Genomic DNA, 122755 nt, shown 5'->3' on the forward strand with positions numbered 1-122755 from the left:
CAACAAATTGAGTATTTGTTCTTATAAAATAGGAAAAATTATTGTATATTTGAGTTATATTTTATATTACCAATATAATTTAGATATTATAATTTTAGTACTTAAATGTTTTTCATAATTACTTAAATTTTAGGTCGGTGTTAAAATAAAACTTGACTAAATAATATTTTAAAAAAGGTTATTAATAAACTTTTTTTTTTAAATCGATCAGAGATATTAAGTATATATACTTCATTAATTGTTTCTAAACGTTCAAAAGTCGAGAATCTTTACTAGTATTTTGACGGTAATAATGTTTTAACCTTCCAAATTGTTCAGAGACACAATTGCATTAACATTATTAACAAAACAATATAAATAATATGCTAATATCTTAAATCACTTTTTTAATGTATGTAAAAGTTCTAAACGCGCTAAAAGGATAGAAAGTTATTCAAAACTTATTTATTAAAAATATTCTTAGGCGTACATATATATATAAAAGTTGCTTGCATCATTCTATAAGAAATCTATGTTTTTCACCATTATAAGAAGCCTACCACTGCTATATTTCCCATTTATCCCAACGCTATTGTTCTATTAAAATAAATAAATAAATAGATAAAGAGGTACATGTGCTCACCACTCCCAAAGAGTAAGACTTTATTATAATTTATTATTTAAAATGTTTAATTGTGAGATTGTATATTTCAATCAATATTTGTTGAGGACATGTTTAAGAGATCGGTAATAGAAAATGGATCATAATACACCACATCGATATGATCATGATTTCATTCATTCCTAAAATTATTTCTTGTCCCTTGGAGGATTGAAGAATGAATCGATTTTGTTGATGCCTCATGACAATTACACATTCGTTTATTTATCGGCTTCTCAGTAAATTAACATGTAATAAATTAAAATATTGTTTACTCAAATAAGAAAATAGTGATATAATATAATAAAAAAAATTAAAATGTTAATAATACTTGTTTTTAAAACAATATGAATTAGAAGTGTATGACAGATAATAAATGAATGACAGAAAAATTGGTTGGAGTTGCTTCTGATTAATATACTCTCACATGCACTTTTGGTGTTGGCTCGGGAAGAAATGGAAGATGAGCATAATCCAAAACCCGTAGTTATCATCACAGGATGTTCCACGGGAGGAATAGGTCACGCGCTTGCGTGCGCGTTCGCGGAGAAGAAGTGCAGGGTGGTGGCGACGAGTAGGTCGCGGTCGAGCATGGCGGAGCTGGAACACGACCACCGATTTTTGTTGGAAGAGTTGGATGTTCAGTCCGATGAGAGCGTGCGCAGAGTGGTTGACGCTGTTGTCGAGACGTACGGTCGCATCGACGTGCTCGTTAACAACGCTGGTATTCAGTGCGTGGGCCCACTCGCCGAGGTTCCTCTCTCTTCCATTCAAAACACTTTCGACACCAATGTATTCGGTAAGTACGGTTACCATACCCTTTTCATCTAATTATTTGTCCTTGTTTGCAAAATCCCTTCTATTTGAACTTCAGTGTAATTGGAAATCTGATATATGAGATCTATCTGTTCGATAATTGACAGAGAACAGAGAATCATCAATAGGGTTAATTTCAATGTACAGTTTCGAATTTCAGTATATAAAACGAAGAAACGAGACAGTTGTTTTAAAAGTAAAACTAGTTTGAATTCTCCCAATCATGAACTTCTGGACACCTATGCGTTTCTATTTGAAATACTGTTTTCACTCAATTTGTCTATCGTGTCGTGGCATTACCACAAACAGATATAGTGCAAGTTTCGGTACCTGTTCGAGGAATTTAGAAGTAGTTTTACCCTTTAAGTAACATATTGTACTTTTTCTCCATTTTTGTGTCTTTGAATTTGAGAGTCTGCATGGGTATCGAAGAAGGTGAATTGAATGTTGAAGTAGAGGGTGCGTTTGATTGGGCATACGCAGGTTCCTTGAGAATGGTTCAGGCGGTTGTTCCTCATATGGCAACTAGGAAAAAGGGGAAGATTGTGAATATTGGTAGTGTTGCTGCCTTGGCTTCTGGACCTTGGTCAGGCACTTACACAGCTTCTAAAGCTGCTCTTCATGCTTTGACAGATTCATTAAGGTAAACTTGCCTTACCCTACACTTGTCTGTGCCTTCATGTCTGCATCAGAACCAACAGTATTTAGCAACAGAAAGACACCTTGTTCTATAAAAAACACTATATATATATATATATATATATGCAGCAATACACCATTTGGGATGGTGTTTTGACCCTGTCCCAATTATTTACATTTCGTCGAATATGTTGTCCTCATCTTCAACATGTGCATGTTGGATACAGATTGGAACTTGGACATTTTGGAATTGATGTTGTGAATGTTCTCCCCGGAGCTATCAAATCAAATATTGGAGATTCTGCCATAGCCAGCTACAACCGCATGCCTGAATGGAAATTGTTCAAGCCTTTTGAAGCAGCAATACGAGACAGAGCTTACTTTTCTCAGAAGACGAAATCAACCCCAACAGATGAGTTTGCTAAAAACACTGTAGCTGCTATTCTTAAGGAGAAACCTCCGGCATGGTTTACCTATGGACATTACTCTACTGTCATGGCTATCATGTACCATTTACCAATCTCTGTTAGGGATTTTATTCTGAAGAAAGCAATGAAATGCTGAGATACAGATGGGTGATGCATCTATGTTTTTCATGTGTATGTTGATGGACATGGTCTATAAACCATTTACTTTACATTTTTAGCAACAGAAGAGATATCATTAGGGGCTGTCTTGTTAGGGCATAATTGTATTTAATCCCATTTTTAGCAATGTTTTTGAATGAAATAATCGAAGGGATGATATAGTGTATTGCGATTGTCTGAAACTTTCCCATTCTTTGAACATGAATCAACTATTTTGCATTTGTTCGTTGATGTTAACGTTTTTTTTTTTTCTGGGTGGTTGATCATCTCACAGGTTTAAATTTCATGGCTCATACGATAGGATTGAGTCCATCGAAATGTCTTAGTTTGATTCCTCATTATGGACTTGAGAAACAACCCTCTGTTCCTATCAAAATATGAAAATATATCTGACACATGTTTCACTTAATTCAATTTCATAATTATTAGTGTTATCAATATGAAGAAAACAGGTACATATATAAATTCAAATTGATCTTTAAAAAAATATATTAATTTGAATTTAATTTCAATCCTTTTAGTATTCTCTTAATGACACTTAGTATTCTCTTAATAAATACACCGTTTTTCTTATTACAAAGTCACGTTACCTCAAATTCAAAACATGAAACTTAGTTTTTCTTATCAAAGATCAAAAAATGATTAATATTTAAAATTATTAATTAATTTCACATTTCATAAAATATGAAAGATTAATACATTTTTACTCTAAAATTTAATAAGAAAAATATATAATGCTTTTAAATTATTTTGGATTTAATTATGATTTTCCGTTTGAAGTACATTTCTTCTCTTCACTCTAACCGTATAAGCCAGTCCACTCACACGTTGCTATCTCCGTCATCTTGTGACTAGGAGGATATTACATAGCGATAACACAGACAAAAAGTAGTGACCAAATCTATCAGAAAATCAGAAAATTTAAATAAAATCAATTAATATGGTTGATATGAGTCAACTAAGTTACTCTGTTCGTTTCAAACTAAAACGAATTATAATTAGTTCAGTTCATGATTATATTTTTTTCAATTCAAACCAAACAAACAATTTTTTATTTTGCATTATCAAAATAAAATAGATAATAACTAAAATCAAAAGCTTAAATTGATTATTGTCTCAATCGTAACCCCACGACTTAACTAACTTAAATCAGATTCGTTTATAATGTGAATTGACTTCAAGAATTGCCTCAGTCAATTTAAGTTTCTCCGTACAGTTTCAAAAGATTTTTATCTTAGATCTTTGGCTGAAAACAAAAAACAAAAAATCAAATATTAGAATCTTAACTTCCATAGTTCAGGTGTCAGTTCTGTTTTTCAATGGATTGCACACTGAGCACCAAATGAAATGCAGACATTATTTTTTTGCTGGAGACAGTTTCTGCCATTAACACAATATCATGGAGGTGAGATGTGAAAGAACCATGGAAAACCTTCATGAAGGAAGTAACCATGATTAAATTATTCAAATATAACATTGGGAGAATATGAATTGTAGTTACTCCCATATTTCAATATGTTTCTACAGGACCGCACCTCAACTTCTTAATATCCGACTCTTCCTATCACTCCTGTTCTCAATCTGTTTATTCTCCAAAGTATTATAATCGTTCAAAACTGTTGAAATGGTACTTACATAAGATACTTTCATGCTTAAATTAGTAGTATTAAATACAGTAATCAATGTGTATAAAATTACCTTACTTAGACTTTCTATTTTATTTGTAATGAACTTTTACTTATCACTTACCTAATTATATCCATATCTTAATACAATTACTTAGCTGATTTGTATTAAACTTTTTCTTAGACTGATTAATTGTATCAGGTATCTTATGGATTGGTCTGTTACACTTGACTATCTGTATCTGAGTGGTCAACCTGTACTATTCAGAGCACTTTTAGTAAGTTGGAAAGCAATTATATCTAATTGGTATGTTCTGGTTTCTTTCCCTTGTTTCTAGTTTTAAAACGTCCCGATCGACCATACTATACATTGATTTTCCAAGTCCGAACATTGTCAGAGACTAAATACAAAAGAATTCGTAGTGTTAGCATGACTTCTGTTCATCCACATTAAAATCACTTCTAGATAACATAACTTCTTCATTTTGAAATCCTATCAACTTGACACTATTTGTCCAAACTCAACTGTTCTAAAACTTGCACCATTTTTGTATTGTAATTTCATAATGAAATTACATAAAAATGGTAGAAAAAAACTACTTTACGACAATATGTAAATAATACACTTTAAATCTCACTCCACAAATTATTTTATTTTATTTGATATTTGACTCTAATAATTTGAGGGACGTTAGTAGGCCTTCAACATGGCGGTATGTTCGCACCATATACATCTTCCGATTACACAAGATTCTAGAACCAGTCTTTAATAGTCAAAATACTTGCTTGGTAGCACTCAATCAGTTATAGAACTAAAGCAAACTAAACTTTCAAGCAAAATATTAGACCTCCTGTATATCAAACAAATCACGAGGCTGACTATCAACAGACAAAAAAAATTGACAGTCGCAAGAGGTAGGCGGAACAAGAACAAGCCGACGACTACCGTAAACAATTAACAGCTTGGAGAAGAGACGTAATCTAAGTCAAATTTTTCCATAAAAGTTGAAGTAGTTTCAGGTAACGGTTCGCTTAGCCTAGTTCAAACAGTGGGGAAAATCTATCAAACCCCTGTAGCTCTTAGTTCACAACGTTCTAAAACTAAATAAATTTAAGTCTCAATATGCATTGGCAACTACAATTTCTTCCCGAGACAAAACACCACCAGATCTGCCGCATTCACAATAAATTCATACCACTAACTAACACGATGAAAAATAAAACCAAATCAGTAAAAGCTTTCAGGGAAGAATTGCGTGCTAATTGGCCTACTGCCTCACGCTTTTACCCTGTGCAGCAAGTTTTGCAGTAACTTGCTCTTCGGATAAAGGCAAGTAGTAGATCCGAGGAGTTGATATGGTTTTGCGGAAGAGATCATCCAGAGTGACAATAGGTGGGTCGACTTTCTCAGGAAGAGGTGGTGGTGATGGAAGCCGATCTCTTGCAACTGGTGGGTTTTTTGACAATGGTGGTGGAGGTGGGAGCATAGTTGGAACTGAATGCTGCTCCCTGTGCAGTCGAGGGGAAGGCTCTGGCTGTGATGTGGGGACCACAGGCGGAACTACTGGAGCAGTGCTGATGGGGGCAGCCTGTACAGGAGGTTCTAACTTCATTTTCACTTCTTCAGGATCAACATACTCAGCAACTAAGAGACGCCCACCATTTGGTGGCCATTGCAAATTATACACAGCATTCCGTGTCTCCATGGCTTCTTCAACAGATGAGTACTATACCACGAAGAAATCAAAAGATTACTTAAAACCGTGAGATGAATACAAGATACTATAACATCATGTGGGAATCAACAGTTGCAGGAAGACATTAGAGAAAAGAATTGTCTTACAGTAACATAGCAATGGGTCTTTATTTGGTCCATCCAGAAACTGCTGACATTCCCAGTCTTACCAAGAAGCTCTTGCACAGCTTTCAGAGTAAATGGACGGAGGAATCGATCAATCCTGAGGGAATTAGTTGGGGACCTTTGTGATGGTGGAACTGCCAAAGATTACAAAAAACTATTCAACTTCAAAACCAGAAACATAAAACACACAACACATGCCAGTATGACAATAAAATCAATGTGCTATACAACATAGACAGAATACACCCACATAAAAAAGCATAGGACAAATCAACAACAATCAAACTTTGTCTCCTTAAATGCATTCGTGTACTTAAAATCAACCAACAGATACTTTTCCACCTTCAAATAAAAAACCGTAACAACATATATAAGATTATAAGATATATAAGCAAATTGTGCTTCAAAAAGTGTCCAGGATTGAAATCTGAAAGTGCTAGGAATTTACTTTTTCAAGCTAGAGGCTTAGCACTTGAAAACTGATCCGCATTAATACAACTCAACAACTACACTACAAATGTTGACCCTAATCAGAAAAATGTTGCTTACCAATGCGCTCTTTAGGTGTGTCATCAGTAGCAGTGGAATCAGACCTAGAGAGGTTGCGTTTCAGAGCAATTGGTTCATCTCTAGGTGTAGTAGCAGGCCTGGGAGTAGTGCTTTGTGGATCTGGACCTTTAACTGTTTCAGTGTTCCACCTGCGTTGCCTTTTTGCAGGCTCATTGTTCCCAACCGATATTTGTTCTGTGACAATTTTCCAAATAATAGAAGGTTACTAAAGATACATAAAGAAGAAACCAATAACAGCAATGCAACATATAGTGCATACTACTCTTGCTTTACCTTTTCAGTAGTATAACAATTTAAAAAAAAAAAGTCCATTTCAGACATATGTTGCTTACCATGGAATTTTCGTTTCTCAGTTGGGGCAACGGGACTAATGTCAATATCTTGGTGGGTATCATTTTTTCCTCCAGATACACCATCTCCCACCGCTATAGTCCTACTCTCCTCCTTCACAATAGGCTCTTCAATACTCTCCACTTTCTTTCTAAGTTCATCAACATTAAACTTAGAATCAATTTGCTTAGTCTCAGGCAAATCCTCTTCCATGGAATCATCACCAGAACTTCTGTCTAAATTCAACTTTTCTGGATACCCCACATCATCACTGCTATTGGTCTTATTCAAATCTGGACTTGAAACATTATTGATATTTTCTTCAACAGATGTCTTTTTCTCATGCCGCCCTCCAACATCCATTGCATGTGATTCATCATAAGAAACAGGTACATCATTTCTGGATGATGGTTCTTCCACCATCTCCGGCTTAACAATATCTTGTTCTAATTTGACATTATCAGTAATTATAGTATCCTTTAGTTCATTCTTTTGATTAATTGACACAGAATCAGTAGAAATAGAATCAGATTTTACTTGAGACCCTAAACTAGGGTTGACCTCAGATACCTGGTTTTCTGGAACAGAAGAGTCGGGCACAATATCCTCGTGCAGGGGCTTTGTCTCAGAATCCAGTTGGGGCTTTGTATCCTCACCATCCAGCTGCGCCTTTGACTCCTCATCATTCTCTAGCTTTGCTGCAGAAAACTCATTGTTCTTTTCTGCACAGTATGTATCCTCACCACTGACTACCACTCCTGTTACTACACTTTCAGTGACTGTAATTGTGGTCTCTACAGTAGAAGCATGAGTACTAGCGGCCTCCTCTACCACATTTCCAGAATCTACACCGGAGGGAAAGCCCTCGTGTTCAACTTCTTCATCCATGGTTGACACACTATTATTAATGTCAACTTGGCCAGCAATACCACCCTGCTTGTCATTCTTATTGCTGTCTTCATCCACAACCCCCGGAAACTTTTCCTCATTTTTTGTTTCAATCGGTTCAACTACATCACTCTTCCCCTTTTCAGCTGTCTCAAATGTTTGGGTACTTTCCTTGTCAGTTGCGTCAACGACTTTAGCATCCATAGTAACCGCCGCAGAATCTTTTTCCCCGTCTACATGACCATCATCAAAACCATTGGCCTCCTCCTCAGAATCCTGCTCACTCTCCCTTTCAAGACGAAGGCATTCATCCAACCGCTTTACCAAATCATCCTTCAAACCTTTGGTGTTTAACCTCCTCCTCCTCAGCTCCTCTCTCAACTCCGTAACCTTCCACTGGTTAATTGGACGATTGTCCAGAGTCTGATATTTTGGCGACATTATTCCCAAACACAAATCACCTTCCTCAACCTGATTACAGCGATTAAATACAACACAACAAAGAAACAAACAACAATCAATTCAAACAATGACAGCGTTCACCCTAAAATCACTGCAAACTTAAAAGTGGGAAAAAAACCTAACATGCACGGACTAATGGTTAGAATTGCAACCATCTTGAAAGAATTTGGTACAAAAAGAAATGTTAACCTCAAATTGATAACAGCGAGATCCAGGGTAACCAAGCAAATCCAAAAAATAACTTCTAATATTGAAACAAAACAAAAATCCATAAATCGATATAAGGAAAAAGAAGAGAAAATTACTCAGAATGACGATAGTTTGTTGATAATCGAGAAAGAGGCACGCTTACGGAAACCCTAATTTGAGAAAAGAGAAGAAAAAACAGAGAGGCATCGAGGATTAGAGTCCCGAACCGAAGAACCGAAGAACTGAAAGGAATGCACTATCCTGTATTACTCTTGTCCTTTTCTTCCTGAAAACACCGAAGCAGAAAAAATGTCGAAAAGAAAGCAAAACAAGAGAAAACAAAATTCAGTATGAGCAAACGTTTTATCCAAAAGAAAGAATAAAAGAAGAGGTTGAGATTTTGTGGAGTGAGAAATTGGTTCTCCAAAATCTTTTCTAGGGCTTTTTTTGTTTGGTCGGGGTTCTTTTCTCTATGGCGATTGTGTGCGCCTTTTGTTCCGTTCCGTGAGGGAACCCTGAAGTAATACCGAGTGGGTCTCATTTCCACAGCAGTTGGTAACATTAAGATTTTTCCATTGCCATTCCCATAATGCCCCTCACACGTGGCTCAAAATTAATAGACAATTTCATCTCAACTTCCTGGGCTGGCCCTCCTGAGTTTTCTTTGGGTCATTCTATTTCTATCCCAAGAGGGCCTTAGCCCAAACTCTATTTTCCTCGTGAGACACACATTTAGCATCCACTTAAAAATGGAAGACATGAAAAGGAACGGATCGAGAGAAGCTGAATTTAGCTAATGCAACTATATATGGAATGACTTCACGGTAGGCATGGTTTTATGGGAAAAAAAATTGAATCATAATTGACACCCGCTACTCAATTCACCCTAGGTCAACCCAATCACGCACTTATTATAGTTTTTGTTGCACTTATTATAATTTTTAATAATTTTAATTCGTAATTAAATATGTGTCTGAAAATCATATTAACAAATATGTTATATTATTATTTTATGAATTAATAGTTGAAGAATTTTTTGGTAAAAGACCAATGGAGGACTCCCTCGCACTAAAGATAAAACTGTTTTGGTCTCAGACTCTGATTTTGTGTTTGGATAAAAATTTATGAGGGAGTGGTTTGTTTTTATATAGATTTCGAAAATAAAATAATAAATATATTGTTTGAAAATAAAAAAATAAATAAATAAAGAGTTTGAAAATTTATGAAACTAATTTGATTACTTAAGATTATATGATTTCATTGAAAATAAAAGATTGATATATATTTTTGGTAAAAGATTTATATTTTGTTTTCTTAAAATTTATATCATTATTTCCATTTTTTTTCTTATTTGAGATTAACTGAAATATCATTGGATTAGTAGAGGAAGAGGGTCAGGTATTTTTTTTTTTTGGATTAATATGTTTCTTTCGTATTAAAATTGATCTTAGTATTTTTTTTTTCAAGATTGTCATTTTTTTTCTCTTTTGTCAGAGTTGATGTTATTTTTCATAGGTTATAATTTTACTTGACAATGTGATGTATCTTTTGTTGATGCAAAATACAGTTTTTTTTTTCTATTAACAAAATATATTACTTTTAGTCAGATTTCATTTGGAGGTATTTTTTACAAACATTAATCATAATATAGGTTAGAATATTGTTCATCAATGGTTACTAAGAATTTCACAAGTAACATCAATGGAATTTTTTTTAACATTATTTCTTAGTTGATGTAACTAAAAAAAAAATCGATAGTATTATTTTTTGATAATTTTTTACCAATTTTTCTTTGTTGAAATTTGTACAGTTATTTTTAATTTTTGTATTTGATATTTTTTTAGTAATAGTTCAATTATTTTATGCAGAAATTAAAATGATTAAATTTAAATTATATTAATAACACAAAAATATTTTAAAAATTAAATAATGTAAAATAAAATAAATAAATAAATTCAGAATATTTAAATTTTTTAATATTGTAAAAATTATATCACAGACAAAAGAATAAATTCAATTTTGTTCATGTTTTGTATTAAGTTTAGAAAAAACCGTGATGAATTTCACACTTATTTACAAATTATTTTGTTTATATGTTTAAAATAAATCGTAGATTAAAGTTTGTTTCGAATGTCCTTTTATTGTTTTCTTATGATCAAAATTTTGGGTAACTTACAGTGAAAATATTTTAACTTGTCTGGATTTTTTTCAAGAACATTATGTCCAAATAATTATATTCTGTGGAAATGTATTACTTAAGAATAAAGATTTAAGATATAATAATTAAACATGAACTCTAACCGTGCTAAGACAATTTCTTAAACCAATAGTGAATTTCAAATCTTAAAAGTTACAGTTAGTAAATTTAATACTAAGGAATTGAGGGGTTAAATGAGACTATAATTAATTAAGGATTCTCGGAATTTTGAACCTTGTAAAAATTGTAAAATAGTTTTATGAAAAAAATTATGACTTTTAAAGAAAAAAAAGTTTCAAATCCTGATATGGTCTCACATTGATGAAAAATTCAATTACATCTCATTTTTTGTTTCTTTCAATTTACTTTTTTAATTTATTAAAATATCCAATTAAGTTCTTCTCATTTAAATGATATTAAAATTCTTATAATTTATTTATAGAATCACTTTATCTGTAAAATAAAATTAATTTAAATATTTAAGTTTTGTAGATAAAATGATTTGATATATTAATTTTAATAAAAATCTAACACCAAAATAACTTAATTGGAATATTTTATAAAATTAGAGGGCTAAATTAAATCAATAAAAAACTAGGAAATTAATTAATTTTTTTTATAAAAATTAGAAGACTAAAAGAGTATTTCAACAAAAGAATACTGAGATTTTTATTAGAAAATTTTACTATTCAGTATAATGAAGCGAACTTAGAAATTTAATTGTATTCTTTGTTTGTTTTAGTTTTCTCAATAATGTATGTTGTAACGTGCTTACACAAAAATTATCTTGTGCCTAAATTTTCTTATTTTGATTACATTTATCAATGTGTGGTTCAACCTTAACCTTAACGTTAATTTATGAGTGAAACAAGTTAATTCTCTATGGGTTGAGTTAAGAATGAGTCAGTTTAACTTCTTTTTTTTGTGAGTTAACATTTTTGTAACCCAATTCAATCCATCACAAATTGACTGGTTAATGGGTTGACTTACTTACAAATGTTTTATTTTTATATATTTATTGCAATAGAATGAAAGTGGTTTTACTCGATTTATTTTTTTATAACAATGAAATCAAAGTATTTACCAAGTTATTCAAATATTATTATAAAGATAGTACTTTAACATTAAAATATCAATGTTTATAACTTATACAAATAAATTAAACATCACAATTATTGAATAACATTGTGATATTTAAATATATCAAATAATTTTTTTTAAAAAGATTTAAAAAATTAATAAAGTGTTGTTGATGGTAGGTTACGAGTTCACTCACCTTCAATCTGGCTTAAACATCCTACATTAAATAGCCAGGTTCAGTTCAACTCACATTTAAAAATAAAAAAATTAGAATTTTGTCAACCTAATCTGACTCAAACACGGTGTAAGCCGAATTGGTTTGCATGTCAGAATCTATTTTGACATCTCTAATTAATTTTTTAAAAATTCAATGTGTTATAATATTTAAAATTCACAATGACACATTCATTAAGTTCATCGAAGACGTTAGAATAACAGAGATTGATTTAAACCCACTAAAGGATATGTATCGGTATGCCAGTTTCATTGAATCTTATAAAATTTACATTTAAATTTATAATAAATAACAATAATAAAATTGTTATTTTTTGATACCGTATAAATAAATAACACATGTATATATACTCGTACCACATGTATTTTTATAGTCAAAATAACAAAAATGATTATTGTATGGAACCAATTTGTCCGAAAAAGTATGGTACTATTCCTTTGTTGCTTACCGGGATATATTTTGTCTTTAAAATTGGGATGTCCTTAACAAGTATGATATAATGAACCACGAGACAACAAATACTTGCAAGTACTTTGATGCTCCAGGTGTGAAACATATGGCAATAGTGATAATAACAAGCTTAATATACTTTTAGGTGAAGGAGAGCCATATTTATATATCTGATTATCATTAATTACCTTTAGGGACATTTAAAACTTTTCATAAATGCTAATGAATACTTTGTTGTAACGTTAAAGAGGGCAATTACCACCTTATCGAAGCTGGTAGGTTCTTGTTTGACATGCTCTTGTCTCGTCTCTCGGTAAGTCTAGTTTGCCTATATCATATTTTTTGCCTTGATCATATTTTTTGCCTTGCATGTTAGGCTTGAACAGGGTAATAAATAGATGAGTAAGATGTATCCAACCCTACATCCCAAATTTACTAAATTATCCTGACCGAGAACTATCAAACCCATCTTGACCTAAATATATCATACGGACATGTATCAGACCCTACAAAGTATAACAATTAATAAAATTGTTTAAAAAACAAAATGATAACTTTTTTTTTAATGAATACATAATTAAAAGTGGTGTGACTATATTTATTAATAATTCAATAGTAGCATCATAATCATTAATAATTACAAACTATAAAAATAATATCCTTATAATTAAAAATCATTGTGTTATCAAATAACGTCTATATACTTCAATATCATGATATATAAAGATGATAAAATGAGTCAGGCTTGACGGGTGAACACGTCCAAAATGGAATGTTTTAGGTTCAATTTTCAACTAATTTTCTCATGTTATGTCAATTTGACGGACATAAATAAGAATAGTCTTTCGTCATTTTTTTAAATACAAAATATTTTAAAAGATTAGTTTTTCTATATTATAATTTTTAAAGGTGTAAATATATAGTAAAATTGTAATTTAAATCATTAACACTTATAAATCAAGTTAATTATTAGTTATAATATAGTAATTTAATATGCAAATATATAATTATTTAATTTATCTAATTAAAAATATGAATTAATGAATTAAAATTTAAAAAACAAATTTAAATGATTAAACATGTTTTTAATTATATATATATATATAAACGAAATTTTAAAATAAAAAATAAAAAATAAATTAAATTTAAAAGAAATGAAGACCAGTTTGACCTGATCCATCAATCCATTTTGTTGGACATAAATTATTACAAATAGTGATTTTTTGTTTCAAAAACCATTCCAATTCGACTTATTTTTGTCGGACCAACTAACCCATAATAATATACATATATAAAGATACAAGAGAGAAAAAAAACTATTATATAATAATTAGTTAATAAATTATCAATAATATAATTGGTTTAAAATTAATCTTATTCAAAGTATCACTAACCACTTAATAACAGAAATATCAAAGTCACCGCATCTTCTATTAAATTCAGTGGCACTCACCCAACATAAGTAATTAAAACAAGAACACAACTTCCCACGGCTTCTCGCTTGTTTATTATTATTATTATTTTTTTTCTTTTTGACGTCTATTAAGTCATAAATAGTCATAATATATATATATATATATATATATATATATATATATATATATATATATACTTATATTTTAATATATTTTATTTATATTTGAACTTTTCACAATCCATGAAATTAATTTAATTATGTTTAAATATTGTTTTAATACTATGATCATATAAAAATAATATTATAGTTAAATAATTATTATTATAGTTGTTCAACACATGTGAGGTCGTTCACAGTGGCTTTATTGTAGTCCTAAGAACTGTCAAGTCTGTTTATTGGTGTGCTAATGGTTTTTTCTTTGATAATGATGTTCGGTCGAAGAAACACTGATGTTTTTTTTTTAATTTTTTTTTTGTAGATTTCTTCGTTATTTAGATGTTAATAGTAAGACTTTATTTTTATTATCTTTTTACTGTGATAGTTTTTTTAGTTTTAACGTTGTTGTTAGTCATTGTGTGACGAGTGTTGACGGTTAATAATTTATTTTGTTGAAATTATTAAGTAGAAAAAAAAGCTTTTATTATGACTGAAAAATGGACATTGAATTTTATAAACAAGGATTTTATTTTTTATACGACATCAATGAACTTGAATAAAGTATATCTTATACTTATGTTTACGTAACTAAATTATAATCATGTGAGAATTTTCCTTAAAAGAAAATTAGAAAAAAGATGGGGTCGCAAAGAATTGGACAAAATGGAAGGAAATTAATTAACGTGATTAAGGAAACTAATTTAGGAATGGGATTAAGAATAGAAAATGGGTGTTTTAGCAAGGTGGAATAGTGCAGGGTCCCAATCATTGCAAGATAACAGCAAATGCTTACGGGGCGCAAGTGCGAACTGCAAGACCCACTCTGATTTTATTGCATCATAATCTAACTCATGACTTGCCAGTTGCCGCTCCAGCTGGCCAAAATAACATGCTAAAGTTTTGAACATTAATGTGGCTTGTCTTAAACTTCAGCGACTTTATTATTGTCTTTGAAAATTGGAAGGATTCCATTGTCATCAAACCCCTAGAGTGCCAGAGAAAATATACTTTTGCCAACTAAGCACACAAACTCTATAATTCAGATGGCTTATAAACTGGCTAGGCCACAACCAACAACCCAGCTCAATTAAAATAAAAACCATGTGGACATATGCAACAAATAATTGGAGTATCTTTCTTCTTAATTATGGACTCCAAATAATTATTGTATTTTTCTTTGTGAAATATCTTTCTTTTATGCAAATACAATTTCATATTCATAGGAATTTCAACATTTAGGCGTTATCATATTAAACATTCCATTTATTTATTTATTTTTATGAATTCTATATACCATAAATAAAGAATGCATAGAGGTACATTATTTGCGCACGTGATTCCATTCCAAACCGTTGGCTCAAGCGAATGTGAAGCCATTAAGCCACAAAGCTTAGAGGGTGGAGCTGTTGTCGGTGCTCCTAATGGTGTGTGTATGACAGTGAAAACTGAAAACACACAAAGCGTATTTCCTTCACTGTCAGAGACTCCCTCTCCATCAAAATCAACCATTGAAGACGCCCATTTAAAACCCAAAACACACATTTCGCACTGTTTTCTTAACGAGCCATCCTCACCTCTATTCAAATCAAATCTGACTCGGACCACCACCAGGCCAAGAAAGAAAACCAATCGATGAGTCACCGTCACACTCACACGCCGGCTTCGCTTTTCGCTCTCTGAAGGTGTTTTCCATTTCCTCTCACCTCTTCGCATTTTTTCAATTCCACCGTCTATCCATTCTTCAATATTCTCGCATTCATTCGCCGTAACCGCTTTGACTTTTTCGTTGACTCACACGCTTCACGCTTTCTACACTTCCATTTCTCGGTGGTAGCTCTTGATCTGCTACCCGTGTAGCTGTCTCCACGATTCAATTTTAATCGATTCCATTGTTTGCTTGATTTTTCAGTGGCTTTTGGTTAGGTCACCGTGCAGCTATTATTAATATTATTATTGTTAGTTATTTTTGTTTTGAGCTTGTGGAATTTGCATTTGCGATTTTGGTGTAATTAATGTTGTTTGAGACTGGTGATTCATTTGAATCTGAATTTCGGTTTGGACAGGGAGGATTTGATGTTCTGTCAGACTCTCCAGTGCTAATTGTAGAGCAGCAGTGTCCTGGATTGATCTGTTTGGGAGTGTCTGCGCGAAGTGAAGCTGGCGACCACACTGACTTGGAGGTTTGCTGCCCACAATGGCAGCACACTTGCTGCTAATGACATGGTACTTCGTGATTTTCATTGTTTATTCTTTTTCTTTTTCATTCATTTTATGCTATGCCATCATCATTACTGGTAGAGGAAAAGTGTTTGAGTATTAGGAAATATCTGTAACTTTACAAAACCTTAAGTTCTCCTGCACATATTGGACACCATTTCTTCATATTGCTCGACGGTCCACTATGTTTTAAAATTTTAGTCGTGGTTATAGAAATTTTGGACAAGGAAAAGATGATGCAACGGCAATTGTGGTTGTGGAGACTTCTAAAATTGCAATATGGTAGCCACAATTGTGGTTATGAACAGCTGTCTAAAACTAGACTTGATTTGTGCTTTTTTTGGTGTGCCAAACTATTCCAGAAAGCATAGTTGTGAACCATGGAAGTGTCTTATTTCATTCTACTCTCTGTTTCTTCTCTACCATTGGAACATATCTGTCACTGTTCTTCGATTGAGACGTCCATGGTTTTACAGAAATGTGAAGATGATGATAAATATTCTATTGTAGATAGGAGGCGCTATTTTAGTTACGCACTCTACCATCATTTGCTATATATCCTTCTACATATCCTTGATTCTGTGACTGGGTGCAGGGTAAATGCTAGAAAATGGAAAAAAAGGTCGCATTATTATATTCTCTTAAGACTATGGCATTCATGGTCATCTGTTTTAATGGGTTACTTGTAGCGTTTATTGTAGACTGGAGTCTATTGTACAGAGCTTTCTGCTGCACCGTATAATGCTGTATATTTTTCTTTATTTTATATCTCGTGTCTGTTTTGCGCAATAAGATGCTATGCTATGCTAATATTAAGTAGTCAATTGTAGCAATCATGTACATTTAATGCTTTGAAAATCTTGAATTTCTTGATACAGAAAAAAAAATCAAGTTGTGATAGTGATATATGGTTTTGCTATGTTCCTTCTCAAATTGATTTTCCATTTCTCCTCTCATACAACTTCAACATTGATCCTTATCCATGTAGTACATGTAGTACTAAGTCTAATTTATTCGTGTTAATTTTTTTTACTTCCATCATTTAGAGATATACAAACATTCTGTTTATTCTCATTGTCGTTGTTCTGATTGTAGGAAAGAAATGGTGATGGGAAGGCTCAAGATTCAGAGACTCTACCTCCCCATTCTGTTCTGAAGATGGGATTGAGGTTGGTTATGACATTGGATATGACTGCAAATTATGTTAAAAAATAATATTTTATGGCCTTCAAAATCATCAAATCATTTGCTTGTATTGCTTCACTAAAATTCTTGCACTTACATTGGTACTTTTGCTTATGGTTAAGTAAGCTGTGACTTGTGAATCCTACCTATTTAGTTATACCGTGTCATCCGTGTAAAAGTTTTCCAAGATAAAAGTGATATGTTCTCTCTCACCCTTTCAGAGTCTCATACATTGAAGATAATGAGAACTATAAGTTGATGGTTATATATATATATGGTTTATGGAAATTTGAATTAAAGCATAAATTCTGTATCTTACATTCCTAATTGTTTGCAGAGAACGTAGCAACAACAGCAGCATGGAGGATCCAGATGGGACATTAGCAAGTGTTGCCCAATGCATTGAGCAGTTGCGTCAGAGCTCATCTTCTATGCAGGAGAAAGAGTATTCTTTGAAGCAGTTGTTGGAGCTTATTCATATTCGAGAAAATGCTTTCAGTGCTGTTGGATCTCATTCTCAGGCAGTTCCAGTACTTGTTTCCCTTCTTCGGTCAGGGTCTTCAAATGTGAAGATACAGGCAGCAACTGTATTGGGTTCACTTTGTAAAGAAAATGAGTTGAGGGTGAAAGTCTTGCTTGGAGGATGTATTCCACCTTTGCTTGGTCTACTGAAGTCCAGTTCTGCTGAAGGTCAAGTGGCTGCTGCAAAGACGATTTTTGCTGTTTCTCAAGGTGGTGCCAAAGATCATGTTGGATCAAAAATTTTTTCAACTGAAGGAGTAGTTCCAGTGCTATGGGAACAGTTGCAAAAGGGCCTGAAGACAAATGTAGTTGATAATTTATTAACTGGGGCATTGAAGAATCTCTCCAGCAGCACTGATAGATTCTGGAGTGCTACAATACAAGCTGGAGGGGTGGACATATTAATTAAGTTACTGAAAACAGGGCAGTCTAACACTTTAGCAAATGTGTGCTTTTTACTTGGCTGTATGATGATGGAGGATGCATCTGTTTGTTCAAAATTGTTGACAGCTGAGGAAACTAAACAACTTCTCAAACTTTTAAGCCCTGGTAATGATGCCGCTGTCAGGGCTGAAGCAGCTGGTGCTCTTAAATCTCTTTCTGCTCAGTGCAAAGATGCAAGAAAAGAGATAGCCAATTCCAATGGCATTCCTGCTTTGATTAATGCTACCATAGCTCCTTCCAAAGAGTTCATGCAGGGTGAGTATGCTCAAGCATTACAGGAGAATGCGATGTGTGCTTTAGCAAACATCTCTGGTGGTTTGTCATATGTCATCTCCAGTCTTGGTCAAAGCCTTGAATCATGCTCCTCGCCGGCCCAAGCTGCTGACACGTTGGGGGCTTTAGCTTCAGCTCTTATGATATATGACGACAATGCTGAATCTACCAGGGCAACAGATCCTTTGGCAGTTGAGCAGACATTACTTGAACAATTTAAAACTGGCTTGTCATATCTTGCGCAGGAACGAACTATTGAAGCACTAGCTAGTTTGTATAGCAATCCTATACTGTCAATCAAACTTGCAAATTCTGATGCAAAACGTTTGCTTGTTGGTTTAATAACGATGGCTACTAATGAAGTGCAAGATGAACTTCTAAAATCCCTCTTGACATTGTGCAATACTGAATGCAGTTTGTGGAGTGCACTTCAAGGCCGTGAAGGAGTTCAGTTGTTGATATCTCTTTTGGGGCTTTCATCGGAACAACAACAAGAATGTGCTGTTGCCCTCCTTTGCCTTTTATCTCATGAAAATGATGAAAGTAAATGGGCTATTACTGCTGCTGGTGGTATACCTCCTCTTGTTCAAATTTTGGAGTCAGGATCTGCAAAAGCAAAGGAAGATTCAGCATCAATCCTTAGGAACCTATGTGATCACAGTGAGGATATACGTGCTTGTGTTGAAAGTGCTGATGCTGTTCCTGCATTACTTTGGCTGTTGAAAAATGGAAGCCCAAATGGGAAGGAGATTGCAGCAAAGACTTTGAATCACTTAATCCATAAATCTGATACAGCAACTATCAGTCAGCTTACAGCATTATTGACCAGTGATTTACCTGAATCTAAGGTTTATGTTTTAGACGCTTTGAGAAGTATGCTTTCAGTTGTTGCTCTTTCTGATCTTCTACGTGAAGGTAGTGCTGCCAGTGATGCAATCGATACAATGATTAAATTACTAAGCTCAACCAAGGAAGAAACTCAGGCCAAGTCTGTGTCTGCTCTGGCGGGAATTTTTGAAACGAGGAAAGATGTGCGCGAGAGCAACATTGCTGTTAAAACTCTTTGGTCAGCAATGAAGTTGCTTAATGTTGAATCGGAAAGTATCTTAATGGAGTCCTCGCGCTGTTTGGCTGCGATATTCCTTTCCATCAAAGAGAACAGGGATGTGGTTGCTATTGCTAGAGATGCATTACCCTCCCTAGTTTCACTAGCTAACTCTTCAGTTTTGGAAGTGGCGGAGCTGGCAACATGTGCTGTGGCAAATCTTATTTTGGATAGTGAAATTGCGGAGAAAGCTGTTCCTGAAGAAGTCATCTTGGCTGCTACTAGAGTATTACGTGAAGGCACAATTTCTGGAAAATCACATGCTGCAGCAGCAATTGCTCGCCTTTTACATTCTAAGAGGCAAGTTGATTATGCTATAACTGATTGTGTGAATCGAGCTGGAACTGTTCTTGCACTAGTTTCTTTCTTAGACTTTGCTATCAATGGACTTAGTTCCACATCAGAAGCTCTAGAAGCACTTGCCATGCTGTCTAGGTCAGAAGTGAATGGTGCACACAGTAAGCCTCCTTGGGCAGTTTTGGCTGAATTTCCTAAAAGCATCAGCCCAATAGTTTTGTCCATTACTGATTCAACGCCAGTGTTGCAGGATAAAGCTATTGAAATTTTATCTCGATTATGTAAGGATCAACCTTTTGTTTTGGGAGACATTGTTGTTTCTGCTCCTGGATGTATACCTTCTATAGCTAAGAGGATAATCCATTCCTCTTCTAAAAATATAAAGGTCAAAATTGGTGGAGCTGCTGTTCTTATTTGTGCTGCTAAAGTAAATCACCAGAGGCTGGTGGAGGATCTTAATTTATCAAACTTGTGTGGTAATCTAGTTCAGTCTCTTGTCGATATACTTATTTCTTCACAGGCTACTTTGGATTATCAGCACGATGACAACAGGGAAGTTATCAGCATCTGCAGGCATACAAAAGAAGCCAATGATGGTAAATCAAGCACTGGCACCGCCATTGTTTCTGGTGCCAACTTAGCTATATGGTTACTAACTGTTCTTGCTTGCCATGATGAAAAGTGTAAAACTGCAATAATGGAGGCGGGTGCAATTGAGTTTCTGAGTGACAGGATTGCAAATTGTTTCTCACTGTACAGTCAGGTATTGTAGTGCTATGTTTTCAATCAATGAAGTATACAGTGGCATCTGATTCTTTCCATATTTATTTACTCATTTTCATCAATGGATTCTTATTTGTCAAAGTTGTTCACAGATACACACCTCGTCGTTTATATAGTAGTTAGACAATAGACTAGTGTACAATTATTATTTCTGATTGTTAAATCTTTGCTCCTTTATGGTGCTATGCAGATTGACTATAAAGAAGATAGTAGCATGTGGATTTTTGCTTTGTTGCTGGCAATATTGTTTCAGGATAGGGATATTATACGAGCACATGCAACCATGAAATCTATACCAGCACTTGCCAATTTATTGAAGTCAGAGGAATCAGCAAACAGATATTTTGCTGCACAATCCATAGCTAGCTTAGTCTGTAATGGTAGCAGGGGAACACTTCTGTCTGTGGCAAATTCTGGGGCAGCTGGTGGACTTATCTCCTTGCTTGGCTGTGCTGATACTGATATACAGGATCTTCTAGAATTGTCAGAGGAATTTTCTTTGGTGCATTATCCTGATCAAGTTGCTCTTGAGAGGTTGTTTAGAGTTGATGACATAAGAGTTGGTGCCACTTCTCGGAAGGCAATACCTGCTCTAGTTGATTTGCTCAAACCAATTCCAGAACGCCCGGGTGCACCATTTTTAGCACTTGGGCTTTTGACTCAACTTGCTATAGACTGTCCGTCAAATAAGATCGTAATGGTTGAGGCAGGTGCCCTAGAGGCGCTTTCTAAGTATCTTTCACTAGGTCCACAAGATGCAACGGAAGAAGCTGCTACAGATCTGTTAGGGATTCTGTTTAGCAGTGCAGAAATACGGAGACATGAATCAGCATTTGGAGCTGTTACTCAGCTTGTAGCTGTACTGCGTTTAGGAGGAAGAGCTGCAAGGTATAGGGCCGCAAAAGCTTTGGAGAGTTTATTCACCGCTGACCATATTAGAAATGCAGAGACTGCTCGACAAGCTGTCCAGCCATTGGTAGAGATTCTTAATACTGGTTTAGAGAGAGAGCAACATGCTGCAATTGCTGCACTAGTTAGGTTACTCAGTGAAAATCCTTCAAAAGCACTTGCTGTTGCTGATGTTGAGATGAATGCAGTGGATGTTCTTTGTAGGATTCTTTCATCAGATTGTTCAATGGACCTCAAAGGGGATGCTGCTGAATTATGTTCTGTTCTTTTTGGAAATACAAGGATTCGGTCCACAATGGCTGCTGCACGTTGTGTTGAACCTCTAGTCACTCTCCTTGTAAGTGAGTTTAGTCCTTCTCACCATTCAGTTGTTCGGGCATTGGATAGGCTTGTTGATGATGAGCAACTAGCTGAATTAGTTGCTGCACATGGTGCAGTTATTCCTCTTGTTGGCCTACTTTATGGTAGGAATTACGTACTTCATGAGGCCATTTCCAGAGCTCTGGTCAAGTTGGGAAAAGACAGGCCGGCTTGCAAAATGGAAATGGTGAAAGCTGGAGTTATTGAAAGCATACTTGACATCCTTCATGAAGCACCTGATTATCTATGTGCAGCTTTTGCAGAATTGTTGCGTATATTGACCAATAATGCTAGCATAGCAAAAGGACCACCAGCTGCTAAAGTTGTTGAACCCCTGTTTATGTTGCTAATAAGACAAGACTTTGGGCCAGATGGACAACATAGTGCATTGCAGGTTTTGGTTAATATTTTAGAACATCCACAATGTCGTGCTGATTACACATTGTCTTCTCACCAAGCTATTGAACCTCTTATCCCTTTGCTTGATTCTCCAATATCAGCAGTGCAACAGTTGGCTGCTGAGCTTCTCTCACATCTTCTTTTAGAAGAACACCTTCAGAAAGATCCAGTAACACAACATGTAATTGGCCCTCTTATACGAGTTCTTGGTTCTGGTATACATATATTGCAACAGAGAGCTGTGAAGGCCCTGGTCAGTATTGCACTGATATGGCCAAATGAAATTGCAAAGGAGGGTGGTGTTATTGAAATTTCAAAAGTTATCTTACAAGCAGATCCTTCCATTCCTCATGCTTTATGGGAATCTGCGGCCTCTGTTTTGGCTAGTATTCTGCAATTTAGTTCTGAATACTACCTAGAAGTTCCAGTTGCTGTTTTGGTTAGGTTGCTTCGATCTGGCTTAGAAAGCACAGTTGTTGGTGCATTAAATGCTCTCCTTGTGTTGGAAAGTGATGATGGAACTAGTGCTGAAGCAATGGCTGAAAGTGGTGCCATAGAGGCTCTCTTGGAGCTCCTAAGATCTCATCAGTGCGAGGAAACCGCTGCAAGACTCTTAGAAGTATTGCTGAACAATGTAAAGATCAGAGAAACAAAAGTTACTAAATCAGCCATCTTACCATTATCCCATTATCTCTTGGACCCACAAACCCAAGCACAACAAGCAAGGTTATTAGCAACATTGGCTCTTGGTGATCTATTTCAGAACGAGGGTCTTGCTCGGTCAAGCGATGCAGTTTCAGCTTGTCGTGCTTTAGTGAATGTGCTTGAAGATCAGCCAACTGAAGAAATGAAAGTGGTAGCCATTTGTGCTCTACAAAACCTTGTGATGAACAGTCGATCAAATAAAAGAGCAGTTGCAGAGGCTGGTGGGGTTCAGGTTATTTTGGATCTGATAAGTTCAAGTGATCCTGAAACATCTGTTCAGGCTGCAATGTTTATTAAACTTCTATTTTCAAATCATACCATTCAAGAGTATGCTTCTAGTGAAACAGTCAGAGCAATAACTGGTGAGCTATGTTCCTATTGGGAAGTGTTTAAATTCTTGTTACTTTTATGCTGGAGCCACTATTATATATATCTTCATTTTTTTTTCTCATATAAAATGGTGTGTTTGTTGCTTTTCACATGGCAATTTCCAACGTGTTTTCTTGTCCTTGAATTAGTTATTTGATTCTCCTCATAAAGCATTTTTTTTTGCTTTTATAAGCAGAAGCTTAGCTTGATTTTAAAAATATTTTTCTGTAAAGAAACCCAAAAATGTTATACATGGACTAATGCATCTCTAAAAAAAATGGCAGAGCTGATTTTTTTTGTTGATTATTGGTCTTGGAACCAAAAATTAAGGGAAGGAATAGATGAATAGTAAAACTTGTAGCTTGTAGACTTGGTTTCTTCATGAGCTGAACAGCTTGAATCTTCTTTGTGCTACATATCCTCTTCTAGCTAAAATAGGCACCTAGTCTTCTGTAAATATTTATTGATGTATCAGAAAATGAATAGGTTGAAATTGAAAGTTGTCTTGTAAGTAAAGGTGTTGTTTCTAATATGAATCCATTGGGGAGCAATGTTGATTCTGTGCGTGTCACTATAAATTGCTTCACCGTGCAAACCTCTCTCCTGTATGAAAATATGACCTATTTTAATTTGTGATATTTTTTAGCTGCTATTGAAAAGGACTTATGGGCTACTGGAACTGTGAACGAAGAGTATCTTAAAGCCTTAAATTCTCTGTTTAGCAACTTCCCAAGACTGAGAGCAACTGAGCCAGCAACACTTAGCATTCCCCATCTGGTTACATCCTTAAAGACAGGCTCTGAGGCTACTCAGGAGGCTGCCTTGGATGCACTTTTCCTGCTTAGGCAAGCTTGGTCAGCATGTCCAGCAGAAGTTTCAAGAGCTCAATCAATAGCAGCTGCAGATGCTATTCCTTTGCTGCAGTACTTAATCCAGTCTGCCCCTCCTCGCTTTCAGGAGAAGGCAGAGTTTTTATTGCAGTGTTTGCCAGGAACTTTGGTGGTGATCATCAAGCGTGGTAACAATATGAAGCAATCTGTCGGAAACCCAAGTGTTTTTTGCAAGCTTACGCTTGGAAACACTCCTCCAAGGCAAACCAAGGTATTTTAATAATAATTCATATCATTATCTTGTTTTTGTGATCTTCTCCTCTATAATGTACTAGGATTAATTGAAATGGGCGAGTGCTTGTTTTATGTTAGAGTAGTATATGATTGTATCTCCATGTCAATCTTGCATAAATGCCAAAAAGCTAATGTGATATGTTATGTCTTTTTGGAAACTATGCCAATATTAGAAAATTCTCAGTTAGGATATGGACCTTTAAAGTTGCTTCCTAGTTCCTAGAAAAAGAAAATCAGTTGACCTCATTTACATATTCTGCTGCAGTTATATTGCCAGATTTTAGAATCCAGAATCACCCAAATTGATTTATTTTTTTTTATTTTCTTTTGAAGTAGCTTTTGACTTAAATGGTGATTTGATTCAAATGGAAGTATTTGGTTGTCACTTTTAATGTTGTGGAGGGCCACGCCCACTTCAATTTCTTTTTGTCATTTCATTATACAGCTTGAGGAACATCATGTTTTCTTCTTAATATAATACAGTTTCTACTTTGATTTGGTTTCCTCCTCGAAAAGGGAATGTGCTAATATTATTGAGAATGTGCTGGTTAGGTGGTCTCAACTGGCCCCAATCCGGAGTGGGAAGAGAGCTTTTCATGGTCCTTTGAGAGTCCTCCAAAAGGCCAGAAGCTTCACATTTCTTGCAAAAACAAGAGCAAAATGGGAAAGGTAATTGTGGGAAAATTGGACTGCACTAAATGCTTTCTATCCATCTTCAATTATTTTGCTTTTACACTTCCGTTGACCCCTCTATTATTTTTATCTGATGACAGAGTTCATTTGGGAAAGTGACAATCCAGATTGATCGGGTAGTAATGCTCGGAGCAGTATCTGGAGAGTACACTCTTTTGCCAGAAAGTAAGAGCGGCCCTTCGAGGAATTTAGAAATAGAATTCCAGTGGTCGAACAAGTGATATACCTGTTTCCGTCTTTAGTGTGAAGCTTTTAAATTGGAACACAGGATACATGGTTGAAATCAAATTTTTGTACAGTATGATTTATCTTGCTAGTGCACATAACAAATTTTTTTAAAACAATATTCTTTTGTAACTTGATCCTTCGTTTCCTTGGTTAAGTGCTCGGGGCACCAAAGATTAGGTCTGCTTCGAATCTTGTATGAATTTTGCTCGTTGCCAATTAAGGTGGGTTCTTTATATATATATATATATATATATATATATATATATATATATATTATACATAAAAAGGTGTTTTTGAACGGGTTAAAGCTTAGATTAGGAACTAAAAGTAAATTACTAAATTGTTAAAAAAACAACAACAAACCATATTAATTATTCGATGATAATTAAGACTACTGAGAATTTAAAAAAATTGCGAAATTATGTTGAAGTCACTGAATAATATTTATGAATTTCACTATTTGACCAAATTGAATTACTTAATGATTTAGTATGCTTAGTTGCAAGGAAAGGTAGGAAATGCTGAGTTGGAATCTCTCCCCAAAATGTGAAAAGTTCAAATCAATCTTGAGCTTTGGTCTCTTGTCAAACCCGGTCCTAAGCGGAAGTGTGAGGGACAGAGATATCTCTTAAGTGGGTGAGGAAGGGATTAATTTGTGTTCTCTGAGAGGAAAAATTAGAAAAAGAGGAAAAAGGAAGAAAGGATTAGAGGGTGAAATTGGTGTTATTTTTTTAAAGTGATTCAGTAATGATTTTAGAATGGATTAAAGAGTGAAATTTGTGACTGAATTGACTGATATGATATATTAAAAAAAATTAATAGAAAAAAAGTTAGATTATCAAAATGTCTCTATTATTACAGGTAATATAAATTATATATAAATAATTTAAAATTATTTTATAATTTTTATTGAATGATTGAAAATATAAAAAAATATTTATAAAAGTAAATGATACAATATATTTTGTATAAAAATAAATTTAATATATAAGGTAAAAAATAATTAATTTATATGAATTTTTTTTTCTTTTTAATAGTAATTTTAAAAATAATATTTTTTATTATAACCATAATAAATTATTATTATCGTTAACATAGAATTAAGAAAGTGAACTAAAACCACGTGTATTGATTTTAACCGCTAAATCACATGTAACAAAAATTAAATAATGAAGGATAATTTAGTAAATCTAATTGTGTCACTTCTAATCGATGGTGAAATTGAATTTTTAGTCGATCTCTCTCCTCTCATCATCAGATATCACCTTCAAAAAAATATGCTACTCAACTTCTGGTCATCTCTTTCCATTTATTGTGAATAATATATCCACACAGCCTAAAAAGTTAGGTTAGTTTAAGACGTTTGTTTCTTTTTTTTTTAAAGGTGGAGTGAACTTCGCATTAAAGAGTGTGAAAAAAAGGTAAGACCCAACTTGCCTTTACATCTTGGACCATACCATCACCGCTCTTGTGGGGCTTTTTTTAGTGATCGGAGCACTTCAGCAGAAGAGAAGAAAAAATAACATTAAATGAATAAATAAATACATTTTTACATATAAATGAAAAACTGTATAGAATTAATTCAAATAAGTAAAAGTACGAGTAGTTCTTAAGAGCAAAATGTAAGTGACCTACATTTAGAAGAAAAAAGTGTAAATTTTAACAAATTAATTTGAGGCTATAAGTACTTAATCTTTAGATAAAAATGAAAATTTTAAAATTATGATCGCTACTTACTTAGAGTTAAATTCGTCAAACAAATAGGTGGATCCATAATTATTTGTGTTTACCTTTGAAGATTTTTTTCTTTGTATGAGAGAGACTTTATCCCCTACCACACACCAGACATTTGTGATTACTTACTATCCAGGCAACTATTTAAGTTTATGCTTGATGTAATGAGATTAAAGAAGAAGTTTTTGCCTCGTATGCTTGTTTTGTTTTTTTATTTAGTAAAAGGAAAGGAATGAAAGTAAATGCGGGGAGCCCACAGTGGCAAAGACAAATCAACACTGGCAATAAAAGCCCGTTTTATTCTCAAGCACGTAAAGACACGGTGGGGCCACCGCGCGTGACGTTTCGCTTCGTGGCGATACTGTTGTGCGCTTACTCCTTCTATCCTAATCATCATTTTCAACCCTCACTATTACAAACACTAATCATATCACTTCAAACCACTTTCCCCGTTAATTAAGCGCTCCACAGTTAAATTCCTACTCCCAGCCAAAAATGCACCACTTTCTTTCTCTTTGTTTTATCCACTCACACTCTCGTTCTCGCTCCCACACACAGCCACACAGGGACGAAACTAAACGATCGATGACGATGACGAACACGACGCACTCTCGCTTCACTAGTTAACACTAATCGTCATACTTAACCAGTTTCAACGAGGCATCGGAACAAGTGCATGTACCAGATCTCGATCTCGATGCGGTGGCGGTTGCTGCTATTGTTGTTGTTGGAGCTAACGGCACGCGCAATGCCGCTTCCGATCACGTTTTCCGCGCGCCTCGTTCACCGCTTCGCTGACGAAATCAAACCGGTTCGAATTCCGACCGGCGACTGGCCAGACCGGAAGAGCTTGCGCTACTACCAGATGCTTCTCGCCGACGACATTCTCAGACGCAAGATCAAACTCGGAGGCGCTCGCTACCAGCTTCTGTTTCCTACTCACGGTAGCAAAACATTGTCGCTCGGCAACGACTTCGGCTGGTGATAATACTAATCCCTAACTCGTCTCTCTTCTGTTTTTTTTTTTTCTCGTCGTGCGAAACGACGTGATTTTGAACCTGATAATGTATGTATATCTGGTGATTAGGTTACATTACACGTGGATTGATATAGGAACACCGAGTACTTCGTTTCTCGTGGCGTTGGACGCAGGCAGTGATCTTCTTTGGATTCCGTGTGATTGCGTACAGTGTGCTCCATTGTCATCGAGTTACTATTCCAATCTGGTATGAATACGGTGCCTAATCTATCTCTTCTTTGATTTCTCTTACCATGTAGAGTCACTGTGATTAAGCGTAATGTTACCATAGTTCTTGAAACTAAGGACGTTTAAAATTATTCTATAAGATTTCTTGTTGGTTGATCTACACATTTTAGTCTCTAAACATATGTTAATATTGTCATTTATCTCGCATTTTTTTGAACTCTACAGTAACGTGATTGGTAATTTTGAACTCTAGTGTTTTTTTTAAGGACTAATGTTACTAGGCTATACACTTTCAGGAATTGGTTTACGCTACTATCTAACATGTAGCCTTAATAACTTAATGTAATAATACAATTTTTGGCTGTATTAGATTGTTTTATTGATTATTCGAAAAAATAGTTAATGATGATAGTGAATCCTTGATCAGATAAGGTTCTTAATACAGCATTTGATTGTGTTATCTTGTTTTAATGATTGTCTAGAAAATAGTCAATGATGCGAATTGCAAATCCTTGATTGGATAAGGTTTCAATTGGAGTGGAATATGACAATCTGGCGCCTTTCTGGGTGCAATTGTTCAGTGAGGTTTAGAGTCTATAACAGGTTTAGCACTTATTTCCAATAATTGATTGGCAGGTGCTCCTTCACATATGGGGCATCTATTATGCAGGATAGAGATCTGAATGAATATAGTCCGTCTCGATCGTTATCCAGTAAGCATCTGTCTTGCAGTCATCACTTGTGTGATAATGGTTCGAATTGTAAAAGTTCCCAGCAGCAGTGTCCGTACATGGTCAGTTACTTGTCAGATAATACATCGAGTTCTGGATTGTTAGTTGAGGACATACTGCATCTTCAGTCTGGTGGCGGTTTATCAAACTCGTCTGTTCAGGCTCCAGTTGTTCTTGGGTGTGGCTGACTGCCCTGTCCTTTTCACTTCAATATCACTTTGCCTGATGATGTTTTTTCCCTCCTTATTCTGAAAAGCAAGTTCCCTCCTGGTTTTGTATCTGATATCTGTTTTGTTGAGTGCAGGTGTGGTATGAAGCAAAGTGGTGGTTACTTGGATGGGGTTGCCCCCGATGGTCTATTAGGTTTGGGACCTGGGGAGAGTTCTGTTCCAAGTTTTCTTGCCAAGTCAGGATTAATCCACAATTCCTTTTCCTTGTGCTTTGATCAAGATGATTCTGGTAGAATGTTTTTTGGGGACCAGGGACCAACCATCCAACAGTCTACCCCGTTCTTGCCTTTGGACGGATTATAGTATGGAATTCTGTGCTTTAAATTAGTTTACCGTGTTTCACTGAACTAAAAACCGTAGAAAATGGTGACATGCTAATGATGATAAATCTCCTGGTCAGTTCAACGTACATTGTTGGAGTGGAGTCATCTTGTATTGGGAATACTTGTCTTAAAATGACAAGTTTTAAAGCACAGATTGATAGCGGAACGTCTTTTACGTTTCTTCCCGGCCATGCTTATGGAGTAATAGCCGAGGAGGTACTTTAGTTTTCTGAATTCCATAATTATAAATTTCTCCTCAGTGTTTTCATATGATTTTATTTGTAATAGTTTGATCAACAAGTAAATGGTTCAAGATCTAGCTTTGAAGGATCTCCTTGGGAGTATTGCTATGTACCCAGGTGAGTTTTCTTGATAGATATCCGTCTGTCTGACCCTTTTTCCTCTACTTGTGTCTCTTTGGACCATGATTTCCTAATTGCTGGAAGTTTCCGACAGTTCGCAAGAGTTGCCAAAAGTTCCCAGCTTAACTCTCATGTTCCAGCAGAATAACAGTTTTGTGGTCTATAATCCCGTGTTTGTATTCTATGGCAATGAGGTGGGTGTGAATGAAGTGATCCTGCACTAAGGTTTTTAAATTATAATTAACTATGAATCATGATATAAGAGGATTCGTTAATGTTAGAATATTTCCAATTATTCCTCTAATATTTTATTGCTAACCTCCTACCTATTTAACAAAGAAGGTATTAAATTATCAGATGGATTAATAATAGAAGAGTGGACATGTCTTTTTTTTTTTTATTGTATCAATTATTTATTTTGCAGCGAGTTTCTGTTGAGAAGTATTTTGTGTAGCCCATGAGAAATAAGTACCAAGTGTCCGTTTGAACTTATATTTTGTATGTGGACACAAATAAATATATTCTCTCCACTTTGCCTGAACAAATTTAATTTTTGTATCAAAATATGGTTTTATTTATACAGAATATTTTTCACCACCATTTTGAATCTTCACGTCTATCTCCAATTGTTCTAATGATGCTGTGCATGAATTTATTGGAAAATTGAATTGTAACAATTTTTGGTTATATTATTTTCCTAGGTGGTGAACCAACTCTGTCCGGATGCATAAGTGGGGCAACTATTCATTTTTTGTCATGTGAAAATATTTTCTATTAAATATTATGTTTTTTGGGATTGCTGTATTGATTTAGCATGTGAAAACTTCCTCATGTAAATATTTTTTCTAGGAATGTGCAGCATCCATTTAATATATTATTAGACATTGTTCTCTGCAAAAGGAAAACTCAGTTTTTCGAATAATACTTGTAGAAGAAGGGAAACAAAACAAAAAAGTGGCGATTTTTCCTGTAACAGTTCTAGCTAAATTAGGTAGACTGGTTCTTTTGGTGCAGGGAGTCATTGGATTTTGTTTAGCCATCCAGCCAACAGAAGGGGATATGGGAACAATTGGACGTAAGTTATTTTCCTAGTCAATGTCTACTGATTACCCGTACTCTGAAATATAGTATTAGTTATTGAAGGATACTTTAATCTTAAAATTAATAAAATCTTTTCGCAGAGAACTTCATGACTGGATACCGTTTGGTATTTGACAGGGAAAACAAGAAGCTAGCGTGGTCACGTTCAAATTGTGAGTCTTATTACTTTTGAGTTTATGAGCTTAATATATTTTATAGTACTAATCATTCTTCTTAGGCAAAGAAGCTGACTTGGTTTCTTAGCCGTTTAACTCATGCAAAGGCTTTTTTCAAATCAAAAGCCCTTACTCTGCCTGTATTCATTTTGGTTATTTCACTTTGGATGCGTAGGTCAGGATTTGAGTGTAGATAAGAGGACGCCCCTTTCTCCAAATGAGACTTCACCAAACCCATTGCCTTCAGATGAGCAACAAAGGACGAACGGGCATGCAGTTGCTCCAGCTGTTGCTGGAAGAGCTCCCCACAAATCTTCAGCAGCTTTATCTCGGATGAATTCAGTGTTCCGGGTATATTGGCAGTGCTCTTTCTTTCTTCTTTTTCAACTCGTGTCTGCCTCTTACTGAGAGCATCGCATTCTTATTCTTATATATGTCTAGATAGCATTACATGTATACCAAGTCTGTATTTTTGTCCCCCTATAGCTTTGTAAGTATTTTAGATCTCACACCATCTAATGCTGTTTTTTCAACCTTGTCAGCATGTTAGATTCCTAAAACTCGTACTGGACTATTTATCTGTCAAACCCGTTTTCGGACGGGTGAGCTTATGTAAATCAGATTGATAATCATAGCCTAATGGTTCTTGCTAAGAAAACTAGTTACAATGCAAATTTAATAGAAGCATATTTAGTTTAGTTTGGTAAGCGTGGTGTACTGGTCTTTTCCATTTCGAGATAATCAGCCATAAAGTGTAATATAAGCTCCTAATATTTAGATAAATTATTATCTTAGTTATGATAAGTGTGAAACATCAAAGTAATAGACCAATTGCCTTAATTGAGTAAAAAATTATTAACATTGAGAAAGCAGTGTATGTACAGGTACAGTAATATAATAGTTTTGTTATCATTTGGTGAGTGTATGTTTCTATGTTAGACAACACTTTTACCTGCATTGTCTAAAGCAACAACGTATGTACATATTTTGAAAATTTGATATGATTATGTGTATCAGATGTGTCCACAAACACTTAATTACTCATTGTTATGAAATTCAAGTTTTGTTAATTTTGATAATAAATATCTTAAAAATAATATAGTTTTTTAATTAGTTGGTAATGTAAAAACTTAAAATAATAGTTCAACTTCAAAAAATTAAGGTCGTAAGCTTGGGCAGAGTAAACAAATTGTGAAATATTTTACATTTATATATAAAATTTCTTATTTTTAATTTTTTGAAATATTTTAGAGATAACTTATTTCTCAGTTAAAAACGATATCAGACACGCATCTTATTTAGTGCTGTTGATGTTATTATTATTGTTTTTCTTTTGCAGCTACCTTTTAAGAAACATGCATTTGTTGTATGACAGCTAAAATTTGGCTTCTATTCATTATTAACCTAGCTACCTCCCGTTGCTTTTTTATCTATTTCAATTCTGAAAAGAAAAAATTCTTTAGAATTCTAATGATATATTTATTGTTTTTATTGTCCTTTTAGTTTTTATAATGATTTTTAAATAATTTATATATGTTAGTATATGCGTATCTACTTTTTATGATATTTAAAAAAATTAGGCATTATATAATTATTGAAATAAAAAATGACTACAATTTATATTAAAAACATAAAAATCAATATGAACAGCCATTTATAAAAATAAATACTTTTTATGATAAAACGCAAAAGAAACTAAAAGTAGTAGTAAAATACTTCATATATGAAAGAAATCATTTTATACATAATTAAATTGTAAGTATTTAAAAGGTTTAGTTCTACATTTTTTTATTACAACGTAGCTTCAATATAATATATAATAAATAATATATTAAGTTATCTTATTTTCTTAAAATTTATATATATATATATATATTTATTTATAAAAAGTTATAAGTTGGTTATAATAAAAAAATAAATAATGTACACACTATCGCCAATTCCACTAGGGAATTATAAAACTAATTTAAAAATTTGAGAAATTAAAAACCAAAGTTTATGATTTAATTGATATGAGCCCACGGATTATGTCAGGGTACAATTTGACATCTTATGGAGATTTATCTTTGGATCAAACAACACAACATATTATTAAACAAGCCTCAGCATATTATTAAACAAGCTGTTATTTATTGAGTGATGATACACAAATACCACACTTTTATTCTACACTTATTCAACAAAAAATAAAATAAAATAAAATAAATTGAGATGAATAAAATACAAAAGTAAAAATATTATTTTTTCATTAGGTGTTAAATAAGTATAGGAAAATTCAAAATTTAGAGGTGTATGTTTATAATTTTTCTTATTAATACGTGCCATGAGGAAGTAGCTAAAAAGGTCTACTCGCTCATGAGCATGCTTCCAAAGAATTTAAACTATGCATACAGCCATTATATAGTTGTTAATTCTTAATATATCTTACAGGTGTATTAGTTTAAACTTTAAACATTGAATTATACAAAGCAATTTCAAATTATTTTTAGGGCTAAATAGGTTGTTCATCCTTCAACTTTTAGTAAAAATTAGAATTAGTTCCTTTTGAAAATTTTGAACCAATTTAATCTCTCATATTTAGAAATGTGTGAATTTAACCCTTTAAACAAAATTTTGTTAAGTTTATTTGACGTTTCAAACGCGTTTCTTAGTTAACATTGAAGTGAATATGTATCAAATAATGTAAACAAACTAAAATACTATAATGAAATGTGTTTGAAACATCAAATAAACTTAATAACATTTGGCTAAACGGACTAAATCCACACATTTATAGAGTTGCGAGACTAAATTGGTTCAAGGTTTCCAAGAGGGAATAATTCTAATTTTCACTAACGTTAAAGGACTAAAAACATATTTGACCCTTATTTTTATTGGAGGAGTGATTAGATTATGAAAACATAAAAGAGCAATAATCTCCACAATAAATTAAGTAATTTTCGATATCCAGAGAACTGAATACGAAAATATATTTGGATTAACCATTGTAAGAGAAGATTAAATTTGGTATTTGATTTTCCAACTATAAAGCACCTGAAGTTTGGTTTTCTCTACTGATTGGATGGATGAGAAAGAGAAAGGACAATTTTGCATGTACTCTCCGATGGGAATCATAACCCTTTTATCTAACCTCTGTCCTCTCTCAGTTACTTTTTTTTAAGTCAGTATTCCTAATTTGTGTCTTAATTTGACCAATTTAACAAATTAAAATATTGTGGCTATCTACAAGATTGATATTTTCATGACATCTATTTACTCTAAACCATATATATAATTAATTAAATCTTAATATATATATATATATATATATATATATATATATTATATCCCAAATTACTAACATGAGTTACATATTATATGAAAATAAAGAAAAATGAATAAAATTCCATAAAATTAACATTTTTTTTTAAGATTTTAAATTAAATACAATTTCACGTGTATACTATATTTGTATCTCATTCATAGAGATCTCCGAGAGTTTTATTTTTATTTTTCAAATTTCCACATTTTTCATTATCTATCTCGTGACAATAGCAAATCTTCCCTTAAACAAACAAAGAAAAAAAAATTATACGCACACTAAAGAAGAAGTGTGATTTTTTTGTGTGTGATAATAACATGTAACGACTTCTAAGTTAATTTAGCTCTCAAATTCCTAGTTAAAATTGATTCTTTTATGATAAACTCAGAATTATATATACATTCCAAAAGCAGAAGAAAGCAGGTGAATAATATTACTAATTAAAGTTTACACACGAGATATGGTAAGTTTAATAAAAATGGAAGTCTCATTTTTATGCGTTCTCATCAAGTTTCTAAAAGCAAGAAGGACCTATTATATTACTAATCCACACTTCACACACCTGGTTCATCTTCTGTTTCTTTTGGTTAAGTATGGTATGATTAAACTACTTACTCTCTTTTGATCTCCAGGTATATTATTTATTAGTACATTCATTCATGTCCATGTTTTTTCTTAATCAGAGATTTTACTTATATATTTGATATAAATTTATGTTTTCGGTTTTAATGAGCTCCAAAGTGTTTTAATCCACCATGAGTTGATTTAAAGCTAATTTTCAATAAATTTCTTTAGTTTTTTAAGCAAACAAATAAATAAATCAATCTTCCCTCAATTTAAAATTCATTTATGATTTTTTAGAAAAAAAAAAGAACTTTTGAAAAAGTTAAAAAAGCTTAAATAAATTTTAAATTTTCAATAGGATTTTTATTTTTAGTATCTTATGATTTTTTGAATTGGGTATTAAAAAATATAATATTTAAGTTTAAATCTCGGAAAAATAACATATCTGTATTTCTCTTCTTATCACATTATATTATAAATCTATTATTATTATTTTTATGTATATATTAAGTATTGATTTAGTTTTCTGATGTGCATGAATATTTTTCTTTTATTTATTTTAGCTCGAAAGATGTTATATTCTCATTCTGTTTTAGCAAAGAACTGATATGTATATTATTTACACAAACTTTTTGTAAAAGGTTGCTGGGTTTTAATTTGAATGGAGGGTAAAAGGCTTATTTATCTCATTGGTGCTAAATGCATGTACTTGCCGGTGGCTCCTTCAAATTCACTGTTACACATTATGATGTTAATTCGGATATCGTAGTCGGTGTGGCTGTTTTCAGAGTTTCACTTTCGTCCTCCATAAATTATTGCTCTTCCATTTCAATCGAAGCCACAATCACAGACTTCTCATTAGCTGTCATTTGAAGTGTCAATATATGTATAATAGATAACTTTGTCAAGTGTCAACTGAACCACAAGCACTGCAATAATTTTTACTATTTATTTGCCAATCAAAGACATGCATAATAATAATACAGGAACCTCTTTCTTCTTATCTACTTTCTTCAACCCCACGTCAAATTTTTCTCCTTTCAGAAGTTAAAACCCATTTTAAGCCTCTTCTTCCTCTACTGGCGTACGTAGGTATGTAGGGCCTCTAACCTTTCCATTCATACATATGATTCAATAAGGTAAGTAAAAAAAAAAAGTTCTTCAATGGTTTTGGATCATTAGAAGGTAAAGTAAGGAATCTTTTTCTGTTTTGCTAGAAAGTTCCTTGTAACTTCTTCTGGTTTTCGTCCTTTTGCTTTTTCTATATATATACTCTTATAGTCTGGTTTCATCTTCAACACCTTTTTTTCTCCACTCAAGAACTTCTTCCAACCTTGCTTTCATATCCATTGCAACCAATTTAGTGTTTTGATACATAAAAATGGGAGTTGGAGATTACTTGTCTGATCTAATGGGCACTGGTAGTGGCAGCCGCGAACACAGCAACAATAACAGGAAGCAGTTGCAGACCGTAGAACTGAGGGTGACGATGGATTGTGATGGGTGTGTGCTCAAGGTTAAGAAAACTCTCTCTTCGTTAGATGGTAAGTAACGTTTTCCCTCAATTTTATTCTTACTCAGCTTCTATTATATGAAGGTGATGAAGGTAAAAAATGGTGTAAGTGCAGGAGTAGAATCGGTGGAGATAAACAGGAAACAGCAGAAAGTGACGGTAACCGGTTATGTGGAACCAAACAAGGTGCTAAAGAAGGCGAAGTCAACAGGGAAGAAGGCTGAGATATGGCCTTACGTGCCGTACAGCATGGTGGCGAATCCTTATACTGTTCAAGCTTATGACAAGAAGGCTCCTCCGGGTTACGTGAGGAGAGTGGAAAACTCTGCCACCATTGGAACAGTGACAAGTTATGGAGATCCATACACCACCATGTTCAGTGATGAAAACCCAAATGCATGTTCCATCATGTAGTAGACACTAGACACAGAGATTATGTTAAAAACAAGTGCTGTTTTACTGTTTTTCACACGGCACTGTATATTTTCAAGCTTTAAATATAGTTTGCTTTTAGTTTCAATGGTGTGTAGTAATGTGAAGAGACGTTGTTGTGATCCTTTGATTTTCTTAGGTATTTTGTTTCAGTGAATATACTGAACCGTACTTTGTGGTAGTTTTGCAGCGTGTTGTCTTGATTGACGTTGGTTGTTACTTGTTTAAGGAGGCAACCTTAGTTTTTTGCGGACATGTCTGACATGTTTTGAACAAATTTTATTTGACAAATTTTGATAAATAATTATTTTTGGTAAAAGCAATTCTTAAAATTGTTTGTCAAAAAATTATTTTCTTTCTAAAAAATATGAACTGTTTTTTTCTTTTTTTTTTTATTGATTTTGAATGAAAACAATTTTGTGAAATTGATTTAAAAATAATTTATGTTGAAACTTTCATTTAAAATGACTTCATTTATAATCCAAAGTGTTAACTGATTCTGGGTGAAACCATGAGAGTTGAGTAACTCCCTCTGGTTCATGAAAGCATGCACCTGTGTGGATATTCCAAAACTTGATGCACCGATCACCACTGCCTCCACTTGTAGCAAACAGATTCCCTTGGAAGGGACACCAAGCAAGGGCTTTACAGCTGATGTATGATCGTCAAGCCTGTGAAGCCACTGTGTTGTGGAATTAGATGATGCAGTGGCTCTATCTCAGATGTAAAGTAGATTATCATTTTCCCCATTGGCTAATTTTGAACCTGAACCAGACCACTTCAACCGACACACCTCTTGCTCATTATGGGTTTCAACAATATGTGATCTGATTCTTACATCATTTGTTGATAATTCTACCATCCATCCCTCTAGTTGTGAGTACGTGGTTATTCCATGCCAAAGATCCAACTCTTTGTCTGTATCCACCTCTCAAAGTTCTCAACTGCAAAAAGTGAATAACACTATTAGTAAAGTATAATAAATAAACAGTTTATTATAGAGCTCTTATAAGCCCAAGATATACCTGTCTATTTGAAGTTGTATCCCATAGTTGCACTTCAGAGTTGTTCAAACCAACTGCAATATGCAGTCCATCCGGAGCCCAGCTAACATATGTTTCGGTGCTTGAAAATGAACAGAAAGAGAGGAGAAAGACAGATTTGAATGGAAAACTATTTGAAGTGAGATTGAATATATATATAGTAGAAATGACAACAACTGGCTATTTTGATTTGCTTTTCAAACTAATCGTTATAAAGTGTATCGACAGCAACGGTTAGAATTGAAAAATTAAAATATTATCTATAAATGTTTACAAAATATAAATAATCATAATATATAATAATATAAATAAATATTTTCTTCAAACTTAAAAATAATTATATTATATTATTCATTAATCAAGATATTAAATTAAAAAAAAATACTCAACAATAATTATATATATATTTTATTTTTTTAATCAGAATATTAAATACAAAAAAAAAATTCATGAATGCTCGAACTAATTGGTATACATCACTGTGCAGATTAAAAATAAATAATGATATAAAATATAGTGAATTTTAAATTCAGTAAAAAACTTATTGTCAAAAAAAAGAGACAATTTATATAATAATAATAATAATCTATATAAATAAAAACTATAGTAAAAATGGATATAAATTATAACCAGAGAGTACGATAGTGTTACTAATTAGAACGATTTCAATAAAACATAATTATTAATTATTCTGAGATTAACATTTTAAAAATGATTAATTGTTATTTAGCTATTTTTAAGAAAATTATAAAATATTTTTTTAATATAAATATAAATAGTATTATTTGAATTTGTAAGTTTTTCAATATTTATTACAAGATTTACTTATTTTATGAAAAATTACATCACACAATTTCAAATAAAGTCATCTTAAACATCATTATAAACTTTAATAAACTATGTTAACACTCCAAAATTTATTAATCATTTGTCACATAAAATTTTAGTAAAATTATTAAATAGAATAAAAGAATACAAAGAACCAAGGACCACGTACCTATAATAAAAATAAAATTTGTACAACTATACCTTTTGGAATATCTTCCAATTATACATTCTAGACTCATAATGAAAAAAAAAATTGTAAATTTTAAATATTTGGAGTTGCAAGAAGAAGTTTACATGTAGTAGTGAAGAATAAGAAATGATAAAAAAGAAACCACTGAAGCAAGGTCATGAGAAAAAGCAATTATCCAAGAGAAAATTAGGATTATAAAGTTACATATTAAATGCGAATATGTTAAAGGAAACAGGTGCTAATGGGCAAATTGGGGAAGATGGTGATGGTGAAGATTTAGGTTCATAATATAATATATATATATATATATATATATATATATATATAAGTTAATGAAATTAAAATAGAGTTTTTGTCGATATTATACTTAGTGAAGTAATAAGAAAGTATGTTGAAATACTTGCATCCTATTGAAGAAAAATGATCAAGAGTTAACTATACTACTTATAAAATTATTATCCTTTCCTCTTAAGTCTTCTTAATTAACATTTATATATTGTCATAGAAGAGAAATTAGTCTTATGTTAGAAAGAACTCATTTGAAATCACATCACACTTACTTTTACATTAATATTTATTATACTTAATTGATACTGTGTTAGTATTACAGAATCAGACGATCTCAATAATCCTTTGTATTAATCCTTTTACTATTCCTCTACGATTGAGGGTGGGGTACTTGCAGACACTCTGACGCTCAAGTCAAATAGTGATTTGATATAAGATGTATGTTGTAAAGTGAGAAAAACATATCTTTATTTCTTCACTAGACCCTAATTTATATTAATCTCTTAACGAACCTGTTATTATTATTATTTACAAACCGTTTGTATTCGAAGATCAATTCTTTCCTTTTTAACTATACTCATTCATTTAAAAAATTTAAGGAACAAACTATTTTAAAATTTCAAACATAACAAATTTTAATATTAAGCCAAAGTTTTGGAAATAAAAAATAATTAACCCTAAAAAAAACAGTTTGTTGTATATAAGTAACACCTTTAGTATGAGAAGAGATTCTATAGGTTGTAGTTTTATGGGCCTTAAAAGTGGACCAGGCCCAATAAGAAATCATCAACCAACAAACCCATCTAAACCCCCTGCTTCCTCTCTACTGTGAACTATTTCTCGCTGACTCCGGCGAGATCCGTTTAACATATCCGGCGTCACTTTCCGTCATGGACTCGGAATCTGAAGTCTCCGAATCTGAACCGCACCCTCTCTCGAGCCAAACTGTGGACGCGTGTCATGACATGAATTCCCTTGAAGACCTCGCGAACCGCGGCGCGTGGCGTTCAGTCATCGACAAGGTCTCCCGCGCCCGCGCCCTGTCTCTCCTCCACAAGCCCCACGACCACCTCACCTACCTCGCCTTCAACGCCCTCGCATTCACAAAACTGCGTCGTTTCAACGAAGCCTCTGCGGAGCTCGATTCCCTCGAAGACCTCGACAGTTCCCACTACCGCTACGAAACCTACCCCAAAATCTACTCTAACCGGGTGGGATCGATGGTCCCTTTCTCCCTCCGGTGGCTCCACGCCCTAATTCCAATCAAATTAGGGCAGCGTCAGCAGGGAATGGATCGCTTCTACACACTCCTTGACTTCGTGCGCGGGAAGATTAGGGAAAAGGGGGAAAACAGCAACCTCGGTGTCTCCCTTAAACTGTGGCGAAAACGAGAGGTTTTTGTCGTGAATTGCATAATAGGGCACCATTTGAGTCAGAAAGAGTTTGGCGTGTGTTTGAGTTTGATGAAGGAGCTTCTCTCTCGCGATGATGGCTCGGACCCTTTGTTGGTTTCGCAGCTTGGGTATATGCAGTTGCAGATTGGGGACTTGGAGGGTGCGAAAGTTTCTTTTTTGAAGGTGGAGAGTGAGGGAGAGAATAATGGGTCCTTGAGCGAGGTTGAGTTTAAGAACCTTGTGAATAGGAACAAGGCGTTGGTGTATTTGGTTGGTAAGGATTATGTGTCGGCGGTGAGGGAGTACGAGGAGTGCATTGAGAGGGACAGCGCGGATGTCGTGGCTGTTAATAACAAGGCTCTGTGTTTGATGTATCTTAGGGACTTGTCGGATTCTATTAAGGTGTTGGAGAGTGCACTTGAGAGAGTTCCCACGGTGGCTCTCAATGAGACGCTTGTTGTCAATTTGTGTAGTATGTATGAATTAGCGTATGTTAATCACTCTGATATTAAGAGAACGCTTAGTAATTGGATTGCTCGTGTTGCACCTGATGATTTTGATGCATCTTGTACTCGTACATGAGGTAAGTAGCTACTTTCCTTTTTTCACTTTGCTTTTTTGTATTCTTCTAATGTATCATCGATCTGTTTTTTTTCTTTTCATTGTACAAAACTTAAATACACTTTCACTGGTGTTTAGGTGCAATCTTCATTATAATTGGAGTTATGTTTCGGTAATTTTTGTTGACATTTGATGCAAACTTTTATTATACGAATTATCGAGCCAAAACTCTAGTTCTGATTGGAGAATAGTACCAATAGTATCTACGAAACAACATCTAAGTTCTCTGCTGTTTAGTTTATAGGATGCAATGCTAGATGCTACATTTCTTTGTTTGCATACCTTTCAACAATTTCTTTGGCCTGTCTCTGTGTGTCTTGTTGATGGACAATGTCATAGTTAGGCTGTCAGTCTGTATGCAGCAAAGGCTTCTACAATGTCATAGTTAGGGAGGATATTTTTAGTGCCGTTTTGAAGGCTGCAAGATTCTTCATTCTTACTCTATGAGTGGAAGATAATTGTAATAGAAAGAACAGTAATTGCCAGAGAAATCAATTTAAAGATTTATTTTTTAATACATTTAGAGGAAATCTTCTAATATCTGGTTGATCTATTTATATGCAGAATTAATGGAGATGTGGTGTGTTTGTTTAAAATACCTTGAAATGCCACTCGCTTTGCATGACGAAGGAAGAACCACTGGTAATTGCTGCTCAACCATTGGACAGTGATTTCATCCCTGCTGGTCATGCCATGGGACATCCAATATGTTGCCTGGTGAATAGGTACAAATATGGACCAAAGTAATTAGGTCTGTCGGGTTCACATCTTGTTCAGCTGTATGCTTTCCTAACCTGACAGCGTCAAAATTCTATACATATGAGAGACTAATGATTATAACAAAACTCTTGCATTACATTCATTCAATTCATCAAGGTCACTGTATTGTTGTAGTGTTGGTTTCTTCATGACATAATCCTTCCTGCCCCTAAAAGGAAGAGCTCTGTATTTTAGTTTTGGTTATCCCTGTTGAATCTACTTCAAGTCTGCAGATTGATATTTTCATATGGCTTTTATTTCCTCATCGGACCTCCCTGCTTTTTATTGAATATGATTGGTAGAAAATGAGATAAAAATGTAATCCCAAATTCTTGTGCAATTGACGTGTGTTCTCATTTGATTATGTTACATTTTAAGACTATTTATTTTATATATATATATATATATATATATATATATATATATATATCTATATCACAACACTTAAAGAATGCATTTGGTCATGTGGGATGGGTCGATTAGAGTTGTTTATGTTAAAGTAAAAATGGTATTAGCTTGGATTAGAGATAGCAGAAAGGTACTTGTCCCTCACAAAATCGTCAGACAGTTTGAAATTCTATTGGAAGAGTACACGAAATGTCTGATTAATATTACTGCCTTTGTGAAAGATGCTGATAAAAAAAAACAGCCTTTGTATGCGACAGAAAGGTAATGATGAAGTGGTGAAATGGAAAATACAATTTGAATGCTTCTGAAGGAAATCAAGATAGAGGGATGAAGTTATAGTTATTACTGAAGGGAAGAAGATGGCATATACATGGATAAAGCTAGTTGTAACTCTTTTTTAGAAGGGTTAGAGTATCTTAGTACTTTATTTTATTATTTTTTGCATATAAAAAAATAAAAATTATTTTTTAATAATTTTCTTTTACAACATGAGATGACTCTCTTAAGTGATTATCTATTTTTGCATTTAAGTGACTATCTATTTTTGTATTTACTCATTTTTTTATATTCTAAAATCACTTAAATATGACATTTTATGGTGTAAAATAAAATTATCAAAATTTAGTAGTTAAAATTTCATTGTTCATAAAAAAAAAGAACATATATAAGCAAGAGAAATTAGTGGATTTACGATATTATTAAATGTCATGGGTCATCATTCCCGAATATATAACCTATAGAACGTAAATTTATCTTGATGAAACTTATCGAAGGGAAATGCTCTAATATTCCAAATGGCGGACTATAACTGTGCATCCTTTTCACTCGCAACACGATCGGCGAAAAAAAATGGAAGCGAAGAACGTGCTGAATTCGGTTTGATTGTCATTGAATTGATCAAGAATCCTGAATCTTGGATTTCTGGTTGATAAAAAATTATGATCCTCCAGTGTATCTGAATCTCATATCTCTCAACCCGCTATTATCAAACTAGTAATTGAAGTATGGTTGTACTAGGAAAAAGAAAATAACTATTGTACTTTTCCTTCACCAAGTGATTTCGAACTAAACATGACCCATAGATTAAAACAGTCATTTGTTTCGAAATAGTTACTGTTCTTCTCAAGCTAGAAACGAGAACATAAGAAATCAACAATATTTGCACGCTGAGTGGATACTTCTTATTTATTAGGCAGATAGGCACATTCTGAGATTATCTATCTTTCAAAAGAAAAAAACTTTTCTTTTAAAGAAGTGATTTTTTTAAAATAAGTAATATTATCGTTCACCGACTTTTTCCTTAAAAAAAACCCTGCCACCTACTACAATTTATTTATATTTTGAGGTTTTCCCTATCTGTTGATGAGGTTGAAATAGATATTGTCAACCTACATAAACAAGAAAGTATTTTCTTAAGTATACAGACAAGGACTTGAAGAAAAAAGACATGCTTCTCTGAGCTCTGCTTCTTAATGCACTAAGTTAAGTCAACTCTATTTCTCTAACCCCATTTTCCTTTCCTCTGCCTCTTCTTACTTAAATACTTTCATTCTTTACTTGGTGTTTGAACGTTGCGTAGATTCTTCTCATTTACCTATCCAACTGCACTTATGATTTCCATGGCTAATGCGCTTCATAACGCTGCCATGACTTGTGGTTTTCCATCCCTATCCACTCTTAGGTTACTTCAATATCCTTGAGTCGTTATTCTTCAGCATCGCCTGTTGCTAATGCTTTTATTGCCTTTGTAGAGCCATGCATAAAGGAAAACACATTGAGTTGAAAAGAATGGCTGTGCCGATTAAGGCAAAGTCTAATAGCGATTTTGATGACTCGGGCGTTGATATTTCTTTAAGTCACAGAGTTGATGCTGTGAAACTTTCCAAAACTCTAGCCATATGTGATCACGCCACTGCTCTTTCACAATCTGGAGTTCCTGTTATTCGCTTGTTTTTTGGAGAATCTGATTTTGACACTCCTGCTGTGATAGCTGAGGTGATTTCTCTGTAAATTTCACTCTGTTAAGTTGATAATATAAGTGTTTATTCTTCTTCGGTTTTTGTCCCTTTTCTCTTTTTGTATGTGTTGTAAATTCATGATCATGAGATGAGATGTATGGGAATGATAGGCTGGGATGAATGCAATTCGTGACGGTTATACCAGATATACCCCCAATGCTGGCACGTTAGAATTGCGCCAAGCAATATGTCACAAGCTAAAAGGTTACTTCAGAATTCAGATATTTGCGTGTTTGTGTGTTTTATTTATGATTATATTGGGTGAGGTTGGAAGTTTGACAATGTGACAGAACTGTTTCTGCAGAAGAGAATGGAATTATACATTCTCCTGATCAGATTGTTGTCAGTAATGGAGCCAAGCAAAGTATTGTTCAAGCAGTGCTCGCAGTTTGTTCCCCAGGAGACGAGGTTTGAAACAGCTATATACTTACCACAAACATATAGAATTGGTTATGCTACTGAGTCATTTTAGAGTCAAAGAAAATTGTCTAATGCATTTAAAATATGGGAACAAAATTGACTTAAACAGCATACGAAGCTTCAGAAGTGCTCTTCTTTTGAGGACTTATTCTTATATTGTGAGCATATTTGCAACTTGTGTTAATATCATTCTGTAATAAGTCTGAACTTATTGACATGGCTTCTTTTGTTCAACTTATTCTGCAACTAGACATTCATTTCCTTATTCTAGAATATTTTTATCTTCCATGTTGTATTTCTCCGTTTTTCTAACTCGATATGATTGTCATATATTCCAGGTCCCGCAAACCTTTTTCTCACCATTATGAAAATTAAAATCTGTCCATTTTGTGCACGTGTTTCCATTTATAAAATTGCTTCTATTGTGGTTTTAGAAGACTTACATATATGTTATCCTTTTGCAAACTGTGGAGGCTTTCATTCACCTTGTGTTGTGAAGAATGTTTCAGGTTATTATTCCAGCTCCATTCTATGTGAGTTACCCAGAAATGGCACGACTGGCTCATGCAACACCAGTGATTCTTCCAACCCACATACTGAATGATTTTCTTTTGGACCCGAAACTGCTAGAAGACAACCTTACAGAAAGATCCAGATTGCTTATTCTTTGTTCACCGTGTAACCCAACAGGGTCTGTCTATCCTGAGAAATTACTTGAAGAGATAGCCCAAATTGTAGCAAAGCACCCCAGGCTTCTGGTGCAGACATCCATCCATGATACTTGAATGTTTTCTCCTCAACTATAGCTCCTTACAGATCTCTATGGCTGTTGTATTCAGGTTCTTTCTGATGAAAATTATGAGCACATAATTTATGCACCGGCAACTCATACAAGCTTTGCATCTTTACCTGGAATGCGGGACAGGACTCTAACTGTGAATGGACTTTCCAAGGTTTTTCAGTGATGATATGTGCTCTTACTGATGGAGTGTAAATTCTAATTACTATAGATTTTCTTTTGAGCATGTTGTTGTTTGTGTTGTTCATCCCTTGTTTTCGTTTTCTACTCGGTGCAAATTCTGTATTATTTGAATGTTCGTAGATTATGACAATGTAGAATGCTTCAGATCTGAATTATGATGCTTTCCAACTGTCTTATTGTAGACATTTGCAATGACTGGTTGGCGGCTTGGGTATATTGCTGGTCCAAAACATTTTGTTGCAGCATGTGGAAAGATTCAAAGCCAGGCATGCATGCTGTATTTTTCATTTCCATTTGATGAATTATGTACAACCAAATATGAAACTTTTCTTGATTTCCTTTTGCTCCAAGACATCTAACAGATATTCAATGAGAAAATAAAAAAATATTATATGTTTTAATGAAATTGTACAGAACAATGAAAGTTGCTGTTTAGTACTCTCAAATGATCCAAGTCAAAGTCCCTACTCTTCTACCCTGTTCCCCTGTTTATCCTTTTTCCTTTTCTAACTAAGTTTTGGGGATATGTAACACATTTTATGGAGCACAGTTTACTTCAGGAGCAAGTAGTATATCTCAGAAAGCTGCAGTTGCTGCATTAGGATTAGGCTATGCAGGAGGAGAAGCTGTTTCTACCATGGTAAAAGCTTACAGGGAAAGAAGGGATTTCTTGGTTGAAAGCTTTCGAGACATGGATGGAGCGAGAATATGTGAACCACAGGTGTGAAAGGTGTTTGATTATCATCCTCTCTATTGTTAGTTTCTCCTTTCCTTGAAAAATGTATTATTCTTTTCACTTTCAGGGGGGATTCTATGTATTCATTGATTTGAGCTCTTATTATGGAAGACAAGCTGAAGGGTTCGGTTTAATCGAAAATTCTGACTCCCTCTGTCGCTATCTGCTGGAAAAGGGCCAGGTATTCTCATTTAATGGTCTTCAAGATTTTACTGATACACTAAGCGTATTAAGTTCAAACTTAATACACATAATAATGGCCTAAGTCGTAACTTAATGTTTTGACTCATTACAGGTTGCTTTGGTTCCAGGGAGTGCATTTGGAGATGATTCTTGCATCCGCATCTCTTTTGCAGAATCCCTTTCTACTTTAAGCACAGCAGTGGACAGAATTAAGAATGCACTCATCTCTCTAAGCTCTTAAAAATACATTCAGTTTTTCATTTATTTCTAAACAAAAGATTTACAGAAAGTTTGAGATTAATTTAGGAGAATAATGGGTCCTGGTTGATTCCTGTGTTGTACATGAGGTTGTTACTCTTTTTTTTCTTGTTTCTTTCTGCTAGAAATTACAAAGTGAAGTAATGACGAAAATCTTGAATATTGATTTTCTGGGTGATGTAAAATTATTATCGTTGATCACAATCATCGTATCTGAATCTCATCTCTACCTGCCATTCTCTAACTATTCGCTCAAGTATACTTTTTGTGTCAAGTTATAAAACATTCTTTTGCTAGACATTATTTTGAAACAGCGTCACTCACTTCCAACTTAATTCTGTTCTTCTCTTAAGCCCAGAAGGAGAACAATAGAAATCAACAATTTCTCCATCCTGAGTTTTTTTCTTCTGAAACATGTAAACTTCTTTAAAAAAGTGTGACTTTTTACAACAATACTATTATATTATTAAAATGAATTGTTAAGTGAGAGCAATTCTTAGAAGATGTCAAACAATCATTTACATTACAAAACACTTATATGAATAGAAAATTTTAACGTTGTCGGTCTAGGTTGGTGAAGTTGAATTGTACATATTTGACCAACACAAACAAAAAGCTGGCAGAAGTGGTAGAGGAAGATGTGAAGAAAAAGAGATTCCACCAACTCCATCTTCACATATTCCTCTACCCCCTTCTACTTGTATATAATGCACTTCCCTTCTTGTCTTGGCGTTTCAACGTTGCATTTGCGTAGAGAGCTTCTTATCATTTCCCATGGCCAATGCACTACATAACGCTGCCATCTCCACAATCACGTTTGGAGATGACTATTCCGTTTCTCGTTGCTTTTTTCCATCTCCATCCACACTTCCTTTCAGGTTACCTCGATTCTCTTGTGCCATTCCACTTCAGATATTCACTTTATTGTTGTTGCTAATTAATGGTTTTATTGGCTCTGTAGAACCATGCAGAAAGGAAATCACGTGGAGCTGAAGAAAAGGGTGGTAGTGGTAAAGGCAAAAAATAAGAGTGATTTTGATGACGTAGAAGTTGATGTCTCTTTGAGCCACAGAGTTAATGCTGTGAAGCCTTCCAAAACTGTGGCCATAAGTGATCATGCCACTGCTCTTTTACAAGCCGGAGTTCCCGTTATTCGCTTAGCGGCTGGAGAACCTGACTTTGACACACCCACTGTTATAGCTGAGGCGAGTTCTGTGTAAATTTCCATTTGTTTGTAAAAGTTAGCAATAAATGTTCTTGTTCTTGTTTCTTTTGTCCCTTTTCTCTGTGTATTGTATCATGAATTCATGATCATGACCTGACATGAATAAAGATGATATAGGCTGGGATGAATGCAATTCGTGACGGTCACACTAGATATACTCCTAATGCCGGAACCTTAGAATTACGCCAAGCAATATGTCACAAGCTAAAAGGTTACTTCAGAATTTAGATGCTTAACGAGTATATTTCTCATTATTATTATTATTATCATTATGCGAGATTAGGAGTTTGAACAATGTTACATGACTGTTTCTGTAGAGGAGAATGGTATTACATATACCCCAGATGAGATTTTGGTCAGCAATGGAGCGAAACAGAGTGTTGTTCAAGCGGTGCTTGCACTTTGTTCCCCAGGAGATGAGGTAGGAAACGCCTTATACTCTACCATGAGCATCTATGATTGCTTAGTTTGCGTTTTGGTGATTATTAGCAGAATTGATTCTGGTTATTTATCCTTTTGCATGGTGTGGAGGTTTCTATTTATTTACCTTCTTGTGCTGCGAATGTTTCAGGTTATCATTCCAGGTCCATTCTATGTGAGTTATCCAGAAATGGCAAGACTAGCAGATGCAAATCCTGTGATTATTCCAACCCAAATATCTAATAACTTTCTTTTGGATCCGAAACTGCTTGAAGCCAATCTTACAGAAAGATCAAGGCTACTTATTCTTTGTTCACCGTGTAATCCAACAGGATCTGTCTACTCTAAGAAACTACTTGAAGAGATAGCCCAAATTGTAGCAAAGCACCCCAGGCTTCTGGTACAAACAAGCACCCATTACGCTTGAATGTGTTTTCCACTTTTCCTCAATGATAGTTCATTTCAAGATCTCTACGGCTGTTTTAAACAGGTTCTCTCTGATGAAGTTTATGAACACATAATTTATGCACCTGCAACTCACACAAGCTTTGCATCTTTAACTGGAATGTGGGACAGAACACTAACCGTGAATGGGTTTTCCAAGGTTGGTCTATGGTGATATATGCTCTTACGGATAAAGTATAGTTTCTGATTGGTATAAATTTTCTGTCGGGCATGTTGATGCTTGTGTTCTTAATCGCCTGTTTTTTGTTTCTGCTCCATGCAAATTATGTGTTTGTTAGAATGTCTGTAAATTATGATAAATGTAAAAGCCTGAGGTCTGAATTATAATGCTTTTCAACCGTTGTTGTAGACATTTGCCATGACTGGGTGGCGTCTTGGGTATATTGCTGGTCCAAAACACTTTGTTGCAGCCTGTGGAAAGATTCAAAGTCAGGTAGGCTGCATTTTCATTTCACTTTTTGTGAATTATGCACAACTCAAAATCAAACTTTCTATGTCTTAGTAACTAACTAACTGATATTTTTAACCATTCTACTTTGACCAACTCTTAACTGGCTTCTGATATCAAACACATTTCGTTGAATACAGTTCACATCAGGGGCAAGCAGTGTATCTCAGAAAGCTGGTGTTGCTGCATTAGGACTAGGCTATGCAGGTGGAGAGGCTGTTTCTACCATGGTGAAAGCCTTCAGGGAAAGAAGGGATTTCTTGGTTGAAAGCTTTTCAAAAATGGATGGTGTGAAAATATCTGAACCACAGGTGTGAACTTATTACCATGTTGCTTGACCCTCCTTTGCCCAGTTTTTAGCTCCAATTCCTTCTATTAAAAAGTGTTCTATTTTTTTTTTTTTTCAATTTCAGGGAGCATTTTATCTGTTCATTGAATTCAGCTCTTATTATGGAAGAGAAGCTGAAGGGTTTGGCTTAATCGAGAATTCTGACTCCTTCTGTCGATACCTGTTGGACAAGGGCCTGGTATATGTTAACAAACAAGTCTTTCTGTATAAATACTCTCTATATTAAAACTTATTATGTTTTACAATGAGCACTACATGGTTCTTTTATAAACCTTTCAATCACATACATTAAATATAACTAATACTAAAACACAATAAATAATCCTACTCAATTACTATCAAAATACTATTAATGAACTCTTAATCTCAAAGCATTTCTTCAACTACCCATATGTTTATACAACAGTATATTCATTTAAATGACCTTTTGAGATTCTATACAAATTTCTTATATGCATGCACATTCTATAGAAGACTAAAGTATCTCTTTAAGGTGTTTGTTTTGAATAAAGCATGACATGATTGATGATGTGTTTTGATGTTTTGATTTACAACAGGTGGCACTGGTTCCGGGAAGTGCATTTGGAGATGATAGTTGCATCCGCATTTCTTATGCCCAATCCCTTACTGTTTTAAAGACAGCAGTAGAGAGAATTGAGAAAGCGCTTATCCTTCTACGCTCTGCTGCGCTTCTTTAATCACACTACTTTTCTTCTGTCTTCTATTTTTTATTTGCAATGGGTAATGTGTTTATTCAGAAGATGAGTAATGTTACATTCTCTTACCATATTCTCATAATACTTTGTAAGTTACTGTTATGAAAGACTGATTGTATATAATAGATATCTTGGAAAATATAAGGCATGTTCAGTTGTTTTATGAAAATAATAGTGTAGTAGGGTTGGAAATCTAGCTTTTCCTTTGTTATCCTTATAATGAACAAAGTCAAAGTTATTTTCTTTAGAAAAATAAAATATATAAATCAAAAGTCAATGATTATTGATTTATGGGTTAAATATATTTTTGATCTATTTTTTTTATTAATTTTTGGTTTTGGTTCTTATATTTTAAAAATTGATTAATTAGTAAAAAGAAAAGTGTGTAAATTTATTCATTTTATATATGAACTTTACAATTATTATCACATTATCTGAATTTAGTTCTTCTATTAATTTTGACACAGTAAAAGATTGTCACCATATAATAATTTTTGCTATAAAAAAATAATAAAATTAAATACTTTTAAAATGGGAGGGTTTGATTAATCATCATGGATTTGTGGGCATTATTAATAGAGCCCATTTAAATCCCTTAAAGAGAAGACCATTTATCTCTGCACCCCCATAATTTTCATATGCCATCTCTTGGCGTTATTTCGTCACCACCACCCTTGTCAATGTGTTGTGTCAAGAATTGTTTTGAGGAAGAAAGTGTTATAAATTATGTAATCCAGAAATCAATTTTTTTTTTTTATAAAAAAAATCTTCAGATGTTTATAATATGGAAGTTGAAATTTTCATATGTAAGAGTGTAGAAGGAAAATGTACAGGTGCAAAAAGAAATATCAAAAGAGAAAAGGGCTTCTTATAAAGCCCGTGTGCTACATCCTCTTAAACAAAACCAAATTATATGTCTCCAAATAAAACCATACTCTGAAAATTTTCAAGCTAACAAGTATTTCGATTGCTACTTTAAAAAATAACCTAATGGTGAAAATTTTGTTGAAAATTTTATTTTTAGAAAGTAACTTGAAAATTTTGTTGTTGTATTAGCAAAAGCTATTTAAGAGAATCTCTAATATAAATATCTTACAGATCTTTATATTAGGTGTCATTTTATTTTCAAAGGATTTTATTACATCACTTTTATTTGTAATTTTACTGCATCTTTTTTATGAATTTCATTCTAAAGATAACCTTTTCTACGTATATTCGTAATTTTTTATTTATATAATTGTACAATTAAGCTTGTCATTTTTAAAATATAAATTTTATCTAAAAAACTGTTATATTTAAGATGTTCTCATATATGTTATCTCAGAAAATTTTGATAGAATTGTTTTATAACACTTTGCATTGGACATTTCTAAGAAAAGTGTCAACATCTTTAGTAAAGTTATACCTAAAAAATAAAGAATGAGTGAGAAAAAGAAGAGAACAGTATCTATATAGATTGAATCTGGACAAGATTTTAGAGATGTACAATAACAAGTTCGAAAAATGTAGAGTTTGGAAACGTGAAGTTGTGCTTAAAGTTAGTGCCTCAGAAGATTTAGTGTGAGTGATGATCTTACTTCTATGAACCTACCCTTCTTACGGTCTAAGAACATCAACCACTAAACTTAACTTATTTTTATCTACTTTTCAACTCTGCAAAAAGCCCTAAACTAAAAAAATAACTATTCCCATGTAACTCAGAAAGCATATGGGTATTTTAATATCAAAACTTTGCACCCACACTATTTTTGTAATTAATTGTGGTTAAAAATTTAAAAATAGTATGACACCCCCCTATCGTCTGTTTTACTTTTTATAGTTTTATAAAAATATATTTGTAACGTTTACCATGATTTCTTAATTGCATTTGGAATTTGGGCTTCCATGGTATTAACCTCTTACGTCTATCGAAATTTAAAATTCTTTTATGTAGTATAGGTCTATAATGGAAAATACTAGAGCTGTTAAAATGGGTAATTCGGTTTGACCCGGTTCAACCCATTATGGATTGATGATTTAGCGAGTCAACCTAACCTGCCTTACTTTTTAGCGAGCAAAAAAAATTTGAACCCAGCCCGACTCACCACGGATTAGCGGGTTAAACGGGTTGGCTCACAGGTTCAGTTAATTATAAAAAAATACAATTTTTATTTTTTTTCAATCAAAATGAAATTATAATTTTAATTAAAATCTAAATAAACTTTAATACAATCCAAATACAAACCAAAATAAAAAAATACAAATTATTTATGTGTTGACTAAAAAAAAACAACCTAACATGACCCAAACGTAAAGTCCAACTTAATAAAAAAAAAAAAACTTGTGTGACCCTTTTATCTGAGGGTTGGTGAGACAACCTGGCTCACCACGGGTTCAACCCGGATGAGTCGAGTTCTAGATGAACCGGGTCAAAAATTAACCCGTATTAAAATTTGTAAAAAGTTTTTAACTCAACCCGACCCAAATCTGTGGTGAGTCGGATTGACTCGCAGGTTCTAATCCATTTTGACAGTTCTAGGAAATACAATTCCCAAGCCATGTGTGAGGTATTATCACTTTATATTGTATTAGTTTATATATATATATATATATATATATATATATATATATATGTTTGAAGTAATATATGCTTTTGTTGTTTATACCAATTATCTAAAATGTCTTATCGCATATCTAGCCTTTTCTCACAATTTTATTTTAGTCTTTTGAAAAAAAAAAAAGAGAGACCAGCAATGGATAAGACTGAAGAGTTTCTAAGAAAAGATGATATTGTATGATTATTTAGTTTTTGGCTATGACTTTTTTTTTCAGGTCTATGTAGTGAAAAATATCAATGATCCTGTGATAAAGAACGAGTAGGTTAAGTCATAATCAAAATATTTTGATGTTTTTGATTTAATAATAAATATTTGATCCAACAATATTGTATGACAAACTATAAATAAAAATTAAATAACATAGTATACATTCAAAGTTGTGAACTTTATATTATGGATGCAATGACATTGGAACATAATGTAGAAGAGACAAACACAACAAATGTTTCATTGATAATAAAATTAACTTTTTGGAGCTTTAGATATCATTCTAATAGGAGTCAATCAAAAGAGATGTCTTGAGGATTTCTCTACTCAAGTAATAATTTTTTACAAGATTTGTTTTTTATTCAATCCTAAGTCCTTTGATGTTTGAATTCAACAGGTTATATGTATTAATATATAGTTTAATTATATTTATTTTTGCTGATAAAAAAAATAAACCATCATGTTGGTATACATACCCTAGAGGAGAATTAAGACATAACGAACATATTTAAGGAAAAACATCAGGGCTCGTACACATTTTCTTTTTGTGTTTTGTTGTTTGGTGCTTGGAGATTAAATTTTTCTAAAACAAAATTAGGCAGGAGAGTCTTAATTTTCTTTTTTTTTTAGAAAAAAAGTAAAAAAAAAATATTTTTTTTGTTTTGAATTTTCCTTTGCATATATTTTAGATTATTGTATACAGTTCAAATATTTCATTCATTTATAATTTTTTTCTCGTGTTAATAAAAATATTCATTTTAGGATTTAGGGTTTAACATTCAGTAGTTTTTGAGCTAAAAAATCTTCAAGGAACACTGAGCAAAAGTATTTGCAGCATTTTAGACACGACTTCAAACTGCAATTTTATTAAGCACACAAATTAGAAGAAACTTGCATCATCTCCAACAAGATATTACTACAAGATGACTTATTCTAATGCCCCCATTTTTTACATAGTTGGGACTAGAAATACATGCAAACTCATAAGCACTGTTGCGATTTTCCAGAGAGAAATGGATATCAGATACTGTTTTTAACCTTTTTATTTTACCACACATAATACTCTGCAATCATATATGTCTTAGCAGTGGCTCTTGCAGCCAACAGCTTCTTCAACAGTGAGAAATACTCTGCCACCGAATTTGGAGACAAAGTTGGACACCTTTAGCTTGTGTATCACTTGCCACCTAGGGTTCGCAATGGCTAACTGAGAACAACACAAAAACCACTACGTCATCATTCTTCTACATCTAAAAACTACTAAAACTTTCATAGTGTTCATCATGCAATTAATAGACCTCAAAAATGGCCGTGAAAGTTTCCCTTCATCATCATCATCGGTTTTGATTTTTTAGGTCTGAAACGAAATGAAGTTATACCTGTTTTCCATGTGAAGACAAACTCTTATGCAGTTCCTCCAGAGAAGCAATTCCAGAGGTGTCAATGTTCACCAAATCTAAAGCAACAAAACATCACGATTCAATCAAAGAAACGAGATTGTAAAACTTTTAATCACAACACAAAATATTCTAAGATGCTTAAGTGGAGTATATATTTTTAAAGAATTTATTTTTGTACAATTAATTTAAGCAAATTAATAATATCACGTTCAGGTCTGAAATAAAAATAAATAAATAATTGTTTTAATTAATAAAGTAGAGTTCAAATTAAAATAAATCCTTGTTATTTATTATTTTTAAAGTTTAGATAATAAGATTTCGAAAACTCAATAAAATCATACTTCAAAACTGAATAATATTTGCATTTTTAAAGGTTTTTATTTCCATTTATAAATTAAAAGTCAACGGAGTAGAATTTTCAAAAATATAACTTTAGCACGTCTCTGTCTATTTTCCTTTTCCATCATTACTGTATGCATATTATGTATGTGTCTGTACTTCTTTCTTTTTTCATTTGCTGAGATGTTAACGCTTTTTTTATTTTTTATTTTAATTGATTTCATTTTCTTTTCCTTTTTTTTCAGAAAGATCACTAGAGTCAGAAAGGCTTACTGGAGGTGTCAAGAATTACGAGTTGAATGGTGCTTCTTGAATTTCCCTTGTCATCTTCTGATTCTTCCTCAGAGACCCATTTGATGATCCTTGAAACACAAGATTTGAAGATTAAAATTTTACTCATGTTTCTGACATTGATCATTTCCCATTTTGTATATATGTCATATACCTTTCTCTGACGAAATTAGCATTTGCAAAGCAAAGTAACGCAGATTTGACTCTTATTATCATAACCCCTGGAATCTTAACTGCCATCGGATACTGATACACATCGCAGAACAAGTTAGTGCCAGGAAGTTTTCCAAGAGTTTCTGTGCCTGGTCGAATTGAGATTAGAATGATCTTTGAAAAAGATATAACCACCTACAGATAAACAAAATCCAAATTTTAAATTGAACACAGTTTATGCAATCAACTATTGTAAAAGAAACAAAGTAAAAACTGTTATCCATTGGGCCTTAGCAATATTTTTCCTTTCATTATTTTTCTTTTGAATGTCTTGTCTCGCAACTGTGGAGGTTCTTTATTTTCTTCCACACAACACCTTAATCAATAATTTGTCGACGAAATTTTGTATCTAATTGCCACTTCCAAGAGAAAAGGACTAGTACTTGTTTAGGCCATTTAGAAGAAAGAAACAATCTGACCTAATAACTTGAAGCGTTAGTGATTTGTTGAAAATTTTGTATATGTGAGATCTCAGTCATGTGATTGCAACCCTAGCAAGGAATATCATTCCATATAGAGAATTTTTTAGGTGGCTTTAATTTTCAAGGTATAAATATGTTCCAACCAAAGAGAATATGCAGTTTTCAACGGTGCACATCCATTCTGCATCACTCTTAGTGCAAAATATGTGGGTCCAGTCAAGTGGTGGGGATTGCCTATTATATAATGTACAAGTCAGGTTTTGTCCCATGCCGTCACTCATTTTTATGAATACTAGAATTTCTTTTTTCTGCTAAAAACCATACTCTTAAAAAGTACAAATATAGGTTGTAACTTAAAAGCTTTTAGATATCCACTCAAGAATTGCTTGCTGTTGAAATATTATTGCGTTTCATAATGTTCAACAGTAAATCTGAGTTTGGTGTGCTTTCACAAACCTATATATATATATATATATATGAATTTATTCTTGTCATTCATATATAGTTTATTATTTCAGGTGGCACAAACAGTTCAAACTTTAAACGCATAGTAAGGTGGCAAAATGATGCTAATAAGAAATTTAATTGAGAGCTCTCCCAATGAAAATACTACATTACACCACTAGCCATATAATGTGATGTTCTTAAAACAGAAACAGTTCGGCATGCTGTAAACTAGTAACACCCACTATAACAAAGATATAGCATCAGCAAAAACTGACATATCGTTTTATGGATACTTAATCTGTATATTAAACTTGAACTTAATCAACATCTTCATAATATAGTTTCATTTGGACTAATTGTTTGTTAATTATGATGCAGACATGTAAGTGTTTGTTTACATAGTTATTGAATATGTTTACTGTTTTATATATAGTGATGGTGATAATGAGAAGAAAGAAGAGATGAGTGGCAATGATTACCGCCACTAGAAGACCAATCTCCACAGAAGCAAAGAGAACTCCGAAGAAGGCACCAGCACAAGCAAGAAAATCTATCTTATCAACCTTCCAGATTTTGTAAGCTTCAGTGACGTCAATGAGTCCTGGGAGAGCAGAAAGGATCACAGAAGAAAGAATAGCTATAGGAGTGTAATACAAGAGCTTCGTCAGAAACTGAAGCGATACCAACACCGTGATCGCCATCACAATGTTTGACACCAGAGTCTCACACCCAGCTGCATAATTAACAGCAGTGCGGGAGAACGAACCTGCCACAATTAATCTTGCTTAAACTTCATCCTTTTTATTAAAGAACAGAACAAGAAAAACTCATTTTCCATAAGAATTATGTACCAGTTGCGACGTAGCAAGAGGTGAAGGATCCTATGATGTTTGTGAGACCTATTGACATCATCTCCTTGTTTCCATCAAGCTGGTATCCTTTGATGGATGCAAAAGATCGCCCGACAGCAATAGATTCCTATAATTAATGGGTAAGGTACCGGTTGTGTCGTATCAACATGAAATGGAAAATAAGAAAACCAAACTATAATTGATATATAATTATAATTTATTTGTTACTCACGGTAAGGGCAACGACAGCAACCACTAGTGCAATTTTCGCGACTTCACCAATGTAGGGGCTGTTGAAGTCTAACTCATGGATGGAGATTGGGTTTAATCCTCCTTTCACATGTTTCACGATTTTTACTCCATTTTTATCAGCTTTTGTCAGAAACACAAATAGAGTCGACAAAATAACTGATACAAGAGGAGAAATTGATGCCAACCAGAACAGTTTCTTCTTCTTTTTACCCTGCCAGGGGAATTAATTAGAGTGTTCAAACTAGAACCCCACCGAAATCATGCAAAAAAGAGGGAAGAGGGAATTGAAAGCTCATTCCATTTATTGCTCACCAGAAATCTCGTTGTTAGGATGAAGACCAAGAACGAGCATCCAAGGATAAAATTTCGAGGATTCCACTGCAATTCAATATGTATACGCATGAACAAATTATATGGAAAAAAAATTATACTTTGATTCTGTTTTTATTTTTTACTTTTTTGTATAGTTTAGTATGAATCATTCACCACGTTAAGTCACGTTAGAGAGTAAAAATTAAGAATTAAACAATATAAATTGTAATATCATTGTCTATATTTAATTAGTTTCTGATTTTTAATTTGTAACATTGGACTGATGAAATTATAATAGGAGCATTATTTATTATTATTAATTTTTTTAATAAATGGATGCAGATGAATATGGATAAGTGTTTTTATTTACAAAATCAGGAGGAATGGAGAGTGATTTTTAAAATTTTAAAATGAGGCCTAAGCCTGTGTATATAAGCAGTTGTTACATTTTTTTTTTTCATAAAATTCAGCTTTTAAAAGAATAATGCATTTTTATTATACAATTTTAAAAGAATAATGAAAATGTTGAATTGGATTATTGTTGGTTTGGCACAGCCTCTCCAATTTATAGGGAAAAGAAAGAAAAAGAAAAAGCAAAAGCAAAGGGACAGGGGAAGTAGTTTACAGGATTATGAACTGCTTCCCAGACAGCTTTGATGACAGAGACTATGTCGGTTTTGGTCGTAAAATGGGTGATTCCAAAGAGTCCCTTCAACTGTTGAAGCCCTATCACGATGGCTGCTCCTCCCACAAATCCAACTATTGAAGCATGGGATAGGAAATCCACAAGGAACCCCAGCCTGTGTTTCAAAACTCTTAATTAATAAACAAATCACCCATTTTGTAATCACTTTTACTCATTCATTTTCACCTGAAGAGTCCGAAGGATGTTTGAAAGATCCCAGCCAAGAGAGTAGCAAGTAGAATTAGCTTCGTATAAGCCACTGGATCAGAAGCAGGGTCTACTAGTTTCTCCATCATTGAGGATAACAGCAAAGAAACCACTGCCACAGGACCAATTGCTATCTCTCTTGAACTTCCCATCACAGCATACACAAGTGGTGGTACCACACTTGTATCTACATGGTTTTATTACACAGATTTTAGTAAGGACTCAACATGTTCAAAACTTGTAATGATATTGGTAGAAAAATGGAAGTGCCTTACAAAGTCCATATTGAGGATCAAGATGTGCCAAGGTTGCATATCCAATGCTCTATGATGAAAATTGAAAACACCACACAGTTACAAGTAGTGTTAGCTTGATTATAAATTCATTACAATAAGATGCTATACCTGGGGAATACAGAGACTGGCAATAGTGAGGCCTGCAAGAAGATCTTTCCTGAACTTGGTGGCAGTGTAGTTTCTGCCCCAAGCAAGAATGGGAAAAACAAGCTGCAGAAGTGACATGAGGAGTGTGGTGCAGGGTTGATCTGAGAGAGAGGAAAGCTTTTGTTTATAGTGAGAGATGGTTTTCCTCACAGAATCTGCAACCACACGCCATGGACTTGGGGGCTCAGGAGCGTTAAGAACCCACTGAGACCTTACATCCTCTGCGTTCTTCTCAACGTCCACCTGCATGTGCAAATCCTCTGATTTGCAGGTTTCCATCGCTGAAGAAGCCATGTTGAAGTGTTTGGGAGAACTTTGTCTCGTCGAAAATGATTCACTACTACACTCTCATCAGACTTACCTGTGAATTCAAGAGCTGTGAAGTTGCAGAACTCGGTGCTACAAAGAAACTTATATAGAGCAACAAAAAGCCTTGCTTCAGTTTCACACCAAATAAAATATGCAATGAGATTTCACATTTTACTGAGTGACATCAGAGAATAATAAGTTTCTTACTTTAACATGCGAAATAAAAAATTTAGCATGAGACTGATTTAATTGAATCCGAGTTTAAATAATTATAATAAATATTTAAAATGATTTTTTTTCTAACTATTTTCTTTTTAATTAATTCAGATAGATTGACTATGGATGAAAGAATTATATGGAAATTAATGTAGGAAAGGAAAAAAGTTCTGACTAGTTAAGGTGTAACCGAAGACAAGAATACAGATAAGTTAGTTCCTTTGTAGTTGGTGTCCAATGAAACCTGGTATAAACAGTTTTTCCGGAATATGGAGGATTTACTTGTACTTGGTGTGTTGGTTGCTTTACCAATACATTTTGGTGCGTAGGTGTTTTTGTCTTGTCGTTGTCATAGAGTTAGGTTGCAAAGTGTTGGAGCATTATATATTTCTATATATCGATATGAGTACTTTTTGTATGGCTTAATTTGTATATCAATACATGTACAGAGATTTTTAAAATAGTAATATGATTATATTTCATATGTGCATTGTTTTTCCTCATTGCTAGACATATTCCATTACATCATTCTAACAGTTTTAAGTGATTATTTTCATTTTCTAACCACTCCTATAGCATTTCACCATGCATTAACTCCTTACATAAAGTATTTGCATATTAATCTCTCATATCTCATTTTAGGATAGTTCTTCCATTAGAAATAGTAGTTTGCAAGCATTTTTAATTCATCTATAATTCCTCCGCATCTTTGCACCTGTTTTCTAGTACCGAATCCGTACAAACAAATCATTTAAAATTTTTGTCACCTTCTAGGATTGATACTCGGATTCTTTTCCTATATTACATTAGGGACTTTGAAATTGTGCTTCCATCTAAGTGAAACTAGGGATTCGAACAAATTATAAAATGATAATAAGATTAGAGAAATCTTGCAATATATGTTAGAAATGAATGTTTATACATTGATCAGATGAGTTTAATAATAAATATTAAACAAGTATTTTTATATATTTATTAGACATATCTAATTATACATATTACACAAATTTGTCTATGCATCAATTAAATAAATTTAACTATACATATTAGACAAATATATCTATATATTAATTAAAAGAGTCTATATATGTTTGCGATATCTATGCATTATATAAAGTGCTTAATTATACTTATGTTTTAATGACCAACTAGTTTAAAAATATTATTATATATGTGTGGTTCTCCTTAAAACATTTTAAGGTCATGAGGACTTTGCTCTGATTTTATAGTTTTTTATGTTTGCATATTTATTTTCACATGTTTATTAACACATAGTTATACTATGTTCATTTACTTGTTCACTTATGATTGTTTTATAGTCTTTAATTTGTTATAGAAAACCAATTCTATTATATAACCACTATAAAAAAAATTACAGCATTTAGTATTCATTGCACATGAACAATATTAATGAATAATTACAACCGTAATAAGTTTAATTTAATCTTCTATTTCAATTTTATTTGTAGCATTCCTACTATTATATAAATAACTTATTACATAAAAAAGATGGAGTTAATTTTTCTTTTATACAATAATATTTTTGTGGAGACAACACCGATAATAACATATCCATTTATATGTTATTATTTTATATCTTTGTAATTCACTCCAAGTAAATCTCTCGTTACCAATTGATTTTAATGACAAAAAAAATTATTAATCACATCAATTTAAACATCTTTACTAAAAATGACCAAATTGACTAAAATTTGACGAAAATGAGGACTTGATTGAATACAGAACGAAAATGAGAACAAAATTGAATAAAAATAATAAAAATAGGAACCAAATATATTTTAAACTTTTCTTTTCAAGCTAGCCAACTAGTACAAACAATAAGGATTTATTTTTTTAACTTATAATCAAATTCGGGTACATAAGAGGTACATCCCATTGATGATAAAAAAAATTGATTAATAAATTATAAAAAATTGTACAAAAAGTAATACGCAGCTCTCCACATATTTGTTCTTTGTGCCCCATTTATTTGCCTATCTAGTTTGGCCTTTTTTTTTCAAACCGGCCACGTAGTGCAAGCAATAAGGGTTGAGTTTTTTAAGTTATAATAAAATTCGGGATACATAAGGTACATTCCATGGGATGATAAAACAAAATATGGATTAATAAGTTTTAAAAAATTGAACGAAAAGTAATACATAACTCCCCACTTATTTGTTTACTATGTACCACTTTTTTTTTTTTCAAGTCAACCACCTAGTGCAAGCAATGGTTGATTTTTGTAACATATAATTAATTTCGGGGTACATAAGAGGTACATCCATTGGATGATAAAAGAAGATTGATTAGTAAATTTTAAAAAATTACGAAAAGTAATACGCAGCTCCCCACTTATTTGCCTTTTGTTTTTTAAGTCAGCCACCACCTAGTTCAAGCAATAAAAGTTAATTTTTGTAACTTATAATAAAATTTCGGGTACATAAGAGGTACATCCTATTCGATGATAAAAAAAATTTATTAGTAAATTTTAAAATTTGTATGAAAGTGATACGTTGTTTCCCATTTATTTGTATATTATGCCTCACTTATTTGCCTATATGGTTTTGCCTATTTTTTTCTTCAAGGCAGTCCCCTAGTGCAAGTAATAAGGGATGATTTTCGTAACTTATAATCAAATTGGTGGTACATAAGAAGTGCATCCCTTTGATGATAAGAAAAAAAAAAACTATTTTTTTTAAGCCAGCCACCTCGTGCAAGTAATAAGGGTTAATATTTTTGTAACTCATAATAAAATTCGGGGTAGATAAGAGGTACATCCCAAACCCAAAAAGACTGATTAATAAATTTTAAAATATTGTACGAGAAGAAGTAATACGCAACTATCCACATTTATTTGCCTATATGGTTTTGCCTATTTTTTTCTTCAAGGCAGTCCCCTAGTGTAAGTAATAAGGGATGATTTTCGTAACTTATAATCAAATTAGTGGTACATAAGAAGTTCATCCCTTTGATGATAAGAAAAAAAAAACTATTTTTTTTAAGCCAGCCACCTCGTGCAAGTAATAAGGGTTAATATTTTTGTAACTCATAATAAAACTCGGGGTAGATAAGAGGTACATCCCAAACCCAAAAAGACTGATTAATAAATTTTAAAATATTGTACGAAAAGTAATACGCAGCTATCCACATTTATTGTTCCCCATTTATTTGCCTATCTGGTTTGGCCAGTTACCTAGTGTAAGCTATAATAAGGGTTTACTTTTGTAATTTATCATAGAATTCGGATACATAAGAGGTACATCCCTAAAAGAATGATTAATAAATTTTAAAATACTATATGAAAAGTAATATGCAGCTCTCACTTATTTATTTATTATTCCCCATTTATTTGTCTATCTGGTTTGACTTGTTTGTTTTTTCAAACTAGGCACCTAGTGCAAGCGATAAAGGGTTGATTTTTATAATTTATCGTGTACATAAAATGTACATCCCAAAAAGATTGATTAATAAATTTTAAAATATTGTACGAAAAATAATATGCAGCTCTCCACTTATTTATTTATTTATTATTCTCCTCTTATTTGCCTATCTGGTTTGACTTTTTTTTTTCATGTCAGTCACATAGTGCAAGTAGTAAGGGATGATGATTTTCGTAACTTATAATAAAATTTGGGGTACATAGGGGTACATCCCATTGGACAATAAGAGAAAGATTTATTAGTAAATTTTTAAAAATTGTAAGAAAGTGATATGTTGCTTGCCATTTATTTGTATATTATGTCCCACTTATTTGTCTATCTGGTTTGACCTATTTCTTTTCTTCAAGCAAGCTACCTAGTGCAAGCAATAAGGTTAATTTTGTTGTAACTTATAATAAAATTCGGGGTACATAAGACGTACATTTCAAAAATATTGATTAATAAATTTTAAAATATTGTACAAAAAGTAATATGTAGATCTTCACTTCTTTATTTATTATTCTCCATTTATTTGTCTATCTGATTTGACCTATTTTTTTTTTCAAGTCAACCACCGAGTGCAAGCAATAAAGTTGATTTTTGTTAATTTGTCATTACATTCGGGTACATAAGAGGTACATCTCACACAGATTGATTAATAAAATTTTAAAATATTGTACGAACGCAGATCTCCACTTGTTTATTTATTGTTCCTCATTTATTTGTCTATCTAGTTTGATTTTTATAATTTATTATAAAATTGATTCATTTTAACCAAAGTTGGGACTAAATTGAACAAAAATAATGAATATATGGATTACATTGAACAAAACAAATAACATAGTCGCAACTGACACGCGGCACAATTATGACTTGACACGTGGACAATTATTTTAAAATTAAAAAATAAAGAAAATTAAAAAAATCAAGAACTAACACGTGACATGTACTGTTCAAAAAAGTTTAACTATTTAAACACTTTTACTCAAAAGGATCAAATTAACCTAAATTTAACGAAAATAAAAATTTGATCGAACACAAAATAAAAATAAAGACTAAATTAAATAAAAACAATAAAAATAAGAACTAAATATATATTTAAGCTTAAAAATAAAATAGTACATAAGCAACATGATTACAATTGTAAAGTAGACATTTTTCAAAAATAAGAGTCGGGCAACGCACCTACGACCGCTCAGATATTTTTAACACGTTATTTTCCAGAAAATATATATGCTTCATTTAAAGTTATAGAGGTTTTTTTTATGAATTTTAATTATAAATCATATGTTTCGATGCATTAATTGAGAAAAAAAAATTCTAAAATAAAAATATTTTAAAATTATATAACTTTAATTCAAGCATACACATCTGAAGACAGCAATACATCATTCATTTCGATATAGAATATGCTGTGAATATTTCTAGATCATCACATAATTTATCTGATCTCATTTATAAGAAAATTTTTTGTGGGTTAACAATTTTATATTATATTTAATTATTAAGATAAAAAAATTTAAACAATTTCATTAAAATTCATTTTTATTAATTTTATTATTATAATAATTTAAATTTAAAATGGCAATAGTTGACCCAGACACAGTATTCCACTTTTCCTCTTATCTCTCCCACTCTCTCATGTCATTAAGCCTCACTAGCTACTGTTTATTGTTTTTTCTCTCAGAACATTCATATGTGGTGGTGTACTTTAAATCATCCTCACAGGAACACCATGCTTGTTGAAAGATTTGCTATGTTGTTTATGTGATTTTCTAATCATAATTTTACAGTTTTTGGATGAAGTTCACGTAATTTTAAAATCAATCTTATAAAAATATTAATCGAATTTATCACTTTTATGATTTTGGAAGGTTAAAATGTGTAAAAACCATTTATCTTACTTATCTAATTATTAATGTTTTATTTTTGACAAGTATATTAAATCTTTCAAGTATCTTAAATAATTTATATTAGAAATAAAAAATAATTAGTTATTATAATATATTTGATTATAAAAATTATTTTATAAATTAGACCTATTAGTATCTTAAATAATTTATATTATTAAGAAAAATATTATAATTAAATTGTAAATTAGAGTATAAATTATATTTTAGAATTAACGTAGAATTGTAAAGATAAAAGAAAATAATATTGTATTATTCTTCCCGTGTAAGAGATATTTCAAGACGTCAACCTTGATTAATTAATTAATAAGTTAATTTATTATTTATTTAGTAATAAATCTATCGTCTCACACACCAACGAGTATTCTTATTTTTGTTGTACAATAAAATATTATTAATTAAATTAAAAAGTTTAATTTTATATAATTAATATATTTTCTTTAAGTGAGATATATATTTTTTACTAGAAAAAAATATAATTAATATAAAATTTAAAAATTTGTAAAATTGATTGAGTGAGACTTAATAATTAAGTTAGTGAACAAATAATAATATATATTTTTTGTTTTAAATATGATTTAATAAAAAAAAACAATCTGATTTGTACCTCGAAGAGATAATTTGCCTATATGATAACAAAAACAAAAATAGGACGTAGTGGATGGTTTGGATAGAAAAAATAAAAATATTAAAAATTTATATATCTTCAAGTCTCTGTTTTAAAGTCTTTTCATTGGATTATACATCATTGACATGTTTGGATTCCACGCATCAAGTTGACACAACAAAACTCGATATAGATATAGATATGTGTACCTTTTGGTTTAGAATTTAGAATTTAGGGTTTAGATCTTGATATATTTGAAGGAAATATTTTTTGGAATCATCACTGTCACAATTAAGATATCTTTACTCAAAACTTTTTTGTCTCCTTATTATCAGTATATACATGAATTTAACCAAAATATAGATCTAACCTTTAATATTTAGGAGGTTTTCACTTTACAATATTTTTATAAACTGGAGGATCTTTATTTTAGTGCTTATTATATACATTGTTAATTTGATTAATATATTAGTTATTAGTGAATTCTATGTATGCTTACTCTTGTGTAAAAAAGAATGTGATCTAATTAAACGTGACTACTTTCAGTGCATCCAAAAGGAGCAAAGTTTTTATATTGTTAAAGAAAGAGAAAGGTATTGAAAAAGTGATACAAGTGTGGTAGTACTTATAATTAAGAAAAGAAAGCATGATAAAGGCAATTTGTGAAAGGATGAGAAAAGGGTAAAATAAAACAAATATTCTCCGTAGAGCTTTATTCTGTCAACGCCATTGATTTGAATATAACTAAGTAGAAGTGATGATTAACAATGAATGAGCTAAAAACATTCTGAGCAAGCACCACTTTGTCTTTTGGTTTCGGTCCACTATGGTCATTAGTTCTGATACATTGAATGTAGACATGTTTTCGACACAACTCTAAATTTCAACAACAAACAACTGAATCACATCGATCCAACCACATATACTATTGTTATTGCTTAAAGATTACACACTCATTCCTGAGTTTTATTATACTGTCTCCATAATCATCTATAATCACTTTTGTTAATTCTTTTCACAAGTTTACCAAAAGATTATATCACTTTAGTAAGGATTAAAGGCCAATAATCTGTTTAAAAAGGAAGTCGTGAATGAAAGTTGGATCGTCAATAAAAACTTTCCTAATACATTATGGTTTAAAGAAATAACTATAAATATAGTATATGAATTTTGATTTTCCGTTGAATTTTTTGTGTTGTTCTTCTAGTGTATCTTCATAATATACTAATTATTATTACTTTGACGGTTCGAAATATGAGTATTAAATATGAAGGATAAATATTTGTTAGCTAACATTATTAAAATTTTGAAACATTTGTGATGAAATTAATAACTAACAAACGTTTGACCTTTTGATCGAGATAAAAAGAGAACAATTAATCGAAAGAAAAGCAACTGTTGTTAGTCATACAGCAACCATTTTAGTGGCAACACAAGCATCCACTGCTTCCCCCACAGAAAGGAAAACCCTTCCTCCAATTTTGCTCACGAAGTTCGCCAATCTTAGCTTGTGAATTACGTGCCACCTAGGGTTAGCGATAGCTAACTGAAATAAAAGTGACAACAGGAATTAATACAATTGAAATCTGCATAAAAACAAAATATATGATTTAAGAAACCAACCTTTACTCCTCGTGAAGTCATATTTTTATTGAGCTCCACCAGACAAGCAATTCCCGTGGTGTCGATATTTGTAAGACCTACATTATTGGGTGTGTATAAAATGTTATAAAAGTTCGAAATCATTCGAGATGAAATGTTAATAAGTACTCACTTGAGGCATCTATGATGACGTGATGGAAGGTGTTTTCTCCTGCTTTGCCTTGCTTAGCTTTTTCATTGGTCATCCATCTCTCAATCCTTTGAATATGTAATGTGATGAACTCAGATTTTGAGTAACGTATGAAAGAAGCAAAGGGTGGTGTTGACAGAAACATACCTTTCCTCCACAAGATTTGCGTTTGCAAAACAAAGCCATGCAGATTTTAGAGAGACGATGAAAAGTCCGGGGGTGTTGAGTGCCATTGGATACTGTTGAACATCGCCGAATGAATCGGTTCCTGGAAGTCTTCCAATAACCGCTATAGCAGGTTGAATTGAGGTTACAATTATCTTCGCGAATGAAATCGTGATCTGCACTATAACGAGATGTGTTAGATTTTCAGAGAGAGTTTCACTAAGGAGACACAACACCAATAAAATATGAATTCAACTGCATAAAGTATTGACATTACTCTCAATCCAAAATTTTACGACAATAGATTTATGGTTTTTATCCTTATACAGTGTTTTTTACTTTCTAACCAATGTAAGTGCTCTTTACTTTTTCATCTCTAACTAATGTAAGACTTAAAATGACACTTGAATTTCTAACCATATGTACCATCATCAACCAATAATAATACTGCATACTGTCTCAGAATCAGTACTACTGTGATAGGGAAATTGTTTAGTCAAATTTCTTTTTAAACTTAGTAGTTGTTAAAAAAAAATTATGCCTTCAATTTACTTGACATGCACAGTTCCTGTATAGGTGCATCCAACCCTTAAAGCATAGTTCTAAGAAATAAAATGAAATAAAATTTGAATTCATGTTATTGTTAATTAAAATAACTAATTCAAAACCATTTCATTTGTCTTATGAATTACTTCTTAGTTTCTTATGTGTGTGTGTGAATGAGACCGGAGGTAGTATTTTATATTTATAACGAAACTGTATTAAACTATTGACAATATTTTGAAAAATTAATGAAATTCAATTTTGAAGTATAGTGATAAGATTAGGTGAATTAAAAAGAGAAACAACTATAAAGATCGTGAATTCAAATAAAGATAATAAAACAAGTAATTTAGGATCATTAGGAGAAAAATAATATTTTTGCTAGTTCCAGGGACAATGTGTGTAAAACACACATTTTAAAAATAAATTAAGAATTTCTAATTAAAAGAGTTGAGATAATACAAAAATTATTTTATAAATTATGTATTCAATTTATGATATAAGATTATATATTAAAAGGAATGATAATACAATTTTTATATAAAAAATAAATACTATAGGTCATACATTTTCAAGGTTCCAAAATAAGTAAATAAATGTCATCGTGTAAAAGCAATAGTTTTCATTCAAGGTAGATGTGAATTAGTTTAGGTTTAGACTTCAAATTTTCAACTCTAAAACATGACTAATTTACTGAGTATTAGAATGAAAAATAGGATGAATACAAAAGTTATATTTATTTTTACAATTGATTGAATAAAAAGTTATAAATTCATTTTGATATATTAAACATTTGATTTATTTAATAAAATTCTAATCAATCCATTAACTGTTTTATGGATTTTAATCCAATCATAACATGAAAAAATTTAAATATATTTTAAAACTATAATTTAAAAATAATTGAAAAAAGTATAATAAAACACTTTTTCAAAATTTAAAAAAAAAATGTAAATTTAAGAAAAAAATTACCAAAATAATCAATTTAATTAATTTTAGTTCATAAAGTATTGGTTAAAACATTTAGTATATTTTGATTAATGACGGATAGATTTGATTTAATCAAATTTATAATGTTTTTGTGATATTAGGTGAATGATGAATAAATAGATTTATCTCATCTTAAAAATTAAGGGTGGCAAAATGTGTCAGCAGGATCCGTTTTGACTCGTCCCATTCTTGGTGTGCCAAAAATGGATCAGATAAAGCTGACTTGTTATTGAAAAATGGGTTTGACACGACAACCTGTCCCGCCTCAGAGTCTGTGCACTTTTTTTTGTTTAATTTTGTTTTAATTTTTTATAAATTTTTGTTTATAAAATTTGTTTATATATATATATATAAATTTATTTATATAATATAAAAAAATTATTTATTTTTAATTTTTAAACATAAAAAATTAAAAAAAAGGGTCGACGAACTGACTCATCAGTTTAACGGTCTAGGCAAACCTGACTATAGTGTGGGTTAACTGATTGATGGGTTAGAAACTTTAACACGACTACACTTTTTTTTTGCTTTTTTTGGTGGACTGACAAGCTAACTAAAGTAACTTGCTTTGACAAGCATATTTAAAGTCTGGACTTTTAAAATAAATAAATAAATAGTTTGAAAGCTTTTAAATAGGTCAATTTTAAGAAGTTATATAAAATATAATAATAATAATAATTTGTTATACTTATTCAAATGAAACTTTTTCAGCTAAATATAAGTTTTTCAATTATGTCATTGAATTAAGACACGCATCATGACCATGGGCTAGATATATATTTTAAGGCTAAAATGTTCTCTACTTTTTGGTGTCAGCATTCTTTTTTGGTTAATTCAAAAGATTCTTAATATCATTAATTTTTTTATTTCAAAATAGTCAAAAGACAACAAGAGACGCTCTTCGTTAACTTTAAGCTACTTTATAAATAAAGTATTTATTCTATTTAAAAGTAACGAGTTTTGACTTTTATTTTTCTATAAAAAATGTTGTGTTAAAAAACCTCGAAATTTTATTTTTTTATCTTTACTTTTAAACTGTATATATGTTAATAAAAGGGTTAGGTGACCTCTAGATATTATTTGTTAGGGCCTAAGGTATAATATTAATGTATAGTATTTTTAAAAGTCCCTAAAATGAATATTATTTATTTGGTAATGAGGATAGATATATTCGTGTATAATTTAAGTTAGCGAAAAGAATTGTTATATTTAGTATAGTTGTATTATAATGTTATCCATATGAATTATATATGTTTGAACATTTAATATATAAGTTAAAGAAAAATATACCCCAACTGCGAGGCCTATTTCCGCAGAAGCAAACAAGACTCCGAAGAAGGCTCCAGCACAAGCAAGGAAATCCATTTTATCAACCTTCCAAATTTCACAAGCTTTTTTTAGGTCAATCAGTCCTGGAACAGCCGAAAGAATTATTGCTGCTAAGATTGCTTTCGGAGTGAAATACAAAAGCCCTGTCAAAAATTTAAGTGACAACAGCACGGTGAGTGCCATCACTATGTTCGACACCATTGTTTCTGACCCTGCATTGTAGTTCACAGCAGTTCGTGACAAAGACCCTGCATCGTTAATTTCAACTTTGTCATCACCAAACACTATATCTTCTACATCAATTCCTTTCTCTCAATCATACAAATATATACCTGATGCAATATAGCAAGAAGTTAAGGATCCAACAATGTTCATTATGCCCCACGACACCACTTCTCTGTTGGGATCAATGCTGTGTCCTTTTAGAGATGCAAATGATCGTCCCACAGCAATAGATCCCTATGGTTGAACAACAAAAAGTGTATATTATACGATATTTAAAAGACTACATATAGATTATAGTAATAGAAATAGCCTTCGTACCGTGAGTGAAATAATAGCAATGGTCAAGCCTATTCTCATCAAATGACCCACAACTTTGCTATCAAATGTTAGCTGATTGAAGGAGCTTGGATTCAAGCTACCTCCTCCTTTGATTGGTCCCAACACTTCAACTCTGTAGTCCTTCATTTGAGGCTTGTCCACATTTATTTTGTACGCAATGATAGAGGATACGATAATAGAAAGGAGAGGAGCAACGTGTGACAACCAGATAAGTTTCTTGTTCCTTTTACCCTGTTTCGATTGTTTAGTGTTAGTAACATTCTAGTCCAAACTAGGAAAGTAAAATAAAAGTAGCAGCAGTGCTAACCAGGAATCTGGTGAATAGGATGAAGCATAGGAAGGAGAATCCAATAACGAAGTTGTAGGGATGCCACGCTGACTGCAAAACAAACAAAAGGAATGATTAATGAAGTTTGAGTTGTGATTAAATTGAAGGGTTTGTTTAATTTGCAATTGATCTGTGTATCTAATTACTTGGTTTTTGAAGGATGTCCAAAGAGATTTGAGGACGGAAAATAAAGCAGTTTTGTTGGTGAAGTTAACGATCCCGAATAATCCTCTCAGTTGTTGTAGTCCAATGCCCACTGCAGCTGCTGCCAAGAACCCTACGATCGTCGATTGGGAAATATATTCCACCAGAAAACCAAACCTGTAAAATGTCACACAGGTTAAAAACAAATAAAAAACCAGAATTATTCTTCTTTAAAACTCTGACACAATTTTAATATTTTGAGATATACAAATACGTAAATTTAATATTTTAATTAAATTTTGTTAAATTTATTTAATATTTCAAATAAACTAAATAAAATATAGTTAAAATAATTAAACTTTAACATCATTCATTATTCTTGTGTTTTTATATTTTTATATTTAGTTTACAACTTGTTCCAAAAAAAAAAAACAAAAAACGTTATAGCTTGTTAATCGAAATTTAGTTTTACGTGCCAAAATTCATATCCATGACGTCGTACAAAATAACTCATTTCTTTATTTTATTCAGAATCTACATACTGACAACCTTAGAAAGTATATACGGAATCCAGTGTTACATATAGTACTTAGCAAAATAAAATTAGTTTACACTTGGCAAGTTCTTTATTATTATATATTGTAAAAATATTAAAAAAGGAATAGTATTACAATATAATAATCCATGTTGAGGGAACATAATAAAACGTTAGAAGAAAATATTGACCTTAGGTGCACTTAAATAGTTTCGAAATATATATTCTTTATCATACTTATTATAACTTTCAAGACCTTATCTTTTTTATGCATTTTATAATTTCGTAATTAGAGGTTGTAATTAAGGTGACAATAGGTTGGACCTTCTCCTCCTTGCTCCTTCTAAAGAGTTTATCCTGGTATCTATCTCGTTACCTATTTTGCCATCTACATGAAAAAGTTATTTTGATACCGTTTTCAATTTTAACTTCCATTTGACACCAGATTTAATAATAAAATATTTTATTAATGTTATAAATATATATATATATATATAATATTATAATAAAATAATAATATTTTGAAGTGTTAAATGGTAGTTAGAGAAATTTTTTTTTTTAAATTATTTAAAAATAATTAAATATATACCCAAACAAAAATGAATCTTAAAATATATTAATCTAAATAAATATTTTTAGGGAAATATTAATATGAATAAATTTATCGTTTAAAAAAATCAAATAAATTGATCAAAGTATAATTTCGAAAAATTAATATATTTTAGAACAAATTTAATTTTCCAAGTATAGAAAAGGAACATTAATATGTATAAACTTAAACTATGTTACTCTTACTAATAACTTTATTATAATTTTCTTAAAATATCGAAACAAAAATTAATAACAATAATTATAACATTTGAAAACATAATATCATGATCATCCACTAATAGCGATTAAAATACCTTTCAACAAACTTTTTTCATTTTTTCATCTAGTGGTCACATCACATTTCACACACAAACCACAAAAATAACTTTGCAATTAATGAGAAATAATTATGACGATAGATATATAAGATAGCACACTGACCTAAAGAGGCCGAAAGCAACTTGAAAGATGCCAGCAAAAAATGTGACAGTGAAAACAAGCTTATTGTATTCAATAGAATCATGAATCGGAAGTTTCAATGTCTGAATCATTGAGGAAAGTAGCAGTGAATCTACAGATCCAGGTCCAATCACTATTTCCCTTGAACTCGCTAGCAAAGCATAAATAAGAGGTGGAACAATTCCTGTATCTGTGAAAATCAGTCATCATCATCATCATCATCCACTCACACCTTAATTAAAACCACATTCATTTTACGACTCCTGTCTCAAACCTTTTAACCAAACAAACTATGCAACTTACAGAGGCCATATTCTGGACTTAGCTGCGCCAATGTTGCATTTCCCATACACTGTAACAACGTTGGATATAGTTATAATCATAGTTAACTAGACATTAGTTTGAGATATGAGCATTTATAGTATGTGTTGTGAACCTGAGGAATGGCGAAGATTGCAAGGGTTAGCCCGGCCATGAAATCGCACTTGAACTTTTGAGCATTGTAGTCTTGGAATGAAGCAAGAATGGGAAACACGTTCTGGAAGAAAGCAAAAGCGCGTTTGGAAAAGGGCTGGTTCCTGAGAGAAGAGAATGTGTTTGGTTGAGAATGTGGTAAGAGGATGTCCTTGACGTTGTCCAGAACCTGACGCAGCATGGAGGGTGGATCTGGAGGATTTAGCACCCACTGAGACTGATGAGACATGTTGGTCTCAATGTCCAAAACCTCTTCTAACGTGCTTTTGTTTGAAGCTACCATCTCTGAGTTACTAGAGTTCCTGCACATTTCAGGAACCTAGTGCTGTCAGAGAAGGTGCTTCAGTTCTTCACACTTTCTAACTTCTTTTGGACGTGTATTCTGCTTATTATATTCACAATCAAGGGCAAAATGTTTGGACCAGGGAGCTTCAATTTTTCCTTTTGTTTAATCCACAAATTGGAGCATATATGAACCTTTACTCGAATCATCTTCGCATGTGAATATTGTTTTTGTATTATTTTATAGAAAAAAGATTCATCTTTCCTTACAATATATCTTAATTATTTTATCAAAAAATTAACCAAATTATTTGTGCATTTGAGGCTTATATATGAGGAAGAATATGCAATTGTGAACAGAATTTATTGAAGTGATTACTTAAGTTAGTAAAGTCCACAAAATTGAGTGATATTTCCTATTTACAACAAGTAAAAAGATACTATTTTATAAGTAATTATTAAAAAAAGGTTAAAAATCACACATGAAAATTTATATATTACAAAATTTTGAAGAACACTTCTTGTGATTCCAAATGCGTTTTATTTAACTTTTTGAATTGATAAAAAAGAAGTATTTTATCATTACTTTAATGAGAACCATAGTTTGAATAGGTTAAAGTAAAATATTGAAATTATAATCAATTGCTAAAATAATATTTTTATCATTGTGACAACATGAAAACTAAATTTTACTTTTTATGAAAAAAATAAAGGATTAAATATATTTTTATCTTTTAACTTTGATCTTGCTGAAACTAGAATTAGTCCCTTTTTAAAATTTTAATCCAATTTAATCCCTCAGTTATAGAAATAGATAAATTTATTCTTTTTAACCAAATTTTATTAAATTTATTTAACGTTTCAAATACAGTATTATAATATTTGAATGTGTTTATATCGTTTGACATATTTTTGCTTCAATTAAAATATTAAAAAAATTTGGTTTAAAAAACTAAATATACAATAAGAAACTAAATTAATTTAAAATTAAAAAAAAACTAATTCTAACTTTTACTAAAAAAAATAAAGAAAAAAACATATTTAACCCAAAAATAAACTTAGAATGATTTATTTTTGAAAGAAACTTCAATGAATATATCTATAGAAAAAATCGTTTCTTGTTAAATAAACTTTATAATATTATAGTAGTAAATTATAAAAATGTCAAAATGAGTTTGTTATGATTTTTTTATATTATATATATGAATGCTAGCTGTGATAACGAGGCAGTAAAAAAGAAGTGAAAAGAATATAAAGAAGCGGCGCAATGAATCTAATTGATTAATAGAGTCTGTGGAGCCATTATTTTAAAAGTTTGGTGAAAATTGATATGTGTCTCTGAATTTAATGTTGAGGGCGATTACACATTAAATATATTTATTAATTTATTTATATTATCCCGTGCACGTGGTTACCGCTTTCTAATTACAATAATATTTTTGAAGGTTTCGATAAAAAAATATATGTTTACAAAATTATAAAATTAATAAAAAAAAAATTGCCTGGTAAAATGCCAAAAATCTCATCTATGCTCAAAGTTATCAATAACATTATTTAGTAAGCAAGTGTTCAAATAAAGCATTCAAATGAGTTAATTGTGTTTCGTATGCTAAAAGAACACACAAAAAGGAGAGAACAACTAAGATTATGTCCATGATTAATCATATGGTACACTCTATTAACTTCATTAAAAAATTATTAACGAATTTATGATTAATCATATGTAAATGATTAGTAAAACAGGCTGGCGTAATATTTCAGTGTGACCTAGCAACAAGTAAAAAAGAATCTCGCAATAAGAAAACACCACTCATCTATTAAAATAAAACTTATTTTCCTTCTCACTTATTGACAAGCCGTTTCTGGTTAAATTAATATTAAAATTAAAATAGTCGAAATTAAAATGCAATAAATATTTGTGAATAATAAATATCATTTAATATAGAAATAAACAACCTTTTATTTGTAAGAGAAAAAATGAATATATAAAGATAGTAAAATAAAGTATTTTTCAATATGAATCTATATATTTATCGCTATCAGCATTAAAAGAAAAAATAAAATGCATGTCCGTTCTTGATGCTGAAAGAAAAAAGGTCCATAAAAAGATATTAATCTATATTTCAATTTGTGGAGCGTGAATATGCCTACTTAAGCAATTAAGGAGACACTTGCGTGCTATAAACAACTCTTTTTTTTCACTAATTTATTTGTTCTTCATATATATATATATATATATATATATATATATATATATATATATATATATATATATATATATATATATATATATATATATCGATTAAGTTTAATTTTGATAAAATAACTATATAAATATCAGGTTAATTGAACTTTTTTCAACATAATTTATCAAATTAATTATTTTCATATGTGTGGTTTCAATTAATTAAATAAAACTCTTATACTTTAAAATAAAAGATAAAAGTATATTTAACCTTTCTAAACTTTAATTTTTGTGTAAATTAATTTTCAAATTTTATCTCATTTACCATATTCAAATTAATAGTTCAATTTCATTATTTCTATAAGTAGCATTTAGAAATTTAATTTTATTCTCTTTAATATTTAACGTTTATTAAATTTTAAAATATTTTTATATGAAAAAGAAAATTAATAATAAACTATTGAAATTCAATGTAAATTATTTAACTAAAAACATTAGAAAAAATAATTTATAAAAAAATTCGAGGTGTATATTTCTAAAAACAGTGAAATTTAGGGATAAATTATACATAACTAAATGTATAATATCAGTGGTAAATATTAATACAGTATTTTAAATAATAATCTATATTCTTGACGCTGTATATCTTAACTATAACGTAATCATTCTGAATTAAATATATATCTTTTTTTATAAATTTGTACTAATTTTAACTTAAATAGTATTATAGATGTACTAGTTTTTTTCTTATACATGGCTGTAAAATTCAAATTAAAATTTAAATAATAATTCAATAATATCTTAAAAAATAGTTTGTGTTATAATTAAAATTAATATAACATATTTAATATTATATTCAAAATTTTCTTTTAAGAAATATATTTCAGTAAAAATTATTGTATTATAATAGTAATATGTCGTTTCAGTCACTAAAGTAACTTTTTAAAAACAACGACATACAGCAGTGTTGTTAATTATTTTTTTCCCTTGTATGTGATTAATTTTATTTTATTTTCTGAACGAGGTAAAATTGTTCTTTATCTTTCCTGTTTTGTAACTATTTAGCCTTTCGTGTTGAACTGGGCTTTTGGGCCTCAAAGCCCAACTTCCCACGTAATAGTGTCCCAATTCCTTACGGGCTTACAAGACCAATGCTTCTTTCTCTGGTGGTAGCCTAACATTCTAAAAAGAACACTGTTTTTAAGAATAAAGTTTTTAATACACTTAATAATTATTTTCAGTAATTGATTCAATTTATAAAATAAGGAAATATTTTTATTAATTAAATTATAAGATTCACCAAATTTTGATGATTTTCATTAAATTTAAGCAGGGAAAGAAAATGTGTTTTATTATTAGTATTTAAAATTGTTATTATAGAAATTAAAATTTGTGGAGCAATTAAATTTATTAGATTTTAAATTATCTAGACACTGAACTATGAAATATTAAAATACCATTAAGTTTTTTTCTGCTTTTAACACATTGCGTTTAATTTGTGAAAAGGTTGTAAAAATCTTTCTCAAATGTTCTTATAAATATAATTTTACTATAACATTTCTGTCTTCCTTTAGTTTATTAACTAAACAAAAAGCTATTTAGTTATGAAACTGATTTCTAATTAGCTTACAAAAATAAAGTGGCATATATTTAATTTTTTAAACTTCAAAAAGAGCAAATAATTGTGTCTTATATTATGTTTACTATATAGATATATATTATAAAATATCTAAATAAAATAAATTGAAAAGTTGATTTTATATATTACACAATAATCAACCTATTGTCATTTCACCGGTAAAAGAACTTTTAAGGTTTGTTATTTTGGGCTTTAAAGTATGTTGAAAGTCTCATGTCATAGTAGAAAATGTTAATTTGATGTATATTGTCTTTTAAACATATGTCAATTAATGTTTGTTGAGGAAGGAAAACATTCGTTAATTTGTGAGTTATTTTTTTAAATTTTGCACCAATATTTTTATCCATTAAAATCATAAAAAAATAATATATAATTTAAAAACACACCACAAAAATTTATAGAAATTTTAAAGTAGTTTGAGTATCTTAAAGGTACAAAGCATGGTTGAAAAATACTACAACACAAAAAATATATTTTAGAATTTGTGATCATTTTGAAGTTTTTTATTCTAAAATCTTCATAACTCTGAATCTATGACCAATTATAAGAGTATTTTTTTTTTTATCAACATAGTCAAAGAATTTACATAATTCAGTTATAAGAGACATCTTATTTCTATAATGCTTAACCACTTAACGTTGCAAACTTAGGTGAACCGTATACACTAATGTGATTGATAAGGCTCCGTTCTTTTGAGAGGAAAGATTAGAAGGAGAGGGAGAGGAAGAGATGGAACGAACTAGAGGGTGAAGTTGATGCTGTTCCTTTTAAGGGATTAAAAGGTGATTTTAGAGTAAATTAAAAAGTGAAATTCGTAAAAATTTGTAATTGAATTGAGTGATGTGACATTAAAATAGATAAAAAAAATGAGATTACCAAAATATCCCTAATGTTAAAAGTAATATAAAATGCTATATATATCATTTAGAATAATTTATTTAATTTATATTAATTGTGTGAAATAATAAAAATATATATAAAAAAATGAATAATCAAATTTATTTAGTATGAACATATTTTTTAATTTGATAATGTTTGTTAATAATATAGGTAACGTTTTTTTTTCTTTTTTTCAAATTTTATAGAATTATATATTGTTTATATATTTTTAACTTTTAGATTTTTATATGTTTATTAATAATAAAATTTTATTTATTTTTATTAATAAATTAAAACTAAATTACATACATTTATTTGTTAAAAAATTAAAATCGATAAATATTAATAAATTAAGTAATCTAAATTTTTTAAAGTAAATAATATTTTTACATGGTGCGTAGAAAAAAAACATATTAAAATTGAAAGACACGAATAAATAAAAGTTATTCTTTTATTATTTTATTAAATGATTAACAAATAATTCAAAACAAAATTTTATTGGAAAATTTATTAACAAAATAATTTAAAATTAAAAAATAAATTTATGTACAAATTACAAAATTAAACATACAAATAGTTTTTATATATTAAATACGATTAAAATAAATTGTAAAATTAATTTAAACACGTGTAAAAAAATGACGAAGATAAAAGAGTTAAAAAATAAATATAACGAGGATAAAATGATTGTATCTATCACCTTCTAATCTCTTCAAAAATAGAGGGATGAAATCTTTTAATCATCAGTCTATTTCATCCTTGTTATTCCTTGTATTACTCCAAAAAGAATCAAGTGATCATCTTTCGTACCTTTTTTTCCAATCCTCTTAATCAGTAAATTCTCTTAAAAAAAAGGACTTATAGGCTGAAAAGTTTTGTTTGAAATTAAAGGAAAATAAATTTTATGTAACAACAAAAGATGCATCTCCTATACGCTTATGTCTGAATCATCGGTTTCCAAAGACAAATAATATTCATGTTGTTGGGTGGACAACAATAGCAGCGAATGTAAGAAAAGTAAAGAGTGAATTTGATTATAATGCGAATATCTCGATTTCATAGAACATAAATCTTCTTATATGTCCAATCAACTTAATTTAACCCTCCTTTTCGTGTTTATCAAAATTTAACTAACTTTTAGGTATAGAAAGAAGCAAAATAAGTGAGGTCCAACCACATTCATTAGTGTCACAGCCAAATCTTAAACATGATCCAGCTCTTAAACTACAACAATACAACACTAATTAACTTCTTTCAATGTCTTGCCACCCACTACTAATTAATATATACTACCCAGCTTTTACTTATCTTGATGCCTTTGAGAATGAAATATATCGTTCTTAATTTTTGTTTAGCCAGTTCTTTAGTAAGATATACATATGGTATACTTACAGAAAGAAAAAGTAAATAAATTTTATATAATATAATATGAGGAGCGAGATGAAAAACAAAATGATATATAATAGAGGTTTATGAAAAAAAAAAAAAATGCATGTGTATAATTGATCGTGTGCTACCTACCTATAACATATATCATGATAACAACTTGATCTCCACAATCAACGGTTGAGATGAGATCTTTCACTTTTTTGTTATAGCTTAATTAAAACGAAGTAAGCATTAGGATTGACACCTCAAGTTTATCTTCCACCATTGCTTCTCACTCACACACACTCACTCGTGCGTTCGTGCGTGTTGTGTCAAGTCTGAACTCAATTCCATTCTTCAGACTCTCTCTCTCTCCCTCTCTGTTTCTTGGAAGCAGTAGTGTTCATATCTCTCCATGGCAAACATGTTCTAACACAAAACAACACGAGAGGAGAGGAGGAAGAGGAAGGGCAAGAAGAAGAAGATATGCTACTTGGAAAGCGCCCTCGCCCACCGATTATGAAAAGAACTACCAGCATGAGTGGTGGCATGGCCGTGGAATCGCCGACAACCGACGAGGAACTCGTCTCTGATAACCCTCACCATCATCATGAACCTAACATCAAAGTCGATCCACTTCTTGTTGCCATGGAAAGACATCATGAATTGGTGCCTCAAAATCTTTCTGAGGCCAAAGGGTCATCTTATGAATTATATGGGCAACGTTCGATGGGCATGGTCATACCACTTTCCCCGACAACCTCAAATAACCCTCGTCACAGTCACAACCACACAACAAACACTGTCATAAACACTACTTCTCACTTTCTTCGGACTTGTGGCCTCTGCAAGTGTCGCTTGGCACCCGATCGACGAGACATCTATATGTATAGGTATGTGCATGTATATTGGGTTTAAGGACGCTGGGTTGTGGTGATTAATGATTAATTTTGTGAGTGAATTTAAGAAAATGGTTTGGTTAATTTATAGATGTATATATATTTCAGGGGGGATACGGCATTTTGCAGTTTGGAGTGTAGGGAGAAGCAGATGAAGCAAGATCAGAGAAAAGAAAAGTGGAAGGCAGGGTCTAACAAGGAGCACCACCGTGCATCACCACCACCCGCCAAGCCTTCCACCAAAGGTGAAACGGCTGCGTGTAATTGAACGTCATTACAAAATAATAAACATAATTAATTAAGGTTAGTATATATTTCAAGAGGCACCTAAAACCGGTTCCTCATCAACAAGCCTATTATCCCCTATATCTATCTATCTTCTCTCATGGTGCCTCCATATATAGTTCTTAATTTCACACCTATGGTACTAATTCTTATTCCCATACTTCTGATTACCAAATTGTACGAAAGGTGTGCTAAATGTTGCTGTATTATTGCCTATGTCAATTTCAATATCTTTCAATATCTAAATTCCCCCCTATATATGATCACATGTCTTTTCCTGGTGTGGTTGTTGTTGCATTTAACTCAAACCATTTCAAACATCTGCAAATGGAAAGGGGGAGACTCTATTAATTCTTACCATAGTGTTGCTGGTTTTTTCTTATTCACTTAAAACGATGGTGAATTACATATTTTTCTCGAGATAGCTTGAACCAAAGACTTCATTCAACTAATTAACAGATATTATACTCTTGAAGAAAGTTTATTATTTATTTCATTCTCATAATAATAATAATGTCTCAATAATGCAAGTTGGTTTAAGTACAAGAAGCTTAATTTTATTTAAATAAAGTTGCCTACGTATTCAGATTATTAATAGGTCTTAAAAAACTCAATCCCTTTAAACGCGAGTTTACTTATTCAACCTATAAACTGATTGAAGCATAATTTTTTAAAGCAACCCCATATCAGTATTATATAAGTATTAGTAATAGTAACGCTGCTAATATGCTCTACAGTGTGAAACATTTTAGGGAAACTTTGATACATGATAGTGATGACGGAAACATGAGTTCCGGTGTTGATATAATAATCGTAAATAATGAATGAGTGGGAAGAATAAAAATGATGCAGTATACATCAGTGACATATTTTGAGTGTTTGTGACGTAGTACGGTAACACCATATGTCTAAACTTATTGCGCTACTTTTTCAAAGTGGTAAACCTAATGGAGAGGCAGTTGACAAAAATAAATGAAACAATAACATAAATGTTGGACCTACATTTAAATCGTAATAGCGATGGACATCAGGTACCAAACAAAAACAAGAATCTCAAGTGTTTATATCTATTGATCTCCCTAATGGTAGATCTGAGGGGCACGTAAGCATGCACATTCTCTCTTGTTCTTTTATTTTTTTTTTCTTTTTCTCCGAAATAACTAAAAAAGTTCAATGAATGAAGGAGATTGATGGTACATCAATCAACTCAAACATAATCCTAGGTAGATCCATACGTGAACTTCGGTAGGTGGTGATGCCAAGTAGCAGCACTCTCCTCCTCCTCTTCTTCATGAAAACATTCTCGTCATGAGGCATGTAATAATACTAAAGAATTACAGAACATAGTGGTATATGTTTAGTTAAATTAATGTAGTCGATGATGGAAGTTTGAAAAAATGAGAATAGGACAAGATGTGTAGAATTATGATTGAAACTGAAACAGACTGAAATGGGGTTTTGTGGTGAAAGGGAAGGGTGTAGGGACAAGGGGGGGTCCTTTCCAACACAGATAAAGTCACAGGTCTTTTTGTCACAATGGGACCGATGGAGTACTCTTCACATTAATTGGCCATTGTTGCTATGACTCTACATGCATTGCTGAGGTCCCCCCATTAGGGTTTATTTTGAGATGATGGAATAATGCATTGAAGTGATGATGCTTGATGCTTTGTATTTTGGCTGGAAAGTGAAAAAATAAAAGGAGGCAACAAAGCAAAAAGGTGTGAGTGTGAAGCGCACTAGATGTGGTAATAAATTAGGGTTCACTTTTTAGGAGGCCCACAGGAGGAGAAGGAGATACCTAGTTCAAAAACCCCATCATCTCATTTTAAACTGCGGTCCAATCATCTCATACTTGAATCACAGACACAATCTCATAATGTTCAGGCAGATGTAGATGGCAAAATCTCATATTTAAGATTCTCTTTCCACCCTTTCTTCATTGCTCTGTCTTTTTCCTCCCATTGCAACCTCCAACACGATTTTATCACAATCCATCTCCAAACAAATAACTCTCATGAGTTGTTTCATTTGTCCCTTCTTAACAATAATCTTTTCACGTATCTTTTTCATTGGGAATGTCAAATACATAATTACCTCCTCAACATAGCAACACTGAGAGATTTAGCAGTACAGAAATTGATAAATTATTTGCAAGACCCTATTCATTCTTGAACATTCATTTAACATTTTAGAGATTGTGGTGTGTGAGGTAAGGATTTAAATGAGTTATTGTCTAATAAAAGCATAAATAAATCATGTCAACGTTGCTTATTTCCATTCATCTAATTTCTCTTTTTTTAGCGACTCATAATAAATAATAAGCGAGAAAACAAATTCATAATAAACGAAAACCAAGTTTCTGTTTCTTATTTATCAAAGGTAGTTGATGGCACCGACATGATATTATTTTAGTCGATAAAAATATGTATATACTCATTTAAAAGTATATTTAAGAGATTTTACGTCAATGAATTAGATTTAAATATAATCTCTAATAAAAACTTAGATATAGTAAGTACTTTTGACCTAAAAGAGAGTAATTTCGGTTTTGAAGACCAACATATGTGTATTAATAATAAATTATTTACTATAAAATAAAAGACTTGGACTTTCACACGCGTGTTATCTAAGAAGTAAGATCCATTCGAGAGAAACCCTATGAAAAAGTGAGCAATTATATGGATTCATCTTGCGGAACCATGATTTAATATATCGGACCGCTTTATTTTCACCGAAAACTTCACCTTGAAAGACATAGGATCCAATTTTGTGTCTATATATGAAGAGTTTACTGAATACAAGTCCCTCATTTCTAGCATAATTTGCACTAAAACGACCCAAGAGAATCTCCATAACCATGTATATGCTTCTCACACTCTCGTGTTACTCACCATTTCTAATTGTTGTTCTGGAACAAAAAAACAATGTACTATGTTCTTTTTAGTTTATTGTCCCCATGTCATTTATCTTTGTCAAAATTTGTTTTCTATCCATTCCATATCCTTCCATGCATTGTTGGAAGTGTCACATCGACTAAGAGATAAGACAAATTCATAATATATAATTAAGTGCAATCCTCACCTTATAAGTTGGTTTTGTGGGGTTGAGTTAGGTTTAAAACCCACTCTTAATATGGTATAGAGCCAAATTAGAGTCTATCCTAGCGAACTTTCTTGGACATTATGTTCCACCCGATATCGGACCGCTAACGGACTATCCACTAATTTCTTGTGCATGTCCCATGCACAAGATGGATATACCTCGGCGTGAGGGGGTAAACCAGTTTTGTGGGATAAGTTAGGACTTTTTAACATGCACCATTCTATCAAATCACTTATAGTTATTTTTTCCTTCACATCTTTTTAATATTCCTTTACCAAATAGATTTTCTTTTATCCCCATCATCATATTACGATGATAGCACTTTAAGTTTATTTTTGAAAATTTTATCTACAATTACATAGTTTATGGCGACCTTAAAGTACCTCAAATTTTGTAACAACAAACCTTCACGATTTGCTTACAACTACAAATATTTCAAGAACTGTGGGAATGATTTACCATCTGGGCCAGGCTCAAAATTTTCTAACGAAAGTGAAACGAAGGAGGGTATGCTGTGCTTTCTGTGCGTGGTGGATAGCTTGAGAAACATTGTGCAGAAACCAATCAAACGTTAGTACATGCTACAAATTAAGAAAATATAACATTCTTAATATACAAGACCAGGAGATTGACAGAAAACCTGATGAAACCTTGAGTATACAACCGTTAATATATATATATATATATATATATATATATATATATATATATATATATATATTCAGAAACAAGCTTTTGAAAATAGCAACCTGAAATGGCATAAAAGTGTGTAAAGGATGTCCTTCATTTGTTGGTTTGAGACAATGAAAGAACACAAATATAAAGGAACAGAATTGTCATAGCCATTTTGAATTATGTAAGGGTGCAAACTCCAAAACTTTGCTGGCTTGAAAGTGTTCATTTGTAAATATCGCTGCACACAAAATCCTAAGGTTGGAGTCTGACACGGTCCATAGCTGAAATAGGCAGCAATTACCGCAATGAATAACTTCATCAAAGTTTAAACAAATAATGTTGAGATGCAAGTAGATCTAGAGAATATATTGCAGCTTGCATACTATAGGAGGCAATGCATGTCAAGCCTAGGAACCTAACCAATCTCAGATCCGGAATGCATAAAGGAACAAGAATAGCAGAACAGAACAAAACAAAACACGACAAAGACATGATGATAACATAGTCATTAATTTATTACAAAGGGATTAATTGCTACTTGAATAAAACATTGAAAGAGAATCAAACTAGTATATCGTATCACATTACTAATTGTTCCAAAAGCTTCAGCTACAAGAAAATGGATTCGTGATATGTACCAAGTTGAATGGTCTCTTTCTTTTGGGATTTGCAGAAAAAGAATCGGGCTTTAAGCATTGGGAATTTAGACATTAGCAGCCTCGTGTGGTTTGGTGGTTTCAACGGTCTGACCTTTCTAGTTATTTTAGTTTTCTAGTCTAGGTTAGAATTAGGATTTTCAATTCTAGTGTAGTTTTAGTTTAATTCATTGTTCCCGTAGTCAATTGGGATCAATATACACATTTTTGCATCTTCTTATGTTCAATTTAACAAGTTCTGCATAGTAGATTAGGTGATTCAATGTTGCTGTCAAAAGTGCTGTCACGTAACACTGGTTTTTGCTGCCAACTTTGGTTTGAGCTGTGATTCTTGTGTTGTTAAGTGTTCATGCACATTTCATCAACATTATACTAGTGATTTTAATAATTATCATGCATTCATATTACATATAACTCAAAATTGCATCTTAAACCATGAATATATAACTCAAAATTGCTTCTTAAACCATGAAGTGCATATGCTGTCAAAACTGGACTTTGCTGCCAAATCTGTACAAGTGGTTTTAAAGTGTAATTTTGAGAATTTTGAGTTTTAAGTGAGTTTCACATTCATATTTTAGATATTTTTAGGTATCCAGAAGTGTTCCATCATTCATACATGCATAATTCACTGTTAAGTTCATTGTGACATTTCATCAAACACTTAGAGGACAATAGGTTTTGTTTTAGGCATTTTATCAAACAGTTTTTGTTTTGGATGTTATGCATTGTTTTATTCATTTTTAAAATTCAAAATAAGTTTAAATATGTTTTTTTGCACATTTTATGCATTCATATAGGATTTCCATTCATTAGAACTCATTTTAGGACGTAAAATCATAGAGTTCCTGTGCATACACCATGCATTCTGGATCTGTTTTTAGTCCAGACATAGGAATAAATTCATGCATCATTTTAATAGAATTTTGGGACCATTTTAGAGTTGTTTATAGTATTAGAGAGTAATCCCCTACCTCTGTCTTCACAAAACAGATTTCACATACAAAAAATCATTCATCACTTTGGTTTTTTCTCCGGATCAATACCTTGGTTGATCCGTATACTTCATTAAGGGTAAAACTGAGTTTTTTCATGAATCTTACGCGATTAAAGGTTTATCAAATGGCGCCATTGTCGGGGAAATGATCAGTTTTGAACAATTGTCTGATAATTTGTTGTGTTTGATAGTCAGATATTTTAGTCCATTGATTTTTGTATATAACCACTGTTTTGTATAGTTTTCCTGTAGCTAACATTTCTGTTTTGAGCTTAAGAGTGTATGACCAGATCAAAGTCAGGTCCATTATTCAGATTTGGTCTTGAGATTAACATAATTTTGAAATTGTTGAAGAAAGCTAAACTGAATTAGAGATTGACTTCACTGCACCTGCTGTAAAACCAGAAATTGCTGATTGTGAAGATATGGCTGGACAGCAAGAGAGGACTTTGAAGAAGCTTGCTAATCAGGACATTGGATATTGATGAGTCCCTATTTTGTTGTGTTTTTCATAACTAATAGCACTTCTTTTGGGTTTAGTTTAGTCTTAATTTTCTCTTTTTAGTATAAATTTGATTTTCAGAGTTAAATTCCTAGTTTTTACAAATTTGTGTTAATGGAGTAATTTTAGATATAATTTTAGTTTAATTCTGATTTTTGGTTAATTTCTAGCTTTGCAAATAATAAAATTCAGATTTCATAATTCCATGCAATTTTAATTTCCTGCACTGCTTTTACAGTTTACAGCCTTTTGAGTTAGTTTTCCATGCAATTTTAATTTCCTGCACTGCTTTTACAGATTCATTTATAGTTTTCCGAATTTACCATTCTGCGTTTAGTTCATTGCACGTTTACATTCATTGTTTTATTACAATGCTTTCTTCCTTCTACGTCAGAGTTTTAAGTTCTATTGATGAATCCTTGGTTCTCACTTTTGCACCTTAATTAGACACAGTCGTGGATTCATGCTGAAGTTTAGTGAGTATAAAGTGACCGCCTATACACCAAGGACTCAGAAATGATCCTTGGCTTGCAAGAGTGAAGCATAGTGAACATTAATTCAACTTTGGAATTCTGGTTTAGATGGATTTTGCAGTTTACATTCCTGTCTCTATGAGCGTTTCTTTAAATTCCAGTTCTGCAAGTGAGTTCAATTCCAACACTTAATATCAAATCTGTTTTTACGTTCAACAGCACATGTTAATCAATTGAAATTTGATCCAAGCATTTGATTCCATTTCTAGTTCAGATTTATCAATTTTCCAGTTTGACAGTTAAATTCGTTAACTCACGCGCCACTAGTTGTAGCTTTGGTTTGAATGTTGAGTCTTGATTTCTGCTTTTAAATTCCAGTTCCAATTACTATTTTGCTATTGTTTCTGCATTATATTCATGCTTATAAACTCAATAACAGGTTAAATTCTCAGTTTTTAGTTCTTACCTGATTAGTTAGGTTTTCTAGTTTTCTAGTTTGCTAATTTTAGGAATTTGATTCTGCACTTGTTCTTTTTGATTATTCTATGTTTTAATGTTAAATTGGAATTAGAATGAAGTGGCAGTTCCAATTTCAATTTTTCTCTGTAACATTCATCTAGTGTGAACAATTTTATTTCTTTGCTGGTTATATAATCTTCTCAAATTTTACATTCAGGAATAATTCTTGCCACACCATGTACAAAATAAACTCAAAAGTGTGGGGATTCAAAATTTTCTGTTCGCTGCTGTTATAGCATTTATTATTCTGCTTATTACAGTTTTTTTTTTTATTTAAATAGATATAGGATAGTTGATTTTAATTTTTGTTTGCTGTTTTAGATTTTCAGTTCTGTTTATTTTTTATTTTTGTAGTTTATTTGGTTACATAGTATTCATAGGTTAGTTTTGTGAAATTTACTAAGTAGTTTAGAATCTCTTTTGTTCTATTTTTACTGAAGAAGTTTTAATAGTTTCTAATCTATGTATTTTGTAGATGAAGATTTTAGTAATTCGTGAAGTAGTTTGTTTTTGTGTGGTTGTTTTCTTTAAACAGGAGCAGGTTAGTTTTGTTTTCTTTTTCATTAGTCTAGGATTAGTTTTCAATTTTAGTTAGTTTTCCTTTTTCTAATCGTCTCCCATCAAAGACAAAATAAACTCAAAAGTGTGGGGGGAAGGATTTTAACAATTTGCTGCTGTTTTGCTCTAACTTGTTTCTATTTCTGTTTTTGATTTCTATCTGCCGTTTTAGATTAGTAGTGTGATTAGTCTAGTCTAACTAATCTTTTTTTCTGTAGCCATAGCTAGTTGCAGGATCAAATTTTATTTCTTTTTGCTAAATTGAGTTCACTAACATGTTCTGTTTTCAAGTTCTCAAATTTGGTTCTCAAGTTTTTGCTGAAGTAATTCAGTTTACCAATTTTTGTGCCAACCCTGAGTTGTGTTGACAGTTTTTACCGAGTTATCTCGGCTTACTAACATTACTAACATTTTTTTTATTGCTTCTAACATTGTTTTTGTTGATATCTGCTGACAGGATTTAATCACTATTTTTTTTACATATGTTTGCTGAGTTGTCTCAGTTAGTTACTAGCCCACTAACCATTGCATATGGATTCATATTTTAGATGCATTGTGAAAACACAAATCACAGTAATTAGTAAACTCCGAATTTCTTTTTTCTCATAAGAAAAAAGGCTTTATATTGGGGATTGCCTCTGAAAAATGATAAAAATAAAGGGTAGTAGGAGAATAAACAAAAAATTCGGACGGACACAAATTATACATCCATTCATGCACCTAGAAAAAACAGACATGCCCTGCTCTAAAGCATTCATGAGCAGAAGCAACCAAATTACACTTGAAAACATAACCAAACATATTGACAGAAAACATTCAAGCCGGCACCCCAAGAAAGTTTTGCTTCTAATCCATGCTTCACTTGTACTCAAGAATCATGTTATTCTCTGGGGCAAGTCCAACACAAGCTCTCAGAATGTTTTCCAGCATGGCACGCTGCTTCGACAATGCATTCACCACTGGTGTACCCGGTGGAACCTGTGATAGTTATCTCGTGAGTCAATTTGCCAAATTTAGAGAAAGAAAGAATAGGGGATAAAAGGGAAATTCACTTAACGACTTCAAAATTGAAGCGATTGTATCTCCATAATAAGCTTCCCACATGTTCCCCTAATCTTAATTTCTATTTAAAATACAAACATGTGGACTTAACATTGAATAAGGTTAGATTAAACTCACCAAAGGAGCCTTGGTCAGGTAACTGAGAATGGTAGCAACTGGGTGGAATGAGTGGAATTTTCCCTGCAGCAACCACCACAACACAGTGAACTCAGAAGTCAGAAAGCTACAAATAATATAATGACCAACACAATCAAGCAATTAAATTTAGCAATGCATGCAGACCTCCTTTTCAGCCTTGAACTGGATACGAGTGCTAAGCTCAGCAAGAAGGACCAAGTCTAAGATAATAGGAGCAGCTAAGAGAGAATCCTCGCATGTGTTGTGCAAAACAATGGTGCTCTTTCCACCCATGAATATCTCAGAAGTGTACTCATCCATGGCTCTCTTGCTGTCCCCAACGTAAGGCACATACTGTAATGGCAACAACAAAGCAGATAGAATCAAAGACCTGAGAAGAGAAAGAAACAAAGAAAAATAGGTGAAACAATATTTACCTTAATAACAACAACATGGTCAGGATGTTCACCGGGCTCATAGAGGAGGGCATTGCTGTTGACCATATCATCAACAACATTGCTCTTGGAGATTTCCTTGGAACGGAAGGTTTGTGGAGCAGAGAGATTCATACCATCATTATTTCCCAGATGGTTGTAACTAACTATTGATGTTGGCTGTCAATCGTCAACATAGAACACTTGAAAAAATCAATTTATTCCTACTTTTTTGTCATATAAAATTAGCACAATACAAAAATTCTAAACAAGCATAGAAAGAATACACTGTCCTAGTACAGAAACACCCATGATATGACATTAGTATAAGAACAATATACCTTGATACCAGCCCCCACAAGGAAATCTACCAGCACGGATTTCATCTTGGTCTGACCACTCTTAAAGTCATCTCCTCCAATCAAACTGTTTTTCTCGATGGCAAAATCAATCAGCCCTGATAGCAAGCAAAGTTAATATTGTATCAATTAAAACAATTTAAGTTGTGGGAAACTAAAAAGATAAACATCCAACCTGGAACAAAAGTGTTCTGAGGGCTTCCGTTGATGAATGGAACATTTTCCATAACACAAGCGATGGCATACAAGGTGGAGGGAGAAATCTCAGCCTCATTTCTGTCCAGAGCAGCCAAGAGGTTCTCCGTGGTGTCATTTAGACCCACAACCAAATTACTGTACCTCTCTGTGTTGGCAGTCCACAGGACAACCACCCTGTCCACTTTGGTGGCTGCTTTAAACTCCCTGATTTCAATGTCAAAATTTAGATAGGTTACAAGTATATAATCCACAAAGCATGCATGTAGATTGAAGTGGGGCATACTTAATGTCTTTGATGATTTGTGCAACTTGTTCTTTCTTTGTGCCCTTGATCACATTGTTGGCACGTTCTTCTTGGTTGGCAGCAATGAAATCTGGGTCATAGATTCCAGGGAGTGGAACCATGGATTCCATATAAGGCCTCAACTGCTTCTGCAAATCGATGTCAAACACCTTGGCCCTACCCATCGCATCAGCCAGGTTCATGTCACTGATATCCCATCCCCCAAACACAATGTCGTCAGGGTTAACCTGCCAAAACATTCAAAGAGCACCCATAAACTAAATTTATTAGCTAGCAAAATTCAAAAACACCTTAACTACAAGAAGTGGTTACATATAAAAAACTTCAACCCAAGACTAAATCTGATAAATCAAATAAAACGCTGAATCTTAATAATCATGACAGAATACCATTGGAAGAAGGCTCTTGAATGGAGCATAGATCTCCTCTCCCTGGAAGGACCCAACTCGGATGGCAGAAGCTTGGGTGAGGGAACCAAAATAATTGGCTTGTTGAATCTTGTCCTTTGTTGCCCATGAAATGCCCCTGCGGATCATAGAAAGCAAAATGACCCATTAATGTTAGCATGCAAAGGCTCCTCTTATATCTATACCAAAAGCCAAAGGCTAAGAAGAGAAACTAACTCTCTGTTTGCAATAACACCACCGGTGAGGGTTGAACCGTTGTTTCCACCCCACCCCACAAGCATTACCCTGACAATTGATCAACATGCAAATGAATCAGAAAATGAGAAATGAAAAATAAATAAATAAAAATTGAGTGAGGGTTTGGATCTAGCAATAAGAAAAGGAGATTGATTTGAGAGCTAACCCCAATTTAGGGACATGGGTGTTGGTTTTAAATTCATATTTGACGGATTTGGGTTTGACAATCCACTGATAGGTGCCGTTCCTGTTCTCGTGAACAAGCTCGGTGGTTTCGTAATTATAGACGGACTGAATCTCGGTCTCGGTGTACTTCACATTAGGACTCTCAACCTTAAAATTCTCAATGAACATTTTTACCAGAGATTAAGAATGAAAAAAACGAAGAAGAGGAAATGAAGAAGAATCAAACAAAAGGGTAGGCCCTATTGCGGTGCACACCGAGAAGAAAGGTAGAAAGATTTGTATGAAAAGTTAGAGGGTGGCATGAATATAAGGGAAGTGGTTCCTATATATAGAGAAAGCGTGAACCTCGCTTGTACTTGACACAGTTTTTAGTATCTCTCAGACCAAAACACTCCCTTTCTCCTTCACTGTTACCTGTCCACTATTATTCCTTTTTTATTTTCATTGCATTATTTATTTTAATTTATCTTAATATATATATATATATATATATATTTATATTTATATTTACATAATATTATTTTATTCTTTATTTTATTTTTTTATAAGTTATAATTATTTTGTCATTTAATAAATCATTTTAGCTGATCCTAGATATATCATTTCTTCTTGTTACTAGTATATAGTAGAAGTGATGAGGGACAATTAATGATTAGAAACTGCCATTGCCTGAGAGAGAGATGATTCCATGTAACACTGTCATAACATAATCAAGAAAATCCTGTGGGAGATTACACCCCTTCACCAAGGTATAAAAGTTCATTTACACCCCTGTTTATACTCCTTCACCAACTATAAAGTCATTTGCAGCCATTTAATTGATTATTAATATTGGATAATCAATTAAAAGACAATTTGGAATTATTATTATTATTATTGTATATTAATCAATATATGAGATAAAAAAAATGAAACTATGAGTTGTTTCAGTATGATACTTTATTTATAATATAAATTAAAAATGATTGAAAAAATAGTTAAAGAATGAGGGTAAAATATGGAAGGAAGAGATTTGTGTTTAGAGAGAGAAGGGAATAGAGTGAAACATTGGTTGGGACCACTTCCTAGCGTTGTGTTTCTGAAACCAGATTCTCGAAAATTGGGGACACTCCCCGAATCTTAACCATTATTTTTACGTTCCAATTCAAGTCCCGTTCCTATATTGCACAATTATTTAATACGGACACGTGCCATTATTATAATAAGCTGCTCAAGCTGACCAGACAAATCTCCAACACAACAAAAAACACATAATTATTTCACTTTTAAGGTATATTATATATATATATATATATATTATTTGTAATTTTTATTTTAATTTATAAATAGTTTTATCTTGATCCTTCTTAGGGTTTATCCAAACTAAATTATTTTATTTTTCTCAAGTTGTTTTTCAATAAAAATATGACATCAAAATTTTAATTTTCCAAATGAGATTCGTATCCACATTATGTAAGTAAAGTCGTGACCAAAACATACAGTTTTAATTACTTTTCTTTTCAAGTTAAAAATTGTCAACTGACAAAATTAATTTGAGAATTTTCAAAATCAAAACATTCCACTGACATTTTTATTATGTATATTCTCCACTTAGTTTTTAACTAATGTTATTTATGATAGTTATTTCAAATATTTTATTAATATGGTAGTATTTTTTTATAATTTACATGATTAGAAATCAAATAGTTATTGAAATTAAATTTTAATTATATCAATCCTTAATTTATGTAGAATAATAATTATATGGTTTATTTTAATTTTAACTGCAAATGTATAATTTATTTTATTAATTTAGTAAATAATTATATAATTTATTTTTAAATTAATATAAAGTTGATGATCTCTGTATAATTATTTGCTAATTACTTAAGGGTTATGATAGTTAAATTTTGATTTTTGTAAAATAATGACTTTTTATATGAAAATGTGAAAAATTAATGTTTTTTATTTTAGATATTTAATAATTTAAATTTTAATAAATATTTATTAATTAATTAAATTTGCAGCTAAAATTAAAATAAACTATATAATTATTATATATAATAAAAACGTTAATGTTTTGATTTAGGAAATTTTCAAACTCATTTTGTCAGTTGACAATTTTAATTTGAAAAGGAAAAAAGTTTAAAAAGAATTTGTTCAACACCAGCATGCTCCTATAACGAATTTCATTTAAAAGATTAAAATTGTGATGTGAATTTCATTTGAAAATTTATTGATGTGATTTTTTTAATAATTTGAGTAACATAAAATAAAAAATCACGTATGTTGTAGAAAACTAATTTTATTTAAATCTATTAGTTTTGATAATTTATAAAAGAAAATATAGTAAGAAAAAAGCTTAAGTTTAATTAAATTTGAATCCAACATAACTAATCCTGTAGAACTGAAATTGAATATTTTAAAATTTATATTCAACTATTTAATTTATCAATTTAGTTAAATTTAATTAATAATTAATATGATAGACGATATAAATTTATATAACTTATTACTAAATTTTATTAAAATAATATAATATAATATTAAAATAATATAATATAATATAATATTAAAATAAAATTATATATTTATAAATATTAAAATATAAATTCGTTATATTTTATATGAAACTTTTTTTATATGAAACCCAACCATAATTATTCATTTACCCGGTTCAACTCACTGTATTGCTTACTTTTTCTTTTTTTCTTAGGATTCTCCTCTCTTTATTATTCCAAAAAAAAACTACAGCAGATAAATGTGTCAGATTTATTTCCGAACAGACTAACATTATCAGATAAAGTTAAAAAAACAACTGTACTTTCAATTACTTGTCTGATTTGTTCTCTTGTTGGTTCATTTAAGTATAGTACTGCAAATACGACATAGAATCACCAAAGTTTAGTATCATACCAATATATCCAAATTCAGTTTGTGTTTGGAAATTTGTTAGCCACTAATTTGGAACAGTAATCAAGCTCAAGTTTATTTAATTTTCCAAACTCAGATCATTCTCAGGCAATCACGGTTTGATACGTTCAGTTACTTAACATTATCCGGTATTATATTTTAATTAAAATTAAATTTAAATTTAAATACATAACGTCATTAAAAATAATAAATGATTATGTTATACTTGTCACTTGTAACCCTGATTCATATAATCCTTTGTTTGGTAAGTACACAAATTAGTAAAAGAGAAAATAAAGAATCGAGAACAAAAGAGAAAGAAAAGAAGAGTTTATTTGATTTCTCACGAGTGTTTCTTATTTTATATTTAAGGTATGGTCCAGTGGTATTAACTCCTAAGAAGACACATATATTATTAATTATGAAAAGAATTTAGTATCAAAAAATTTTACACATGTCTCATTCATGAATTCATAGTTTTTCTGTCTACTGTGTTCTAGTACCCATCCATATCCAAAAGAAACATAGAGGGTACATGTGATGTGTGATAATAAGGACAATAAATTAAGCTTAGGTGTTCATAGCATGGGACCCAAAAGTGTCAGAACCATGGGACTCATCAAAGTCACGAGACTTTGCCATGATGTCACCGCATCATGCTTATGTCGTTTCTCTGTCACCAATTACCAACCCTCTCATCAAAACCTATAAATTCATATCATAAAAAAAATTAGCTTAATTTAACTTCATGAAATAATATTTATTTCTAATTATATATTATAAAATAATTTTTTTTTAACATAAAGAACTCTAAATTTTGTTTATATAGAAGTCGAATTAAAATTGACATTTGCTTGATGTAAAGTACAAATCATGAACGATACTAGTCTATAAAGTTCTCCTTTATGGACCTTTTGCAAATAACTATGTACTTCTTTTAATTTTCATTATTTGACTCTCCTCACGAAATCATAAAAGATAGAGTATGTTTCGGGAAAGTTCTCTTAATTAAATCTTTGATGTGATTTAGAAACACTGAGTCTAATTACAATTTCATCCAAATTATTTTATTTTGACTTCCTCAGTAGAATTTAAAATATGGATAAATAAAATTAACACTTCAACTTCAATTTTACAGGTACACATCACGTACAATAATGTAAATTATAATCATCACACACGTGTTTCTCTCTATATACAAAGTGAAATAAATAATATTTAATATCTATTTGGAATAGTACATGGATAAATTACCTGTAGAAATATTACTTTAAACAGAGATCTCAATCGTAATTAATAACTTAAAATCAGTTATATTAAACTCTAAAACAAAGAAAGAAGTATTGTACACTTGAACTCTAGATGGGTACATTCTTCTTGTTTTCAACAAATGTACACTTGAAAATTAAAGATTGAACTTTAGGTGAATTTTTTGAATCAATTATAATTTATTGAAGTTATTAATTTTTTCCTAGAACTTTGAACTTTAGGAATTGAAAAATTAAATTATGTGAATTTTTTCTAATGTCTGGGTTTTATTTTAACAGCTAAAATTTTAACAAAAAACGTGTTTAATTTATTTTAAATTAATATGTTGTAATTAAATTTCAAATAATTTTTTAATACTGTTTCCATATCTATAAGATAATGATTTCATAATTACACATGTTTTCAATTTTAATTAATATTCATTAAGAACCGAGTTTGACAAAGATACACATATTTAGAATTTATTAGAAGGGCAGCAAAAGTTTATTTTCTAAAAGTAGAGGGAAAGGTTTGTGATATATGCACCACTAATTTGATTTGCGATGCATGCCATTGATGCTTTGTTCTTCTTTTTCCATTTTTTTAAGCAAACAAAGTTGGTGCCTTCTGAACCGCAAATACAAAAGTGTGTCTCCTTCCACAAAAATAAAAGTTTTCTGGGCACAAATAGAAGCCACCACTCTTTTTTTCTTTTTCTTTCATTTTTATATTCTTTTCTGTGTTATGATCTAGTAAGCAAGCATCATTCTCCTACCACAATTATTTCTTCTCACTCATGTACTATATTTTACGTATTCAAGTGGTTTTTGAGTTGTTCAGGAAGTACTTTTGTGATTTAAAAACTATTTTTATCATTTTAACTGTTAAAATTAAGAGTTTTTATTAGTAAGTCAAGTCTATACACCTTTTTTTTTTTATAATTTGCTAATAGATTTAGTAAGATTTTTAAAATTTTTATAAAAAAAAAGTCAACCATAAACTTTCATAACTAAACTGCTTCCAAGTTCCAAAACTAAATTGAACTTAGATGGAAAATGTGAAGTGTTTGCAATGAGTTGCAAATGAAGCAGTGTATACATACTACAAGAAGTTTAGATTAATGAGTTAATTTAGATAAGAAGTAGCGATCACATCAGAGATTTTGAGCACTGCATATCATTGGCCTAAATTGGCAACATTTTTTGGATGCTTTCAGGTCTTAAAATTTCATGAGAGATGATAATGATGAAGAAAGCTTACACAAAAGCAGAGGCAACAAAGGATGATTTGCGTAGGTTACTGGATCACTGCCAAATAAAACAAAGAAACAAACAATAGTGGATTCAAATATTTTGAACATCGGAGATCAACAAGGAAACAGATTTTTTAAAGCAATGGAAATGACATTTCACCTGTTTAACCAATACAATGCTTCTAAAAACTGCACAATAAATTATCTCTTGTAAGTACTCATGCATGTGACTACACCAGTACTTTTTTTTTTTTTTTAAATTACGAATAAAGTAGTAGCTGTATATGAACTACCCAGAAGATGCTGAGTCAGGTTTTCTCAGAAGTGGAAAAACATGAGGATTAAGATGATTAACACGCTATTAATCACTGTGATCAATTTAACAGAGCAATGGTATCACCAACTAGGAGAACAAAATGCATTCCAAAAGGAAAATTTCAAACATTGAGACCAGAATCACATGGTGTAACGTAATAAGTTGATTTTCCTATAAATTCACACAAGTGCAAGTGAGTACTAGCTAAAGGAAACAGTGAAACAAAACTAACTTATAATTGGAAAGTTTAGTTTGTTGAGAAAGAAAAAATGCAAGGATTTTGTTGCTTAATTATACAGATGATGTTTCTATGTCAGAGAAACAGTAATATTATAGAGATGGTCCTTAATTATAAACAATGGATGCTAGTGGTTTAATACATGTGACTCATAATGAAGTTCTGAATTCACTGCTTCAATTATTTGGCTTTTCTACCAACTCTGTGCTTCAATTATTTGGCTTCAATTATGCACAGTGTTCAGACTTTAAGTAAAATTTTGTGTATTGCGCATAAAGCAACGGTGCATGCTTCAATTATATACTTTGATGTTATCAAATATACTCTTGGATTGGGCTTTAATGGAGTGTAAAAGATAGAAAAAAAAAGTCATTTTATTTGTAGTGATGTTATTTACAATATATTTTTCTTAGCTTAATTACAGTTTTTGGTACATCGAATGAATTTGGATTGAATTGGTGACTCATCAAAATTTGTTGTTAATTGGGTTTTGCCTTATTCATGGTCACTTATTTCGGCCGAAATGTCTTTGTGGTTGTAGAACTTAATCAAAGATATTGATAGATACACGTAATTATTAGGTACTCAATTAATAAATATTTTAATAGAGAAATACTATGAAATAGAGAAGATAGAAATAGTGAAAATTTTAGTACAAATTATCGATAAATTTAATTAGATGGATAAGATTGGCTTGAGTTTAAACACGAAGAAGCTTAATTAATTATTGTCTTTGTGTTTTCTGGAAACGAAGGACTGAATGATCTATGGGCTATTAAGGTCCAGAAGAGAGTAATCCGCGGTGATAGGACATTGTTGGGCCGAGATAGCTTATTGGGCTGAAATGATTAATCCGATAGTAGCCACTATTTTTAGAGGCTGTTGCTGTTTCTTGCTCCCTATCAATATTCTTCCTGCACCCCATTATAGTTTTAGGAAAAAAAAATGGAATAGGTGGAGTCCAGATTCTTTACTAGTTTTTTTTTTTGTTATTCTCTGCTGAGCATTAAAAATACACTATATTGATATTTTAAATATCTTTTTAATATATTTTAAAATGTCAAAATTAGTGGTAATCAGTGTATTATGAAGGCACAGTATAGAGGTATTGAGGAATAGCACAAAAAAAGAAAACCAACAGAGAATCCAAATTTAAATAGGTGTGGGTGAATGTTTTCTGGAAAAGTGGGTGACTGCCTTTCCAAGTGGATTTTAATTATTTTTAAGAGAATCATTGTAGGGACGAGAAAAATAAAGAATAATTGTTATCTTCTTTATAATTTGCATAAAACAAAAATAAATTATACCCTCTGTTTCACAATAAGTAGGGTATAAGAAATAAATTTCATTCAAATTTGTTAATATAAATATCATTTATCATTTTCACTTACACTTCTAATAATTAGAATGATGAACAATATAAACTACAAATGGATTATTGATAAAAGTTTAGCTTCATAAATTTCTTGCTATCTACATATATTTTTATTTTATTTTTACTTTTTTTCCATCTCTACGATGGCACTTACTTAACTTTTTTTGTTCCACTAATAAAGAATTTTAAAGTATAACTGAATCTAGTTTTGTGATAGTAGCTATAGAAAAACACAGTAGCATGAGAGAAAGTTGAGAGAATCTGCATAGAGAGGGAAAGTGCGAAGAAAGTAATTAGAGTGGAGGCACATGTTTGCTTGGCTATGAATCCTGTGTCCCACAAATAATGTTCACTAATTAATACCCAACGTTATAGTAAACTAGTAATATTGGGAGATCAAAGCCACACCACAACACAGTTGAACAAATCTCATCTTAATCTCCCTTCATTCTTTTGGGGAATGCATGTGCTGGTTATTGTTCTTTAGAAGGCAAAAACTTCAACTTCTACCAGTACTTAAGCAAATCTTAATCATATAAGGAACGAAATGCACGGAGAAGGAGCATGTGAGAGTAAATACTAGGAGACATGATTCACTTGTTATGGCGCACATGACGCGTGCACCGAAAAACGTATTCAGAAAAGCTCAAGTCTTGGCAGTATAAGAAACTCGCGCATGCTTCTCCTTCCATTACATTCTCACTATTACTTACAGAGTCATGGCAACGAGGGTGCTGTTGTTGATGGCCCTCGCACTCTTTATCTTCCCCGTTGCTACAGCAACATTACATGTCAAAGGTTCCGTTTACTGTGATACTTGCCGTGCTGGATTCGAAACCAATGTCACCTTTTACATTGAAGGTACAATACATCGTTAACAATATAACATTATAGGCTAACATATATTTGCTGTGTAATGATGTTTGTATGTTGCATATGCATGTGACCCTTGTTAATCAGGTGCAAGGGTTGGAATTCAGTGCAAAGAAAGGAAGAGCTTGAAGGTAGCTTTCTACACGGAGGGTGTGACGGATTCGACGGGGACATATCACATCGAGGTTGAAAATGACCATGGCGACCATATTTGCGAATGCATGCTTGTTAAAAGCCCTATTAAATGGTGTAGTACCCCAGATTCTGGGCGTGACAGATCCAGCATAGTCCTAACCCACTACAAAAATGGCATAGTCAACCATCTTCACTACGCTAATGCCATGGGTTACCTCAGGGACCAACCCTTGCCTCAATGCCACAATCTGCTTAAATACTACTTGGCAGACTCCGATTTTTGATCAAAATCTATATCATTTACAAGAACAACTTGTTCTTTGTTTCGTGCATTAATTAATTAACTAAACAAGTTTATTTCTGTTGTTAAGTATTTGTTGACATCGATCGAGCGCCATTAAGTTTTAGTTACTACTTAGTCTTGCTTCATGTTTGTAATTAGGCCACTTAATTTTCGCACTCTAGTGATTGGTTGCTGTATTGTCTCGAGTTTTATTTTACTGGCAATAAAAGCATTTCAACAACAAAAGAAAAAAAGATACAGACAATACATGGTTTCAGGAGAAAGAGTAGTCAATAAAAAATTGTAGGTGTAACATGTTTTTCAGTTTTCCTAATGATTAAGTTTTCTTGAAATAAACTCGTACCAGTGTCTCTCTTTGATTTATCTGTTAATTTTCATTACGGACATAAAGATCTCCCACAAATTTGTCAAAAGATAAATTCACTAAATTGAAATCACGAATACTTTTAATAAACTATTCGTCTAAAAACTTCTTGTTTCTTGTAAATAGGGGTTAACAAAGTGAAGCAGAATATCGATGACAATGAGATTCATAAAATCACACAATTTCCAAGGATTCGCAACCATGCGCCGCAAGTCAATGTCCCATGCATCTATTCACCACCGCCTATGCAATTTTCTTCTTCCGAATCAAATTGTAGTATTTATTAAGATATCTTAATTTTGACCAGTTTATCTTGTTTTGACAATCAAATATGGTAAACTGGAGTATAAATTATGAAACTGCTGAGTTGCAGTAAAACAATTAACTGTAACTAATAAAACTGTCAGAATTTGTTAAAATTTAAGGTAACTTAGAAAACATACTCCCTGTTAGATAATGACACTTTTTCTTGTCACATCAGTAAATTTATTCACTTTTTATGGATTACAATTAACGTGTTGTTATAGTGCAAAGAAATTGGATATCTAGAAGGCATCAACAAGGGTTTTAGTTTTGGTAAGATGGATCTTCCCTAAAAATTTATTGACTTTTTATGAATTACAATTAACGTGTTCGCATGTGTGTTCAGATTGTTGACAACTTATTACACTGAAAAGCTTTTTCAGTAAAAAGAAACAAACACATGGCAAGTAATGCATCTCTCGTCTTATTGATGATAAGAATAACACTCATGATCTCAGTACAAATAAATCAAAAAGCATCAAAACACAAGTTTCTATGGCAGGTCCCAAATTGAGGTTGCATCCTCTTGATCAAAGTCCTGGTTATCTTTCACTAATATCTCCAGTGCAGCTTGCAGTTCAAGATTTTCAACACCATTAAGCCAGTAACAAACGTCATCTTCCAATGTTCCACTCCCACCAGCAGCCTCCAGCACCTTCGCATCATTCTGAATAGCCAAATTCATCCAATCATCTAAACTCGTGATTGGTGATGCTTCATTGGAGAGATAACGATGAAAAGGAACTTGGCTATCCTCTGTGCGGTAGGCACACAGAGCTTCATGGTCCAACCTCATGTTCTTATCCAAAAACCCCATAGACAACTCGCTCTGCGGACACTCAACGTTTTGACATGGATATAGCTTATCATCCTCGCTTGCACTCCCAAAAGAGTACTTCCTCTTCAAAAGTTGAGCAGAGCAAGAAGCTTCTCCTCCCTCTTCATGGTTCTCAACATCTTCCTCTGAGAGAGATATTTTGAGGCACTTATCAGTCATTCCTAGTAAAACCTCTTCTTGGTTCATGACTTTGGACCAAGTTGCACTATCCTTCGCTGTCATCTTATCTTGCAAGGTCTTCGACTGAGTCACCAACCTTCTCAGTTTATCAAAATCAGGTGATATGTGTTTGATAATTGCAGCCAGAACAGAAACTTTCCAGGCCTTTTTCAGGTCATGGGGCTTTCTATAAGGTGGTGGGCCATGTTCTTGGGCCAGAAGGCCCTGCTCACCCCACCAAACCTCCTCCCCAGTGGGCCACCAAGGGGGAGATAAGCCTCTCTCCAGAGGGAACTTTCTCTGTGGAGGGACACAGTGTTGCAGGAGAGCAGATAAGAGAGAACCTAAGGTAGAGTCTTGCAGGTCTTGGAGGAGGTGAATATAAGAAGTTATATCCATCTCATCTTTTTCAAAGAGTGGCAGGTAATTTGATATTGCAGTGGGGGCGCTATGGTCAAAGCGGATTTGGTCCTTCCACCACTCGCGCAAGCTGTCGGAGGAACCAGACACGGGCTTTCCCTTTTCTGGGACGATGCCATAAACAAAACCTTGGGCGTTGCAGACTTCCATGATCTTCACCATGTACTTGAGGACCGAGTCTTGTGCTCTTGACATCTTCTTCCTTCTCGACGCCTCCAATTTTGCTTCCTTGTCTGGCTCTTGTTTCTCACGCTTCTCCTTCAGCTTCTGTAGCAGAATCCTATCCTTCCACATGCGTTTCTTCAGCTGGTCATAGTCGATGCTCTCTTCCTCGTTCTCTTCTTCGGTGATTTCCTCTTGCACCATGTAGGGCGCAATTTCTTCGTTGATCAACACCATTGTTGTTGTTGTTGTTGTTTGAAGTTTGGTTCAGCAGATGAGGTTAATATGAGGGTTGCAGCATTAGCATGGAATGCTGGAGGGGAATTTATAGGCATAGATATATGGCGGTGGTGGGAGGGAAAGGGAATTGGATTAAGGTTATGGGAAGAAAAGTCAAGAATATTAATAAATGAGAAAAAGGGTGGCATTACCAAGATGAAGGTGAATGATAAAGTGTGGCCAGTGATCTAAAGAAAAGGTGGAAGTGCTGCCGTGTGTCCAGAGAAGGCATGGGTAGTTTTGCTGCATGGCTTCTGAGTTTTCAACAACACTGCTTGTGACACATAGGACCTTGTCTCTCACCAAGTAGCATGATGTCAATGTGTGGTTTGGTTATTTTAATCTATACAACTCTAACACCATTTTCCTTTTCGGTTTGGGCTTATGACCTCTTGTTTGATGAAAGGACAAAAGTTATATTTTGAGACTCACGAAGGCCCGTTTTTTTGTCAAGTGGTCCACGTTTTTCATTTTTATTTCGCACATGTTAGTCAAAAATCAGATTCCAACATCTTATGTATCGTTGAAACAGTTGATTTAGTATTTTTGTTTGTAGCATATTTTTTTTCTATTTACTGAAATTTATATCAAGCATAGCATCCTCCTATCCCCGTCTTTTACTCTTTACTATTGCGATCCTATTTGCATGGTGTAAACAAAGAAAGTTCAGTCTTTCATTGAATTTTTCAGTGGGTTTGAAAGGTTTTGTTCATTAATTTGTAGGCTTAATTGTAGTAATGATGAGGTGGATACAAAAAGAGATGATCACAAATTTTTGAAACAGAGAGTTTAGTCTTTTTTAACAGAAAGAAGAATTCTCTTTTATACTTGTATTTTTTGGGTGATTGAGTTTTGCATATCTGAGTCTAATGTCAAAGTCTTTTTTCTCCATTTGGATTCTCATTTATTACGCTCTGAATCTGGTCCACAAAACAAATCTCGTAGTCACACTGATGGTGAACGACCCAACGATGTAATGCCCTTTAATCCCTTAATCTGCGATACACCCATCCCTAAACTTGCTTGTTTATATATTTTAAATGAAAAATGATTTTTTAAAAATTAAAATTTGGCAGTTTTTTCGAGATGACATTTTCTAAATAAAATCATACCTGAAACCATATCAGAATTTATGTTGAAGAAATTTTATTCTCTAGGGATTATCTCATTATATTTCCTTTAGATATACCAATACTAATTAATTCATATAAAACATCATCATATCACTTCTAATTTAAAATCTTAAATTTTTTTAATGTAATTTTCATTTCTAATCCAATAATGAACTTTCAATTCATAAATTTTTAACAAATTTTTCCGTATATTCACTATTATTTTCCTTGAAAATAGCAATACAACACCAAAATTGGGATTCTCAATACCAATATTACATTTAGTATAACAAAATCCTGCGTAAGAATGGCAACGGGGCGAGTTTCGCTATCTCATGTCCAATTCTGTAAAAAAATTCATCACCATTTTCATACCCAAACTCAACGGGTATCAAAGTTTTATATCATTCTCATTCCTACTGGATAACGAGTATAATCTCGTACCCATATCCATACCCGTTTCCCTACTACTTCAATATAAATTTTAATTAATTTTTATAAAATAATAAAAAGTTACGGTAAATGAAACATAATATTATCAAATATTAAATATTAGGAGAATGGTTGTTTCTTAGATATCAAATACTTTGAAATAAATTATAATTGTTTATATTTTATATTAGAATACCAAATAAAATTTCATGAAAACTAAAACATTTATTAAATTTGCAAACTGCAAACCATTAATAAAATTTGAAAATATTTTTAAAAAATTTTGAAGGAAAACAAATATTCAAATTAAAATATATTTTAAATATTTGTTTACATCAATTTTTTAAATTCTAATGAATCTCTTTTTTTTATACACTAATAAAAATGATAATACTTCACTTAATCAAAATGACGCAAATAACAAATAATAAACATAATAATAAAATTTTAATATGATATTGTATCTTTTGAATTCCAATATATGTTGGATGGTGATAAAAAAAATATTCATGGCAAATTACATTAAATTTTGATATTGTAGTAAATAAAAGTTATTTATACAATAATTGTGAAAAAATTACACTATGATTGATGTAATGAGTTAGAAAATAAAAAATAATTAGATAAAATATATTGAAATAGTATTTTACATGATGAAAATAAAAAACAAATAAAAATATTAAAAAATTAACAAATTAACAAATATGTGTCTTAGAAACAATTTGAGAAACTATTGAAAGAAATTGCACAAAGAAAAATAAATGTATAATTAAGGGTATGATAAGATGAAAAATACCTTAGACATCTAAGAACACTTTTCAAATATCAACATATATACTCAATGATTGATAAATAATTATTTTAGCGAAACAAAAGAGTTTTTCAAATAAAACAAAAATTAATAAAAATAAGTAAAGAATTTTTTTTTATATTACCTAGTAAATGAAAGGTTTATGCTATAAAACACTTAAATTGAGAGTATTAAACATACTCATGTGAAAGAAAAATATACAATAAATAAAAATATTAAAAAATAATAGAAATATTCAAATATGAGACATAATTTTTTTTTAATTAAGATACATCATTTTAACATAATTACATAAATGTTATGATAAGATAAAAAATATATTGGAGATGCTAATGAATTTCATGACAAACCAAATAATTAGAAGAAATAAAAAATTGAATATATATATATATATATATAGGGTTACTTAATTAATTGTGAATATTTTAATAATTTAAATTATGACGGAGATATGGCGGAGACGAGTATTATGGTGGAGATATGTACATCCCTATAACCATCTCCACACCCAATTGAAACAGTCGGAGATTTTCCATACTCATACTCATACCCATATCCATACTCATACTCATATCCATACTTATATCCAGTCAATACAGGAATTCCCTGTCAAAATACTTACGGGACATATTTATTTGTCATCTCTATGTAAGAGTTGTCATAAACATTATGCTCGTTTAATGACCGTTACTATTGACTAAAATAATACTATGGACAATTATGAACATGATTATTGACATTAAAGTATTTCCAACCATGCTTATTCCAAATAATCATGAGAGTCTCCAAACCTATGAGTAGACCCTATCCTCCAGATTTATAGTTCAAATTTTCATTTATTTTCATATTTTTTATTCTTTCATATACATATATATATATATATATATATATATATATATATGATTGTTTGATTATCATATTAATAAATATAAAATTCTGGAATAAAACGTATTATTTTAAATTTGAATTTTACATAATTGTTTTTTTTTTTTTGCTATTTTAAAATCTTACCCTAAAGCTGGAGGGGCCTGGATGAAAATGTTATGGGAGAGATCCAATCCTTGGGTTTGGGTCAAGGAAAACTTATTTAGCCCATTTCACTATATTACACGTTAGGCAATTGCTTCAGTACATTAAAATTTCTCGTTGCACCTTATCAAAAGTTCTCGGAAAATTATTTCCGTAATAGGAATGGTAGGGTTGTCTTCCAGAAAAAAAGATTTCATATTCATTTAATGTGTTCGAGAGAATGATAGAGTGTTGGAGAAAAAATTTATATCTTGCCTTGAAATAATCTCAGGTCTACACAAAAATCTAAATTATTAAATACGTTTTTAACTTCGTTTGTTTATAAATTTAGACAGTTAATATTCTCATTAACCATTTAATTTATTCATTAATACTTTTTCTGTTATTGTTACACTCTCTATATCCTTTTAAGCTAAATCGAAATGAGAAACACAAAAGTTTAAACTTGATTACTGATAATCATAAAACAATAATTTTATTTCAATAATATATTATTTTTATTTATTAAGTATTAAGTATTATAAAAAATTACATTCAAAATAAACTTAAAGTTTGCGCATACTTAATTTATCTGGTATTTTTTTCAAATGTGACTTTAACAGATTGACATATGACCAGAAAAAGACAAGTGACATTATTTATTGTTTTTTACCAAAACAATTATTTTATTTTATTCGTTGGAATTTGCTTCGCCAACTACAAATTGCGAAAGGGTGGCAAAGACTCTTGCCGACAATCTTAAATTCTACTCTTTTTGATTTGTTTGTTCTAAAAGATAACATACAAAATTAAAATATGATCAATATCTTCTTTTTTATAATTGGGAAACCATGTCTCTGCATTATATAACAATAAAAGTTAAAACTGAAAACAGAGGGAGAAAATCAAATAACACATCTAAGTTAAAGGGTAAAACTTCAATTGCGATGTAGAGTTAAAGAATAAATGTGTTTTTTCTTCTGACATTATTGGATTCTTATGTCTTTGTGCATTCTCCTTCTCCTGCTTTTTCTATCTTAATCAAGATGAACTGGAATGAATTACAAGATGTAATGTAAACAATGACACACAACACAAGACATTATGGCATTATCATTATTCAATAGATGTTGCACTAAGAACTATATAGATTCCTTTCACACACTACTATTAATTATTTGTTTGTGTTAGTTTCTTCGCCGCCCTTTTCATACCTGCACTCTTCTCCACTCAGCCTCTTCTCCAAAATCTTTGTGCCCTTCACCTTTTTATCCTTTTTTTGTAATAAAAATTTGGACTTTTGGACGCTGCATTTGATCACTTAACCCACTCACTCCTTCCTTCTCCTTCACTTCTAAACAAAGTTAAACCGTTACCTCCTCTGCTTTTGTCTCATCCCACTCAAAATCAACCCAACATTTTATTTTATAATATAATAATACGTACATCATCAACATTTACCTTTGTTTTCGCTACCTGGGTCCAAGGTTCTTGTCTAGTCCACTTTTTCTCCCCACCAACTGGATTTGAAGGAGAGTTCTTCCCGCTGCAGTGACATTGTACCACTCTGTGATCCACAAACAAGGGAAGTTGTTGTTGGTCAGAACAGAATTCACAAGTAAAACAGTATATGGTGAAGGGATTTCTGCAGTGCTTGAATCCTGCAAGATATCCCTCGTTGATTAATGATAAAAAGGTGTGTATAAGTGGGGGAGGAGCGCAGTTGTTGAAATGAAAATAGGTTGTGTGAACTCCAAAACTGAAAAAGATGGAGCCTTGCGTCTTTGCAAGGAACGAAAGATGTTGATCAAGGTGGCTATTGATTCCAGACATGCTTTTGCTGCAGCACACTTATCTTACATTCAATCTCTTCGAAACATTGGCGTTGCTCTTCGTCGATACGCTGAGGCAGAGATGCTGTTAGAGTCATCCCTTTCGATTTCAGATCACACACCATCTCTATCTACTTACCCTTCTCCATCTCCATCAGAGTCGCCATTGAACAATGAGAGTCACCATCACGTGAGTTACATGAAGACAGGTGGCAGTGAAGCTGTAAATGTCATGATCGATCCCCACGCTGAAAACCTTTGGGTCGATGAAGCCATTGAGAGTGATGCCTCTTGGGATTTCTTTGATGCTGCTGATAGTGCTAAGAGTTCTGAGTTTACGGTGCATGCTAGTCACTACAAGGATGAAGAAGAAACTGGTTCGTTCTTGGAAAATGACTATTGCAATTTGCCTGTGGAATGTTGTAGACAAAAGGGTGATGGAGAAATGAGGAAGTTAGAGTCATCGACTAATGTTGGTGTTGTTGGAAGGTCGAGCTCAAAGAACAGTAAGAATGTAGCTGTGAACACTGAGAGGGAAGATCCTTCTGAGTTCATCAGTCACAGGGCTAAAGATTTTCTTTCTAGCGTGAAGGTTATAAAGCATCGGTTTGTTCGAGCTTCTGAATCTGGTAGGGAGGTCTCGAGGCTATTGGAGGCAAACAAAATAAAGGTTGGATATTCTGAGCCAAAAGGTGCTTCTTACTTGCACTAATCTTGTTTATAGCTACTAAATTTCTTAGTATGAATCGTGCTTTTAATGTCTACAATATAGCTTGCCAAACTCTAAATACTATCCTTTTTATAGTAGGGAAGTCGCCTGCCACGATTTTTCTGGCGACTTTTATGTTTGCTTGCTTCAGTGAAAATGCTATACCTGCTATTTCCCAAGGTATGTTGAAATTCAGTTCTGTTCCTGAATGATTCTTTTGACAAACAATGATTTGTGCTGATTAACTTCTTCTGAAAGGCTAATCAGTTATGAACACTGCATAATCAATGGTTCGATTTTGTCATTTTTCTATGCAAAGTCAATTAAAGATGTAAAATTTAGCAATTTTATATTTACCCTCAAAATGGATGGACTGATATGTGCCTCTGTGTATAGAACCTGCACAAAAGATTATTAGTTGGAAGCGGACAGAATCTTCTCAATCAGCCTCGATGAGAAACCCTTTAGTTAAAACATCAGAGACATATATGGATGATAGTGGAAGTGACTTTGTTGAAGAACCCTGCATGATTTCTGGAAGCCATTCATGCACCCTTGAAAGATTGTATGCATGGGAGAGAAAACTTTATGATGAAGTAAAGGTAATTACACAATCAGCAAAAATCTGCTTCACATCACATGATATCGTAGTGTGCTATTTTACACTACAATCTTCTCTGTTTCCCTTTTATCACTCTTCATAAATCCGTTTTTTTTTTCAAACAGTAGATTTGAAAAGGTTTTCGAGAAGCATTAGATATAGCCGTTATTAACAATTAAGTGGTGGAAAGAAAGGAGTGTATTTGCAAGTATTCGAGAGTGTTCTGGATAATCTTATCTTGTTCTGTTCCTAGAATAAGCAGGTAGGTCTAGATGTCTGAATAACATTAACATTTTGTGTAGTCGCTCCTAATCTGGTTAAATGTATTGCACATCTAATTTTTCTGGTTTATATTCCTTATCTTATACTTGTGACTAAAGTGGCAATGGTGTCGTTTGTATGTAGGCAGGTGAATTCATAAGGAAGAAGTTTGATCGAAAATGTGATCAACTAAGGCATCAATTTGCAAAAGATGAAAGCAGCAGAGTGATTGACAAAACACGATCCATTGTGAAGGATCTGCATTCTCAGATAATAGTAGCTATTTATTCTGCAGATTTAATATCTAAACGAATTGAGATGATAAGAGATGAAGAATTGTTCCCACAACTTCTGGAATTTACTCAAGGGTAAGTCACAACTTTTTGATTTCGCTGAACCTTTAGCAGCATTGATAATTGTGTTAATTTGTACTAGTACTGGTTTATGGAAATTTGACAGTGCAGGTTGATGAGGATGTGGAAGGGTATGGTTGAATGCCATCATGCACAATACATTACTATGTCATTGGCTTATAATTCAAGGAGCTCAACGAGGGGCTTGGAAGGAGATAGAAGAAGAGAGATAATGGGTGAGGTACTAAAAGAACTTGAGTGCTTTGGTTTAAGCTTGCATAACTGGATCAATAGCCACACTTCATACATTGAATCTCTCAATGGATGGCTACAAAACTGTGTATTAGAACCAAGGGAACGTTCCAAGAACAGAAAGCCTTTCTCCCCTCGTCGTGCTTTGGCCCCACCAATATTTGTTCTCTCCCGAGATTGGTGTGCTGGGATTAAGGCTTTGCCCTATGAGGAACTAAGCCACGCAGTAAAGTGTTTTGTATCTAATTCAGTTGTTGCAAGCACTATTGATGACTCTTCACATTTGTGTTGCATACATGGAAGTTTAACCAAGCTTGTTCATCAACTCACTAAATTTTCTGAGGCATCATTGAAGATGTACGAGGATATCAGACAAAAAGTTGAAGCAGCTCAAACTGCGTATCACGGTTGCAAGTCCTTCAGGACTGCCAAAATTCGATCCTAAAATAGAAACGTCTCTTCCATCTTGCTGAAGATTAGTAGAAAATATGAGACAAAATGAGCAACTTCTTTCCTTTGTTGGTCTTGGTATTTTTATCAGTTCTTCTTTGGCCATTTTTTCTTCATTCACATGATAAATTATTTATCTTCGCTACTTCAATTTCTTTGATTTTCCTAAAATTCCATAGATAATAACTGTGTTGAAAATGATCAAAGAACCTTAATTTGAAGATGTGACCTTGAGTCTGATACCAATCGTTAGGATGGAGCGTTTATCACTAGGCCAAAAACTATAGCAGTTAATCAGGACGCAACTTCTTTTACTTAAGAGTGTAACACAAGTTCAAGCATCATAATTTATTCGATTGACTCGGTCCACTTAATCTCTGATACCAATTGTTAGAATCGAACGTTTTCCACTAGACCAAAAACTAAGACAGTTAATCAGGACATAACTTCTTTTAGTTAAAAATGTAGAACAAGTCCAAACATCATAATTTATTCGATTATGACTCGATCCACTTAATCTTTATAATGACACAATTAATATCACTTACAAATTCTTGTACTGTGACCTGCATGGACTTAAATGCAATATTCTTTAAAAAGATTATGGCCGTCGCAATCCATCAATTTTCTGTTTTACGATGATCCTATATTTTCTGATCCACATATATAAAACAATAAAGGTAAAACTGAAGTACTGAACTACCATTACTTAGGTCCTGAGAATAAAAATGATCATGATTCAAAAGCTAATTTCTTCATCGTAACCACAGTTAACAACGTTGTAAAAACTGTGAGTTGATGTTGATGAATATCATTTAAATCGTACACGCCGCTTGTACTCGTATTTTGAACACCCCACGCAACTCTTAAATGAATGAAGCCCAGTGTCACATCAAGCATAACGACAGCACAATGACAAAAATAATTCAAATGTAGGACAAATTTAGACTCCGCTCTATTTTGGAATAAGATAACAAACAGAATAAATATGAAAACATAAAAAGGAAAGATGGAATGGGAAGAAAAATAGAAAGAATAAAAAATAGACTAATGGAAATAAAATAGATATATGTTGATAAATTACAAGAATTAAAAAATCTATACGTGTAGGTGTCTTATCTTTGATTAATTCTGGTATGATATTTCTGTCATGACTAAAAAAATTAAAAAAATTAAAAGTTAATACGTGATATTTATTATTCACCATCTATTAATAATTTAAGCTGCGTTTCTAAAACAAAAAAATTAAATTGACCAAAATTTATAAAAATTAGTACTATTTTAAATAATTCAGAAAAATAAAGACTAAAATGTATGAAAATTGAAACCAATAATATATTTAAGAGTATTATATATAAAAGTATGTAATGTTGATAGATATAAAATAAAAGAAATGGTTTGACATTGAAACACTCCTCTAAATGGTGGCCAATGTGATTGCGTCCAACATCAGCTTTCAGCAAATGCAAAGCTTATCATTGGCGTCAACAATCCTTTTTAATTAAATAAATCCTATAATCTACCTTTAATCAGGATTCACCCATTCTCCATACATCTTAGTGTTTTGCTCCATCGTTGACCTTTATTATAAAATCTACCAAATTTGGTAGACTTCGTAAAGTCTATAATTAGTGCTCCAACTATTATGCACATTTATAAAACATATTTTTAAAACACAATTATAATAAAATGCCTATATCCATTTGTTTTACATATGATTTCCTGGTTTATTGTTTACATCATTAAGAAAAATACATCGGAACTTTGACAATGAAGAATGAAAAAAAAAAAACAGTTTAAAGCTATTTTTAGAATAATTTGATTTGTCTTCTCTATAATAGCCATGTATTGTTTCCTGATTCATATGTTGTTAATTAGGTTTTTCATAATGTAACCAATTGAAGACATTTTTGTAGCACATTCAGTTAGAAAATTAGAAGCACTCAGCACGATTCTGTGACTTGCATCTTACGCAACTTATTGCACACGCACACTGCTTTCAACGTTCATACGTTCAACCTGAGATTAGACTTCGTTTATTTATTTAAATAATGCCCATTATTTTCTTCTTCGTCCCTCATTCATCACAAAAACAAAAATATATTCATCTTATCATATTTCAACGCTCCTCCAACTCATAACCACTTCACAAACCCTACGTTGGATTCACTTTATAGTTAAATAATAAGTAGCTTAAATGGTAAAATACTATTTTATTTCAAGATCAATCTGACCATTATATTTTTATGATTCATTAATAATTATATTCTCTTTTACATTTAAAGAGATTAAATTAAATTTTTCGTTGTGTAAAATGTTACGTTATCCTTTTTCTTCGCATATTTAAGAGCCAAAATGTTTAATTCGAATACCCATACGCTAAATTGTTTTCATTTTCTAAACGTCCCTATAATTCTTTAATTTATTTTCCAAGCATATATAGTCACCCTCATCGTAGGCCTCAACAGAAATAGTGGTTAAAATTAACTTGACCAGTAGACTTCAATTTATGCAATTTATTTAATATTTAACGTTTGTTGGAGATGCAGTGAAACACTCAATCAAATACAATGACAATATAATGCTATTTGTTTTTTATAATGGTAAGAATACTTTCCTTGTGGCGACTCTAGTGGTACACCATAATATACCACTACGACCTACGTATTTCCAGTTCAAATGAAACTTTTCATGTTTCCTCACAGATAATAATAATTAAATTAAAATGAAGGATAAGATGCATATAATTATTAAACTTAGACTGTGCAAAATTTAATTCAGAGAAATAAACTACGCAGATATTTGTATGATTATGATTTAGAGTAAATATTATTAAAAGTCTCATATTAACTACAACGCATTAAATTAATACCATATACTATAATTGTAACAATTTATATGACTGTCAATTTTTATATTTTTTTTTCAAAATTTAACTGTTTCAATAATTTAAAAAGAAAAAATACACGTTTAATAGTATTTCTGAGAAGGAATTTATTTAATAATAAAAAAAACGAAATGGGTTGGTTTTCAGTGTGGCGCCGCATATGACGGTTCCTTCTCCATTTATCTGCACTGTCTATTCAGCAGCACCACCCTGTGGTATGGGCCACATCATAATCAAGTTTCAATACTTCAATAATAATAAACAAATAAATACCAGTACAACGTATTATCCCCACCTTTTCACCACTAATGTATTATAATATTGAAATCGATTATTTATAAAGAAAATTATTATTTTTTATTATAAATAAAACTGGTTTCTGTTTTAAAAAAATTTGAAAATAAAATACGTTAACTATAGTATATTATTTCAAAATGAGTTTTTTTTTTAAAATACAATTTAATTTCGATATATCACTTCAAATTAAGTATATTTGACGTTGTTGTTGAATTATTTTTTTCTTCACATAGATGGAGAGCGAAGGTGTAACGTCTTATACTTTGAATAAAATCGTAATTGATGACAAACAGTGACAATAATAATAACATTATGATACCAAAAAAATTTAGTATTGATAATGACAAAAACGATAATATTAATAAAGTGATAATGTGGTGAAATAAAGACAAAATTTTAAATAAGTCTAATAGGGGTAGTCGTGATTGATATAACAATCCTAGTATCATGAGTTCTAAGGAGTTTTAGTTATTATAATAGGATAATGGTTGGTAACTAAAACAGAAATTATAAAAGTTGTGTAAGATTGAGAAAAAAAAAACAGATAATAAGTATAAAAATGTGATAATAATTTTAATAGAAAAATCTCCTGTTGTATGCGGGCAAATATGGACCCTGAACTAATTTTCATTTATAGTTAAAAAAAAAAAAAGTAGAGTGGAGATTGAAAATGTAAGCGTTTTGGATAGGGCCAATCCCATTAGAGAGTAGAAAGGACAAAAACCCTAATAAATAATACTAAAAGTTGACATTTCGAGGGTGCTACATACCACATGTTTCAGCTAACCTTAGCCCAATAATACACGGCCACGTGTAAAACAGCGCTATTCGGTGGAGGTGATATGTGTGTCCATGCTCATGTGATGCCGTGGACACGTGGCAGTCTTCCATAGGATGACCTTCATCGCAGAAAGGAATCATTGAAGTTGACGATGCAAGTAATTAGCCCTTAATTAAACAACAAAAGAAGGTTATTAGATTATATTAGATTTGAGAACGCACACCCAACCTGTGGGCGCCAACGATACTATATATAAACCCACAAAACACTCACCAAAGCGCAAGAGTGGAAGTACCAGTGAGATCACCCCAAAATCCGACTCATCCAAAACTTCTCTATCTTCATCGCGGTTTTCATTTTCAACTTCGCAAACTTTTTTATTCACTCCTTTTTCTTTAACAAAGCAAAACACTTCTTCTCTCTGTTTGTATTTTTTTCACTTGTTTCTTATTACAGAGCATGACAACAGTTATGGATATGTACGATAACAGTAGCATCGTGCTATCAGATTTCTTAGACCCATGCAATGATCAAGAGCTTATGAAAGCGCTTGAACCTTTCATGAAAACCGATTCCTCCATAACTTACCCTTCCTTATCTTCTCCAAACTTTTCCTCAGGCTATGACCAAAAGCCTCTAAACCAAGCTAGTTCCTTCAAACTCAACCAACTCACCCCATCTCAAACATTCCAGATTCAAGCCCAAATCCAGGTTACACGAGCCCAGTTCCTCAGCCCAAAGCCCGTTCCCATGAAGCAGGTGGGTGGTGGTCGTGTTGTTTCCAGGCCCACAAAGCTTTACCGTGGGGTGAGGCAGAGGCACTGGGGCAAGTGGGTGGCTGAGATCAGACTCCCCAAGAATCGCACTCGTCTCTGGCTTGGTACATTCGAAACCGCTGAAGAAGCAGCTTTGGCATACGACAACGCAGCGTTCAAACTCAGAGGAGAAAACGCGAGGCTCAACTTCCCTCATCTACGTCACCACGGACCAAGCGTCTACGGTGAGTTTGGGACCTACAAGCCTCTCCCCTCTGCAGTGGACGCCAAGCTCCAAGCCATTTGTCAAAGCTTGGCCGTCACCACACACAAGGAAGAAACAGCAACAACATCGGAGTTTGAGGATGTTAAGGTGGGGATTCAGACAGCATCCTCGCCCTTGACGGATGAATATTCCTCCTCCTCCTCCTCTTCTTCTTCTGCTGGCTCCTCTTCACCTGAATCCGATATCACTTTCTTGGATTTCTCGGATTCTTATGAAGCAATGGACAATCTTGGGTTGGACTTGGAGAAGTACCCTTCTGTGGAGATTGATTGGGCAGCTTTATCTGAGTCATCATAGTTATCACTGTTCTCTCTGTTGAATATTGGTTTAGGGTTTCCGTGCTTTTGTATTTAGGTTTTTTTTTTTGTGCGTCTTGGGCAGCCACTGCAATCAAACTTTTAACTGTTGCAGTTGCTTTAGTGCAGATAGGTGAGTCACAGTGGTCATGGTTTTCTTGGTCCGCTGGTGTTTTTTTATTCCTTGCGTGACCAGGGGAGCTTCTACTTCTCTTGTGTACTTCTTTCTTCTTCCAATGTAATTTAAGTTAAGTACCTTAGTAATACAAGATTTCGAACTTATTGTAAATTTACGATTTAAATGGTTTAGTTTTTTTTTTTCGTGATTTTCTTCTGAACTCTGGACGTAGTTTATCTGCATTTTCAATATACTGTCATAAATGATCGTTATATAACACCAATAAAACATCAATCTTATCTTGATGTTCAACTTTTTTATTTTTAAACGATGTGGAACTTAGAACCTGGACGGTAAGTGCAGCTAAATCCACTTACGTTATATAGTTAAAAACATCTTCAAAAACCTTGTAGGCCTCTTATGGTATGGTTTCAATGTCGAGAAAGTTAATGCGGTTGAAGTGAAAAATCATGTAATTTGTGAACGGGTATGGATTACACAAGTTGTAAAACGTGATCAGATAAGAGTTTCGTATATTGACAGACACTGATATAAAATAAATAAATAAATAAATTGACAAATGTTGACGCAACATGCAGAGGTATTTGTGGGTAGGTATTAAACAGTTCCAAAAGTGCTTACAGAGAATCCACATTGCCAAAGGTACTTCTACAAAACTTAGACGAGTCAATAGTCTATTTCGGACAAATTAACAAATTCTCTTCATGTTCATACACTAATTTTCAATCGATGATTAAACTAATTCAAATTTAAAAGTGTATTTTAGTATACTTTCGAAATTTTTTAAATCATGGTAGAGAATTCTAACCTCTGTTATAAATGAACTACTTTTTTTCTTGAATTGGACATGTTTTCTTTGAATATATTAGTCGCATGCAGGGAAAATTGTAAAATATAGTGTGAAGAAGAGCGCAAAAAACTATATAACCTTGGGTTTGTGGAGCTAATAGTAATGATAGTTAAGAATCTGTGGAGAAATGAAGAAGATGCGCATAACTTTTGTGTCTTTGTGATCTTGAATTTTGGTTTTTGAGATTGTTGTTGTTCACTTTAGATGTAATTGTTTGTATAAAGATTTTGATTATGGTAGAAAAAGAATGTGAACGAGATCTGAAGTTGCAACTCAAAGATAGTAAGAATTGATTTCGTGAGGAAGGGATAAAGCTATAATCCTCCGCGTTCCTTATTTCCTACTTTACAACCTTTAATTATGTGACTTTGCGGCAACATAAAACAAAAAGTAAATAATCATCAATTTAAATAAAAAAATTAAAAACCCCTTTTATTTTTATAACTATGATTTAATACCTATAAATCTGCAGGATAAATGCTTCCTATATACACTTATTTAAATTAAAATGCTTTAACATAAAATATCATCTAATTTTAAGATAATGTAAACTTTCGGAAAGTTAGAGTGAGTTATCGACTTTAGAATATTGGGTAATCCAGTTAGATTTCACATTCTGACCCAATACATAGCCTGAAATTGTTTGAACACGAAGTTGGGTTTTCTAAAAGAGATTGAAAAGTTAAAAAACAAGACAGGGCCCATAAGCATCGATGGGCTTCCAGAAAAAAAATAACGTCTATGTTTGGTTTATACATGTAAAAATAGGAGCTACTTCACAGAAATGGTTTTTTACCAAACATGTAAAAATAGTAGAAGAGAATTTTAGAGTAAGGAAACTGAGTCTACTGAAAAAGGTTAGTCTCTAAAAATTAACGTTTAAAATTTAATGAAGAAAGTCATCTCTAAAACCCGTGATATTTTGTACAGTAATATGATTTATAATTGTAAAAATATATCCCAATTTTTTCTCAAATTTGCAATCCACGAATTAATGTCTCGGTTTTAAAATTCACATTTTGTATTAAAAATATCGCCTTTCATAACTTCAATGCACTTTTTTTTTTTAATTTAGGCTTATCATATTTTTTGTCTTTTATTTCATTCATAAAATTCAATTTATTTTTTTTTAAATTCATTTTCGTCATTTTCTTTTTGATATTGTGTCAATTGTGTACTTTTAAATTATTTATTGCTTTATATTTTATTTTAAGATAGAATTTTGAAACATTTTTATATTGATTCAATGCATGAAACTTGTTTGATGAGGTTTACATACATTAAAGCTATGGAACAATAACTCCCGAGGATCAAACAGAAAAAGGATCATAAATGTGCTAAAACTCATGTGAAAATTGAGTTCCACAAACCACCAAAAGGAATTTGATATTGATTTTTTCAGTTTCTTCCCCAGGACTCAACTTTCATGTATTCACCATGTTTATGATTCTTTTTAATATCGATGGTGTTTTATAGCTTTTCATGTATGTGAACCCAATAGAATAAGTTTCACTTATTGAATCACTAGAAAAATAATTTAAAATTTATCATAAAACCGATCCAAATTAAAAAAGTATGGACCAAATAAATTTCTTTATCAAACAAAAATTTACACAAGATAAATAAATAAATTTAATTTAAATTTTTATTTAAATATACTTTTAACTACTGAATGAAAATTATTTGAATATTGTTTTTCGAATTTATACCTTACTTTATAATGAGTTCTTACATGAATTCATATTATATGATTTCATGGTTCTCAATAAATTTTATTTAGTGTGTTAGAAAGGGTATTGTTAGAGCTTGTGGTGAGAAAGTGAGTCACCACTCCTAGGTTGAATTAGAGTTTTTAATCGTCAGTTGATTTTGATTCGCTTTACTTAGTCCACCAGATTAGTAGAGCAAAGATAAGTATGATGAAATTTGTCCATTAATCCATTTTTTAAATTAAAAATTAAAATAAAAGATAATTTAAAAGATTAATCCTCACAAATTAAATTAAGATTAATTATATTTTTAGTCACTGAAAAGATACAACAACAATGAGACCTGAGTCTAACTATATAAGACACGGGTTGATGAGTCTTTATTCTTATAATATTCTACTTTTTTATTTCTAACCAATGTGAAATTTAGATTCACATTTCAATTTCTAACACTAATAAACAAATGAACTAGATCGACGTATTTTTTAAATCCATAATATTTATAGTATGGCATACCAATTTGACTGGATTGAACCGTTTTACGAACTAACTAAACTAAAACTAAATTGTTTTTTGTATACTTCATTTACATGTATTATCTCTTTGTTTTTACTTGTGTTATCTTCTTTTATATTATATTTTTTGTCTTGATTCCCGTTCTCCCTGAATTATTTTGGCGTGGTTTAGGAGATACCATTATTCTTGATGTGTTTTGGCATGATTCGCCACAAGAATTTGGGTCTGACTGCACTTATGCTGAGCATATATAGGCTTATAGTTCTCAACTAGATTCCATGCATGAATGTCTATGAAATTATGTTTCTCAAAGTCTATAGGTTTATTATGACGTTGGTGAAGGAAAATAGCAGCATTCATAGATGGTTTTGAGAGCAGTGTGTTTTGTACTATTTTATTCCCATTGTAAAAGGATTGAACAAGAAAGGGGATCGAGGGAAAAGGGAGACAGTGATGTTATGAGCTACACCTGAAATTGGCATTGATGCAAGTTCTTGATTAGGACAAATCCAACCTCTCTTATTCTCATTCCACACCCATTCTTCCCAACTCAATTTTCACCATTCGTTTTACTTCAACCTCCAATTTAGCAACTCAAAAGCATGCTATCATAGACTCCTACACTCTTTTCAAAATGGTTGGATTTCATTGCACTTCTAAACCTTAATACGTCAATTGGAGCCAACATCGGTATAAGGATATTTTTTGTGGTTTCGGAATTACTTTTTGGCTTATTACTCATATTCCAACTACTCCTGAAAAAAAAGACTACGAAATTTATGGAATAATGGACCACTACTACATCTATGTCCAAAGCTTCAACCATTTCCCTCAATAATAAATGCTTATATATAAATATAATAACATTTTCAAAACTCATTATTCAATTCTGATTATACAAATGTTTGAAAAATCTTACATATATAATCGTAATTTGGCCGCACTTTTTAGTCGTGTTTATATAAGAAAACATGTAAAATTCATAGAATAATGAGTTTCATGGAAGTAATGATGTAGAAGAAGATCTGGGTGGGTGTGTGAGATGAGATGAGCACTATCATTATTTTACTGACAAATAAATTAAACCAAAGATAAACACGTGCGCCTTTTTTTGGTGTGTACAATAAAATAAAGTCCCGAATTAATCTTTAAGATCATAACTGTTGATTAAATTTTTAAAGTTTTTAATATAAAAATATAGCGATTTTAGCCCTCAGAAAGGCCAAACAATATTCTCTTTCAAATTCCTAAAAAGTTGTGATTGTTTTTTGTATCTTTCCTCTTATATAGGTAATCATCCTAGCTGGATTAACGACCTGCAGAGTCATAAGAAAAAACAAAAGTGGTTTTAAATTACTTTAATGTAAAGAAGAAGAATGGTATCAGAGAAAAAGAAGATCATCAACCACCTCTCGATTCATATATTATAACAATTATATTAAAAAAAATTATATCATATATAAATTACAAAAGTTATAAGAATCTCATCACACATACATATATTACAACATAAAAAAAAATCTCAATATTACATTTTAATTGAATCCACGATAAAAAAGGTTAGCATAATATTTTATTTTCTTTTTGTTATATTACGTTATCAAAGATATCTTTAAATTCCCACTTTTGTTTTGATATGTATCTTTGATATTGTGGGTATATATATCAAACATTTTTCTATTTTAATGGCGATAGCAATGTTAGCCCTGTATGAGTCCATCATGCCGACCTGGAGCTTAGTAAGAAGTGTCTCTTTTCCGTCACATCTGCAACTGTTTGTGTTGGAAAATATTTCAAAAATGGTTTAAAAATAATAATTTCAGTATATGCAGTGATAAATAATAAAAGCAAAGATAAAGTAAGGGATATGTTTTTTCATCTCTTATCCAACATCATCCATATGCAAGCTTTTTGCAATAAAAAATGGGAAAAGCCTCGTCACTTGTTCTAGCTTATGTCAAAAGAAGTAAAACATAACCAACAAACCAATGGATGTGCCAAATGTACGTACAAAATTCTAAGTTACGTTCCATCAACCCTAACAACGAGTAAATTATGGCTCTCTTGTGTAGTGTAGACAAAAATGGACCTCTTTTTTCTCTAAAGCTTTTTTTTTTTTTTCAGATAAAGCAGCTCGTTCATGATGTCCCTTCACTGCTTCTGATCAAAATCTAGTTATTATTAATTCCGCCATTACTGAAAAAAGAAAATGTTCAACTAAACAAGAGTTTCATTTCATGCATGGAGGGATAAGAATTCAGCTTTTAGGATAAACCCACGTTATTTTAAATTAATGACGTCCTTGGATATCGATTCAAAAAGTGCAAACTATATAGTCTAAATCCTTATATAATTAAACTAGTGTTTTGAACTTTTCATGTTACCATTATGTTAGAATGATCTCATAGTGTCGAGTTATTAAAGATATTCCATGTTGCAAAACCACTTTTTTTCTAGCAAGTAATATCTTCCGATTCAATTTGGAAACACATTCATGCGATTTCGAGTCATTGTTAGGATAATCCCCTTCATTTCTAATTTGTGCCCGTTTTTTTCATCTTTTTCTTTCCCTTTTTTGTGCCTACAAGTCATTTTTCTCCCTTAATTATATGCCCAACTATAGCTACGTTCTCTTATCCTTACGTAAGATGTTACTACATGCATGAATTCAATTTAAGTTATTGATGGTAAATTTATATAACATGCATTAATCACTATTATTAACTAATTAATT

The 122755-nt window shown here is 31.9% G+C and overlaps 16 protein-coding genes across 19 annotated transcripts; 11 read left to right on the plus strand and 5 right to left on the minus strand.

The window, feature by feature from the left end:
- Window positions 1-1009: 1009 nt before the first annotated feature.
- Window positions 1010-2864, plus strand: LOC114173301 (NADPH-dependent 1-acyldihydroxyacetone phosphate reductase-like). The gene is made up of 3 exons (XM_028057597.1): window positions 1010-1439; window positions 1940-2099; window positions 2323-2864. The coding sequence occupies exons 1-3, from the start codon at window positions 1097-1099 to the stop codon at window positions 2657-2659; spliced, it is 840 nt and encodes a 279-aa protein (XP_027913398.1). The 5' UTR covers window positions 1010-1096; the 3' UTR covers window positions 2660-2864.
- A 2420-nt stretch (window positions 2865-5284) lies between these two features.
- Window positions 5285-9146, minus strand: LOC114175829 (apoptotic chromatin condensation inducer in the nucleus). Its single transcript, XM_028060649.1, has 5 exons — window positions 8724-9146; window positions 7071-8427; window positions 6718-6912; window positions 6151-6302; window positions 5285-6034 (listed from the first exon to the last, which is right to left on the minus strand). Exons 2-5 carry the CDS (start codon window positions 8395-8397, stop codon window positions 5576-5578), a joined length of 2133 nt encoding a protein of 710 aa, XP_027916450.1. The 5' UTR covers window positions 8398-8427; window positions 8724-9146; the 3' UTR covers window positions 5285-5575.
- A 6385-nt stretch (window positions 9147-15531) lies between these two features.
- Window positions 15532-25971, plus strand: LOC114183564 (protein CELLULOSE SYNTHASE INTERACTIVE 1-like). The gene is made up of 8 exons (XM_028070636.1): window positions 15532-15824; window positions 16206-16365; window positions 17455-17528; window positions 17882-20948; window positions 21159-23703; window positions 24357-24811; window positions 25387-25503; window positions 25608-25971. Exons 2-8 carry the CDS (start codon window positions 16363-16365, stop codon window positions 25746-25748), a joined length of 6402 nt encoding a protein of 2133 aa, XP_027926437.1. The 5' UTR covers window positions 15532-15824; window positions 16206-16362; the 3' UTR covers window positions 25749-25971.
- A 1980-nt stretch (window positions 25972-27951) lies between these two features.
- LOC114163356 (aspartic proteinase-like protein 1) lies at window positions 27952-32296 on the plus strand. 2 transcript variants are annotated; one of them, XM_028047632.1, is made up of 10 exons: window positions 27952-28470; window positions 28577-28715; window positions 29367-29605; window positions 29732-29959; window positions 30058-30196; window positions 30269-30339; window positions 30437-30536; window positions 31357-31417; window positions 31561-31595; window positions 31774-32044. In XM_028047632.1, the coding sequence occupies exons 1-9, from the start codon at window positions 28166-28168 to the stop codon at window positions 31575-31577; spliced, it is 1299 nt and encodes a 432-aa protein (XP_027903433.1). In that variant the 5' UTR covers window positions 27952-28165; the 3' UTR covers window positions 31578-31595; window positions 31774-32044. The 2 variants fall into 2 exon arrangements, with proteins under 2 accessions (XP_027903433.1, XP_027903424.1); XM_028047623.1 differs by having other exon boundaries at window positions 27958-28470; window positions 31524-31595; window positions 31774-32296.
- Window positions 32297-36619: 4323 nt separating this feature from the next.
- On the plus strand, window positions 36620-37589 carry LOC114162481 (heavy metal-associated isoprenylated plant protein 23-like). The gene is made up of 2 exons (XM_028046397.1): window positions 36620-37007; window positions 37092-37589. The coding sequence occupies exons 1-2, from the start codon at window positions 36845-36847 to the stop codon at window positions 37388-37390; spliced, it is 462 nt and encodes a 153-aa protein (XP_027902198.1). The 5' UTR covers window positions 36620-36844; the 3' UTR covers window positions 37391-37589.
- A 2990-nt stretch (window positions 37590-40579) lies between these two features.
- On the plus strand, window positions 40580-42853 carry LOC114195142 (trafficking protein particle complex subunit 12). Its single transcript, XM_028085534.1, has 2 exons — window positions 40580-41734; window positions 42337-42853. The coding sequence occupies exon 1, from the start codon at window positions 40648-40650 to the stop codon at window positions 41731-41733; it is 1086 nt and encodes a 361-aa protein (XP_027941335.1). The 5' UTR covers window positions 40580-40647; the 3' UTR covers window position 41734; window positions 42337-42853.
- Window positions 42854-44352: 1499 nt separating this feature from the next.
- On the plus strand, window positions 44353-47759 carry LOC114194144 (bifunctional aspartate aminotransferase and glutamate/aspartate-prephenate aminotransferase-like). Its single transcript, XM_028084227.1, has 10 exons — window positions 44353-44620; window positions 44691-44934; window positions 45068-45161; window positions 45262-45365; window positions 45887-46135; window positions 46217-46330; window positions 46542-46625; window positions 46910-47080; window positions 47163-47276; window positions 47391-47759. Exons 1-10 carry the CDS (start codon window positions 44550-44552, stop codon window positions 47517-47519), a joined length of 1374 nt encoding a protein of 457 aa, XP_027940028.1. The 5' UTR covers window positions 44353-44549; the 3' UTR covers window positions 47520-47759.
- Window positions 47760-47918: 159 nt separating this feature from the next.
- On the plus strand, window positions 47919-51328 carry LOC114194136 (bifunctional aspartate aminotransferase and glutamate/aspartate-prephenate aminotransferase-like). Its single transcript, XM_028084214.1, has 10 exons — window positions 47919-48414; window positions 48498-48741; window positions 48879-48972; window positions 49079-49182; window positions 49333-49581; window positions 49672-49785; window positions 49996-50079; window positions 50235-50405; window positions 50508-50621; window positions 51001-51328. The coding sequence occupies exons 1-10, from the start codon at window positions 48311-48313 to the stop codon at window positions 51139-51141; spliced, it is 1419 nt and encodes a 472-aa protein (XP_027940015.1). The 5' UTR covers window positions 47919-48310; the 3' UTR covers window positions 51142-51328.
- A 3472-nt stretch (window positions 51329-54800) lies between these two features.
- On the minus strand, window positions 54801-60219 carry LOC114194873 (sulfate transporter 2.1). The gene is made up of 12 exons (XM_028085281.1): window positions 59787-60219; window positions 59658-59706; window positions 59362-59569; window positions 59116-59290; window positions 58491-58556; window positions 58159-58389; window positions 57927-58053; window positions 57555-57841; window positions 56148-56341; window positions 55976-56064; window positions 55343-55419; window positions 54801-55170 (listed from the first exon to the last, which is right to left on the minus strand). Exons 1-12 carry the CDS (start codon window positions 60117-60119, stop codon window positions 55045-55047), a joined length of 1962 nt encoding a protein of 653 aa, XP_027941082.1. The 5' UTR covers window positions 60120-60219; the 3' UTR covers window positions 54801-55044.
- An 8175-nt stretch (window positions 60220-68394) lies between these two features.
- LOC114165881 (early nodulin-70) lies at window positions 68395-74510 on the minus strand. The gene is made up of 9 exons (XM_028050537.1): window positions 74163-74510; window positions 74030-74078; window positions 73709-73916; window positions 72144-72318; window positions 71977-72048; window positions 71649-71900; window positions 71438-71564; window positions 71067-71353; window positions 68395-68424 (listed from the first exon to the last, which is right to left on the minus strand). The coding sequence occupies exons 1-9, from the start codon at window positions 74508-74510 to the stop codon at window positions 68395-68397; spliced, it is 1548 nt and encodes a 515-aa protein (XP_027906338.1).
- A 6302-nt stretch (window positions 74511-80812) lies between these two features.
- On the plus strand, window positions 80813-82003 carry LOC114179089 (FCS-Like Zinc finger 5-like). The gene is made up of 2 exons (XM_028065341.1): window positions 80813-81446; window positions 81561-82003. The coding sequence occupies exons 1-2, from the start codon at window positions 81040-81042 to the stop codon at window positions 81718-81720; spliced, it is 567 nt and encodes a 188-aa protein (XP_027921142.1). The 5' UTR covers window positions 80813-81039; the 3' UTR covers window positions 81721-82003.
- A 7800-nt stretch (window positions 82004-89803) lies between these two features.
- Window positions 89804-92845, minus strand: LOC114191627 (inositol-3-phosphate synthase-like). Its single transcript, XM_028080928.1, has 10 exons — window positions 92507-92845; window positions 92320-92388; window positions 92086-92221; window positions 91676-91923; window positions 91370-91596; window positions 91177-91292; window positions 90839-91015; window positions 90567-90755; window positions 90402-90464; window positions 89804-90200 (listed from the first exon to the last, which is right to left on the minus strand). Exons 1-10 carry the CDS (start codon window positions 92692-92694, stop codon window positions 90081-90083), a joined length of 1533 nt encoding a protein of 510 aa, XP_027936729.1. The 5' UTR covers window positions 92695-92845; the 3' UTR covers window positions 89804-90080.
- A 7673-nt stretch (window positions 92846-100518) lies between these two features.
- LOC114162189 (protein DOWNSTREAM OF FLC) lies at window positions 100519-101319 on the plus strand. The gene is made up of 2 exons (XM_028045999.1): window positions 100519-100708; window positions 100808-101319. The coding sequence occupies exons 1-2, from the start codon at window positions 100567-100569 to the stop codon at window positions 101137-101139; spliced, it is 474 nt and encodes a 157-aa protein (XP_027901800.1). The 5' UTR covers window positions 100519-100566; the 3' UTR covers window positions 101140-101319.
- Window positions 101320-102229: 910 nt separating this feature from the next.
- Window positions 102230-103756, minus strand: LOC114163673 (putative ETHYLENE INSENSITIVE 3-like 4 protein). The gene has a single exon (XM_028047968.1). The coding sequence runs from the start codon at window positions 103640-103642 to the stop codon at window positions 102320-102322; it is 1323 nt and encodes a 440-aa protein (XP_027903769.1). The 5' UTR covers window positions 103643-103756; the 3' UTR covers window positions 102230-102319.
- Window positions 103757-108062: 4306 nt separating this feature from the next.
- On the plus strand, window positions 108063-111586 carry LOC114177530 (nitrate regulatory gene2 protein-like). Of its 3 annotated transcripts, none has more exons than XM_028062931.1 (5): window positions 108063-109571; window positions 109685-109768; window positions 109985-110190; window positions 110595-110818; window positions 110910-111006. In XM_028062931.1, exons 1-5 carry the CDS (start codon window positions 108779-108781, stop codon window positions 110917-110919), a joined length of 1317 nt encoding a protein of 438 aa, XP_027918732.1. In that variant the 5' UTR covers window positions 108063-108778; the 3' UTR covers window positions 110920-111006. The 3 variants fall into 3 exon arrangements, with proteins under 3 accessions (XP_027918732.1, XP_027918717.1, XP_027918725.1); XM_028062916.1 differs by having other exon boundaries at window positions 108080-109571; window positions 110915-111586; XM_028062924.1 differs by having other exon boundaries at window positions 108081-109571; window positions 109688-109768; window positions 110915-111586.
- Window positions 111587-115743: 4157 nt separating this feature from the next.
- Window positions 115744-117096, plus strand: LOC114162677 (ethylene-responsive transcription factor ERF060-like). The gene has a single exon (XM_028046665.1). The coding sequence runs from the start codon at window positions 115930-115932 to the stop codon at window positions 116806-116808; it is 879 nt and encodes a 292-aa protein (XP_027902466.1). The 5' UTR covers window positions 115744-115929; the 3' UTR covers window positions 116809-117096.
- The last annotated feature ends 5659 nt before the right edge of the window (window positions 117097-122755 follow it).

The sequence above is a fragment of the Vigna unguiculata genome, chromosome 1, assembly GCF_004118075.2.
Source record: "Vigna unguiculata cultivar IT97K-499-35 chromosome 1, ASM411807v1, whole genome shotgun sequence".
NCBI lineage: Eukaryota > Viridiplantae > Streptophyta > Magnoliopsida > Fabales > Fabaceae > Vigna > Vigna unguiculata.

Coding starts and splice junctions, on each gene's coding strand:
- LOC114173301 (XM_028057597.1), top strand. CDS start 1,097: ATGGAAGATGAGCATAATCCAAAACCCGTAGTTATCATCACAGGATGT. Junction 1,440..1,939: donor TTTCGACACCAATGTATTCG/GTAAGTACGGTT, acceptor GGGCATACGCAG/GTTCCTTGAGAATGGTTCAG. Junction 2,100..2,322: donor GCTTTGACAGATTCATTAAG/GTAAACTTGCCT, acceptor TGTTGGATACAG/ATTGGAACTTGGACATTTTG.
- LOC114175829 (XM_028060649.1), bottom strand. CDS start 8,397: ATGTCGCCAAAATATCAGACTCTGGACAATCGTCCAATTAACCAGTGG. Junction 6,913..7,070: donor TGAGAAACGAAAATTCCATG/GTAAGCAACATA, acceptor AAATTGTCACAG/AACAAATATCGGTTGGGAAC. Junction 6,035..6,150: donor AGACCCATTGCTATGTTACT/GTAAGACAATTC, acceptor TTCGTGGTATAG/TACTCATCTGTTGAAGAAGC.
- LOC114183564 (XM_028070636.1), top strand. Junction 23,704..24,356: donor AACAGTCAGAGCAATAACTG/GTGAGCTATGTT, acceptor GATATTTTTTAG/CTGCTATTGAAAAGGACTTA. Junction 24,812..25,386: donor CTCCTCCAAGGCAAACCAAG/GTATTTTAATAA, acceptor TGTGCTGGTTAG/GTGGTCTCAACTGGCCCCAA.
- LOC114163356 (XM_028047623.1), top strand. CDS start 28,166: ATGTACCAGATCTCGATCTCGATGCGGTGGCGGTTGCTGCTATTGTTG. Junction 30,197..30,268: donor ATGGAGTAATAGCCGAGGAG/GTACTTTAGTTT, acceptor TATTTGTAATAG/TTTGATCAACAAGTAAATGG. Junction 31,418..31,523: donor GGATATGGGAACAATTGGAC/GTAAGTTATTTT, acceptor ATCTTTTCGCAG/AGAACTTCATGACTGGATAC.
- LOC114162481 (XM_028046397.1), top strand. CDS start 36,845: ATGGGAGTTGGAGATTACTTGTCTGATCTAATGGGCACTGGTAGTGGC. Junction 37,008..37,091: donor AACTCTCTCTTCGTTAGATG/GTAAGTAACGTT, acceptor GTGTAAGTGCAG/GAGTAGAATCGGTGGAGATA.
- LOC114195142 (XM_028085534.1), top strand. CDS start 40,648: ATGGACTCGGAATCTGAAGTCTCCGAATCTGAACCGCACCCTCTCTCG.
- LOC114194144 (XM_028084227.1), top strand. CDS start 44,550: ATGATTTCCATGGCTAATGCGCTTCATAACGCTGCCATGACTTGTGGT. Junction 44,621..44,690: donor CCATCCCTATCCACTCTTAG/GTTACTTCAATA, acceptor TTGCCTTTGTAG/AGCCATGCATAAAGGAAAAC. Junction 44,935..45,067: donor CTCCTGCTGTGATAGCTGAG/GTGATTTCTCTG, acceptor TGGGAATGATAG/GCTGGGATGAATGCAATTCG.
- LOC114194136 (XM_028084214.1), top strand. CDS start 48,311: ATGGCCAATGCACTACATAACGCTGCCATCTCCACAATCACGTTTGGA. Junction 48,742..48,878: donor CACCCACTGTTATAGCTGAG/GCGAGTTCTGTG, acceptor AAGATGATATAG/GCTGGGATGAATGCAATTCG. Junction 49,786..49,995: donor CCGTGAATGGGTTTTCCAAG/GTTGGTCTATGG, acceptor CCGTTGTTGTAG/ACATTTGCCATGACTGGGTG.
- LOC114194873 (XM_028085281.1), bottom strand. CDS start 60,119: ATGGCTTCTTCAGCGATGGAAACCTGCAAATCAGAGGATTTGCACATG. Junction 59,570..59,657: donor TGATCCTCAATATGGACTTT/GTAAGGCACTTC, acceptor AAAACCATGTAG/ATACAAGTGTGGTACCACCA. Junction 56,065..56,147: donor GCTAATTTCGTCAGAGAAAG/GTATATGACATA, acceptor TTGTGTTTCAAG/GATCATCAAATGGGTCTCTG.
- LOC114165881 (XM_028050537.1), bottom strand. CDS start 74,510: ATGTGCAGGAACTCTAGTAACTCAGAGATGGTAGCTTCAAACAAAAGC. Junction 71,354..71,437: donor TTCTTGCTATATTGCATCAG/GTATATATTTGT, acceptor TTAACGATGCAG/GGTCTTTGTCACGAACTGCT. Junction 68,425..71,066: donor AAATAGGCCTCGCAGTTGGG/GTATATTTTTCT, acceptor ATCTCGTTATAG/TGCAGATCACGATTTCATTC.
- LOC114179089 (XM_028065341.1), top strand. CDS start 81,040: ATGCTACTTGGAAAGCGCCCTCGCCCACCGATTATGAAAAGAACTACC. Junction 81,447..81,560: donor CGAGACATCTATATGTATAG/GTATGTGCATGT, acceptor TATATATTTCAG/GGGGGATACGGCATTTTGCA.
- LOC114191627 (XM_028080928.1), bottom strand. CDS start 92,694: ATGTTCATTGAGAATTTTAAGGTTGAGAGTCCTAATGTGAAGTACACC. Junction 90,465..90,566: donor AGTTCAAGGCTGAAAAGGAG/GTCTGCATGCAT, acceptor TGGTTGCTGCAG/GGAAAATTCCACTCATTCCA. Junction 90,201..90,401: donor ACCTGACCAAGGCTCCTTTG/GTGAGTTTAATC, acceptor TAACTATCACAG/GTTCCACCGGGTACACCAGT.
- LOC114162189 (XM_028045999.1), top strand. CDS start 100,567: ATGGCAACGAGGGTGCTGTTGTTGATGGCCCTCGCACTCTTTATCTTC. Junction 100,709..100,807: donor TGTCACCTTTTACATTGAAG/GTACAATACATC, acceptor CTTGTTAATCAG/GTGCAAGGGTTGGAATTCAG.
- LOC114163673 (XM_028047968.1), bottom strand. CDS start 103,642: ATGGTGTTGATCAACGAAGAAATTGCGCCCTACATGGTGCAAGAGGAA.
- LOC114177530 (XM_028062916.1), top strand. CDS start 108,779: ATGAAAATAGGTTGTGTGAACTCCAAAACTGAAAAAGATGGAGCCTTG. Junction 110,191..110,594: donor AACTTTATGATGAAGTAAAG/GTAATTACACAA, acceptor GTTTGTATGTAG/GCAGGTGAATTCATAAGGAA. Junction 110,819..110,914: donor CTTCTGGAATTTACTCAAGG/GTAAGTCACAAC, acceptor TTGACAGTGCAG/GTTGATGAGGATGTGGAAGG.
- LOC114162677 (XM_028046665.1), top strand. CDS start 115,930: ATGACAACAGTTATGGATATGTACGATAACAGTAGCATCGTGCTATCA.